The following is a 143,587-nucleotide window of genomic DNA, read 5'->3' on the forward strand; positions in this document are numbered from 1 at the left end:
TCAAAGGCGAGAATTTAGTTGGAGAAGGGAGACAACATCTATGACAGAACTGTTAGCTGCCGAATGTGCAGATGTGTATTGATAGAGCTTAATTAAAAGCTAAACCTTCCTTAGAAGACAGCTGAAGGGTCCCATGATTGATCTGTATAAGACGCACTTTTAATGCATTTTTGTTTCATCTATTTATAGAAACATTTATATATTTTTTTTCAATAGCTTCTATGTCGTTTAACTCGGTGTCCTCAAATCAATGTCAGGTGTCAATTCTCACTTGGACAAATAAGACACACCTCATTATATTGCATTTAATTGCTGCTATTATTTTATATTTATATTTGCACCGTCATGATCACCATTGCAGCCGCCACCCTTACAACAATCCTTACTGTAGGCTGCCAGCTACTGCACTTTTCAGACTAAACAAGTTAATGTAACTAACTGTGATCAATTACTGCAACTTAAATCTCCTGTGAGGAGTTTTTTCGCTGGTTATGAAACAGACTGAAATTAATTCTGACTACTCTATATGAGCTACAAAAGCAAACCAGAACATCAGAAACAATATTGATTATTTCTATGTAGTTATTTTTAATGCCGGAAACTGCTGGCGGGGGGGTAGGTGTCAGACGACGCGATTAACTGCACGCTGAGTTTGTTTACATTTTCCAGAGCAGAAATTTAAAGTGAGTGATACATATGACTGTTAAAGAAAGCAGGATGAGATTTTGTGTTAAAAACCACCACTTAAGCATGTACAGGACAAATCTGCAAAGAAATAAGAGGTATGGCTTTGTCCACAGGGGGCGCCATAATCAACACAAACCAAAAGTTCCTCAGAGGAGCTTTAAAGTGGTCCAAATATGAGTATCACTCAAAATGAATGAGTAAGTACCACAATAATCATTTTTGAGTTACTGCTAAATCATTGGGATGAGTTATGTCAAATTTCTTTGAGGATTAGTGAAGTTAACTTTCAGATAGACTGTTGTGGCTACACATGCTGACTGACACAACTGTAGGTTTACCTTCTGCTGGTATGCAGCTACCTGCCAAGAAGTAGGAGGGAAACAGAAACAGGGCTTCAGAGATTTTCTGTTTTTGAGGCGACCTAAGGAAAAAAGAAATCTGGATTTTTTTATTTTTTCAGTTTAAAAAAGTAACTATATTTGCAGAACTAACGCTTAACGTTACTATTTAAAACAAAAAAAGTAATCCGAGTACTCTTCACTGCTTACTTTTGTAATGCATTACCCCCAACACTGGTCTTTAGGCCATAATACACTCTTTAAGTTATTTTCCTCAACCTAATGAATCTCCATTATTCCCTGTCTGCCTGCCTTTCTCAGATGTAAATTGTGTTCCACTCTTGCAGACATCCCTTATTCATAGTGGTGATATCAACTCAGAAACAGTCACCTTTACAGAAGACTCCTCGTCCTCCTGCACGCTGTACCCAGACATCCCTCACCTAAACCAAAGGGAGTATTTCCCCTCTTGAGGACGAATCTCACATGGATTATCTCCAGATTATCTCCAGAATATGTCAAATTGCAATTGTCTGCAATTCAAATGCTAAAATTAACTCAAGTCATGTCCAGGAGGAATGATTCCAGTAAGCAAAAAACACTTTCAGAACTGGGGAGATAACAAACCTTTAGCCATCATTTACCCTCTGAGCCTGCCTGAGATGGGAGCGTTAACTCCCTCCTTGTATCTGAGATTTCTCCATCCACCCTCAAGATGAGGACCGCTGACTGATAAGGGTGAAGCCAGCATAGCACTTAACTGAGATAATTCTTTAAAACCGATCCTGCTGTACATGTGAGAAAATGCTCTGCTGGCTGACATCTTCTAGATTCGGCTTAACGGGGGAGAGCACCTAACTACAACCACATGCATGCACACAGAAAACCACCCAGTTTAAACTCTGAACTCACTGACAGCAAACTGAAATGAAGCCAGCAGAGAGTTAGAAGATAAACATTGACAGAGAAAATGTGAGAAGTTAAGAATGGTGTAATAGTGCTTTTCTCTATTAAACAAACTATGTCTGAAATGAGAAAAGAGGGGGAAGACTTGGAATTTTTGTGTAATTTGGGACATTGGGACTTCAGATCAGATGAGTCATCATCCTCATCAGACCTCCGGGCCTTTTGACCTCCTTCCAGCTGCCTCTGCTCACGTCTCCTCTCATTTTTAGATATTTTTCCTTCACATCACATCGTTTTCTTCGATCTTCCCTTCCTTTCCCCGGAGAAGCTCCATACTGGTCATGTGTGAGACATCCGGGGAGCGAGAACAGAGGCTCCACTTCAGTCTTTTTCTGCATGCTTGTAATGCTCGTCAGGTCATAAGCTGGGACAGTGAGTACCAGTGAGCTGAGAACGAGCTGATAAAACGCTGCAGAGAAGCCCGCTGCCTTATATAGAATCACAGTTAAAAGAGGGTTTGAGTCACAAGGCATCAGCAGCACCATCTCTCCCAGGGGAATGTATTACCGAGAATGAATCAGTGTTTTAGGTGTTGGTGTTTATGCTCAGCAGTCTTTGTAGGTGTTATTACCATGAATGGTCAGTTCCTCCTCAGAGTGAGACATTTAGTCTCCAGGTGGGGATGAATCAGCTTTCAGAACAGTGCTGTCACTTCCTGAATGATTCTCTGCAACTGGAAAGGAAGTGGTAAAGCTTCTTATGTGTCGCCTAAAGATACATTAAATAGATCTGACTGAGAGTCATTAATGCATTATGTGCAAATTGAACTCTTTAGGTGTCTTCTTTACTTCAGGTACCTCATCAAAATGGGCATGATAACTATCAAAAGTGACTTGTGTAGGAGCCATTTTAGTATGTTATTGTTGTCTTATGTTGTAAATACTAGTTTTGTGTAAATATTGATGAAGTGATTCTCTTTGACCACTAGGGTGTATTGAGTTGGTGTAATTCTGTCACGTGATTAGGTGAGGTGTTAATAGGTCACAGGTGAATGGAAGTTATTTTGGCTTTAGTGGAGGCAACACATGGTTCTGACCGTAAATGTAAGCAAGAAGGACTTAAATGTAATGTACCATAACGTAACATTCCGTACCGTAACTAATGTAACGTAACGCAACATAACGTAATGTAACGTTACATTAACATAACGTAATGTAACGTACCGTAACATTAACGTAGCGTAACATTAACGCAACGTAATGTAACATTAACGTACGTAACGTAACATTAACGTAGGGTAATGTAACGTTACATTAACATAACGTAACATTAACGTAACATTACGTAACATTAACGTAACGTAACATAACGTTCCGTACCGTAACTAATGTAATGTAACATAACGCAATGTAATGTTACATTAGCTTAACGTAATGTAACATGCCGTAACATAAACGTAATGTAACATACCGTAACATGAACGTAACGTTACATTAACGCAACGTAATGTAACATAACGTTCCGTACCGTAACTAATGTAACGTTACATTAACATAACGTAACGTAACATTAACGTAATGTATCATTAACGTAACGTACCATAACATTAACATAACATAATGTAACATTAACATACGTAACGTAACATTAACGTAGCATAATGTAACGTAGCATAATGTTACGTAGCGTAATGTAACGTTACGTTAATGTGTCATAGCATAATGTTAATGTATCAGAGCATAGTGTAACGTAATGTTACCAATCGGTAATCATTTCTGTCTGTTGCAACACTGTGCATTAAACCTCACCAGAACCTCAACCAAAGTAATTCTCATTCTAGACATTTGTTTTTTGATATGTGTCAAGACCTTCCTACACACCGATGCAAGTGACTAAAACATTGGAACTATATTTGCAAGTAATTCATTTAAGAAACAATACTTTAATTTGAAAAATGATCATGCCAGGAAAGTCAAAGAATTTCATTTAACATTAGATAAAGACAATTATTTAATTTGATTACGTGACACCAGAGAAGCATCACTCAATGAACTTTAAAGCTTCTATAATCAATTATTTTTTATAATATCAATGTATCTAATGAGAATATAAGAGAGAGATCACTTGTGTGAATGATCAGAATCTGCAGCTTCCCTCGGTTTAATGGAGCTTTACTGAGTTTCAGCTCTTTGTTAAGCTGTCTGTGTCTGCTTCACTCTCACAGCTCTCATAGCTTTGTTTTTAGAAGCAGTAGGCAGTATCAGCTTAAACACTCTAAAACTCACTGTACACTACCTGCTAGGCATCAAACAGCACATTCTGTTGACACATCTAGCATCTTTAAAGAACAGATATTTCCTTAAGAGGTTGGTGGGTTCCAAATGAATGACATTATTCCTCTCTCTGCTTGATATCTGGAAGTCTGCCATATTTAATTTAAATGTTAATGAAATAATAATTAAATCTTTATTTTTCCTTTAAGGAACAATGGTGTCAAAAATTTCTAATACAAAAATACCTTGTCTTTTGATGCTCACGTGGCTTGTCACGTCTGTTTTATTTGGTTGCACGTGATGAAAACCTTCCATCTCCTGTTGTAGTTTTATAGGAAGCCAGCTACAGGCAACATAATGTCTTCCTGTTGTTTTCCACCTGGGTGTTCCACTATTGAAAATTAGTTTTAGGGAAATAAGAGGCGAAGGTCAGTTGTTAAAAATGTATGTTTTGTCATATTCCCCACAGGGAGGACACTTCTGCTGCTCCGGCGTGTAGGTGGTCCTTCAGTAAGCCCTGGGCTCTGTTAGATTACATTACCAGCTATGCCTGCTATGTGTGGTCAGGAAAAAGCATTTAATATAATTACTGAAGAATTATGTAAATGTAAAGTGGCGGGGCTTGTCATGTTTTTCCAATGAAAGAAATAATGTAATTTCGTCATGGGCCTCGGAAAGAACAATCACATATGGAGAAGTCGACACATTCGGCTCAGTAACATGACGAACAAGTTGTCAGATGAGCTTTTTTCCTAAGAAGAGCAGGCGATTCCAAAACAACATTCCTCAACACAAATGCAGGAAGACTAGGATTGTTTGACCTTTGTTCTTCGCCGTGGTAACATGGCACTCGCCTTATAATGAAGCGTTAAAACATGCCAAGATTATAACCAGCTATGCAGAGGTGAAAAGCTGCCTGCATTGTCACTGGTTTGTGGGTTTGGATGAACTTTCACATGGCAAAATAAAAAGCAAGATGGAAAAGCTATTTTTAGTCCAGAGCCTTTGTTTGAGTTATGGATTCCTTGCAGACAGGAAAACAGTTGTACAAGCTGTTGCAGATTCGGTTTTAACGACTGTCCCGAAAGCAAAAAGCCTACTAAAAAGATTTTCCACGGAGATTTCCCAGCAGGAGTAAAAAATACCTGCCTGGATTTCTTCTCTCTACCGGCGATTGTTTGAATTTAGGATGATTTTAAACTGCATGTTTATGTCTTCCGATTATCCACTGCTTCAAACATCTGCTTAGACATTTAAAGGCTCGTATATCATTAGATAAATAAATGCAGGTTGGAGGATGTTTAAGACGTGAACCTGTGCTGTGTCAGACTTCAAATGAAGGAAAAAAACCTGCATTTGAACCGTAATAATCAACTGACCTCGCACCCTTTCATTAGAGAGGACACTTCACTTCCCCTCGGCGCTGTTTGCTTGTGTGCATGGTTTGGTTTGTTTGGGATGTAACCCCATCCAGGCTGCATGCCAAGTCTTCTCTAATGCCTTCATCAATCTCACCCCCCTCTAAACACTGATATTACCATGCCACTCATCTCCCATTACCCCTCATCTTTGCTCCTAGGGGACCCTCACTCATATAAGAGAAGGGTGAGCTCCTCCACCAGACCACCGTCGGATGTGACCTTTCTGTGACTTGTACATTAGCAAGATGACAGAATAGCCTCTGCATGTTGGTTCACACCGGCTGATACGACTAATGCACTCATCATCAACCCCTGATGGCTTCTATATAAGGCTGTGCAAGAGTGCACGACACCTCGGTGGTCTGGACAGCATTAACATCAACATCGGCTTATAAGGAGGAGCGGGGCAGATTAAAGGGAGTCGGGGGGGTAGGTGTGACGTTTTTACGGCCATTGTGACTCACCATCCCAAACATTGTTTTTAATGTTTACAGAAGGTGACACAGCTGAAGTATGGGACATTCTTTTCTGACTTCCACATTCAAGAGCCACTCTGTTGTTAATCAGCCTCAGCTAAGCAGAGTCTGGACAGGAAGTGACAAACAATATAGCAGGAAGTAGTTAGATTAGAGATAATGTGGGAATAATTGGGATTTTTCAGGTCAGTCACCAGAACACAGCATGTTAAAGGTTTTTGGTGTGACTAAAGTAATAACTTAAAGATTTTAATTTAAATAAATGTCTGTTAAGTCACTGTTTATGACTTAATCTATCCAGTTAGTGACGCGTTTTCCATCACCCAGCAGTGGTTGGTCTGCCAGAGAGGGTAGGCGGAGCTAAGCATGGAGTCTAGAGACACTGGTGGTGGAGGGCTGGAGGGCTGGAGGGCTTTTAAATTCTGTACAGACATTCATGGCGCCCAGAGGATGAATCTCAATGACTTGAGCCATCCCCAATATTTCCTCAGGTGCCACCAACAAGTTTACATTTATCCTGTGAAATGAAGCTCGAGCGTTAGTTCAGTCAGGAAAATTAAATACTTTGCAAGCTGGTTCTATTGCAAAAATCTCATACCAGTCTTATTTGTCCAATAGCACTGCAACACACCCTCATTGTTAGCTTCATATTGTTACCATATTTTTAAGCATGGCTTTTCTCTGCCTCTAGTTTATTCATGTCGTCCTTATGCACGACCCTCCACCTCAGCATCACCGCCCAGTCTTCGTCATCTTATCAACCTAGGATGACATCACCAGCCAACACCTCTACCACCAGTGTCCTGACTCTATTTGGGGATATTCAGTATCGCGCTGCTGCTGCTCAGGGCCAACACCCTTCGGTCACCATATCTCCCCGTAGAGTCCAAAGACTTCTGACCATGACTCATTACAACATCATTGTAAAATAAATGTTCGTCATTACTTGTCTCTCCTGATTGAAATAGTTGAACTTCTATGATTGGCGCCAAACTTTGAACAAACACGCATGGCTCCTAGATGTTAAATCCTGATGACTTCGGTAATCCCTTGACTTCTTTCTCTTGTTCCACGATGAAGATGATTTGTGGATTTGATTTGTATTGTCTACTATTGGATGGATTGACAGGAAACTTAGCGCACACATTAATGCCCACCTCAGGATAATTTGTAGCAGTATTTAAGAATGAATAATGCTAACTCAATGACAGTCCCATCATTCTTAGCTGTACTTAGCAAACGTTGGTAACTAATATTGTAAACATGCCTGCTAAGCATCATCACGCTCGTGTTGCTTGTGTTGCACGTTAGCTTGTTTACCCTGAGATTAAGCTCAAAGCACTGCGGTGCTACATCCTCACAGAGCAGCTAATGGGTGCAGACTTTTAGTGTTGTCATATGATACAAAAAGCAAACAGTTACTGCACATAAAAACACACAGGCTGTGCTGGCTGATCCTGCACTGCTTGAAAAAAAAACGTGTGATAACTGAATTCCTGTCACAGGAAGGAAGACGGACCCAGAAGATATTAATCAGAAACATTCAGGAAACCATAATGTCACACCTTTTCTATGTAGATGAAAGATAATAATGTAAAGACACCCTCTCTACAGCCTTCATCTATTGTATAACATCTAGAGGAGATATTATAGGAAGCCTTTGTTTCTGCGGACTCATTGTTGTTCCATCAATCTCATCTAGAAGTGTCTCCGTCAGCGGAGGAAGTCCATGCCGCCATTCAGCTGATGAAGTGTTGAAAGTCAGTGGGATGGTATTGTGTCTACTGGTGCCACCGACCATTCATTATATGTTATCACAAGTCACAACACAAGTGGAGCAGCCAAAAGCCTCTTCAATCAAGCATCTAACATAAATTTGGATGTGCTTAAAACAGCAGCGGTTTATTCCCTGTCGCGCTGTTTGTTGTAACAATAAGGCAGCTTTAAAAATATCAAGAGAAAATGTTTGTGTCTATGAGCACGGCTATCTTTACTTATCTATTCTCACATAAGCACAGTTTGTTTTTGTCATGGGAAGCCGGGGGCACTGTTTCCATATGCATTGTGTCAACCATGTTTGGGTAAGGGAGTGGGTGTGGGAAAGCAACAGCGGCAAATTGGAGGGAATGTGTGAATGGTTATATGTGTGTGCTGGGTGTGTGTATATTTGCGTGTGAAACAATACCCCGAGGCTCTCCAGCGATCACACTGATTCACTGCCCTCTCCTGCTGTACCCCCAGATACATACGCATTTTACAGCCACATTCCTCAACTCCGAGGCCTGGCCGAGACCCAGCAGCACGCCCGCCCCGATAGCAAAACACAGGAGGGGGTCAGGGGGCACGCCATTACTCTGAGAGACAAATAGGCCATCCAAATAAAACATGACACCCTGAACACGGGACCTGAATGCAGAGCTGGACGGCTGGCTGTGCGCATGTCTTGTTCATCTTTCAAGTCAAACAATCCTGTTCACAAGTTTTCACAGTGTTGACCTGGTTTTGGAGTCAGACCCTCTGTGGTTTATTTGTTGATCCTCTATTATGATGACCTGCAAATACCGCCTGCTGTGATCCAGCTCAGTGTTAACACTTTTATGTGTCACAGTTGATTCTGGTGTTTAAAGGGAATTTACAGAAGATCTCATGCTAATGTCTGGTCAGTGTTGATAGCAAAAGGTAGTCAACTGAAGCGATAAATTCGCCTGTGTATGCAAAAGCGGAGTTCTCCTGCCGGTTGCGCTATGATGCTTGTGCCTACATGGACCAGGATGCATTGCAGCTGCAACCCCTGCTTGCCTGACTATATAGTTGGCTTTGTGCTGGGAAAAAATACAGCTAAATATCTGAGTTGGCCAAACGTATCCCTGTCAAAAGTTCCCTTTGCACTTTGGCATTCTCGTTGTTTGTATGTAGTTTGCAACACAAGCGAAAGAAGGGAGTCCAAACCCCAAACTCAAATAGCGTGTAGTTCTTATGTTTAATGGCACAACTGGTGCCGGAAGAACAACATGCTTGCTGCTAAGCCCCAGAGACACAAACATCTGCACCAACAACTGCACACATTTTTAATAGACTACTGAAATAGATATAGGGTTGAAAATCTGTAAACAATCTCTTCAATGCAATATTCTCATGAGCCTACCTTGTACCATTTGTGAAGCCATGTTCTTGCATCTTGTCTTGGTTGGTCCGTCTGACCACTCTACCCGAGTGACCTCCCATTAAATGAAGTCAAGCATTTTATGCCGCCTCTAAAAATGTTGTGTTTTAAAGCAAACAACTTCAGTGAAGTGGGAGAAAGACTAAACACTGCGTGAAGCAAGGCGCTGCCAGTAAATAAAGGGGGGGTCAGAGCTGCTGTTTGGGGGACACTTGAGTGTTATGGAGTGAAGAACGAGGCTTCTAGTGGTGGGGTCGTTTCCCCCCCAGCAGCCTGCACGCTGCTGCTTTACAGCTCTGCTTCCTCGCACTGATTAACAGATGTACATAAAAACACAACTGCTCATTTTCAGGCGGTTTGTGGCTGTTTTAACAAGGCAACTAAACAATAGACACTGTTTGGATCATCTTGTTCCCCACACACGTTGTCTCAATTTGTCCTGATTGACAGTAAAAGCTCAGAGGGGGAAACAATAATGCAGAAGGGGCGGGTGAACTTTGCCTTGTAAGGAGCCTCAGGGATGAATCCTGCTTCTAAAACAATCATATGATTCACTCAGCCACTGCGTTGCTAAGAGCTTGTGTTGAAAACAATGGACAGTCCACTCGACAACACCGGCCAGCTCAGGACTTCCACCCAAATGACAAATCTGTCATCCAGTATGCAATGTCTCAGACTGGCTGGAATAATCAGTAACACCTCAACGCCCTTCCTCCTTGTATAAGGGGAATGTAACAGAGCTGAAAACGTGTGTGTTTGTGTGTGAGTGTAACGGAGATGCAAGGAGTGGGACCTTGCTGAAACAGGAAGCCCAGGCAGGCTTTTACATTGGAGGAATTTCCTGCCTGTAAGATGTGTATCGCTGTTTCTACAGTTAAGGAGAGACGGAGGAGAGGAAGGAAAGTTCACTGTGTGTTTGAAAGGCCCTGGCAGACAGGTTTCAGGCTTACCGTCAAGAGCAGGTTTGAATCTAAAAAACAGTAGCCCATTCTTCTCAGACACTTGCATGACTTTAACAACAGTGCAGCTCTCTGTTCAGAAACCACATTTTCCATCATTGCCTTCAATTTCCTTGCTGAACAAGAAATTTAATCTACAGCTAAATGAATCAAAAGTCCAATAGATCCATAAGGGAATGGCAAACTTAAAGCACTGATTCCAAACCAGCAGTACGCTTAACCAAAGAGGTACTCCTACAGAATATATCCCTAAATTAAATAAGTTGTGACCCTGAACAATAAATACTGCAATCATGTAAAAGTGCTTGAAAGCCAGTTAAAAGCTAGCCAATCGTCTAAACAGGAAGCTAAAAGTAATGTAAAGCTGCTCATATGATTATAGAAAAGAGTGTACAAGCTAAAAGTAATGAACAAAAGGTTGAAATGAAAATAAGTTATTGATAAAATGTTAAAATAGTGAGCAACAGTAATGAATAAAACAGTTCCAACATTTAGCTAAAACTAATGAATAAACGGTTAAACTAATAAGCTAATAGTTTTAGGCAGTTGGAAAATGTTAGCTAAAGTTATGGCTAAACAAAGGTTAAAAGGGCTAGCTTAAAGGCTAGCTTAAACAGCTAATATAGAAATTGTAGTAGTTAGCTAAAACTAATGGATAAAAAGTAAGCTAGGCTACAACTAAATGGCTGAAATAGTTAGCAATAAATAATAATATGTTGAAATAGTTTGCTAAAGTAATGGTTAAATGGTTAAAAAGCTAGCTAAAACTGATATAAACAGAAAAATAAGCTACAACTAATATAGAAATGGTTGCTAGTAGGCTAGTTAGCTAAAACTAATGGATAAACGGTTAAAAAAGTTAGCTACAATGGCTGAAATTGTTAGCAATAAATAATGGATTATAGGTCAAAATAATTAGCTAAAGTAATGTTTGAATGGTTGAAAAGGCTAGCTAAAACTGACACACATTAGAATAATGAACAAATATAGAAATGGTTGCTAGTTAGCTGAAACTAAAACAGTAGGCTACAACTAAAAGATACATGGCTGAAATAGTTAGCCAAAAATAAGGGATTATAGGTTACAATCGTTAGCTAAGTGATGGTTAAACCGTTGAAATAGTTAGCTCAAAGCAGTGGGTTAACAGTTAAAAATCAGCTTCACTAACCAAACAACCCTGATTATTTACTATTAAATATTATGGTAAGAAAAATAGGCAAAATGATGGCAACATTCGGAAAATGGCAGGCAGTAAATGAAGGGGGGTGTGAATTTATCTGTGAGGGTACATCAGGCCAGAAAAGTTGTGAACTACTGGATTAGAGGAACAAACAAAAGTGAAATCCTCCTGATTGTTCTGACTGTGTGTACAAACTATCAAGTTGCTTGTTGCATTTATTTGCTGTCTGTTCTCGAGTGGTAAAATGGTGTTTATTCTGAGACTTAAAACGCCAACAGTTGCCTAATGGCAGCTATCAGGGTGTCTCTCCACCCCGCCCCCATGGAGCCCATCAGTGTCAGCTCAACGTTTGAGCTGCAAAGAGAAATGAGATGAGGGTGGGGAGGAGGCCAGTGTCCCAGGGGAATAAAGATCACTTGAAAGTGGCAGATAGATGAAGTGATTGTTTGCTGAGCAAAGAGACTACCTTTATTTTGAAGTTAGAAGAACTATAAGGAATATTTTGTAATATTGTGTTAGGCTTTGAATGCTGCTAAAATTTAGGTGACCTACAACTCTGCTTGAACGCGTCCCATGTAAGCACAGATGGAGGACTGAAGGTGCTGCTATGCATACATGCGGCCCTCACAACGCATGTAGACATAGACGACTAGCTGCCTTTTAGCTGCTGTTACAACACAAACATCAAGTAGACGTCAGAAGGTAAATAGCTTTACTTAGCATAAAGACTGGAAGCACAGTGAAACAGCTAGCATCACTGCAAGGTTTGCAAAACTACATTTTTAAGCTCACTTATTACAAAATAGTTTGAACAAAAATAGTAAATTTCTCCTTACAATTTCGTTAACTTATATTTTATTTAGGATGAAACAAACAGGATATAAAACTGTAATTTGTGAGCTTTGGAGGTTCTGGTAGGCTGATTGTGTAATCTTTGCATGGAGCCAGGCTAGCTATTTTTGCTAAGCTAACATAATCCCGCCAGGTTCATGGCTATAGCTTGGTTACGCAACACTGGAGAAACCAGCAAGAGTAAGCAAGATTTTAAAGTATCAAACCATAATAATAATATAATAATGTCAAAGCCCCTCCACCAAAGACATGAACATGTGCTGCCTCATTTTGCGCCAGGCATCGTCGTCTCTGTTCACTTTTCACCTTTCGTCTTGTGCTACTAGCTTGCTAGCGTCAGCTAGTGGACGACTGCATATGTGCAATGAATGCACACAGGTGGGCAGGACAGAGTTATCACAGGCCTACGACAGCCATAAATTGTTTTTTTGTCAGAGCATATGATTTGTTACTATCAGGAGGTAAAGTGGATTTCATTAAATATAAAAAGTTCTTCTCAAATAAATTGCTTACTCTAGGTTTAGGTAGGCTTTATTGGTATTGATAATCTTATCTAAATCTGGGTAAATATGGACATGCTGAAATCTCCTCTAAACATAATTATGACTGACAAGTGCAATTATGTTGTGTTCAGAAAACAGCTCAGCCGTCCCATACAGAATTTTAATCTGCAAGCGAATGAAGTGGCATGAGAACAGAGTTCACACTTTCTTATCTTGACATTACTGCGTGACCACTAAGTGGCCTCCTGGTAGGGCTATAAATAAATTGTCCCCATTATATCGGAAAACATATGGCCAGTTACCAGACAGCGAGAGAGTGTGTGTGCATGTGCCCGTACATACATGTGCCTGGCCTCGCAGAAGTGCCAATATGTCAGGTCTAAATTTAAAAGAGTCGACCAGCTGTGTACAGTCCTGTGTAATATTCTTCGAGTGTTTTGCTGCACTTCAGATGTGTTTCCATAGAGGCCAAGTAATGATGTCAAAGCAGAGGCATTGGAACAAAACCACACCCCCTTTTGCAACAGAAATCACAGTAGGAGGGAGATGGAAAATATTGTTCAGTTAGCCAAACCCAATTACACATCACTAAAAAGCAGAACAGGCTCTGGCCTCACACAGAAAATATGGAACGCAGTTGTGTACAATGGTTTGTTGGTTAAGTTGCTACTGAATGACACACATACTGTGCTCATTAGTGTGACATGAAGGAGAAAGAAATGTTTCTTATATCTCCTGGCAAATTGTGATTTTTTTTAAGATGTTAAGTTGATAAATGTGGGTGGATAGATATTTACATGAAGGCTGTACTGTTTTATCTGGTCAGAAGTGGCACACGTTCTTAACTCAAGTACAAGTACAGATACTTAGAAGTAGAAGTACTGTGTTGACTTCTGACAGAGTCTGAAATGTTATCACAGTATACAAGTAAAAAGTAGTCCTCTGAATGACTTTTCTACCAGCTGTTTCCGTGCCAAACTAGCTAAACCTTACATGATATTTGAAAGACTTTAAACATTGTAACTTCAAATACTCTACGCAGCTAAGGGTCATGGACAATTTCATTCCCATGGTGCTTCTTCTCCATGGTCAAGTTTGTTTTGATTCGTTACATCTTTACCTCTTTTTCATAATCTTATGTCTTCTTTGTGTGATTTCCGTGGTGGAAACTCTGAGGAACTGTCTTCCCAACGTGTTATAATCCCAAACACTGATGTTGGGAAGGCGGCACACAATGACACAAAATAATAATAATCTGTAAGTCCCAGCAATCGATTAAAGCTAAAGTCACACGCCTTTTCTTTTTTAAAAACCAGCTCCAGTCATGTTTAAAGACATAAAAGGCTCTGCCTGAAATAATAAATTGTTCGATATTTTTTTTCTGCAAAATACGTTTAATTACCTTGTAAAAATCCTCCCAAGGCATCTCCTCCTTCTGCCTCATTAAAGATTCCTGAATCTGCATAGTCCCCGCCCACTATGCACGTTTCCAACCGCTCGCTCCATCACGAAAACAAAACACGTCTCTGCCGTCGTTTAGTGGCAACTTGTTGAAACTTAGCAAGCTTGAAATGTAGTAATTAGTAGCAGTAACATTAACGTTAGTAGTCAGTAGTGAGTTTGCAAAAATTACGATGACGTTTACAGCTGGCTCGTGTATCGCCGAAGTGGTTGTCATACGTTGAAGATTAGCGTCACTCCGTCCATTAACGGGATTGGCTCCTTAGGTTTGTGACATCACAATGTGACCAACGTGTTGTCAGCCTGTCCTTGTTACACTGCAGTTTAAAAGCAGACAGGCCCAGCCATGGAGATGACTGCTGATGTTGTCCCTGATATGTCTTGTAGCACATGAAGAACACCAAATGGAGATGTTTACAAGGTTTTTCACTGGAGGGGGTCTTTAAACGTAAGGATAAAAAAGAGCAGATATCTGAGACGTCTACTGAAGTACAGTCACTTATTTATTTGTACTTTATGTCCCTCTGAATCTGGCAGAGAAGAAAGACGACAATGACTCAGATCTGATACCAGTAATATGTATTCCCACAGCCCACTGCTGACTAACCTCATACATGAGGTCATGGCACCGTGTTTAGATGACTACGACGGCCTCCAATGGCTTCAGAATATCCACAGACACAAATCAAAGTTTTACAACATGACTTAACTATCATTTAAATTCATAAGAATGTTTGTGGCAAACATTTTCTCATGTCAGAGGTGGAGCGTGATGGACTTTCTGAAAACCATATCATGACTTCAGAGGGACAGTTTAGACTTCAAATAGCTTTCACGGCTTTCTGTCAACCACGTCTTCAACTCCGGTCTCTCCTTCATCTGGTATCTCACCCCGAGGACCTAAAAACAGAGTGAGAGAATGAGACCCCTCCAGGATTAGGGCTTTGAACCACCCAGTGCCCCCAACAGCTGTGAACTGGCCCCCACACAGACACTCTGGATTACTCCTCATCTGTCTACGAGCAGACTTCCAGACCAGTTATAAATACGAGCAGCACTTGACTGAGAGTTCATGTTGCTACTGCCGCACAGCCAAATTTGGCCCCTGTGTCCAATCCCAAAGGCTTCAAGTGAATCAGCTAAACCAACAGTCACTAATTCCAGCCGGCCCTGGATAGGTTTATTAAAGGTCTCATTTCAGTGAGTAGTTGCTTTACGCAGCCTAACCACTTTCCTCGGTCTGGTGTGACTCACAGGCAGGGATACCAAATCTTCCCACACCCCCTCCAAGAGCATCGGAGGACATCATGTGCCAGAATAAGATCAGCGCTGTAATTAGGAAGAGATACATATGGAACACACATTGAGTTGCGAGGGTGTGTGAGAAAGATGTAATTAGTGAGAAGCTGTGCAAATAAGTCTTTGCTGTTATGAGAGACGTACATTTGAGAAGAAAATCTGACCAGTGGACCAGCAGCAGTTCATGTTCCTGTTTGAGCAAAGACAAGAGGCAAAAATATCAAATACAACATACCTTATTATAATTGAAAAATTTGAATTAGACTATAAATAATGTAATGTCAACCATTGGTTTTTCGCCAGTCTTGTTGAAGCCTCGACTTCGACCGTTTGACTGCCGCCAGTGTTCTGCAGCCGGAAGTGACCATATCTGGACGAGAGGGTGGAGCTGAAGAGGAGCAAGGGGTTAGCGAAAGCCAGGTTATCAAAGCAATAGTCTCCTCACATGGCTAACTTGTTAGCTGGCAAATTAGCTGGTTAACGAGCAACCCTACAGAATGAGATTTGATTCGTGGTGGAAGTTGACTGGGGGTGTTACTTTAATAGACTAAGGAAGCTAAGAGCTTGTGGAACGTAGCGGCCTTGTAACGCGAGATGAACGACACGAGCCAGCTAACTGAATGAACCAGTCTTCTCATCACAACTCTCATGCATGAGCCACAATAATTAAATAAATGTATGACGAATACAAACAGCTAACAACCCAGGACCAATGAGTTCAGACATCGATAGGCTACCTGTTAAGTACCGTACTTAGCAGAAACAGGCTGCGAATTCGGACACTATGCTAATTCAAAAATACATGCAAAAGTTCAAAAACATGTACCGATGAAAACATGCTGCAAATGAAAAAACATGCTGCAAAAGGCCAAAAAAAAAATGCATTAACTTCAAACATGCTGCAAATCCAGAACGATGCAAAGTCAAAAACACTCGAACCCAGAAAACATGCAAAAGAAAAATACTGCAAATCCACTCAACACAACAGAAGTGCTCCAGGCCTGTAGCTTAGTGCTAATTTGTAAACAAAATGATACTAGATTTTCACCCACCTAGAAGGCTGGAGGTGCAGACTTATTGGCTGGCCTGTGAGTACAAAAAATACTTAGCAACCACATTATTTGTCCGATATTTGCGTGAAAAAAGACAGACACTTAAATCAAAAACACGGCTACAAGGCTTAAGCTCAGTGATTGAAATTAGCTGAAGTGACAACAGACAGCTAGCTCCCACATGTTACTCAGAGCTGCCTCGCCCTTATAAAGTATAACTTTAGGCTTTAATATAATTTTAAAGAGTAAAGTTCACCCCTGTGCAATTGCCATGAACACAACAGTCTGTTAACATGTTTTATTCCCCTGTAAAGCTGTGACTGTTAACATGGGGCTTCATGGAGATTTGCGTTGGAGCCAGCCTCAAGTGGCCGCTCGAGGAACTACAGTTTTTTTTGTATTTTTCAGCCCCAGAGGTTTCTGCTTGGGATGAAGGCTGGTAAAGCTTTCAAGGGAGAACAAAACAGTGCTTCATAACAGTTTAAATTCTTGATTTATCTGTGTAAACCTCAAAAGATAAAGATTATCATGCCATTCAGCAGAGGCTTCTAAATACCTGAACATGTATTGGTTTAAAATGTGAAGCTTCATTGACCCTCTTATCACCTTCTCTCTCCATCTTAAAAAGCTCAAGATAACAAAGAGGTGGAGATGGATGAAAGGTGGATTCTTCTTCAGGTTAATAATCAGAGTTTAGCTGATAAGAAAGTCTCTGAACTCAAACGTGCTAAACTGACCACAGCTTTACCACGTCGGTTTCCAAACAGACAAGTTATTGGATGAGAAGAGCCCTTTTCAAAGTCTTTTTTTGGGGGGGGAATCACAAGCTCCTCCTCTTCCAAAGTTTGTCACGGGTGTGGGAACTCCCTGCTCCATGTCTCATGAGTAGGTGAGCGGAGGAGGCGTGTGTCTGGAGAAGCAGAGAGAGAAGCGAGGACGCACAGAGGAGCTGACGGAGCATTAATGAGATACTGGCCGGTTAGAGTTACAGGGATGCAGTTTTAGCCTTACCCCACCGCTGTTTTCAAGCTTGAATCTGCGGACTTTAACGCGGCAAAAACTGGGAACAATTTCACCATTTAAAACAAACTTTAGTGGATTAATTTATTTTCAAAAATGGGCTTGGATCGATTTCGCGTAAAGACGCCGGGGATAGCAGACCTTCTCGCCCGCTCTGTCCTTTGTATCATCGGGCTATTACTCACTTTTTCTCAGCCTGTCTGTGAGGCGTTCAACTTGGACCTGGAGAACCCAGCTGTGTACAGCGGACCTAAAGGGAGCTACTTCGGATACGCTGTTGACTTTTATTTGGCTGATTCTGCCAGGTGAGTTTCTTTGAAACACAATTTTTTTGTTCATGATACAAAAAGAAAGTTGTTTTTCAGTAACAAACTCTGAGGCTTTTGTTTGTATCAGGGCATTTGTACACAAACATGTTGCGTGCAAACTTTCCATTGCCTTACACCGGAGGACCTCAGAGCATTTGCAACCCCATTGTTAAGGTTACAGGGCAAATTTCCAAAAGGGAAATACGGGATTTACTTGTTGGATGTTGTTTTGGCTCTGATTTTAAACCAGGGTTTTGTGTACACACAGCGATCTCAGGACACATGCCTTCTTTACGCACGGCGCGCACGCCCTCAGCGTGCACTCAACTCACTGTAATTGAATATATTCAGGAAATTAAATTTGTGTTCTAAGTGACACAAACATCAAAGCTCCAATAATGCTAATCTAAAAGTGTGGCTATTTCATCATAAAACGAATGAAGCCCAACTAAGATCAGAAACCTTTTGAGTCAGCCTTAAATCCTAATCTTATTGTTCTACTAAATTACTTTTAATTCTGACCTTTTAATCTGCTCTCACCCTTAAAAGCCTGTTAACTGCTACCTTAAGCAAGTAAATCTCATTGGTCTGAAATGCTGCTGCAGATTGAGATGCTGCCTGGCTCAGCGGGGACGTGATCCCTGTGACACCCAGCATGCTTAGATTGTCTCTGCATTCTTCCTTAACAGCTTTTGGCATCAGTCATTTTGAGGGTCTTAAACTCATAGATACATGCCTGTGGTCCGCTCTAATGTCCTAGAAGTGTGGGGAGAAAATAAGAGTGACTGTCACAGGAGCATGGACTCTTTATGTCATGGATGCAGGACAGAGCAAAGCATGGTGACAGATCTGCATTTGGGTTCTGTACATTTAGCTGAGCCTTGGACTCGACCCTGTAATCATTAACAAAAGGTTTTTCAGCCGCAGTCAAGGTTTCACTCAGACGTAATCAGACTTCCTGGCTGAGCCCGTGTCTCGGCCCACTGTTCGACCAGCCAGCATGCTGGGATTTGAGAAAGGGCTTTGTGCCGAGTGGGCCGCCAGCAGCAGCTCTAGTTTCCCTGTTTCTCCTCCCTGCTTCCCTGGACGGCAGACACTCAGACATGGGGATATTTCTCCCCCACTCCTCCCCTCTTCCCGTGGCTGTCTCTTTAAAAGCCTGCTGCTGTTGCTCTTCATGTCTCTGCCTGGGAAGCTTCAGGAGAGCCGTATGATTTAGGACGCCAAGCCTGAACGCACGGACCCCTTTTCTCTCCTCGACATCCCCCTCCTTACTTCCTCCTATGCTGATGTCATCCTGCAGGGCTTTTTAATTCATCCACCACCTAGACCGTACCCCCACCCACCCACAGTCTAGCCTCCCCCATCATCTCCCCTTGTCTCATTAGGTGCGAGACACAGAAGACGTCATTGTGCTGATGACTTAATCTGAACTTTTCTCCAGTTGAGACGCCGTGGAGGAGGAGATGAGACAAAGGTTTGTACGTTTATAGAAGGAATAATATAAGTGTAGCCTCCTGTAAACCGGTCATTTTCCTGTGGATGATATACACTCAGAAGTCAAATGTCAAACAAGACAGAGCAGATTTAAGAGCATGAGTCGGAGCTTGATCTGAAAACCACAAATATCTGCCACTTTCCGTCCACAGTTTCTCAGAAGTCGACACATCTAAACATGTCAGCAGAGTTCTCAAATGAGTTTCTGTTATCTCTTCGCTCTGCCGTCACATCATCATCGCCCACACTTTGGAGAGACGGGGTGGGGAGCAGGGGGGAGTAGCTGGAATCCCCGGGTGAGGTCAGCTGAGGGTTGAGGAGGGAGTTTCTTCTTGTCAGGATGAGCTGCTGTTCGTCTGGCTCCGACCTTTATGAATCAAATTGCTGCCGCGTTTGAAAAACTTAACCGACTGAAGCTGTAGACACAGAGACGAGGCAGGAAGATGTAGCTCTCACATCCATAAATGTTCTGTCGGGCCTGCAAACACAAAGGCTTACTTTCTCCCACTTCTGCGCTCGTCTCTTGACAACGAGTTTATATATCTGTCACGCCCTCCGGCCTGGCCTAATAAAATTAAGTTTGGACACTGGCAGGCGGCCCACCGTGGAAGAATGCCTGAGGATAGAGTCTGTGAACTGCGTGTGACGGCTCCTGTCAGAAGCGCACAGGAAGAGCAGGAGGATATACGGCCCCCTGTTGTGTGTGTATGTTATTTCATGTTGAGTGAAGATAGGCTCCCCTCATGTCTGTCAGTCGCCATGCACACCCTCCTCTTCATCATCTGGGAGGCTGATTCCTCCTCAAACACTTCATAATCAAACACCAGTAACAGACTCCTCTTTGACTTTCTCCGGTGCCAGGCGGTGATAAGGGAGTGCATCATACAGAGATACGATGGGTCAAAGGTCAAGGGCTGTAAATAATAACAGACCTGTGCTGGAGTGTATGAAAGGATGAGACAGCTCCTGGCGTCTGTCCACAAGCGAGTGTTGAACTTTTAAGAGAACACATTTGTGAGATTATTATGGCTTCCAGCTCACGGTTGATTAAATGCCAGTTGAAGAGAAGTTTTCATCCCTAGTTTAGTTGCAGAGTTCCTCTGTACTAGTTCGTTGTGGGAAGTGAGCCTCCCCCGTGTGCGATATTAGGAAAATAACAGATAGTTCCCATGGTTACAGTAGTCTGCAGAAAGTGTCCAGATGAGCTCAGTTTAAAGTATAACAAGATTGTGCTGTGTTAGCAGAATGGACTGAATAAAGTTGCTGTTTTATGCAACGTTTCCACAGAGCCTCAAGACCACTTGTTACTACTTAGCTAGCTAGCTAGCAGCTACAAGAATAAAGCTAACAGAATCAGCCTGAATAAACTGTCTCTCAATTACTGTTGGATGGACCGAAGCTGTGGAGGGACGATGTTATACTACATGGAGGTAATTGTTTAGTCCTCTTGCTTGTTTTTCCGACACATTCAGAATCTTTAAGACTATTGCTGATAGCTTTACCTTAGCAGACGGCTAACAATGATACCTATAACGTTTTCAGCCAAGTATTTTGTCATAACCAAAACCACACACTGAAATAGTTAAATTAGAATCATTGAGGTGCAACATATCAGTGAAGGTTCTCAGTCATCCAGGTGTCTAAGCTTAATCCAAAAGGCAACTGGACTTGAAGACGTTTCACCTCTCATCCGAAAGGCTTCTTCAGTTCTAAACTGACTTGTGGAGCTAGAAATATAAGCCTCTGTACGTCAATTAAGGTGCAACTAATTAGTCAACTATTCGATTAAACCAAAAAGTTCTAGACGGCGAGGCTAATCTTGAGTCTGCTGCAGCCCCAGAGATTATTGTGTCGTCTGTGCAATGATGAAGCACCCTCTGATGGCGTTAGTAATATGTTCCAGTCCACGCATGTGTTTCAGTGATGTGTCGGAGATGTCCATTAGCTCACGGATGCCTTGACCATGACGAGCACATGCAGAGGTCAGCCGGTCCATGTCGGTCACTCTCCTGGAGCTTACCCTCTCCAGAAGAGTTAGAGTTAACCTAATATTGACATTGGACCGGGCTCTCTTATGGCGACTAAAGCTGCAATGTTTTCTCTGTCCACACCGAAGTCCCTCTCCATATTTGATCACTCTCATGTCTGTTATTGTTTTCGCTGGTGTCTTTTTTCAATGGACTTGTTTCTAAATCAAATCAGTGAAGTGTTTGAGCTGCAGGAGAACAGTTTGTATATTCGGGCTGCCAAGCTTTTCTTCATCCAGGTTCTCGTCATTGCATGCAGACAATGGAGCTCTTTGTCCGAAGACTGAAAATGTTTACTTGTTTTCCATTTTAGGAGTTTTAACTGCGACTCATTTCGTACTTAATTTAAGAAAAGCCTCTTTAATTCTCTGTTGTCAAACTTTATACGCACCTATGATAATCAAACCAGCAGGTTGGGCACTTTAGTGTCTGTTGCTGTAAAGGTCAGTCAGGATATACTTAGCACGGCTACACTGCAGTCTGTCTCAAACAGTTTAAAGTGCCTGTCTAGCTTTTACAGGTCTGTTGGTAAAAGGAGCTTTTAAATAATGAGGCTGTGTGTGTGTTTCAATGGAAAAAGATGATGGTGTGGATGCTGACGATGTGTTTAAAGGGCCAGTGGACCCTGCAGTCACGTCTGCAGCAGTGGGTTCGGGAATGCCCCAAGGACGTCATGTCTACCTTTGAATAGAGTCAGCCATTGGTCAGGGTCTTCCTGACTCACACTCTGCAAGATTTGAATCTCTAACTGCCAGGAGGCCTGGTTTGTTTTAACCTCAGGTCACTAAATGACTCACTTCCATGGTAACTCGATAAAGGCTATCCTTTATATAGAATCAAGCCGGTGACGCCATTGTCCTCTCGCGCACGATGAAGTGCTACTGGCTGCATTTCAAATCTGCATCAGATCTTATATTTGAGATGGAAATGAGACGTAACCGCTCACATTTACTGTCTCTGGTTTGTATGGATGGATGTGTAAGTGCAGCAGTGGTGCTGGTGGTGGTGGGGGGCGCATAGACAAAGTGTTTCAACAGCTGCCTCGCCCCCCCAATCAGCACGTTTAATACAACAGCCTCTCTATCCTGAGGTGAGAGGACTGGACCCCCTGACGTGGGCATTGTGGAGAGGTGTGAACCACCAGCAGTTAAACTCCCTGCGGGAACATTTCAGGGCAGTTTGACTGTGAAAAGGGGAGGTGGGGTTGTATTTTGGGGTGGGGGTGGGCAACAGTTTGGTATGAGAAAATGCAAAGGCTTAAGCACATGCCAGTTTGATGTTTTTGTAAGTTACAGGATGTTTGAAATTTCTCACTTGCCTTGTGAGATGCTTTTTGCATGCTTGGCAGTTTTGACTAACAGCTGCTGATTTAGACACATTAACTGTGAAAGCACCCATATGGACGGTGTAATACAGTCACTGACTGATGGCAGAGCTTGCTGGAAAGTCGGAAGTCAAACCGCAAAGACAACTGCTAAATCAGCTTGGCACCGGCTCACTGATTCAGTACTTCCTACCAGCTGCAGAGTCGTGTAAAATCATCAAGTCTAAACTATGATTTCAAATTACTTCTGGATGTCTACACGTTTTCCTGTCTGACAATAAACAACATTGTTGGGCCGCCTTGGCTAGCAGCACTTGGCAACCTGTTGCTCAACACTACTATCCTTTTGAGGATACGAAGGAAGCGGTTTTTGTGGTGATAGTGGAATCAGATCCTCAACAGACTGGACTGTTTATCAGATCAACACTGGTTGGTGCCGGTTCAGATCTCAGTGGCTCCTTTTCAACTTCATCCAGACATGTGGAAATGTCTATAAATTCTTATAAAAGTCCTGACTAGCTCCAGGCCTGCGGAGCAACATACAGATCCCTTATCTGGACCTGCATCTTACCGTACCATCTGACCGGTAATAAAAAATGTGGCTTTTGTACTGCACGGTAAACTCTCTGTAGTCAGCACACGCCATCCCAGCAGGCACTGCTACTCTCATCATCCTCAGGCTCCTGGACAGCAGGCCTGAAAACACGTGTGTCTGTGTGTGTGTGTGTGTGTGTGAATTGACCTTCCAGATCGTCCACATGGCAGACGCAAGGACTCAAACAGCTTCTGTCTGGCCTCGGCTCTGAGAGGACGCGAGACCGTTCGTGTGGCTCCATGTGGTCTGGAATAAGCCGTCGCACACACTCATTTCTGCCATTCAGCTGATCTCACTCTTGAGTGCCCGTGCACGCTTTGAAAAGTCAATATTACAGCATCATGACATCATGCAACCAGTCATTAATATGTTGAACAGGTTAGCTAACTGTCCAGCTCCATATTTCCACTCCCGTTGATCCACGTGTCATTAAATTATGTCAGTTAAGTGATTCCTCTGAGTCTCAGGAGTGAGGACATTTGTTGTATTAGGGTCTGCTCCATTTATCCGCTGCTGGAGAGAGCGCACTGAAGGTCAAGTGCTGCCTCTGGCCAGGATCAGGTCACTGCCTCTGAGAGATATGGAACCACTCCAGTGTTTAAGCATGTGTTGATAGCTGAGTGTAAACTCCACGGGTCACAGTACATGTTTTACTAAGGTGTTGCTGAGGTTTGAAGGCCACTTCTCCCCCCTTTTTTCCCTCCACTCGCCCCCTTTGTGTTTAGCTGTGTTTATGACTGCAGATGGTGACTCTGTCAGGCTTAACAAATGCGATTTCCCCCCCTCTTTCTAGATTAAAGCTTTTTATAATAGTGTTCAAGTGACATCAGCTTTGCAGCTGGGGTGGAAGACAATTAAATGTGGAATGGGGGGAAAATGTTTGGGCTAAAAGGGTGGGAGGTAACAGAGGAATTTGCCCTCTGACAACCCCATTCTGTAACCTCATCATAAACTGTATTAGCTATGACTATGCACGCATGATAGTGTCACATCAGCAAGTTCCAGCAGCCCTAATTTCTCAACCCTACATAAAATAGTGGTTTGCAGTCTGGCAATCATGGTGCGGTGGGAGATTTCTGGTCGGACGTCCTCTGATTGCTTCAATGAGACAAACCGTGTCCTCGCTCACAGTGAAGCCGCTGTTTACACATTCCACACATGCAGCTCGAATCATCTACAGTAGTTTAATTAATGTGTAATTGTCAGCTGGGTGGTGGAGGCCATTAGTGGCTGCTGTATGGTAGTGTGTGGGGCGGACTATGCCAGACATGGGGAAGCTGCTGGTGCTTCTCCTCCACCTACTCCCCCACTAGGACATTGCTCAAGCCTCTCCTCTTGTGAAATGGTTTGCTTTTTCTACATAGCAACACGACACTAACAAATGAGCAAGTGAGGATTGCTTTAATTCGCCAGTAGCCAAAACATTTCAGCAAAGATTGGTCATGGCTTTTCAGCTTTCCCTGCTGTGTGCTATCAAACCGGTGACGGTGCTGCTTTCACTCCCACTGTGAGCAGCCTTTTGTCTTGACTTACTTTAGCCACTTTGGCTAAACACAACCTGATGAGTCTGTCCTTCAGCAGAACAGCTGAGGATCGCTTACCGATTACATACATTTGTATACCCATCCCAAGAGCCGCTCATACACTCCTCCTACTGTAACAAAGGTATTTGTAATGCAGCACTCAGCCGACTGCAGTTAGAGCTTCATTAAATGCTAATGATACAAAAGCTCTACCTTTCAGCACACAGCAAGCAGATAAGGTGTGGGGCGGGGAAATGCCAGTTTAGATCTCGGCTGATCCTCCCCAGATAAAGACCCATTAAATGCTAATTCTTCCTAATTTGCAGTGCTTTCAGATTGCTATCAGTGTGTGTCTGCACATCTGTGTAAGGTAGTGAAAACTGGCTCCAGCTGCCAACTTGCTGAAAGCATGATCTGCTTGTTTTGTTATTTCCTGTATTTTTCCCTTTGAAAAGCTGCCACGGCCAGCTACGGCTGGACTCGGTTCAGATATGCGGCTTCCAGTGTCCTTGGCCTCGTTAGTGTGTACATTTTCCTACAGTGGTGTCATTCGCTGCATACATGAGCTTGACCTCAAATTATTTCGGAAAGGTATTTGCCATAGAAACATCTGTTGATCTCTGTTTGCTTCAACTTTTGTGTTTTTCCATACAGGCCATACACTATACTTCTTATACACCCATAAACAGAGTTACTACTACCGTTAAATATTTACAGACTGCTTATTTGTGGTTATGGGTTTTTTGACAACAAAAAGGCCTTCCCAAGCTTTCCCATCACAAGACCCCTGAGCAGGAGGCCCCTCTATGATTTGGATTATTGTACAGGTGGGGCTCAGCTGCACCAAGGGGATATTCCTGCGTCTGCGGCCAGAAACTGTTTCTCGCTCTCCAAAGCGGTCTGGTTTGTTTCTTTTTCTCTCTCTTTCAACACAAACCGAGACTTTCTGCTCCACATTTAGAATTGGCGTTGTACTGATTGTCTGTCTTGATGTCTAATGTCTTCTGAGGTATCAGGGCCACATGTAACGGTGTGGAGACCTTTCCTTTGTTCTCCCACAGTTGTGTGTTTTCAAAAACCATAGATGCTGAAACGATTTTGAAAGCTTTGAACTGACCACCAACACACACTGGACCAATTCTATCAGATTTTTCCGCAAGCCGTGCCATTTGTTCTTTGCGTTTTGTCATCTGAAGTAAAAGATCGGTTCAGTGGGATTCATTATCTTGCATCACAAGGCTCATGGCTATTTATCATATTCTCAAGGCAGATATGTTTCTGTGACGCCATGCTCTGCGTGGAGAGCTCAGTTACTGGTCTAATGTCAGACTGCTGTTTTCCAAATCATATATGAAACTGAAATTCTACTGCTTACAAATTTATCCGCAACACTAAAGACGATGGATGGTTAAAATCCAGAGGGACATATTGAAATCTATCTAATCTAATCAGCTACTGCTAGAAACCAGCTAATGTTAGTATTCAACCACCTCTAAGCTAACATCACCATATGATAGTGTTGTACAATACAATAGGAAAGGCTTCCGAGCTAACACTAGTCTGCTAACTGTCATGTTAGCTAGCTATAATCTTTGGACCCCTTTGAGTAGTAGCCTTGGCGGCGTGATGCTACGTTTAGCCAAATTGTGAACCTTAATGCACTATTGGGCACATTTCAAGTTTCAGCCACATATTTGATAACTCATATGTTAGAAAACAGCTAACATACGCTTTTAACCACCTCTTAGCTAACATTATTATTAGCTATTAATACACCATACACTAGGGAAGGCAAAAATCCTAGCTAATGGTGATGTTGGCTAGCTAACTTGAAATACGGCCGGTCTCCCCCTTCCAAGGTGCCGAATCAAGAAGCGGTGAAATTATGATGTGTCATATTCTCTGCTTTTATGGGATTAGCAAAGCTGGAATACAGCAGCACAACGCATCATGTTAATTGCACAGTTTAACTACTTTATGACTCATACTGTCTGTCATGTCTTCCTTTGGACCTTGTCGAGAAGTTACCCTTGAGGGCAGGATGCTAAGTTTAGCCAACATGTAAACCTTCATGCACTTTTGGAAGATATGGGGCAGGAAAGGGTGGGCTCTTCCTGTTTTGAAGCCCCCTAGACACCGTCTGGTCTCGTTGGTCTCATGCCTCCTTTAACCACATCAATGCCAGCGACTTTGTCTGAGATGCTTGTCAGGTCAAGTGAGTCCAGAATGAGGTAATGGCTAAGCCGTCCACTTAAGACACTCTGTCCACAGGGGGATATTTCTTTCAACTCCGCCATTCCTGAATCTTGGTTTCTCCATTAGTGTATCGTCACTATCTGCCTTACTTTTTCTCTTTAATCTTTGAAGTCTGTCCTGCGTTTTATTGGTCCGTGGCTCATCTGTAACCTACCCAACTTTTTTCTCTGTTGAAGCGGTCGGCCGGCCTTCTTGTTGCTGTACAGTGAAGATCCATGGACATGGAAGTTTAGTGTCACAGCTGTAGAAACAAGAGTGTGACTCCACTTAGCCTGTCTGCTTTCTTGTTTTCCTATTGAATCTGCCCCTCAGGGATGCATGTGTGACCGTGTGAGTGTTTGTCCTTGTGTGTCTGACTGCACAAGCGGAGTGAATGTGTTTTTTAAGCATCACATGTGCACATGTCAAAGCAGCAGTTTCCTCCTTGCTGTACGGGATTATGTAAAACAATGCTGCAACCTGTTAAAATGTTTTGCTTCTGAGTCAGAATTCAGCTCGCTAAGCGGTAAAATGTGCACACTGCGTCGTGTTTAAAGCCGTGGGAGGTCGGGAATGCAACTTTTATTCGAGGCCAGGTTAAGAGCTACAAAACCTTTGCCATGGTTTGAGAGAAATTCAGGTTTATAAGGATCCTGTGGTTTGGTAAACTTGCAACAATGGATTTACAGCAAGTTGTCTTTCTTTCTGTCTCCTGTTTGCAGCTCGAGTGTGGTGATAGGAGCGCCAAAGGCCAGCACGCGGCAGGTTAACGTCACAGAAGGAGGATCGGTCTTCTACTGTCCATGGAGCCTCGGCCAAACAGATTGTCACGCCATCGAGTTTGATCCTGAAGGTGAGAATCTTGATAGAGCTGTTGGAAAGTCTGACCTTTGCAATGTCAACTCTGTCAAATCTCTGACTACCTGGTTGGAAAGGTTAAGAACCTAGAGAGTTCTTGAACCCTCTTAAAATGCCTGAGAATTTCTGATTCTCTCCACTTTAGTCGCCACCAGACCACGTCCTTTCCTTTCTCGTCAGCAGCAGGTCTGGATCAGGCGTCAGCGTTCCACTCCACTGATCTTCAGTTGGCTCCTGGACGCAGGATGATCCTTTCTTCCTGTTTGTATCTTCTCTTGGGGGGCTGAAAAGGATAATGGGGTGTTGAAGAGGGTTTTTTGGAAGGATACTCCTCCCTTCTTCTAGGCCGTGTTTGTGTTGCCTTGCCCCTGGAGCTTTTGGGAGATAAGCAACCAATAAACAAATAGGTCGGACAAAGAAATGTGCTGTGTGTATGACAGGTGGAGTAGACATCACCGGTCCCGACAAAAAGACTCCAGTGAGTCAGGATGAGGTAAAGTGCTTTGGGAGACTATGAGGAAGTTGGTGAGATTGCCTAATGAATGGATTCATGTTTCAGGGTGTTGACAGAATACCCCTTAGCCTGTTTGGCACAAAGGAGCCATGGCGAAGTGAGGAAAGGGACATTCAAAGCAAAAAGACAGTGCTGTTACTTGCTTTTAGACTAAGCATGCCCTGAAAACACTCTCAAACTGTGTGCATCACACATGTAAGGGGACATTTTAAGCTGCACTCTTGGCTTCTTTCCAAAGAAATCAAAGCGCTGCATTGTGGGCCAACTTAAATTTACCGTCCATAATGCACAATAGGGAGAAATATTCCACTGAGTGTTTCACAAGCCTGATTTAACAACATTCTTTTATTGGACACCGCAGCTTGTTGCCCTTCGCTCCTCTATTTTTGCACTGTTTTTCTTGCAACGTAAAATGTGTTGCACGACCAGGGGTGCTGGCTGGAGGCCACAAGAGAGTGATGTCATGAGCAAGCAGCGAAGCCTTACAGCGAAGGTTAGTCCCCCGGGCTGTCAGAGAATGTCCTTCATATTTTTTAAAGGGGCTTTGAAGGAGCTGATTTGAGTGCCAGAGCTGGCCGGCTTTGACATCTGGATCATGGCAGAATCGCTGTACAGTGAAAAGGAACATGGACATCTGCATGCTAATGTTGCTTTGCCAAACAGCTGTTACGTGGATGACATTTACTGCTGTGATTCATTTACTGTAGCTTTTTTCCTTTCCAATCCTGATAGTAAAAGCCAGGGCGATAAAAAAATACATTCAGTGATGATGCTGGCTGTCCAACCCGTTCTCACTCCCAAGTCGTGAAATACAGCAGCCTGGTCAGTGGTCCAACGTGTCAAAATGTGTTCTTTCTGCACCACTGTTCTTCAGAGGGCAGCTGAGGTCAGGCGACGTGGTATGAGGAGGGTGAAAGTCTGCATGGCAACAGATGGGTCGAACAATCACAGGATGTCATCGGGTAGAGCCGGGCTTCGATTCCAGTGCGAGAAAGTTCTTGATGTTTTTGGCCTTTTATGTATTGAGAGAGAGACGACAGTGGATGGTGTCGGAAATGGAGGAAGAGAGAGTGGGGGCGACACACGGCAGAGGGCCGAAGGTGGGAGTCGAGTCGCTTACTTGACTGCAGAGCCCTGCATATGTCAAACTGTTGCTGTAGTCGTACCTAGATCATCATATACTGAAGCTTTGGGCCAAAGATCAAGCGGGAGTGAGAAGACGTCAGGGCTGTCAGAATTCTTCTTATTGATCGAACTTCCTCACCATGAGTAAAAAGGTGCCGCTACATTATAATTGATCTTCCTCTACATTATACTACATAATATATTCCTTTAAAGAAGGGGTGTCGTAGGTCTCCCTGTCTCTTGGTGTGTTTGAGCTCTGACCCACAGGCCACAGACCCTCTTAATTAGCCTATCTAATTGGGTCAAAGTGGCCAGAGGCCCCCCTCCCATCCACTTCCTCTTCCATCGAGATAAGAGCCTTTCTATGGATCCAGAGAGGAGGAGAGGGGAGCGAGGGCAGCACGGGAGGGTGTGAGAGGGGCACATACAGGATGGGAGGAAGGGAGGCAGGGTAAGAAGGGCAGGGGGGAGTGAGGGGACGGAGGAAAGAGGGAGAAACCAGAGCCCGGGTTCCTCTGCTCTGTCCCCCTCTGCACCCCTGCTGTCGGTACTCCCACAGGGGCAGCTGATGTGATGAGTGAATTTGGCCATTTGTCTTCCAGCCACACTGACACACACAAACACACACACACACACACACACACACACAATGAGAGGCTCTAACCTTACTAATGGCCGTCCTCTCACACAGTTCAAAGGCATAAGTGAGTCTATGAACGCACTCCAGACCCCCACACTCCTCAGCTGGTCCCGGGAGAGGCTCAGCCGGGCCACCAAGTCACATCAGCGCTAACCGGCCTCCCAGGGGGGCTTCGGTCACATGACATGTCTTTTTTTGTGTGTGGCCCGTCTCTTGGCTCCCGGCTATCTCCCCTCAGGATCTCCTCTATTTTCATTGAAAGCATTTCACGTGACTCCAGCTGGCTGGCTTCAGTCCCCTCGCTGACAACAAGCTGAACTTTTCATCGCCCATTATAGTGACACAGAACAGAACTAATGCTAACACGTGAGAACTTTACTTAGCCTCTATGGGCGGCTACATGATGTGTTTCCTTTATTTAACATGGGCAATAATTGAATGGAATAATACTGTGTGGATTACAAGAGGACCGCTCTGCTGCTACCAACGGTTCCCTTGGTATGCAGTCGCTGCGCAGGTCCTACCTCTCTGGTGGCTTTTGCACCGGCCTTGTCCAAACAGAGACCCCCGAGTTATGAAAATACTTGGAAGGTGTATGCTTAAAGAGTAAGTAGCATGCAGCTAAGGCAGATTAGTTAAAGAAACAAACCCATAAAGAGGCGTCTGAAGTGCCGGTCATGTTATTGCCTGTATGGTTAAAGCACTTCACACATAGACCTCTAACCACTTTACACGCTGGGGGAAGGGCTGGCTGCTGTAAGCTCATGATAAATAACTTCAGCAGGATCCTGATGGATGGAGATTAAGCAGAAATACAGTCAGGTTATTAAAAAACTTTAATCTCTCTGCTTACTGTCTTGGGTGAAGAGTAACAGGAGAGAAAAGCCTGTTAGGAGCTTTAAGACTTGGGCGATAAAAATGAATGGCAAGATGGAGATAATATTGAAAATGAAAACAGAGAGAGGGGAGACAGAAGTGTGTGCCTAAACAGAGATGACTGCGAGGTTGCTATGAGGAAACCGGGCCAGAGTGTGTATGTTTTCGTTGGACCCCAGCCCCTTCGCTGTTTCCACAAAGACACGGAGCAGCTCCGGGCTGCCGAGTTGGCCGGGGTGAAAGACCAGGGGCGGACAGGCGTGGAGAGAGAGGCTTTACACACAGCCTGCTTTCCTCAAATCAACGTGGGTCACGATCTTCTGAAGTGTCCGTCAGTTTAAGTCACAAAGAGATGCCTCTGAGTCTGAGGACTGCACAGGATTCTGGTGGAGTTTGCTCTTGACCTCACATTTGCACTCTTGTTGTAAACGTCGGCTCATACTCTGATTTGACGTGACTTCCCTGCCAAATCAATTTGTTTGCACTTCAATCTTCACCGCAACACAGATGTAACATCTGCCTTCCAATAAAGTTGTGTTTAAAACCTGACTCCTCAGACCATCTGTCACGTCACCTGCTGCTGTCAAAGCGTTGAAGTGGGAGATCAGCGTTAGAGACCAGGTGGTCAAACAGAGCAAAGGGTCAGTGAGGTTAAGATAAGCCGGTCCAGGTCAGTCCAGACCCTCGTGAGCCGTGGCTGTGCAGAAAAATCAGTTTATTTTATTATCACAGCGATCGTCTTTGCATAAAAAAATAGTTAAACCCGAGTCTTAAAGATGTTTGCAAGTGCCTGGGAATGGAAGGCAGGATTCAGATACTCAAGGTCCAACTAAAAGATGCAAGTTTCGTCATACTGCTGCAACTCAGTGTCACTTTTCTGTGTTTTTCTCAGGGGATCGAACCGTCCTGCTCAACAACACGGAACATCAGGTCGATTTCAAGTCCCACCAATGGTTCGGCGCCACCGTGCGTTCTCACGGCGACACAATTCTGGTAAGGAGACCCTCTTAGAGATGATTTTGGGGGTAGGAAACGAGAGGTTAGAGTTTCAACTTCGCACCAAACCACTGGTGCTCTCTCTCTGTTATGACTGGGGCCTTAAGAATAACCAGCTCTGACCGCATGGCTGCAAGAAATCTCCTACTTCAAGGGGTGTCTCACCCTGATGTCAGAGCGACTGTGCATGTTCTTAGTTAGAAATTTGTCTCCTAAATTACTGTCCATTAAGTTGTTGTCATTCAGGTACAATTTCCACCTTCTGTCTCGACCCACTGTAAAGAAATGTTTGCTCTCCCCTCCGGGACATCAAAGTTGAGCCGCCTCTTGTTTGGTCTGATGGTTGGGGTTGTGACCTGGGTTGAGTTACATGGTTACCCTGCTCCAGATGTACCGCTGACCTCAACCTGGGTCTCCTCCTGAGTTCACCGGGGTGTTGTTGCAACTGGAAAAACATCTCCCACCTAAAAGCTCACCCCATCTCCTCCCTCCCCATCCCTCTCTACCACCCAGGCCTGCGCTCCTCTCTACTCCTGGAGGACTGAAAAGGATGTCCCCCGTTCTGACGCAACAGGAACATGCTACCTCTCAGCGCATAACTTCACCAAGTTTGTGGAGTACGCTCCCTGCAGGACGGGTAACTGTCACGTCTTTTCAAATCTCTGATCTTGTCTTGATATGATAGCTGTTCTCTTAAGTTTCTATTAAGTGTTTGGTCCTGATGCGGTTGAACTCCTTGTGTTTCAGAGATCAGCGATGCAGTTGGACAGGGCTACTGTCAGGGAGGATTCAGTGCTGACTTCACAACGGTAATAACTATGTTCCTGTCAAAACCTTCTGGGGTAAGTGGATCTGTTTTGGTCGATTTAATTCACTGGTTTTATCTTTCAGGATGGCAAAGTGGTTTTAGGAGGACCAGGCAGCTTCTTCTGGCAAGGTATGTTGGGACACACCAATCAAACAAGCCTTAAAATATCCCTCAAAGTTTATTTTAATTCCTCCTTGGTTTAACTTCAGGTCAGGTGATCTCTGCATCTAAGGAGGACATCATCAAAGCGTACTACCCAGGGTACTTTATGCAGTCTGTGGAGAACCAGATCCAGACCAAACAGGTCCAGGCTAATCATGATGACAGCTACCAAGGTAAAGAGGCTACTATAGTCTCGGTGCTTTTCTAATAATTCTACATTTGTCTTCATTTGCCTGGGAGCCAGAGCTGATGTTTGTCCTCCTGCCAACAGGCTACTCTGTTGCTGTTGGGGATTTCAGTGGTGATCAGGTGGAAGGTAAGCCAATACAATCAAGTATTTACCCTCATTACCAAGTGAAGCATGCAGGAAGTACAACACTTCAGGGGCAGTCACAGAGCAATCCACAGCTGAAGTGAACATTGACTTATGTCAGCAGTATTTTATACGATTATTGAGCTGGAAACGTCGTCACTCATGGAATCTTCTAATCCTCCTGCTGAGCTTGACCTTTATATTTCCCTCCTAAATCTGTGCTTCATCTTTCTGTGCACCTCGCAGATTTTGTAGCCGGCGTTCCAAAAGGACTCAAGCTTTATGGTTCGGTAAGAAAGCTTAATCATCGCTCTCATTTTGGCTCTCATTCTGGTGCTTTTAGAGCGACACGTCTGGGCTTCAGATTTGGGGCTGACGCAGGAAAGTAAAAGAAAGAAAACAGCCGTAGTGTTATTGTCACAGTGGGATTTATTTCTGCAGCAAATTCCATACCAGAGACCGTGCTTATATTAGACCGTATAAAAAGACGTTGACCATATGTGGCTGCTGTGTTGCAGGTGTCTATCTTGAACGGCACAGATCTGAAGACCATGATTAACTACACTGGCGAGCAGGTGAGTCAGAGAGCTCTTATCTACATTACACTCAGCTTCTTCATGCTCTACTTCCTCTGTGTTTTCACTGCTCGGCTTCTCATGAGAGCTCTTAATTTGTTGAGTCAGTGTAAGCAAAAATAATTTCCTTTAACTAGATTTCGGTCTCTTTCGCGGTTTGCTGTAAAGCTCAATTATTGAGGGGGAAAGAGCAGCGGCAATTTGTGCAAATAGTTCTGGGAATAGAAAAAGCTCTGGGCTCGTTTAAACGGTGATGATGGATTCAGCTGAATAAATAAGATCGCAAGTGAATTTTGCTTACACTCTCGCAATTCAGACTGCTTCTGCAGCGAGAAGGATTCATGACAGAACATTCAGACAATTAATCTGATCTGGAAGAGGAACGGCAGCAAACTGGGCCGAACCTGTAAAACCCATCAAGCCCTCATATTTCCTTCAAGCCTTCTTTTTCGAGCTCTGCAGCAAAGTCATAGAAACACTTCTGTTTACAGATGGGATCATATTTTGGATATGCAGTGGCAACAACAGACATCAATGGTGATGGGTGAGTAGTAGCCTTGTTCCTCTCTGTTATTCCCACCCCCTGCAAGATAATGAATTTGCAGAATCCAGATTGGATGCCACCAACAACCCATTACAGACGTCAATGTGTCTGAGCTTTGATTAGTTTGGGTGATTTCTCTTTCTTGTCTGCAGGATGGCCGACCTGCTGGTGGGAGCTCCCATGTTCATGGCCCGAGGCTCCGATGGCCGCTTGGAAGAGATGGGCAAGGTCTATGTTTACTTACAGCACGCCCCCCTGAATGTGACGCTCCGCCTACCTCACCTGACGGGCACCCAGGTGTTTGGGAGATTTGGCAGCACCATTGCGCCATTGGGAGATTTGAACCAGGATGGTTTCAATGGTAAGAAGGGATTGTAGTAGATGGACTGAAGGACCAAAAGCATGAGGCCTAATGACTTTAATGATCCTCCTATTTTCCGCTAGCCCATAATAAATTAGCTGAAACTTTGGTTTATGACCACATACCAGCTAAGCTAATGACATGATTAGCCTCAGATGTACTTTGTGGTTTTCCCTACTTAGCAAACATTAGCATTTAGCTCAAAACACCGCTGTGCCCCAGTAAAGTCTAAGAGATGCTGGTGGTAGACTCCAACTCTTGTTATAGGTTTTTTTGCCTGATGTCATATTTTCCTGCCTGTTGTCTTTTTACAGATGTAGCCATTAGCGCTCCGTTCGGAGGGGAGGATCGGCAGGGACTCGTTTACATCTATAATGGGTACTCAGGAGGACTCAGGGAAAAACCATCTCAGGTGATTTCTGGCCAGTGGGCCGCTGGGACTATTCCTGCCAGCTTTGGATTTTCCCTAAGAGGCAATAAGGACCTGGACATGAATGGATACCCAGGTGAGCGAGACTGGAAGTATACAATGACCATTATTAGCTTTAACATCTTTTTAGGATGTTTGCTAATCATGTCCCTTTATTTCCTCAGATCTCATCGTTGGTGCCTTTGGAGTTAACAAGGCAGTTCTCTACAGGTATGTGGTTTTCACTCACATACTTCATGTAATCATGCAGTGAGCTAATTTTAAAAGAGAAGGTTGACACTTTCTTGCCTTAAAAGTTAAAACTCATGTCTTCTAAATATGAAGCTTGGGCTAGCACACAGCTATCCTAGCTTCTGAAACTGAGGGAACAGTTAGCCTAGCTCATTCCAAAGGTACCCCCCAGCACTTCCAAAGCGTTATAAATATATGTTTAATCTGTACAACACTTAGTAAAAATGTATCGTATACAGTGGCTGGTTAGCAGAATCTTAACCCTTACACAGGCTAGCTAGCCAGCTGTTCCTTCTGTTTCTGGTTTGTGTGCTATGCTAAGGTTAGCGTATCCCTAACCGACAGTTATGAGAGTTGTATCAATCTTCTCACTTTTGACAGGTGAAAAAGCATATTTCCAAATGTGTCAAGCTATTCCTGTCAACTAGTAACAGTGTAAAGTGAATCTTGGATGACTGATTCTTAAAACTTTTTGTTACAGATCTCGACCTATCGTCAACACCAGCGCCTCTCTGACGGTTTACCCCACCATGATCAACCCTGAAGAGAAGAACTGCATCATCTCCAATGGAAACAACAGCATTCCCGTTTCCTGGTGAGTGTTCATCTTGTCCAGTAGCAACACTCTTCCTGTGACTAAGGCTTCGGTTCTGCTCTGTTGGTATTTATTTGACCTATCTGCAGATGGGCTTCCCCATTTCCCCTCACATGCATAAACAATCCTATCCTGACAGGAAGTTCTGATAAGGAATATCCTCTCCATCAGCAGTCTCGGTATTAATACGAACCGTTAGCTGCTCTTATCTGACCTATTTTCAAAATGTCTCCATATCGCACTGTTGCTGTAGAGCAGCAGAGAAATAACACGCTGAATAGCAGCATTGTTAGCCCCTTATGGCCTCCTCCAAATGTGCACAGTGTTCAGTTCCAGCAACCGGGAGAGGAAACAGACGGTTGCTCGCTGCTCGACATGGTTGACACTGTGCTCATGTGTCTGCTCCCCCCTCTTTCCCAGATCCTGATCCATAAAGGAAACTCTTGTATACACATGTGTCTTGATTATACTACGTTGCCTGGCGATGAGGAGTTTTTGGTGGGGGTGAAAAGGAGAGCACAAGGGATAATGGGAGGGAGGGGAGGGGCTGTTAGGTTTTTTGCTGTTGCTTTGAATGAGATATTGTTTAGTGGTGGAGCACAGCTGGGAAACATCAGGACACGTAGACTCCTATGAGCGTGCGCACAAACTCTTGCAGACACAGGAGCGTATATATAAAGTTATTACAACTCCTCGAAAGAAATCCTTGTAGCCTGTGTGTCTTTCGGACTCATTTTCCACCTCTCTTCCTTTTCCTGTGTGTGTGTTTTTTTTTCAACAGAATCTCCCTTTTTTCCTTTCCAACTTCTTTCAGTTTTCGCTCCGCGTCTCTTGTGTGGGTTTACTTGTAAAAGGATTGGGGGTTTTGGGGTTGCAGACTATTGGACAGCAGCGGCGTGTTGTGCAGCTGATGTCATGGGAGAGAGCTGCAGGCTTATATAGACAGCCATTGACTGGTCAGCACTGAAACATGAGCCGCCCAATTTCACCCTTCTTAACTCTGCTATGCCTTCGTGTGTGTGGGGGGGTGGCTGTCGGTGGGAAACAGAGACGCAACGATTTATCAGGAAGGCAGTCAGATGCCAGGATGCCTCCAAAAACATGGCATTGCTTTCATATTATTCATTGTGTTCCCATTACACCTCGTGACTTGTGAACATGTGGACCATGTAAGGACACAGGAAAAGCGGGCCTTGAGAGGAATTTGGAGAAAAGGAAAAAGCGAGGGCAACTGAGGTGTCACTGTATTTGTACTGAACCTCTGCCATAAATGAACACACTTCCTTCATCGTGCCCTTGTCCCTTCTCTCCAAAACAGTGTCAACCTGAGTTTCTGCATATCTGCTGATGGGAAGCACCTTCCAGACATCCTAGGTGAGCCAATTTTCCACATCTGCACTTTATTACAAGTATGGAAACTGTCAAAAAGCCACCGCTACTAATGTTTTAAATCCATATGAGTCTCTAGGTTAAAGTGGATCACATCTTCTGTGATCCACCTTTTAATGATGAAACCTCTTCAGCGCTCAGTCCCCTTCACTATCAGCCCCTACTTATTATCTCTAATTACTCCGTCCTCCACGTACAAGTGTTCCTCGTGCCATTAACTTTACGTTACATTGACCGCATTGTGTGTGCGTCGGAGTATTTATGGCGGCCGTTTTAAAAGCTGTCATTAGGTGACTCAAGGACATTCATCATGCTGTGAATGCTCATTTGTGTGTGTGTGTTTGTTGCAGATTTCCAGGTGGAGGTGCAGCTCGATAGCCACAAGCACAAGCAGAAAGGTGCAGTGAAGAGGGCTTTGTTCTTGGATTCACAGCAGCCGTTGCTCCAGAGGAGGGTGACGGTGCGACGGGGAGAGCGTGTTTGCAACCACACAAAGATCTACCTTAGAGTAAGCCCCCCTTTCTTACTAATAAATAATGATGGTGATGGTTTTTGTCTTGTTATTAAAAGATATAATCTTGAAGTTCTCAGTTTCACTCTATTTGGCGTCAAAGACGTCCACGGTTGGCTCCGGTTGTAACTCTTGATTTTCCTCACTGACGGTCGCTTTCCTTTTTAGACTGTTTGTTTCATCTGAGCGTCGAGTTTGTTTCTTTTTCTTTGGATTTTCACTTCTTGTTGAAGTTGTATCTGTAGTCATCCATCTTTTCTTTGTTTGTTCAGCCATAGTAGATTACTGTTTACTCGCAATATGTGCAGAGAGCGGAAAAGCAGCCGCTTAGCTCCGCCTACCCGTTCTGGCAGACCAACCACTGCTGGGTGATAGATAATGTGGGCCATAGGCTCAATCAGCATTGTGTTACCTCATTCGGCGATAGATAGTGACTCAACAGACATTTATTTAAATGAAAATCTTAGAGATTATACTTTAAGTCATGAAATAGTCATAATCAACAAAGAAATTTCTCAAGTGTGATAAATTCTAGCTTATTCTTGCACAACAGATCGTCACTCTTTGCATCTCAAACAAACCCTGGTTTGTGTTTCTTTGACGACAGGACGAGAAAGAGTTCAGGGATAAACTCTCCTCCATTTACGTGGCCTTGAACTTCAGCCTGGATCCGACAGCAGCAGCTGACTCCCACGGCTTGCGGCCCATCCTCAACTATCAGACCACCAGCGTGATCGAGCAAAAGGTACTTGGACATGCACTACACTTTCCGTATCTTCTATCCAACACACTTAACTAACCCTGGAGTTGTCTTTGCTGCTTCTAGCATCAGTTTGTGGACGAGCAGCGCTCGCTAACATTGCACATATGGTTGTTAGATGGCTTAGACCCTTTCTCTCTGGGCTGATGATAAGAAAATCGGCCACATGGCGTAATCATTCCCTGTATCAGCGGCCAGCTACTCACTGTTTTCCTCTTGTCCCTGATGAAAGACTGAATCTGTTCTTTTTAAAGTTAAATTCAAACTACTCTGCTGGGAGAAGGTCCAGGATGTCTGGAAAGCTGTTGTCAAAATGAAAGTGTGCGCCATATGTACAGTGGAGTCTTTCCCTTTTCCCAGCGGGCATTGCTCTCAGCCTGCTTCACACAGGTGATTCTGTGCAGAGATGCAGACACAGAGGGTTGGTAGATACTTCAGGGCGGGGCGCGGCCCATCTGGTGGAAATCTCTCGGCATCTTGCCACTCTTCCTTCAGGCGGCGAGTTGATTTGGCTCAACATGTGGCATCCTCTCAGCTGTGGCACAGCACGCACCATATGTGAGCGCAGCATCGGGAGTATTTGGAGAATCAGCAATCAGCGTAATTTCATCCCCTCCTCTTTCTTCTTTTCTTCTTCTCTCCTGGTGTGTTTCTATCTTTCCCCCTGTTGGATCAGGACCGAACCCTGTCATTGATGCTTTTCGTAGATATCAAAGCGGCCCGGCCTCCAACAGATGTGGGCTATTACTGAACCAAAACCTTGAGACAGGCCTGAGCTCAAATATTGACGCTAAAGCCCTTTATTTTTGCCAAACCTGATCTGTGTATGTGTGTGTGTAAAAGGGATGTGGGAGCCTGCCAACATATTTCATTAATCTTGCTGTAGACTGTGTAAATGTAGCAGCGCATAAACAGGGCAGGGTGACTCTAATACCGCAGCCTTGGCCTCGATCAGACACATGATGCCCTATTGATTTCCACATATGCTTTGAGAATGTGTGGCAGGCCTCGTAACATTTCATCGTCTCTGCCAGACTCTTACTCTCCTCAAGCTGGAGTGAGAACGAGAGACGGTTGATGTGCTCGGCGCAGTTTCGCTCTCTTTGTGCTCTTTAACGTATTCCACATGTTTCGATGAGGAGTTATGGCATCATGACGGATCTATTAATTGATGATTCTCAGATTGTCATCAATCTGAGCTTTATCAGTTGTTGTCACCTTCTCTGAGCCTGGAAATTGGTGAAATTGAGCCTCAATGCCCTCATTGTTCTCCGAATAAAAACATCTGACCGCTTCAGTGAGAATTTGATTAATGGACTCGCCTCTTTTTGCCAAGTTAGCGTTTTGATTTCACTGCTCGCCCTCATTACGTCGCACGCTGAGCTCCGTGTTGTTGTTGTTTGACTACAGACGTATAGATCGGGGTGCACATGTGGCCTAGTTAGCTTCGTGGTCGCCATGGTGTCCATAATTAGAGCCCCATGCATGGTGTAATGACAAGCGGGGCGCTTAGCTCTCTCTAATCTCCTCCTCCATTTCTATTTATTATCCTCATCTTCAGGAGCATCATCTCACTGTCGGAGTCGCAGCGGGATGCAATTTAGGCTTTCCCTGCCACACGCTCAGCGGTTATCCGCTGACCCCGCCGTGTTCCTGCTGCTTTGTTGTCTTTCGCTCCACTGTAATCTCTGAACCCTCACTTCTGCCTCTCAGGTCAACACAGAGATCCGATGTCTCTGTACGTTTCTTTAAGCTGCACGCCCCTCCCTCTCCATGTGATCATATAGAGCTGTGGTCGGCTGGGTGGCGTAGCGTGTGGCGAAAGTGCGGTCTGCCGCATCGTGCTGTGATGTGGAGGAGCGGAGGAGCGGGCAGCTTTGTGCTCAGGAGTATCTCCTCCGGCACCGCTCATCATTTCCTCCTCTTACGCCACAAACAGAAAGCATGTGTGTGTGTGTTTTTCCGGGGGACAGCTGGTTCAGAGGAGTGTGTCTGTTATGACCTCACTGAGTCAGTCATCGTCCCTCTGAGGCACAGCAGTGTTTTTAACTGTCTGATGGGCAGCGGCGATGTCTTGTAGTTAAAGGCGACTGCAGTGCAGGTGTGTGTGTGTGTGTTGGGTGGTGGTCGGGAGGCAGAGGTGGAATGTATTAGTCATAACACATGTCGCATCTTGCTACACTCATCCCGTTGTCTCCCTCAAACATTGATTTATCCTGTGTGTCTAATTCTCTTCACATGTAAAAGCAGTGTTTTTACTGTTCCATCATTATTGTCTGCAGCCTCTATTAAACTTTTTATCGCCCCCGATGTGCATCTTTCAGGCTCAGATTCTGCTGGACTGCGGAGAAGACAACATCTGCGTCCCTGACTTGAAGCTGGCAGTGCACGGGTGAGTCCGTTCATTTCCTTATATTTTTCTTAAAAAACCCTGAAGCATATAAAATTCAGGAAACATATTTGTGTGACGACCAGTGAAGCGGGTCAGAGACACTGAACTCTTCAACTCCACAATGCAACACTGACCTTGGATCCGAGTGCTAAAGTGTAAATACAGCTGTTTTTGTTGTTCCGCTGCCTTGTTTAGCTTAGCATACCAGAGTGGGGCTGTTAATAGCTCCAGTGTTACAGCAGAGTCAGGGATACACCGTGCTCTGAAAACGGGAAGCAGCTCTGCTCTACAGGTGCTACGAGCGAAGGGTAAGGAGACGGGCGAGATGAAAGGGATGCGTTTGGAAAGAGTCCCAACCTCGCCTGCTTCTGAAGCCGTCAGGAGCCTCGCCACACTTTGATTCGAGAAATCTGCTAGCATTTTTCTCAAAAATAACAGCCTCCCTGATACTCCCTTCTCTGCTCTGTCATTTGATTTCACTTTCCTATATTTATCTACCATCTGCCTCCATTTTATTCCAATGTATGGCTGATCCATCGCATATGGAACGACCTGCTCGGGGGTGCGTGTTAAGCGCTGAGCTCCAACAAAGTGCAGCCCCAGAAATGGAGCCGTAGAAGCTGTTATTAGTGAAATTAAGATAATTGCTTGATGTTTTTGTCTGCTCTGTAGTGCCTAATAGTAGTTGGAGTGGTTGACGGGATGGTCGTGATTTAGTGGAATTTCACAATAAAAAAGTGTCTTTTATTGCGCTGCCAAAGAACATAACCTGTAAGACCAAATTTCCCCCAGAAAAGCTTCAAGGTTTTGTGGCCTTTTCTAATTTTGACTCTTTGTTTGGTTTAAAAAGTGCAGTGCCGGCAGAGGTGTAAAGAGTACTGAGCATTCTACTCAAGTAAAAGTAATTGTGTAAAAAATATTGACTCAAGTAAAAGTAAAAACTTAGTTACTTTCCCACCCTGCTGATTTTTATAATAAACAAATGTTGCCATGGTTACCTTACAGATGCATCCTACGCAAATGTGCTAAAATGACCTGGGTCTTATGTTTACATGCTTTGGTGTCAAAATGACGAGAGATGGACCCTTTGTTTAACCAGAAACAGCAGTTATATCGCTCTCTTCGTAGCCACCAGACTCCATTGATAAAAACAGTAATTTTACCTCACAGAACACGGGAGCTGCTGATGCTCTACCGCTGTCTTGAAAGGTTAGTTTGCTTGTGTGGTTGTCTTCAAGCAGCCGGGTTGGGCCGTAAAAAAACCCAGTATGTGTCTGTGACATGTTCCAAACATATTCGGAGTACACAGATGTCCGCACCTGATGGCTGTCATATGGGAACACCTGCGTGCACTGTTGGCGGAGTTTGAAAGATATTTCCCCTCTGGACCCAAGGAGTGGATACGCAAACTTTTTATTGAACTGAACCTTCGTCTTTCGCACCAGCAGGACCAAGAGGACAAACTACTGGAGTTAAAAAACAATGATGACTAAAGACTTTACCCCCCATCCCCCGGCCCGTCAGAAATATTCTAGCTACTGTCTGGTCCGTGTAGTCAAAAGAAGGCAGGTAGACCAGCAAGTCCGATGTTCTGCGAAGTAAAATTACTGTTTTTGTTAATGGAGTCTGGTGGCTTTTGAAGAGAGCGATCTAAAAACTTCCTTCAGTCTGTGTCAAAGGTGGTGTTTCATCCTTAACTCCGTTCTGTTCATGGTTGACTCGCGTTCTGCGTCAGGTTAGTAGTTGCAGCTTCTTCGCTTCGGACTCAGTGAAAATCAACCGGGACCTCTGTTTTGTCGCGATGCATGATACTTTGATCTGATTGGCCTGTTTTTGATGCGATGCATTTGATTGGTCCAAGTCAGTTTTTCTTTCTAGCTCGCAATAACCGTAGATAAATATTTCACTCGGTAACGGATGGATGTACAAATGTAGCGAATTACTTTACTTCATTTAAAATAAACTTAAGTAAAAGTAAAATGACTGACTTTGAAAAATACTCATAAAAGTACAAGTACTCTGAATGCCAGTTATAGTCTGACAACAATTCACTCGCAGGATCAGCTTCAGATATCTCCTCTCTCTTGCCGTAGGAGAGCAGGCTGTAATTAAAAGCGTCTGTGTGGCCCTCCATATGGAGTCTCTCATTGTTTTTAACAGCAGAGAGTGAAAGAGGGAGTGAAAGAGGGAGGGAGGGCACGTAAGGGGGAGGTGTTATACACTCCTACGCTCTGTTTTACAGCATGTACCACTTCTTTACCACTTTGGAAAAGTTTTCAGTTTAATGCGCGCGGGGCTTAGTGAGATAAATCTCAGTGATGTGTTTCTGTAGCCGGGCACTAAATAAAATAGAAGCCTAAAATTTATTAGATTCATTAAAGTGAGTCGGATTTACTGCCCTCTCCTCTGCCAGCAAAGACAAACGGAGTCTGTCATTGTTAATTCCAAACATCACGACACACCTTCATCCGTATTTATTTACTTAAAGAGTCCTGACACCATTTAACCCGATCGCTGACCTTATTAGTAATCGTTTTCTTCCTCTGTTGGCTCCACAGGAACAGGAAGGAAGTCTACCTGGGTGATGACAACTCGCTGACCCTGACTTTCAACTACAGGAACGAGGGTGAGGGAGGGGCGTACGAGGCTGAGCTGTACGTGGTGCTGCCCCCTGAAGCTGACTACAGCGGCATCGCCCGCAACAATGAGGTGAGAAATGCACACCACAGGGAAAACCTACAACTTCCAGCAACTTCTTCATCTTTATGACTGTCCTTTGCTGTGGTTTCACTATTGTGTCCTCGTGTTCCTCAGAGCCTGACTCAGCTGACCTGCAGCTATGAGACGGAGAACCAGACCCGATACCTCAGCTGTGATTTGGGCAACCCCATGAAGCCTTTTACCGATGTAAGGACAGCACTGCCTTAGCTTTATGCCCTATGGTAGATAGGATACATAATCTCAGCTGTAGTGTCATCTTGATTTCCTGCTCTCTGTAGAAAAAGTCACATGTCGTCCCCAGGTTGGGTGTGAACCACACAGGAAAAGTCAGACTGTGTCAGGAAATGTTGTGACAGGAAGCGCAGACTCACATCTGTGCCCTCAGCTCCCTGCTGGGGAGAGTTCCCCTCTTTAATGATGGAGTCACAAGCTGGCATGTTTTTAATAGGTCTGTGGAGGAAAACCATCAACTATGTGTTAACAGGAAGAGATGGAAAACACTCAAAGAATCCGCTCTCGTGTTCTCTTTGAAGGTCTCAGGTTTTAGCATTATTAATGTTACGTGAATGAGAGAAAGCTGCATGTCTGCTGGCAAAGAGTTCACAGACGGACACACCCAAGAACACAACATACCTACAGAATGATGAGATGAGGAGATTATAGAGAAGGGAGGAGAGTGGATGCCTGAGAGTATATAAAGTTCAAACTGAAATACCGTAGTTATAGTTAAAGTGATAATCTCAAAGATTTTCATGTAAATAAATGTCTGTTAAGTCTCTATCTATCACCGAATGAGGTAACACAATGGTGATTGAGCCTATGGCCCACTGATGAAAGCTATTACAGACTGGGTGTCTGTGGCGACATCCGTGTAAAGAATCACAAGCGGCGCCCAGTTAGTGACGTGTTTTCCATCACCAAACAGTGGTTGGTCTGCCAGAGAGGGTAGGCGGAGCTAAGCGGCTGCTTTCCCGCTCTCTGCAAGTGTTGCGAGTAAACAGTAATCTACTATGGCTGAACAAACAAAGAAAAGATGGATGACTACAGATACAACTTCAAAAATAAGTGAAAATCCAAAGAAAAAGAAACAAATTGGACGCTCAGATGAAGCAAACAGTCTAAAAAGGAAAGCGACCGTCAGAGAGGAAAAATCGAGAGTTACAACCGGAGCCAACGTGGACATCACACATGCAGCACTGTCTGGATCTCGGATATCTGGGAAGTGTGCTCCCGCAATGACCGTTTATCGCCATAGGTGGCGCCAAAGAGAACGAAACTGAGATCTTTGAGATTACCACTTTAAGTTATCTTACCAACTCAGTTCCTCTGTACCTCGTTTGGTCGTACTTAGTCTGACTAACAGGATGAAAACTGCTTTGCAGGGGGAACTAGCCATTTTTTTCCAAAGCTAACCTCCTCCTGTGTAAATATTTCACCAAAACAACCCCCCCTACCCATGTCATTTTGCTATGTTAACTGTCACTGCATCCTGTTCCTTATGCTGCCGAAGATTGTGATTGGTTTAAAGGAAAACAATCAACCCAGAGCTTTTATTCCCCCTTTAGTCGTTTGTAGGAGTTGTGGTGGGTTCAGCCAGATTTTTCTCGATGGAAATAAGTCTGGCTTTAGGTAGACTAAGCAGTAATGGAAAATATCATTATTAATGTACCTTTCATTACTCCCTTTAAAGTTGATGATGATAAATGTGTTGGATCTTCCTCTTTGCAGCTGTGGGCAGGTCTGCGCTTCACGGTGCCGCGGCTGAAGGACACGTACAAAACAGTTCAGTTTGAGCTGCAGATTCGCAGGTACGGCTTAAAGAAAACATGCAGAAGAGAGACTATGCTGCTTCAGTCGTACTGATTTACGCAGCTTTCTCATGACCTCAGTGCTAATCAGATTCTGTTTCTTCTTCTCTTTGTTTCTACAGCAAAAACGAGAATAACTCCCACAGCGAGGTCGTACCCTACAAGCTGGAGGTGGTTGTTCAGGCTGATGTCATTCTTCAAGGGTGAGCTGAGTGTTCAGATTTCCTCATTTGAACTTTCGGAATTTCATTAAGCCTCTGGTGCTTCCCGAAAAATGTTCTCACAGCCCTTTTTTCTATTTCAAAGCGTGTCTCGACCAGATAAGGTCTTATTCCCGCCGGCCAACTGGAAGGTGACCAAAAACCAAGAGGTGGAGCAGGACGTCGGGCCTGCAGTGGAACTCATCTATGAGGTAATCAGTCATGTTTGTGCTGTGCAGACTCATTGGAGTTGAGCGGATTGGGTCGGAAAGCATGAAGAAAGTTCCCAGGGCAGTAGTGAAGAAAAACAAAGAAAACATAGTCCAGTCATTCTCAGGCTTTGCAGATCTACTTTTTCTCAGCTGAGCTTGAACACTGCTCTGCTGCATGTGACCTATTTGTAATTAAAAGTAAATGTGTCAAATATGAAGCTTCAGCATGGGAAAAATGTAATATGAAACAATCAAGCTGCTCTCGACGTTCTGTAATTCTTCAAAGATTTAACTTTAATTTCCTTCCTCCAGCTGGTGAACAACGGGCCCAGTCGGATCAGCCACACCCACCTTGAGCTCCGCTGCCCCCTCAGCGTGCAGGGTCAGACCGTCCTCTACCCGCTGGCGTTCTCCACAGAAGGCCCCATCAACTGCACCGCCGACAAACACATGAACTACCTAGGCCTCAAAGTAAGTCTTACCTCTCGGGGTCATGTGAGGCAAAATGAGACGGCGCATGTCTCCCACTGATTCCCAGTCAGATGTGTGATTAACAGTTGTGTCGTCCCTGCTGGTTGGTCCACACCCACTTTCCTCCTCCCTGCTTCTCAGCCCCACCCAGGACACTTGCCCCACCACCGCTTTGATGTTCCAGCGCTTCCCTTTGCTCAGCACAGCTTGATGAACCACCTCAACCAGCATACACACACACACTTACATTCGACATTAAGCGACGCGCCTTCTTTCTCCCAGCTTGGGATTTTGTGGGGAAAAGCTTTTCAGAGCAGTTGTTTGTGTTTACATGTGAAGTTTGACAGATGTTTTTCAGGGTTGTTGGTGGTCATCCATCTTTGCTGTGATCTAATGTTTTTTTTCCCCTGGTGAATCACTAAGTACTGTGCATTTCCACGGGAATCCATGCAGAGTAGAGCTCACATGCTTCTGATTAATGACAGAAGAGCCTCAAGGTCACGCTAACATTAGCTCTCATATTGACAGAAAGGGTGGTGTGCTCTTCTGCCTGCTGAGGTCACTGTCTCTGTTGTGCTAATGGGTGGTGTGTGTGTGTTTGTGCTTTCTCCTCCCTTAGCTCGAGCGCACGTCGACAGAACCGCCGATCCTAGCGCTGAAGGCACACGAGCACCGTGTCGAGAGGAGGGACGTCAACAGGAATCAACTCGCTCATTTGACCAACCTGGTAAGATGCTTGAAGGAGAATTGTCATGTCCCCTACATGTAAGGGCTGACCCCTGAAAGATTTGAATCATAGATCGATCCTGACTTGACTTGCAGTCTTTCAAATCTCTGCGCTTTTTATACATCATTGTACACAGAGCAATGCAGAAGCAACAGTGTGTCAGGCTTTAAACTTTACAAGCTAAGTCTCCAAGTGAACCTGTGTTCATCCATTACAAGGTTTTTACTGGAAGCCAAATTAACTGCAGAGAACTCCTCCTCTCAAAAACAAATGGGCCCCATGATTCACACAGGAAAACACTGAGTAAATCAGGTTCAAGTTAAAAACCATTGTTTCTCCAATGGGTTCTGGTTAGCACAGGATGTCAGGAGGGGCTGTGAGCCGAGCTGCAGCTAGCTTGTTTTTCTGTCAAGATAACAGTGTTCTTGTGGTTTTTACCATGAGCTGAATTATCCACAGAGGTCTTGTTCACTCCAAAACAAATGGACTAAGTATTAAAAACAGAGAATAGAGCTGTTTCACATAGAAACAATGACACTTTTTGTCAAATATATGCGACTGGCCTCGGAGGGCTGGGAGCTGATCTGCTGCAAACTTTAGCTCAGCTTGTTTTCAAACGTAGGAGGATTGTTCTGCATCCTTTGTTTGGTAAAACAATATAGTTAAAAACGACAGCGATGTGATGAGAGAAATTAGAAATTCAGTTCATGAAAGACTGATTAATGTGCAGGTAAAAAGTGAGACTCGTGTAGGCTAATATAAGAACCATTGTCAATGCTTAGAATACCACAAATCCGATTCAACTGGCGAAAGTCTTGAGTCAGGAAGAGCCCTAATAAATACATGAATGAACACCACCAGGCCAAAAGGTGAAGCCTAATGTAATCGGTGACTTTAAAGTGACAGAACGAGGAGAGTGAGTTAACAGTTAGCTGTAAATGTGGTTATGTAGTTAAAATCTTCCACAGCAGTTCGAGGAACACAAAAAACAGACGCTTTTAACACTAAATGTTGCTGCTTTGCTGTAAGTGAAGTGTGCATGTCTGGATCTATTTTGGCGACACTGGCCCCGATCGTATACGAGGCTCCTGGGATTGGCTAATTAGGTTATGATGTCGTTAAAAGGGAGGGGTCAGAGGGCACAGGCTTGTCCCGTTGTGGTGATTAACATTAAAGAGCCCTCAGTAGTGGTGGAGGGGTGGAGAGGCTGCGAGGACAGGGACACGGGAGGCTTTTTGTCAGTGATGGTTACTTCACAGGCCGCTCTGTAATTTTCAGCACTGGGTTTTGTGTGACCCCTCTGAGCCCCTGCACACACACTGCCCCTATTGATCCACGCAGCTGCAGGTAGCTTCCCTCTCTGCCTCCGCCTGTGGATACCTGCCTCCACTGAAGAGCTCTTTGTCCGGGGCGCCTGTCGCTCCTAACCGTGCTCGTTTATCAAGCATGGCCAACGACACGTTACCATGAAGGAGTCCTTTCTCCCGTTTACCCTGTGTCTGCACTTTTTGTTTTCTACGCCCGGGAGGACAGACATGTCTGTTCAAAGTGTCTGTGGATCAAAGTGTTTAGCAATGCTTGGATGAAGCTGTCAGCCGAGGTCACGGGGTGAGAAGTTAACATGACCTGCTCAGTGTTTGAAGAGCTGAGCTTTGCATGAAGCACAAAGAACCGGCTTTAATTGCACTAATTGTAAAACGGCAGTTCTTAATAATTAACAAAGATAAAAATTATGTTGTAGTACTCGCTTTGTGTTGGAATACTTTGAAGTATGGATGGATATTTATTTAGTTTTACTTTCTGTTACCCTAAAGGATTTATAACTAGTAAACTACTTTATTAATGGATAATAAATACGTTTTCTGATCAGTTATAACCACTTTAAAAAACAGGTTGTGATACATTTCTCTGTCAGACGTTTGTCCTGTGCAGAATGCTTGTGTTTTTCAGAGGGTCGAAGGTCTAACTTGCAGAAAATTTATCATTTGTTACAGTTCATTAACATGTGTGACTTTAGGGGCTGCATGGTGATGCAGTGGTTAGAAGGTTCCTGGTTTGATTCGCTGTTTGGACAAAGTGGGCCTTTCTGTGTGAAGTTTGCATGCGTGGGTTCCCTCCTGGTACCCCGGCTTCCTCCTACAGTCCAAAGACATGCTCGTTAGGTTCATTGGTGACTCTAAATTGCCCGTTAAAGTGTGAGTGTGAAAGGTTGTCTTTCTCTATGTGTCAGCCCTGTGATTGACCGGCGATCAGTCCAGGGTGTACCTCGCCTCTCGCCCAATGACTGCTGGGATAGGCTCCCAAAACGACCCCTAACAGGATAAGCGGAACAGATAATGGATGGATGGATGGTGTGACAAGACTTAATGGTTAAGTCTGAGTTCAAGTCTTTAGATATTTATCAGTAATTACAACAATTCATTCATTCTATGTATTAAAAGTGTGCAACAGGAGGCGCTTGTTTAACTGTGGTAGAGCAGGCGCCCCGTGTACAGAGGCTACAGTCCTCGTCGCACTGATCACAGGCTCCACTCCTAGTCTGCTGGTCATTTGGTGCATGTCACCCCCCACTCTCTCCTCCTCCTGCAACTGTAAAACCAGCAGTTGTTGGCATTTGTTTGACGTAGCTATTGCCAGAATTTTTGGAGGAATACTTTATTGGCGTAAATGATCATTTGACTCGCTTTTTACAAAGTGTCAGCCCATGTACAGTAACTGTGAAGAAAGGCCTGACTGTTATTTCATGAAGCTTTGGGAACGGCCTCCACGCCCCCCCCAACCTCCTGATCTTGACCACATAATCCCACCAGGGACGATATGTGGGTCTGAGGCTTCTTTGGCACTGTTCCACACTCAAGTCATTTCCACAGACCTTCATGGCCTCCGGTGCCCGCGGGCATCAAGGACGTCCAGCAGGAGGAAGCGGGCTGATACGCTCCCTGTCTGTCTTAACCCTCATTAAGTCTTAGACGGAGCCTGAAGGAACGAGGCGGGTTCTCTCCTCTCCTCCTGTGTTTGCCCTGCTCGGTGTAATAAGTAAACTAATGCGCTCCCGCAGGAAACCCGCTGAAACCTCTCGGTCTGGTTGGTGGTCTAGCTGCAGCACACAGTCTGTGCACGTTTTATAATGTAAGAAGTACCAAGCTGCATTATGGGGATCTAATTAAGACTGAGTATTCGAGCGTCTTGAGAGAAATGGGTCGGTCTTAGCGGTTGGGCAATAATGTGGAGAGTGGCGCATGCTGCATTTTTACAGTCTCATGACATTCCTTCAATCTAATTTGAAGCAGGCGTGGAATACAGATCATAACATTGGGCTCTTTGTTATATTTATTCAACATGCGCGTTAACACGGCTGTTTTTTGTCCTTTAAACATCTGTTGTACCTGTTTTCACTTTGGCCTGCATTTAGGTCACATGACCCTGTAGGTAAAGTTAAATGGGGGAATATGTTTTATTCTGTGCACCAGAATGACTAAATGAAACATATTTACCTTTAATTTACATCGTTTAACTCTTATTTTCTATGTTTCTGTCAGTCCTGTCCAGGTCCTGCTGAGTGCTGGACGCTGCAGTGCAAAGTGGGCCTGCTGGAGAAGGGAACCACCGCTATCCTCAAAGTGCGCTCCCGCGTCTGGGCCGAGACCTTCATGGAGGTGAGGAGAAGACTCTTGCCTTTCAAACTCCTCATATGCAGAACATAAACACGTGCTACCACCAGATGACAAAAGAATGGCAGAGGAAAAGGCTGTGCACCACAGATTAGTCTCTCCCCACCGGTCACTGTGTGTTTTCTCATGTCAGACTTTGGCAGGAAGTAAGGAGCCTTTTTCCATTAAAGCCTCAAGAAAGAAAACACGCGAGCTAAGACCTTAAATGTGGATCAGGCACAGACACGAAGCTGCAGTCTCACATATTTGTTTGTGTTGACGAGGCATCAACACTGGTTCTGGATCAGTTCTTCAGGCTGCCAGCACGAGCAGTCGCACATATTTGCCTCAACAAATGTGACAGCAGTTGCTGACTGAGAATCATGAACAGATTACAGACTTCAGTTCACAGTTTTTATTCTGTCCTTGTGCCATGTCTAAGCCACACACACACACTGTTAAACTGCCCCTGCATGCTGTAACATGTGTGAAATTCAATTGGATAAAAAATCTGAAGCAATTTTCATTAAAGGAGGGACGTGGTCTTTGTCGCCACCTAGTGTATAACTGTTGTACTGCATGCATTTTAAACTTGTGTCGTTGCCTCTTCCAGAGATCTTATAAGCAGTACGTGATGGAGTGCCTGGCCAAATACAGTGTGGAGAAGATGCCGTACGCCATCCTACCCAGACATTTTCCCAGTGGACAAAAAAAGGTTTTTAAGATCTAATTTCATTCAATAATCATACTTCAAGAGGCCCTACTTAATACAAAGGTATTGTCCTTTATTCTTTGATGAATTTAACTGTGAAACTGTACTTTTGTTTCAGGTGGTGACCCCAGTTGTTTGGAACAAGCCGGAAATCGAGAACTCGGTTCCGCTGTGGATCATCATCTTGGCCATTTTGGCTGGTTTACTGCTTCTGGCTCTACTCATCTACGTTCTATACAAGGTCAGTGCTTTTATATGAAACTCTTTAAACCTTTATACTATTAAGATGATTTAAATTGCCGTCAAACTAATTATGTACTAATTTCTGTTTTCTTGCAGTTTGGCTTCTTCAAGCGATCTCTACCGTACGGCACGGCGATGGAGAAAGCCCAACTCAAACCACAGGCTGCCTCTGAGGCTTAGATGAGCTAAAAGAATCACAATACCTGGCCATATGATTGCAATGGAGAAACACGATGGAACTTGTAGAGCGGATCAGGAAGCAGTTGAGCGAAAGAGAGACCACTGGAACTCCACTGTGCTGCACTAGAAGAAGACACAAATCCAAAGATCTCCAAACCAAATGAATGTTTTTTTTTGTTGTTCTTTAATTTATGTTTGTTGGCAGGTTGGGATTGTTACCAAAAACTTTTTCTCAATGCCTCGAGGCTGAAATGAGACTGAACGACAAGACAGTGACTGTAAAAGAGCCTGCAGATGCAGTGAGACGCCTGTTGGGTTTCTGATGGAGAGTTCTGTGTTTCCCCTTCAACTGCCTTATTTTGGTGCTAATGATCTAATGTGTTCATATGTAGCTTGTTGCAGCAAGGAGCTGTGAATTACGCTACCTGCTGAGGCCTTAAAGTGTCCGTACGGTGTCTCCTGAACACACGGTTTTATTGACAGATGATCGGTAAACAGGTTTCAGGTGTAAGCGTTAGCCTAGCCATAGCAGAGGCAAGACTACCCGCCCAGCTTTTGCAGCCAAATCTATTATTAGCTTACATTTTGTCCATAAAGTTTGACATGATTTAATCCCTGACCCGTCCGAGGTATTCCCATGATTCTTGCCTGATGCATGCTGGGATAGGCTAACCCAGCTTCAGCATCCCAGAGCGAGACAAGCGGGCGTAGTAACCGCATGGATCTCTCTCTGCCTCAGGTTGGTGGACAGCGCTGGGTTGTTTTTGCACTCAAAGGAAATCTACTGATTTAATTCCAAAGACACCTACGACTGACTGACTGACCTTCCTTTGAGTTCTTACTTTGACTCCTACTGATCACTTTGTTCGAACATTTCTGTCCTGTTTTGTTCATGTTCAGAGTGTAGTCGACTGGGATGGGACTGGAACCACCGCAGACCTGTTGGACCTCACTTTAGGCCTTGAAACAGTGTCGTTCTTCTGCCAAAAAAAGTGGTGTTTTTACAGAATATGTTGCTGTCTTTACTCCTGCGAGGTTTGTGTTGCGATGCGACAGTGAAACCAAATACAAGCAAAAGATACTCGGAGAGTTGCTGGCTGTGGCGTCTTGAATCAAAGACGGGACTTTCAGCAAAATTGGAGCCTTGAAAGAAAGTTTTTTTTAACACCAAGGATCCATTTTCAGCTCACAGCGTGTCGCTGTGAGACACTGTACGCTGCCCATTTTAGCAAAAGAAATCATCCCACTACCAAAAGGCTACAGGGACTGAACATTAACATGATTTGTGTTGTTATGTACATAGATTTTATGTGCCTTAAATGTAAATACTGTTAGGGTTGCGTGTGCTTGCATGTACATATGTGTGACTACATGCATTTGTGTGAATGGTATATTTATGAATGTTTGTTTTGTGTATGAATTGGTTGTTAGCTTTCCCACTGCTTAGTCCTGTTTCTCCCCTTCACCTCTGTAGATTCAGATCATTGAGATGAAGCCATTCTGCATAAGTAATGATATCATTAAAAAGTAGCTGGTATTCAGGATTCAGGTATGAATGCATCAAACCTCAGTGGAAATAAAACAAAGACCGTCTAAATGTTGCCGTCCTCGAGGATGTCTTGTACCTCTACAAAGGGATAACAGCTAGGCACTGGGAACTAATTGTTGTTTGAAAGTGCAATATTTATATCCACTCTTTTTTTTATCACAGTGCTTTCTTTTGTTTTATGTTTTATTTTGTGATAAACCAGAACATTTAGTGTCAAAGTATGTGATGAGCACAAACTAAATCCCTCGTGAGGTTCTGGTTTTCACTTTCACTCGCTTTCTCACTAAGAGAGATTTTTTTCTCACTTCAGATGTACTCACCACTTCATTGCTGGACCACTTTTCAGATTGTACTGAGCTTCTTTTTATACCACAGAAACACAAACGGCAGAACATGTCAGAGTTGAACTCTGGTATGTTGAAATAGTTGGATAATTTATGCGCTCTGCTGCTGCACCTGTCCAAACACCAACATGATACTAACCATATGTTCTACATTTGTTTGCCTCATCACACTCTTTCCCCTCCCATTAGAAAGTGATTTACTATTTGTTAAACGGTCCACAAAAATCCCCAGTTGATTTAAAACCTTTAACATTGTATGTGTGAAAATTCCTCACTGAACATGTCAGCCCATTATTTATGACAGGGGATCATTTTACTACGTCCTCCATGTTCCAGCAGGAGGAGGCACTGGTTTTCATTTTCCTTTTGTTTTTACATGTTTTAGCCCATTTTCACTCTCCAGGACTTCCAAAAAGAAGTTGTACATATTTATGACAAGGAGAGTATTTTTGAATTCAAAGGAAAACTGATCTGTTGTGAATTTTTCTCACCCCATATTGGGGAGAACATTTTTGTTGGAGGGGGGGGGGGGGGGGGGGGGGTCTTTGGAGGACTTTTTTTTTTCTTTTTTTTTTTTTTACCTGTTATGGTTTGTACTTTAAATAAAATATTTCCCTTTTTACAAACTGTTGTGCTTTTATTTAAAACACTAAGGCTGTCAACGAATATTCTAAGTTCGAATATATAACCGAATTGTAACAAAAAACAGATATTGGATTATTAATGTTAATATTCGATGTGAAAAAATTAACACTACCGCGTCTGTCTCACGAGCTCTTGCATGTTCTCGTTTGTCCTCGCGAGCACGCATTTTGAATGAACACAACGTCACTTAAAGCTGTAGTAGGTAACATTATTAAAACTAACTTCTTGTCATATTTGCTCAAACTGTCACTTTAAACATGCAGTAGTACCACAGACTGTACAAATAGAGTAGTACATGAGAGAGATGAGAGAGGCTCCTCCGACTAATAGCATTTGTAAGAATCCAACGCTCCGAAACACACAACCAATCAGAGCCGAGCAGTCTCTCAGGCTGCTGTCAATCACACGCTGCGCATGCTCACACGGTCAAGCTCAGTTTCTTCACTGTGCGCAGCCGGTTTGTGTCCAGTCCACAACTGCCGAAAAACAACCACTGGAAATGAAAAAAACTGCCCATCCCTCTATTGCCAAACTATGGCTTATACTACAAAGACAATTGAACCGAAGAAGAGAAGCAAGCTAAAAAGAAAGAGTTGGACTGAGAGAGAAATTAAATGAGAGTAAATATTTCCAAGGTGGAGAGAGCTACGGGACCTGAAAGGATTAAAAAGCATTCTGAGTTAGACAGTTCTGCTGGACAGGTAATTACCCCAGCTTAATTTCTGCAGTATTTGTTTCACATTGCTAAGATGTCTGCGGTTGCTGAGACGTTGTGTTACATTGGCGTTACAGTCGGGCTAAAATTACCTTGTTCTCAATGTGGCTACTGTTCAGTTGTTTCATGGCGGTGTGGCTGAAAATATCTCTGTGAAGTGCGCAGGCAGTGTTGCCGTTTCATACAGCAGTGAGATACTGCTCATTTGGCGCTGTTTTTTCCCAAAGTCTCTGTTAGCAAACTAAGTGCTGGTGGTTTTGCCGCTCGATTGATGTACATTTGTTTCGATAGTGTTGGTGGTGTAATACAACAGCTGCGAAGGTTGTCATTTCACTTTTTACATATTGTATATCTCTGGCTCCTTCAGTTGCTGTGGTTACTAGCCTGCGCGCGCATGATAGCCTCCTCTGCAGGAAGGGCTTTGGAGGCAGGGCTGAGCGCCACGGAGAGAGGGGGAGGGACCTGGAGGTTGTAATCTTTCAAATTTTGAAGCGAAGTCCGCTGTCTTCTCCATCTTACCTACTGCAGCTTTAATACGTTAGTCACGTTTAGTTTATACTTTAGTTCAGCTGAAACAAGCTAAGAATTCAAATCGCAGCCCGGCCGGAGAAAGAGAGATTCTCACCGCTAGCATAACAGACAGGTAGCGAATAGGTATGTTGATTTTCAATTAATATACCTGTTACAGCATAGCTTGCTCGGAGCTCTGAATATCCGTTATACAGTATCCTTGTTATTTTGTTTGTTTATTTTGTAAGTTCCAGGAAGTTCTGTTGATCTTTAAAAAGGCATGTTTATGTTTAAATAATCTTTGCAACCAAGCGTCTCGCGCTGTGTTGGTGTGCCCTCTTGTGGACATATTGCGCAAAAAGCTATTCGAATAGTTCAAACCTATGTTTTTGATGTCGAACGAGGTTGAAAATGTTTGGCCAACTTTGACACAAAAACACATAACTGAGAAAATAATTTATTTAGAAAACAACATTGTATGAAATTGTATGCATGTCAGTTAGTGGCTTCTTTGCCATGAAAAGATACAATATATTAGTTTTAATGTGAAAATACTAGTGCGCAAAAAATGACCTAATGTGATTAGCTATGGCAAATATATGTAATATGTGTTCCTATGGCCCTTTTAACGGAACCACCAGAGTCCTTCTTCCACAGATGGCTGTATAAATATGTCACATAAATGAATCTTTTACACTTTGTTCAACTGTACATGTAAAACTGCCTTCTTGAGAGGATCAATTTCATCGCTGCCACACACCAAAATGTATGCTGTAAGGCTTTCTGGATAAAAAAAAAGTCTCCTTCAAGTCCCATGGAAACAAATGATATCCTCTGGTGCAGCAGAAGAGGTCATTACTGTGCACGCTGCACATGTTCACTCTTAAAGCTGAGCTCTGCAGAAAGTTCATCCATCAGTGTCCCAGCTCCTTAAGTTAGAGTGAATATACCCGACACCTCCAGAGGTCCATCCTTTATTGGAGAGTGTGGGAGTCTTGTTCTGTGGTTCAGGTTTGTGCAACAGCATCACAGTCTGTGTACATGTGCAGGTTAACGTCCTTTCATTCTAATGTTCTTGATAGCTGCGTTAGCTTGCGCTGGTTGTCGATCACCTTCAGGTTCGTGATGTAGTGTCGGATGCTGCTGGGGCTCCGCAGAGGGAGGGTGATGTCCGAGTCTGGTGGAGAAGAAGAAATCATTTTTTACAAGTATTGCTAAACCTTCCTTTTAATATTTCATTTTGCCAAAATGAGAACTTTGTAATTGCCTAAGGTGAAAAAAGCTCGTTAGCTAACGTTATGTACAGCTGGATTAAACTATCAATGACATGGTAGAGGTAGCTTACATGTAGATATGCGCGTAGCAGGCACTTCCAGAAACATCCGATCTGCCAGGCATCTCTGTGGAGAAGATGCAACTGCAGAAGGGAAACAGAAATTCACCTTAAATGTGTTGCCAAAACCAAGGTCACCGTGCCGTTGTCAGTGTCTGCTAGTGTGACAAGCTCAACCCGATCACCTACCATAAGGCTGGCTTCTGCATCCTCGTACAATATTCACTGTCTTGGCAATCATGCGCTGAAGGAAAGGGAGGAAAAGGAAGCATTTTACATCAATATGTTCCTGAGAAGAAACATTTATCTCAGCAATTTTAGAATAACATCCTTCTGTCTTACCATTTTCTCAAAATTGACCAATTTGTCTACATAGCTTGGATTTCCCTCATTGATGAATGTCATGTCTGGGAATAGACAGGAAGCAGGAAACATGTCGGTTATCGGTGAATTACTATAATTTACGTGACATTCCGATCTTGAGCCGTGTGTGCCATCCTGCAGGTGTGTGTTACCTTTGAGCAGCAGAGGCATGAAGGGGATGTACGGAGGACTGAGCTTGGCCACAGCCAGTCTGTAGGCCCTGTGGTTCCGTGATGGATCCTAACAGGAGCAAAGAATAAACAGAGCAACATTATGACATATTTTCATTATTAAATAAAGTAGTTTTAGCTGCCTTTGCATGCAAAAAACTATAAAGAAAACAGTACACAGAGAGTTTTAAAGCACTTATGAAATGTACTGAAATAAAAGCACACAGTGTAACTCACCATCAGCCTCTCATACGCACAGTAGATCCTTTTTGTCTTGCTGGGTATTCTCTAAAACGGATACAAACAAGGGAATTGTTGCATGAGTCAGTACCAGAAAGATCGTTCAGTAAATGTCGACACATTTAACATCATCACGACCGTTGAATTCAGGGTCCTCTCACCTCCCAGGTCTTGTAGAGCCTCTGCACTGCACTGTTGCTCAGAGCGAACATCACAGCGAAGAAGGAGTTCAGATTCTTCTGCTCCTTTAATCTGTGACAGAGAGGACATGTGGTTAAGTTTAGCAGTGTTTAGCAATGTTAGCTGCTCTGTGAGGCTGTACTTTGAGCTGCAGAGCTAAATGCTAACGTCAGCATGCTAATATTGTAACAGTATTAATGCTCACATGCTGATTAACCCTGTGATCACATGCCATTTTGCTGAGCTAAGACATGGTTTTTCAGGTTAGGTGTGTTTAAATCAAAATGCAGAGACAATATGGACGCTACAAGGAAGATCTTTGTATTTGTGTTGCTCAGAAATAGGCTAACTAAGCTAGGCTCCTCTACATAGAAAGCAGTTTGTCTGTTTACTTGGCAAGTCATAAACTATTCTCAGACTTTCCAACTTGTTTCAACTTGAGGAAGCCTTGTCACATTTTTTTTTCCAGTCAGAGGATAATTTCTCTGATAATTTGGACAACACATGAATACAGGATAGGCTTGCTAGCATGCTAACATTTGCTAGTTAGCATGAAACAAAATAAGACTGATATGAATGTCACAAGTTAGTTTAGCATGTATTTGGCTATGGGGTAGTGTTGGAAAAATTAGCTACTTAAAGCTCAAGTAATGTCGGAAGATCACCAAAGTGACAAATGATCTCTTTTAGAAAACTGTTACTTTAAAAATCAGAAATATCAACCTCATTGTGGCGCTAGGGAAATAGCAACAACAACGTCAGTGTCCTTGGGGGATCTTGAATCTAATAGTTATTGAATTATTTCAGTTTGGACCAAAGTGCTGGACTGTCGGCCCTACATTGCCATCAAATCATTACCATGGTTTCATTTAAAAATCTCTTACACTGCTGCCATCTTTATGAACTTCTTGAGCAGAACGGCTCGTTTCACCAGGTCTTCACAGAGGCACAGCTCGGTCACCACCCAGTACTGAACCTCATTGAAGCGGCGCACAAACCGCTCCAGGTTAGCTGTGATGGCACCTGGGAATTTATGTCTGCCGAACACGTAGTAAATCAGCTCCACCTGCAGAGACAATGAGTCACAACACTTGGATTAAGTACACACACTGTGAGAGGATATCTGGAAAACAAAGACATGACTTGAGAGGCATGTGAAGCATGCAGGAAGGGTTTATCTGATGGCTGTCAGATAGAATGATTCGATACATTTCATCAGAGAGACATCTAGTCTTTTGAAAGGAGGAAATATCTGAATGTTTGTTTCAGCTTTGGCTTTATTGGCAGAGTACACTACTGTAGCTTAGCCTTAAATAAGTGTAAATAATTTCCCTTTTTGTTCCGCATGAATCAGTTTTCATGCTGTGCTAAGATGTAAAATTCGTTACCTCATGCACGGCAGTAAAAAGTTCCCAGTCATGATTAGTGAGTTCATTAGCGATGTCTTTAGAGCACATCTGTTCGAGGATGTCGATGGTTCCTCGCTCTGGGCCCTGCTGCTCCTTCAGCGGCATCTTGGAGACAGAGAGGGGTAGAAAATGGTTGTGAGGTGTCCCTTTGATGGCTCTAAGTGCAGGTAAAATGCTTTGAAGAGCAGATCTAACTCAACTGTGTAGCACTTTGAAAATATATGATGACATTTTCTCATAGGATTAGTATGGAGGGCATCTGTTCCTCACCAGGTGTTCCACTTGGCTGCTCGTGCAGATGAAGAGTTTCTCGTTGAGTCCCAGAGCTGTGTAGACTGCAGTAGCATCCAGTTTTAACTGAGCTCGCTCTGTGTGCATTGAATATTTCAAAAACAGTCAGTAAAATGCACTTACAAAAAAACTGTGGAAAATCAACGAACACGCTAGAGTCATGCTAGATTAAAAACCAAGATTAATATGCAGAAGGAAATGCATTTTCAAAAGCAGTGTTACAGGAACTGATTATTTAACTGAAAAATACTTAAGCTTTGGAAAACCTCAGAGGCAAGTTAGAGAAAATCAAGTTTCTCTCCTGCGTTCATGACTCAAGACTTTGCAAAAAAAACCCTGTAGCCTCCTGAGACCCGAGCTTTTGTTTGGTATGCATTTTTAATTTCTCCTGCCTTTTGGGGATTTATAGGACCTAATAAGTATAAAACCTAAGAATTGTCTTTGTGTTAGATTGAAAAAGTCCCAAGTCCTCATGTGAGTACTTTGTCGTAACGGTGTTGTAGCTTGTTGCTATTGATCAAATTAGTCAAATTTGTCTGCCATATCAAGCTACAACTGTTAATACGCATTAAATAAACAAGTTTCAATCATGAAATCTGAACAGGTTTTGTACCTGGTTGAGTAGAGACCGACTGTAACACATTTTGGTCGGGATCACGGCCATCTTGAATGTACACCGATCAGTGTAATTTGCTTTTGTGATCACAGGGTGTCCATGAATGAGACCAACGGGTCTAAGTTTCGCAGAATTAAATATTATGGTGCTGTGAAGCCAAAATGTAATGCCCCCGTATGAGGATGCAGGGTCTCAGGAGGTTAAGCAGGTGAGAAAAAACTCTTTTTTTTTCATTGTTGTGTTGAAAACAGGTAAAAAATATTTGAAGCAGTTAAACAATGTTTTTTTTAAGTCACATTTCCCAAACCGTTTGTTCCTCACTTTGGCCACACGGGCCTGAAGGACGCCACTACCCCATATTTCTTATAGGGCTGAAAGCATTCGGGGGCTACACGGTGGTGCAGTGGTTAGTGCTGTCACTTCACAGTAAGAAGGTTCCTGGTTCGGTCTAGGTTCAGACATAGGGGGTATTTCTGTCTAATTTGCATGTTCTTTGCTGGTATTCTAACTTCCTCCCACAGTCCAAAGACATGCTTGTTAGGTTAATTGGTGCCTCTAAATAGCCCGTAGGTGTGCGTGTGTTTCTTATCGGACTAAAAGGACTGAACGTGTCCTTCTAAAAGTTTATTTTTTTTACCCATTTTTTCTAATGTAAAAAAAAAAAAGAAGAAACTTTATGTGATTTTGCTGGAAAACCCTTTTTTCTCTTCTTAAGTCATAAACACAGCAGAGAAATCAATTTCGATCTTCCTTAAAAATTGATCACCAGATCTTTTCTTGCCTTTCAGGGCTTCCTTACTATGGACATAAAAAAAAAGTCCCACCTCCTGTTGAGTTCATCTTGACCAGGACATGATCCCCGCCAGGTTTGACGATCATTGACATCACTTCCTGTACAGACGAGTTCACTGGCAGCATCAGGGTGAGAGGTTTGCTGTCTGATCTGTAGATCTCATACAGCACTGCACAGACAGGACACAGATGCCAAAATGGCAAGATACTCTGATGTGAGCGATGACATGCAAAATGATGTGCGGCAGTATGTATTACTCATAAACTACACCCACAGACACATGGGCTAAGACGAGGTAGCTCATCTGTGTTGCAACATATCGTAGTGAAGTTATTAATGTAAATATAAACAATGTCACTGATTGATTGATTTGTTTCCTCACCTTTGTCCTGCGCTCTGATTGGTTGTAACCTCCCCGCCGGCTCCTCACAGTTTGAAAACCAATCAAATTTCTGGATCTGTCGATAGCATCAGAGTGACTCAGCATGCAGTGACATTAAACTGACAAATGACAGCAGCGTGGCATTCAAACGGTTTTCTCATTTAAATATATCTGATATGTATATTGTGTTTACCCTGGTCAGGGACTGATATCCATTCTCCAATCTGCAGAGATATTAAAAAATGAAAGTTAGATTGTACGCTGGACGATGACATTTTGAAGAATGATGTTATATGTTTAAAAACACTTTACATTTTTGTTCTCCTCCTCTCTCTGAATTGTTCTTTCAGCATATTGGACAGACGCAAATCAGCCCCGACCTCCCTCTTCAACCTCTGCAGCAGAAATAGCAGAAACATTATTATTGACTTCTTATTATAAATTCTATACTCTTAAATGTTACTCACAAATAAAAAGCACAAAGAGACATTAGCTTGGATGTCACTAAACTGAGCTTGCAATCTCACCTCCAGAAAGTCAAGAGTGATAGGGTCTTCTTTCAGCAGGAGGCCGTACAGCGCCACCAACTGGCCGATCAGCTTCACCACCTTCTGCTTGGTGTTGACGATGTAGGAAGATTTCTCCTGATCTGACCCCTCAGAGAGCTCCGCCTGGTAAGTGCACTGACGGTTAAGGGGCATAACATAAGATCATTCACGAATCAAGAATCATCATCAGCATCATTGTGTGTTATTATCGGCCTTTACAGGATATTGGTTCTGCAGTGCGGGACACAGCTGGCTGGAGGGCATGAAGACTTTGTGAGTGAGCAGGAAGTGGCTCACACAGGGATCTGCAGGGAGACAGACAACAACACAGGTAACTAACTTAGTTTGATCATCTTGTGTCATTTAAAACAACACGCACAAAGATGCCTGCAGACACTCACCTATTGCGTCATTCCCATTTGAGTCCAACTTCACTGTGTCCAAAAGGTGTTCCAGGATTTTCTCTGGTGTTCCTGACATGACTGTGTACCTGCAACATAGCGAGAGAGACACAAGATTATATTTCCTCACATTCATATTTCTATTCACTGCTCTGCATGCAGGCATTCGTGAGTGTCAACTAGGGCGTGATAATGTAGCATAATCATACTTTAATTATAAGTGTGCTGTATGCTCATGTACTATTTCAACAACTCCTAATTTACTTTCCTTTTAATGTTGGAAGCGTTACTTCTGTCCAGAGTCTACAGCCAAGCTAAGAGATCTGTGAGACTACACTGACGCTCAGTGGTGCTTCAAGCTACTTGCTAACATGTCTTAGCTTTGATTTTTAGAGAAAACCTACAGGTGGCGTGCCCTGAGAACAAATTAGGAGTACCATCTTATTAAACATAAATCATTGTCGGTTTGCTTTTACTTTGACAGATAAACACATGGCGTGTTGGCAGAGGCGTGTCATGAGTAGTCATTTCCAGATATGTTTTTTTAAAGCCTTGTCTTCTTGCATAACTTATATCTGTGTTTGAACTCTTTAATAATTAAGTTTTAGTGCTCCTGGCCTATTGGCATCTGGTGCAAAAATGTAATATTGCTTGGGCTCTTCAGATAACAGTCCCGGTTCTTCGGTAGAGTGAATAGAACTAGAGTAGACGGTGAGCTGCTGTTGATGAGGTCTTTGCTGAGTTTAGCAACCTTAGGCGCTCTGTGAGGCTGTACTTTGAGCTACAGAGCTAAATGCTAACGTCAGCATGCTAACATGCTTACAGCGTCAATGCTAACATGCTGATTAACCGTGCAATCACATGCCATTTTGCTGACGTGGTTCTTCCAACTTAGGTCTGTTCTAAATCATAATGTAGGGACAATGTGGACGCGACAAAGAAGATATTAGTATTTTGTCCCCTCTACAAGGACAGCAACTAACTCCTCGCCTGTTGGCATCTAGTGCAAAAATGTAATATTGGTTGGGCTCTTCAGATACTGGTCCTGGTGCTTTGGTAGAGTGAATAGAACTAGAGTAGACAGTGTTTGTGTGAGCAGGGTGCAAGTAGCGAATGCAACAAGGTAGAGTAGGTTGAGTGTGAGCTAATGGGGAGGTTCCCCTCATGTTAATCCTTTTTTACGTTTACTTAAAAACAACAAGGCTGATAACGAGTCATGCTACAAGCTGAAGATCTGTACACCTCTCAGTCAAAATGTTGACATTAACAACGGTAGGGTTACGTAATTCATTATCTGCCACACCCAGGACAAGCACCTTAATGATTGTGAACCTGCGTGTGAGGTAACATTAGTGTTGTCTTAGAGGTGAGTGCGTGACGCAAGTCCTCACTTGCAGTTGTTTCCGGCTCCTCCCTGCTCAGCCCGCACCGTGCTCTTCTCCAACACCAGCACGGTTTTCCCGTGCTCCTCGAGTCGCACCGTGTTCGCCTCGACATCCTATAGGACGAGACACACACACACACACACACACACGAATGACGACCCCACTTCAGTACATATTTGTGGAGTTTGTGTTGTGCACAGGCAAACACACCCGCAGTGTTGATACAGTCACACGTGGCCTTAAATGCACGGCAACGCTGCACATTTCATAATTAGTTACACAAACACACCTTGAGGATGCGTATGAAGTCCTGCTTGTCAACACGCAGGAAATGGCAGTTGTCCTCTCTCAGGATGATGGTTGCAGAGCGAGGTGCATCGTTCAGTAAAGCGAGCTGCCCAAAGTCCTCACCCTCATGTAGAGTAGTCACCAGCCCCTGCATGCATATAATACTTTAACATTTACATCACATTACATTAAGAAATAAAAGGATTTTATGAGTGACAATTGTATTATTACTTTTGCCACTAGCTAATGGATTTACCTTCCCATGTGTGATGACATTGACAGAGCCTTTCCAGATGATGTACCAAGATGTGCCTTTGTCCCCCTGACTGAACACTACACCGGAAAAACGACACCAACATACGGCATTTACACGTGTCCCTGTGTAAATAACCATCAGATCACGTTTACAGGACATAACAGGTTTTATTATGTATGTCTGGTTTTAATATTCACAACCAGATGTGCAGAGTGAGCGATGAGAAGAGCAAACAAAGACAATCATGATTCAGTCATGACAGGAAGGCATGTTGTGCAGAAGAGGATGTTTAGGGGGCATTTCACAACATTTGCGTACTACAGAGTGGTAAAACTGTGTGTGTGTGTGTGTGTGTGTGTGTGTGTGTGTGTGTGTGTGTGTGTGTGTGTGTGTGTATCAAGGCTCTCTAACACCAGAGCTCAAACGTCATGAAAGCTGTCACACTCACAGACTGTTCCAGCCTTGGCGTGTGATTCAAAGACGAGCACTGCTGCCAGCTCCTTACGCACCTACAGCACAACAAGGCAAGAAGTAAGACTGAGCTGCATCGTAATAGTAACCTTAGAATCACAGGAAATGGCATGCATTGTTTTGGTTTGTTGTTTGTTGTAAGCGGTTACTATTAAGACAAATGAAGTAGTGACAAAAGTAGAGACGTAATGTCTCTCCTGTAGTTAGTATTCAGTGCCATGAGATTTATGATTGATACTGTTAATGCAAGAAGAAAACTAGACTTGAAAAAGAAAATTTAAAGTAATAATCTCGAAGTTTTTTAATGTAAATAAATGTCTGTTAAGTCACTATCTATCGCTGAATGAGGTAACAACAATGGTGATTGAGCTTATGGCCCACTGATGATATTACAGACTGGGTGTCTGTGGTGACATTTGTGGCAAAAAATCACAAGCGGCGCCAAGTTAGTGACGCGTTTTCCATCAGCCAGCAGTGGTTGGTCTGCCAGAGAGGGTAGGCGGAGCTAAGCGGCTGCTTTTCCAGTCTCTGCAAGTGTTGCGAGTAAACAGTAATCTACTATGGCTGAACTCAGAAAAGATGGATGACTACAGATACAACTTCAAAAATAATTGAAAATCCAAAGAAAAAGAAACAAATTCGACGCTCAGATGAAGCAAACAGTCAGCAAGGAAAATCAAGAGTTACAACCTCTGGAGGTCAAGTTAAATTCATGGATGTTTAAGTTTGATAAATAAGTACAGTGCATAAGTTAGGTAAACAGATAAAGAGATGTAATCCGTGTTTATTTCACTATATTTAAAAATAATTATGTTACTGTCTCTTTAAGAGAAGTAGGTCGTTTCAGGTAATACGCCTAGACATGTCTTTTGTTTCAGTAGAGGCTCAATGCAGGACAGAGCCGCAAGGTTTTCTGACCATAGTTCAGTTGACTCAGCGAAATAGCTGTGAATGTTCCTGTAAAAGGTAACTTGTGGAATTAAAAATATTGTTTAATCTTATTACATCGGAGTCAGAGTGGAAGTTTCTCCTCACGTCGCTGCACAAAGGAGCCAAGGCAACATTGAGTTTCTACGAGCCACACTGGAGCCAACCGCGGACGTCACACATATGACATTGTTTGGATATCTGTGAAGTGTGCTCCCGCAATTACCGTTTATCGCCATCTTCGAGATTACAACTTTAATTTGCATCAAATTAAATTCAAGTTCAGCTTCTAAACTGCAACATAATTGCTTGACTGTCTCACTTTTATACACAGAAACCCTCTGCCTTTACATTAACTTGCAATGCTACAATCATATAAAAACATCATAAGGGCGCTCATGTTGAAAGCAGGGAGGACAGACTCACAGAAGTGGAGAGATGAGCTGCAGCCTTGACATGCAGCAGCTCCTCATAGATGACCTCCAGGTCCTCAGCGCTCCTCTGACTGGGGCTGAGCACAGGGAGACAACAGATGTAATCTACCACTGATGCACTTATAACTTTATAGGACTGTCAGTTATGATAAACATGTAAAGGTATAACCAGGTGTTTATATAGAGGTTTAGTGCACTGACTTTTTGCGTAGAATCATGGTGAGCAGAGCATCGGGACCGAGCTGAGAGAGCAGCGACAGGCTTTCCTGCAGCTCGTCCTCTGAGTCCTTCTCGTCTTTGATGTGATTCTGGCCACAATCAGAGTCCTGGAAGCGGTAGAACTGAGGGTCCTTGTCGTGGAAGTTCAACTCGTGTTTCACTTAATGAGGCAGAAAGCAGAAGAGAGAACAAATTAATGAGAACCACAGAGTGCGGACGTTTTGAGACTTTAGTGACATTATGATGATTGCATAAAAATGAAACTAAAAATGTAACCTCGAGGGGAATTTAGTTGTCATGTAGTAACTTTACAACACAGACACATGGAAATAAGTGCAAATCTATTCTGAGTGATCCCCTTCATGTGATGATGAATCTTTTATAACCTGATTGGAGTGCACTCTTCCTGCCTTGTTTAAACAGCACAAGCAGTGATTTAGAGACCACTTGACTGAGTGAGGACACATTGTGAAACATCTGCTCCGGCAGGATCAGACACCAGATTTCAGGCTACTTAAGCACTCATGGGAATTGTTGAGACACTATTATGAGAATATATTAAAAAATACCAGAAAAGGACTGGACCTCTGGTGGAATTATTCCACATACTTGTACATTGCATGCCAAGGCGTGAGCTCATCCAACTAAAGACAATTATTATGTAAATGTGACCTTGATTTTGGCTGCTGGACAAAGGTTGGAAATTAAAACTGTCTGGTGTGGACATACTTTTGTCTCCATCGTTTAATGTACAACAAAAAATTCAGGGACCTCAGTGTGATCTTTGACTGTAACCTCACTTTAAAAAAGTCATGCAGTTGTGCTGCTTCCACATCAGAAATATTGCCGGGATGCGATCATTGCTAAGTTAAAAGACTCTCATGATTGGTCTACCGTAATGGTTTGTTAGAACCAGAAATCATTAAATAGACTCCTAAATGTGCAAAATGCAGAAGCAAGACTCCTAACAAAAACATTGAAAAGAGAAGAGAATTATCCAATTTTAACATCCTTAAACTGGCGGCCTAGTTGTTTGAAGATTTTAAGATGTAACATTTTAAGCCCTTTCCTGCCTGGCACTAGCATTTATATCTGACCTGCCGTCTTGTTACTGACCAGTGTGCAGCGTCTGGCAGGAACTTTCTGACTGTTCCCACCTCAAGATTACAAACTAAAGGAGTCAGAGCGTTTACTGGTAAGGCAACACCAGCTTGCATCACACTCCTATTTTAGGACTTTTGTTTTTAGTCAAGCATTGTTTTCAATGTTTCCTTTTATTTCTCATGTCTTCCTTCCTCTTATTCTGTAATTTATTTCATATGTTTTGTAAAGAACTTTGACTGGCTAGTTTTGAGAGGTGCTATACAAATAAATGGAGCGACACCTGCGAGCTAGTTCAGGCAGGGTACACGGTAGCGCAGTCTGTAGGGACTTGGTTTGGCCGGTTAAAGTCCCGGTATGGACCAAACATGGAATTGGGGCTGGTAGCTGGAGTGCGAGTTCCTTTCCAGTGCACTGTCGAGGTGCCCTTGAGCAAGGCACCCAATCCCCCTACTACTCGGGGCGCATGTCCATGTGCAGCCACCTCACTCTGACATCTCTCCATTAATGCATGTCCATAGAGTTCTGTTTATTTTGGGCCTATGTGTGTGTAGCACGTTTGTACTAACAGAGTGAAAAAAAAATTGAATTTCGAGCTGCACTGATTTCATCTTGACATGCGTCATTCTCCCCAATCACCTGACAAACACTTCCACCCAATGTGGCGCTCTATTTAAGCTGATTAATTTCCCATGTCTCCCTCTGCTCTGTCATTGCCACCGCTGCCCTGCATCAGTGCTGCGCTCATACTTTCAGGCCCACCACCACCCCAGCATCCACCTGCAGGCTAAGACTAAGGGGTTAAAGATGTTATCTCATCACTCCCCAAATTCTGCTTGTAAAAGAACCATTTCACACGTGAGATGTCTGACTGACCTTCTATGACTGTTCTTATTTTGCTATATTTATCTCTTTAGTCTTTACCATGAACCAGGATTCCTTCATCCACCAGGACCTGCCACATTCCCACCGCATGGCTTCTTGATTGCAGGCCTTCGTTTTGCTTCATCAGCCAGTCGACAAGCTCCTTCCCAGAACAACACTGTCTGTGGGAGAAATTTAACATGTGAATTTTGCATGTATTTTGCAGACATATTCTAATACAGAAACAATACCAGCACCGGTGTGGGTACCTGTATGTTTTCAGGTGGTACTTCCTGTCTCGGATCAGACCGGGGTTCCTCTCGATCATGATGCTGTACACTGACCTCGCTGCCTTTACGACACGATCTGAGAGAAACTTCACAAACACAGAAGAAGAAGAATTAGCTTTTAAACTACTAGCGACCTTCTTTCATGTAAGTTGTGCTCTATTTTCAGAAATGTGTTTGCTGAAGCAGCCAAGTTGTGTGTTGGCAGCTGACAGAAGCTCGCCAAAGGAAGAAGTGTGAGGGAAAAAACGAGAGGGAGACATGTTTATTCCCCCTCAGTGTGGGATCATGTGGGATGCCGTGTACGTCAACAGCGTGAGTGGAGACTTCTGTGGCTGTTGGATTGTAATGTGTGTGTGTGTGTGTGTGTGTGTGTGGGGGTGTGTGGGTTGCAGGGTGGTGAGAATGTGTAAAAACGGCTGCGTTAAACTCTCCCACACCTCGCCGAGTTCTCAGCCTCTACAACTCACTCTTCAGTCGGCACGCAGCATCAACACGCTCTCACTTTCCGACCACCCTCAGTGTATTTCCTTTGAACCTCTCTTGTTTCCCCCCCTTCGGCCGCCCCCTCACTTCCCCCCTCAGACACGCATTCACACAACTCACGAGAACCCAAAAAGGCTGCAGACAGGGGTGCAGAACCTGTGAGCCACTGCTGCTGAAACAATTGGCTTATGTAACACTGATGTGCTTTGTTTGTGGCTGTAATGCGGCTGTACTATTTCAGGCCTTTTTCCCCCTTTACAGCATGCTCTGCTTGTTTTTCGGACACAGATCAAACCGCCACAACCATATTTACCTTCTTTATGATTGACAAAAGATTATTTTCTGCTCCTTCCTGTTAGACTCCCTCTCTCATATCTCCTGCTCGCAGTCTTGTGATTGCACGAGTGACTCAGAAGGTTGCCTGTTTGTTCTTTGTGTTTTCCTCGAGGCGATGTTGTTTGCCCAAGGTGGTGGTCTTAAGATGTACACAGAACTTAACTTAACTCTTTTCTCTGTAAGAGGAGGTTTCATGTAAAGGAAGCGGGGCTGCTCTTTAAATCACCATTAATCTCTCTCTGAATGGACCACTCTCGGCATCTATGGCTTTCTATTCTAGTATCTTTGTGGTCCCTTCTCACCCCCAATTCCAACACCGCTGGGTGCAATTAACACATCTTTAACCTCTGCCTTAACTACGGAAGAACCATAGTATTTACTCATGCATTCACACTCAGCTTGCAAACATTTGGTTAAAGTTGTAATCTCTAAGATCTCAGTTTCGTTCTCTTTGGCGGCACTTATGGTGATAAACGCTAATCTGGCACACTTCCCAGATATCCAGACAGTGCTGCATGTGTGACGTCCACGGTTGGCTCCGGTTGTAACTCTTGATTTTCCTGGCTGACGGTCGCTTTCCTTTTTAGACTGTTTGCTTCATCTGAGCGTCGAGTTTGTTTCTTTTTCTTTGGATTTTCACTTCTTGTTGAAGTTGTATCTGTAGTCATCCATCTTTTCTTTGTTTGTTCAGCCATAGTAGATTACTGTTTACTCGCAACACTTGCAGAGACCGGAAAAGCAGCCGCTTAGCTCCGCCTACCCTCTCTGCATGATGGGAAATGCGTCACTAACTGGGTGCTGACACCCAGTCTGTAATACTGCAAATGCAAAGGCTTTCATCAGTGGGCCATCAGCTCAATCACCATTGTGTTACCTCATTCGGCGATAGATAGTGACTTAACAGACATTTATTTACATGAAAATTTAATTATTATTGCTTTAAGCAGGAGCCCTGGATTCATGGCCCGTGCGTTGACACCATTTGGCCAATCACACGAAGCCCTAGCTACATTCAGCCAATGTCTTATTAGTCAATTTGGTGGTGCATGATTAGGTAGCACAAAGGATGAGGACGCAAAGAAGAGCTGAAAAAATTGGTTGACAAGGACTTATGGTTAGAAAGTGCTGTGTTCAACATGCAGAACAGCAGAATGAATCGTAAGTAAAGTTTATTTATCGCACAACCTATCATCGTCACAGTTTTGAAAGTTATCGCAGGTTTTTTTGTGTGTACAGGACCAAAAGGAAGCTACAACCTTTGCCTCGTTGAGTTTTCCACAGCTCATTCAGGAACACCTTCTGACCTTTCTCTGACAGTTTGACCCTGTGCCTTGATGGCGCAAACACCACCTTTCCCCTTTCACCTCCACTGGAGTCCATGACACACACTTGTAAGAACCAAGTTCACAGAGAGCTGCAAATGAGAATGTACAACCTCTATCGCAGACTACTGTGGGTAACTCTGTACAGTACACACTTTAACCTATCACATCTCCATCAGCCCGTTCCCAGACCTGACATCGTCGGAGTAAATGTGCCCCGCTGCGTCCGCTGTGCCCAACTGGAGTTATGTTGTCAAGAGGTCACCAGTATTCCCAGGGGCCCCGTTTTCCTCTGAGACCAATAGTCTCATTCTCAGGCCTGTCAACTCCAAAACATTTTTTCTTGATGAGGCAATTTTCCATTACCTAACCCCGTCCTTATAAAACAATGTCGCATTTAATTTAGGCCCTCGCTACTGAACCTGCACGTAAACATGCAGAAAGCTGAAGCGTCTTGTGTTTCTGGTACTCATGTCGGTGCCGCCTGTCTGTGCTTTACTGTGTGTTGTTTATTGTCTGCATGTAGGCCACCTCATCATGCTATCTAAGACGGCAATTGTTCCAACTGAGTCAAATTACAGAGCAAACACCTTTCCCAATCCCAAGTACAATTCACACACAAGTAGAGTGCAGTTACCGACATTGATGTATGGGCCGATTTGTGAGGTTTGTTCAGGCCGTCATAACCCATTTTATGACTGAAGTCTATTGTGCTGTTGAGCCTTTTTACAGGGGAGAGCATGTAAGTGCTGAAAGAGTTCTGATGTAAAGTTTAACAATCAACTTTATATTGGTTTGAGCTCAAACTGTCAAACTTATATGATCTTTACCTGTCAGATAGGTAAAGATCACGATCATAAATTACTGCACCCACTTTTTGCAGGGCGAACAGCTGCTCCACAGCCTTCACGGTTTGCTCTTTAGCAGCGCATATACTTTATTCATATGCTCTTAAACGCATCTGTGTGAATTTGGCTTAAAATAGTAAAAATGCACATTTAATATCAAAGCTGAGTCTCAATAAAGCATGCACAAACATCTGTGTAAAATAAACATTTACAACCATGGAAAAGCTAGATCAGAAAACTGGTATTTTAGAGTTTTTTAGCCCGATTCTCAAGACTGAGGCATGTCTCAAGACATTTGATTGACATCTGCCTGGCTCATCTGCACAGCAATAGCACCAGCGACAACTTGCCCCAAAAATGATGTTGAAGCAGAGGCCAAGCCTGAATCCTTTGCTGTCCATATCATGATTAGCAGTTAGCATACACATGCAACATAAGCTAAGAGTCCCGTATTCCTTTTCAGGGCTATGAATGTAAAGCTAATGGGTGGCTGTGTTGTGTTAGCATGTTAGCATGTTACAGCGCTAAACTCCCTCTACACATGCTCAACAACAGCCCCCAAAAATAGATCAAAGTCCCTTAGTTCTTAGCCTGCAGATGCTTATGCTGCGTCTGAACAACGGAGTAGCTGTTGTGTACCGCTTTGCTATGATTGGATAGCAGAATTGATTAACCAAGCAGAACTACGCCCTATAAATCCAATACTATTCAAGATACTACTGTATACTCTGCTTACTATTATGTGCATAAGAACATATCACATAGTTCCAGTGCTTTTTGCGTATGGGTTTCCTGTGGCTGTAAAGTGTGTATGTGGTGGTTTGTATGGTTTTTTCATCGTGGAGTGGAATGATGCTGAGTACAGTAATCCACTCTATGTCTCCTTTGTAGGCGAGACACTTCTCTGTGTCTTGCTCCCTCGCTGACCTTGGTGGGCTGAGTTGTGTGAGAAGCAGCTGCCGGTGAACACCGTGTGAGCGGACTGCAGATACCTAACTTTTACATGCTGCGTGAGAAAAATACAAGAACTCACTCCTGAAGGCAACATTCCCATCCTGCAACCCCTGACTGATAAGGCTAATATGTTTTCCCAGGCCTTAGATTGGGTCATTAACGTGTCAAACTGTTACACAATGAAAAATGTATTTTTCAGATCAGTCGTTATTAAGCTCGCGATAAAGTCTAGAGAAGAATACGGCATGTTTGACATAACACAGGTTATTAAAAACAATCTGTCTTGTAGCGCTATCAGAATGTATGATGCTCATTATGGACTTTAAGAAGCTGGAGCCAACACCTGCTAAGCAGCCAAATAAAGCTCAGAGAGGTTAGCAACACCTGCCTCCTGCAGACACAACTCCTCTCCATCTTCTCTCTCCCACACCAAACAAAATGTACAGGCACCACAGAACCCAGACTTTCCATGTCAAACCCTGGTATCAGTGTTTAAATATTCTCTCCTTGACACACAGTCGAAGAAGCAGAGATAAAGCAGTGCGAGGGGCTCAGGAGGGTGGAGAGGGTCAATTAGCTGTGGAGTGCCCTTTAGACTCCTTGTGACTGCTGCCCTGCTAGGAATGTGTTTTTTTTAAAGACTCGCTTGAGTAGTAATGCAGGATATTATAACAACAAAAGAACAAGTTCAGCAGTTTGAGAGGATGCAAACACTGCAACTCTGGATGATAGCAGAGGTCAGAGCAGCTGAAAACCACGAGGCTGGTGACTGTGTAAAGGATCAAGGCCGGTGTCAACCAGTGTCAAACACTGCGGGCTGCCTGTTAGCATTCAAACAGATAGAGAGATTAAGAAGCCCAATGTTTGCTTACAAACTTGATTCTAAATTGCTATGGAGGTTGTGAATAAATCACATGACCCACCAGGATTCTAAATAATGAGTCGCCCTGACAACCACAGCTCAAAGAAAATCCTCCTGTATATAAAGTGGTTATCGCGAAGATCTCAGTTTTCATTTTCTTTGGCAGCACCTGTGGCGATAAACAGTAATTGCTGGAGCACACTTCCAGATATCCAGACAGTGCTGCATGTGTGACGTCCACGGTTGGCTCCGGTTGTAACTCTTGATTTTCCTGGCTGACGGTCGCTTTCCTTTTCAGACTGTTTGCTTTCATCTGAGCGTCGAGTTTGTTTCTTTTTCTTTGTATTTTCACTTATTGTTGAAGTTGTATCTGTTGTCATCCATCTTTTCTTTGTTTGTTCAGCCATAGTAGATTACTGTTTACTCGCAACACTTGCAGAGAGTGGAAAAGCAGTCGCTTAGCTCCGCCTACCCTCTCTGGCAGACCAACCACTGCTGGCTGATGGAAAACGCGTCACTAACTGGGCGCTTTTTTGTCATTGTTGGTCCAGATACTAGTTTATCGATGACAATCAGTGCAAGACGTGATCATGTGTAAAACACTCGGAGATCTTGATTTTAGGGGAACTTTAAGAGCTAAAGCTTGCTGAAATCAGGCTCCTCCTCTGTCTGTTGTCTCTTAATATGTTCAGCGGGAGTATAAAAACACCAGTGAGAACATTGGATCACTCCTGGCTGTGCGGAGGAGACGTATCAAGGCATAGCTTACATCTCTGGCATACACACCTGCTTCATTGTGTCCTTTGGACCCAGGGCCTCCGGCAGTGGCGTCTAAGAGGAACAGAAAAGAGAGACGTTAGCGGTTGCTGCATATCAAAAGCCTCTGAAATATAGGAGATAACTTTCTCTAGAACGACATTCCTGTGGAACTCGCTGGACTGGATGTGTTGATAATCTCCAATCAAACAAACACACAGAACCAAGCTGGAAGGTCCAGATAGAAAGACTCATTATTTTTCTTTCATTGGGATGGAGGTCAACACAAATACATTATCTCAACCTGCGCCGTGTTACCATTGTCTCCGGTGTTATGTGGGTGGGTGTCAAGTGTGTGTAATGAAGTGGGAGGAAAGAGTATGCAGACATCAGCAAAGGAAAGAACACAGTCTGCTGCCACGCATTCGGTTAAGTGAAAAGGGTGCCTTTAACCACACACTATCCTTTCTTATGAGGAGAGCTGAAAGTCTTAATGATTTAAAGATCGAATTCACTGCAGCGGTTTCTAAAGAGAAATAAGTTTAATCCTTTCTCTTTTCTCTTACAAGAGTATGATCAGACCTCTTTAACCTTCCTCCATGCAGCCTACATTCCCAAGTCTGTACTTCGGCCTGGGCTGTATTTCCTCTTTCTGGCTTTTATGTCTTTATGATCCCCTGGCAGCTACTGTTCTCTGTTTGTTTTCCCAAGGCAATTACTTTGAGTGGATTTAATTCAGAGACATATTAAGTCATTTTTCAAGGCAATTAAGTTGTTCAAATATTTCCCTCCTAATCTGTTAGCTTACAGGTACTTGCGTTGCTATGCCTGGATCTCCACAATAGTAAAGAAAACAGACTTATATGCCCTACATTTCAGTTTGCTAATGTTGCAAACACTTGTAAGATATGGGTACCTAATGCCTATAGGAATGTATTTCTTTGTACAGTGTTGCTGCATTGTATGAACAGCATGCACAAACATTCAAAGTATGCAAAGTAATAATCACATGTCGTGGCTGACACAGTCACACTGTCTGTATTGATCGAGAGGCTGCGATCAACTCCTCACACCACTGATAAACATCTGTTACGCGTCTCCAGGCCTTCGGCAGACAGACTTCGTGGCATGTTTTGTCTGCTCTGCTGTTCAGCCGGCTACGTCACATGACCTCAGCCCAAAATGGCACCGAGCCAATTGTTTAGTCATAAAAAAAGTTATTGTCTCCTCCTGTCTGTTTTGGTGGGTGAAGAGATACATGAGCATCATACATTTTAACTCACTGCAATTTTGGTTCTTTTTAAAGTACTTTTGTTTTATAGGACTCCATAAAACCCTATATAACATTCTTTATTACAATTATGAACCAAAATGACGCATGTTCCCCCGTGTAAACAACAAATGTTGAAAACAAGTGTTCTTCCCGCTCTGTAGACAGGAATTAGGAACTTTTATGAAAGTGAGATCCACATTCATAAAGGTCACAGAGATTTTGTTTTGCTTCCTTGCCATGTCTTGGGAGCAATAAGGACAGGGAGACAGTGTCCTAGTATCTCCTAATGATGACAGCAAAATGAGCTCAGTCTTCTCCCTGTTAGAGGTATCTGCACGTGTGCACTCAGAGAAGGGATTAACAAATGCCTGAGTGCAGGTTAAATCCTGCTAATTGTGGATATTGCACCTCGATGACCCTAGATACTGGGTGGCATTTTGGGAAAAATGTAACTCTCAGCAGCATTGATTGATAACAAGCCATTGATGTGGAATGCAGTTATGAAATTAACCTTGTAATTCCCCATAATTACACAGAGCCATTGTTGTCTGACGTTGCGTTTAGATTGGAAAGCACAAATACTTTAGTAAAGTTATTCTACTGAGTTTCAGGTTTTCCTTAAAATGAAGAGAAACTGACAATAACTAATTATTTCACAGCATTTCGATCAACAATAAACAGTGAAAATTAAGATTAAGATCAGCCATGACTCAATAGCTTTCAGCATTTTACAACAGCTAATGTTAGAATATTACCACTTCTTTGCTTACTGGGAGCTAGCTTAAGAATTGTTAGTGAGCTGGCGATCCATTAGCCAAGATGACAACTTTCCTAATGTATTGTGTAACATGTTTGCAAGAAATTGGTTGAATGCTAACATTAGCTGTTGTCTCACAGTATCTGATGGGTTTACAAAGAAAATCTAATGTTAGATTTCAAAGATCCCTTGCTAAAATTACTGTTAGCTAGCTTAAAATTTGTGCCATTTGCTAGCATTCTGTTAGCTAGAAATTTACACCATACTTTCATAATTTGTAACACAATCAAAGGGGTTTGCTAATAAGCCATTAGGTCAGCTGTTGTCTTACAACATCTCATGAGTTTACAAACTTCAGCTAATGTTAGAATTCAACCAATTCCTAGCTAGCATTACCGTTAGCTAAAATAACATTAAGCTAGAATTCAATTAGCTAGGAATTTACATATTTTCTATTGTACGGTAAATGGACTGTACTTATATAGCGCTTTTCTAGTCTTCTAGACCACTTCACCATTCACACACACCTTCATACACTGATGGCAGAGGCTACGTAAAGAGCTGTCAATCACAGTCATACCCGTTGGCTATGCCACCGGGAGCAATGTGGGGTTCAGTGTCTTGCACTTCGACATGTAACTTGAGGGAGCTGGGGATCGAACCTCGGACCTTCTGATTGAAAGATGACCACTGAGCTACAGTCGCCCCACCTCAGCTAACGTTAGAATCCAACCAATTCCTAGTTAGCATTACTGTTAGCTAAAATAACAGTAATCAAGAATTCCATTAGCTAGGTATTTACATCTTTTCTATTGTACGGTACACAATAGTAAGGTAATGTTAGCTAGGAAGTGCTTGAATGCTAACGTTGCCTGTTGTCTAGTAGTATCAAATGTTGCTAGCTAAAAATATGTGTTGTTTGCTAGCATTCTGTTTTATAATTCGTAGCACAATCAAAGGGTAATGTCTAAGTAGTTACATTTAGGTTAGCTGTTGTCTTACAGCATCTCATGGGTTTATGAACACCAGCTAACGTTTAAATTATGATTAGTAAGCTTATTCTGTTGGCTAAGAATTTACACCGTTTCTATTGTAGGCCTGCTGTGCAACACTCCTCAACGGTAATGTTAGCTAGGAAGTGGTTGAATGCTGATTTTGCCTCGTTGTCTCGTGGTTTCAAATGTTGCTTAACTTAAAATATGGCCAAATTTACTCCCAGAATTTCCCTATCAAATGACTTTTTAGTAGCTGAATGAATGGTTAACAGGGATATGATAACGATTTACAGTTATTTGATTTGTTAGCCTGGAAACAGCAGCATGACATTTAAAAAGGTATTGACCTCCCCTCCACAAACATGACGTCAGCGAAAAATGCTGTTGTATAAAAATTGAATTGTGTTCAATTGAGCCCCTGCTTTTGTGTCGGTATAGTACAAAAGAATGCTCGCAAACAATGCCAATGCATTTATTCATTTTTTTTTCTGCTATTGTGTGTATGCTCTCAAATCTTGTGATTGACCTATGACGAGGACGTCTTTGTAAAAGACTTCTTCTGTAGAACGTGTGAGATAACCTGAATAAACACAAACTCACCTGTTGCAGAGACGACAAGTATAACCACTCCTGTGACATTTTAGAATACGTGTAGTATGTTACGCTGAGCATTTATTCAGCTCAGGTTGTCAGGTCAAACCAGGCCTAAACATAATTGTCAGTTATATTTACTGCTTATTGTAGTTGAAGCTTTTGAGCTCCTGCATGTAAAATATGGCGCTGATATTTGGCTTTCATCAGCAGGAAGTTCAAAAGGCAGCCTGTGAAGATATACAGTCGTCTTTGACCTATTGATGCTCAAAAGTCAAGTAAATTTAGAACCAAGAGCCGCAGCACTTCACTGTGTCTTCCTGTGACTTGGAAACAATTACCTTCCCTTTGTGCGTTCTTCTACAAACTCTTTTGTAAACTGAGCGTGGGTGTCGTGCTGGAGGTGAACAATACACTATTAATAACCTGGGTTTGATTAAAAAAACCTTGTGCTATGTTACCTTCTTGTGTCCCCACACCCGAGCTGCTAAAACAATGGAGAAATCTGCCTCAGTCCGGTGGAAGCATTCTTGGAATATCTGCAAGCTGCTGTTTTGGGGACCTGAGCTGTTTCATAGTTTAGGTGTGAAGAAGTGAACCCCAGTGTCACATAAACACATTTTGGTTTCAGTACAAAATGTATTCAATTTGCTTGCACAATGGAGGATGTTTGCACTTTAACAAAAAGCTTTTAGTGCTATTAAACCACCACGTGTCAGAAAGTCATTAGACGCCAATTTGCACCACAAATAATGATAATAGGTTTCTAGAAGCTTCATCAGCGTCCTCCAGCAGTGATTTCATAATACTTCTGAACATTTACAAAAAGCAACTGACATGTTGGAGGTCTTATTTTGTGAAGCAGCTTCAGATGTATCCCTATATGAGCAATACTTTATAAAGACACCAGTCTATACAAGTGAGTGGTGATAATGATGTACATGGTGATGACACTAAAGTACAATTTTGAGCTACTTTTACTTGACTTGGTATTTCCTTATTAGGCTGATATTTAAAATATTTTGGAGGTAAATATTCATTTTATTTGACAACATTAGTAAATTGTTTTGCAGATTAAGATCATTAAACAGAGATTACGCATTAATGCCTCACTTAATCCAGCAACGTAATACATAGTATTTCTAAAATGGGCAACTCTGCACGATACGTAGGTCTATATTTAGTTTTATACATTTTAAGTCAGTTTTGATGCTAATACTCTACTCTAGCTTTACTTTTTACTCCTATAGTATTGCTTCTTTTTCAATTAAAATATCTGAATACTTCCTCCACAAGTATTTTCATCACTGTCTCATCTCCTGCTCAACCTGTGCACCACCAACCACAGGCTACATACACTTTACAGTACATCCTGTCTGTTTTCATGAACTACTTCTCTTAGGTAAACATTAAAGCAGCATACCCAGCTGATGCCTCTGATGCTCGGTGTTTCCACTGAGAAACGGTCCGGGAACACTCGGTAATAGTGACTCCGAAACAGATGCATCTTGTCTCACATCAAAACAACCGACGAGCAACTTTCCCGGTCAGAAGATCTGCCTCCAGACATTATTCACAGCACACGAAGCTCGACCCACATAACCCTCCTGTTACTGTACAACGACGGCAGTGTCAGCAGCTCAGGACTCCGCATTTTGTCTCACCAAATGTCCACGCAGGTGTTTGTTCTTCGTCCCTGAATCCAAACTCAGAGCCTGTACCTTTCCAGACGTGTCCGCTCAGTGAGGACGGAGTGCGTAATAATGTTCAGCCATCCTGCAGCACAGGCGCACTGCAAAGTTGCGTGTGCGCGCTTTTCTTTGGCTTTGGCAAGGAACTACCCGGAGTCACCAGACCGGCAGCCTCCTCTGGAACTTTCAGCGCCTAATTATCGGCGTTTGATTTGTTTAGCTTGACATCACTGCACTGCGTGTGTACGGACAGGTGCACACTGAACATTTTGTTCGTTATTCGTGAAGTGAATGTGGTGTGTCTGTGTCAGCAAGCTGTTTAAAGGTGACATAACCATGTAGGCTGCCTGTATCTATGAGGTGGCTAAAAAATATCCATACAGACACACAGAAACATATTTTACTTGAAGGCTATTTCTCATTTCCATTTTATACGTTTTTAAATTCATTGATTTCTTCATTCATCTTTTAGCAGCTTACAGTTCTTAAAACTTGCTCTTCGACTAATGCAGTTGTAAAACTTCTACTATATCACTACCGGTAGCCTACCACTACTTCTATATATTGCTACTAGTACTAATACTACTTCTACTATACCACTACTTAGTACTACTACTACTTCTACTATATGCCTACTAGTGCTACTACTTCTACTATACCACTACTTAGTACTACTACTACTTCTACTATATGCCTACTAGTGCTACTACTTTTACTATATCACTACTAGTACTACTACTTCTACTATACCACTACTACTACTACCACTACTAGAACTACTACTACTACTAATACTATACCACTACTATTTTTCATTTACTAGTGCTACTACTTCTACTATACCACTACTACTTTTATTATATCACTACTAGTACTACTACGTCTACTATACCACTACTACTACTACTACTTCTACTACTACTTCTACTATACCACTACTAGTGCTACTACGTCTACTATACCACTACTAGTACTACTACTTCTACTATACCACTACTACTTTTATTATATCACTACTACTACTTCTACTATGCCACTACTGGTACTACTACTTCTACTATAATATTACTAGTACTTCTACTTCTTTTACTACAACTACTAATATTACTAGTAATACTTCTAATACTAATACTTCTACTACTACTAATAATAATATAAATATATGGAATACAGTAGTATTCAATTCATCTGTCTAAAGGATATTTTCCCCATATTAAGAAATAATCTTCCCACCTGTCAGTCTCCACCACTTCTTTAAAGGACTCCATCACTATGTTATTAATTCACATCACTAGCTCAGTTTAGGATTAGAACATCTCTATGTCATAAATGTCAATAAAACCACACACACACACACACACACAAACAAACACACACACTCGACAGGCCCACAGGATCTTAAACTACCTGTCGAGCGGATCACCTGACCCTGTGTATGTTCACATACTGGGTCAAGGTTAGTAAAGGAGGCACGGTGTTCCATGCAGGCACTGTATGTGTGGTCTGTCTGGTCTAGTTAGTATAGAGCAGCCCACGCGAGCTGCAGAACTCTGCGCACACACACACAGTTATCAGGCTGTGCAGCTGCCTGGCTCTGCCCGCTCCGTGGGCTCGCAGATAAACACCTTTAAGAGCAGAAACTGTTAAGGTTGAAGAACAGCACTTGATGTCTCTCATCAATAGTTCAGTTCTCAGTGTGATAGCAGGTGTTTTGTCCTTTGCACGGGTGTTAAACTGTTACGGACCCATTACTGGTTTATGGAATCATAAAACTCACACTGTATATTATACCAGCAGGTGTGATCAGCTGTGAATGCAAGTGTCTAAGTACCGACAAGATTCCAGTGTTTTCCCCCTTGTGTTTTTAAATCTAGCTTGGATTTAATGTTCTTATTCAGTCTGTGTGACACCTGCAGCCTAAGAGAGTGACTTTAATGTAAACCTACACAGACAATAATGTGTCTTATGTATGGTAACACTTCTGCTGCCGCTCAAAATTAAATACCTGAGGAAGAACTGATTTCCAGTGAAACAGGTTTTTGTCAAAGCTAATCAATCATGGTGACAGATTGATGCACACAATAGTGTACATGCCGATACCGGTGCCGTTACCGATGCTGTGTCGGAGATATCACTGGAAGAACAACCCCAGTGTGTGGTTAAATGTTGTGTATTGACTTTGTGTTTTGCAACCGAAGCTCAGACTTACTTCCCACATCTCTGGTGTGCAGCGTCTTGGTGGAGAAAAAATGGATTTGACCAAGTTCTCCATACTGAGGACCTCTTGAGCAGTATCTGTGAGAAACATGGAGAGACATCATATCAGGACTTTAAGAAGTAAGCAGGGGAATGCTTTTTTAAGCCTATTCTTTAGAAACATTAAAGAGAAGTAAATCTGCAGACTGTCAAACAAGGATAAGAGACCCTGTATTGAACGTGACTTCCTGTGCACCTCCAGCCATAACTGGATCATGGTCAACTGTGTCCTGCAGCCTGGGCTCGTTATGTAAGACTTGTTTAAAGCCCGGCTATTGTTCCAGAGCAGGGCTGCCCTTCCTGTACTGAACTCGGTGCCTCAGTCTGACAAGAACATCCATTCTGTCCTGGTTCTCATGCTTTGGTTTGCCCGTTCTTCGAGCTCGGAACACACAGACAGGCAACGCGTTGGAAATGCCTCCTCTGTGCACCTGTTGCACCTGTACGTTTCCTCTGTTTTAGACATAACAGCTTCTTTCTAGGAGCCCTACTCCATTAGTGCGTGTGGTGAGTGAACGATGGATCCCAAACACTATAGAAGTCTCTCTGAATAACAACACTCCCTTTATATCACTCCAGAACAGCTGACACATGACACTCCCTGTACTTTAAAGCTACTAAGAGGCATATCTAATAGAATCCCGCAGAAAAAAACAGTAAGTTCTTACCAAGTTTAGACCTCTGTGGAGTCATGAGGACGCTCCACTTGCAGCTGTCCATAAAAGCAAGTATTTAAAAGTGAGCAAAGTAATCAAAGCACACTACAGACAATCCTGTTTCAGTGCCGCCGGTGAGTTTCCTGCGCTCTTTGAGCCTCTCTGTCTCGTCTAAATGCCTCTCAGGGACTCAGAGATGCCAAATTAAGAATGTTCACAATGAAGGAATCCAGTTTAGCTTCTCATGACCTCCTGGGGGAATGTAAGCTGGATAGTTTATGTGATAAGGAAGGGCATGCTGCTGCATTCTGCATGATAGCATCTGACAAAGTGACTGTTGCGATTGTCTCGTGCGCGCGGCGGCTCATCGTTAAGAAAAAGGTGACTGTTGTGACTGATTTGTGATGGCTTTGCTTCAAGTTTCAAAGGCTTCAGCCACACTGGAGGAGCAAAAGCGACTTCCTGCGAGGCTAATCTCCACTGGATGGGGATAATCTCAGGATTCGGTGAAAGTAAAGCCCAGAATATTCTTGGATGGTAATTGCTTTGTGACCCTGGGATTGAAACCAAAGCTCATTAGTGCTGCAGAATTGATAGATGACCTTCTTTTGGGATCAGAGCATATTGTGCAAAAGCGACGTCCCACAGGAGACACTAATCCAGGCTGCAGACACCTTGAACTCTAATGTGACTCAGGTCCCGGGTCACATTTTATAATTTGCATGCCGTTCAGTTTCACTCACATGCCCGCGTGGCGTTTTGAAAACAAATGCTGCCCTCTATTGAGACCAAAGATGCCCTGCAATCTGCGTATTTGTAAGCCTCAGTCAAGTTTACACATACATCCAAAGAATGTGCAAAAGTATTGTTTTTTAAGGGTTGAATAACTACACTAATATTTTTTATCACCGGATTTTTATGCGCTTATTTTTTTCTTTAATTAAGAAACTAATCATCTCTTTCTTGTCTTGTTTGTGTGTCCGTTTTTCTCTCTCTCTTCCAATATTTATTTTTGTGTGTGTGTTGCTATTTAGGTCCTCCGGGAATGGGAGTGGGATTTCCTGCAACACATCTACGCCCAGGGAAGTGTGTACTTTGCACAACTGTCTTTGTTGTCCCTGTCTAGAAGCATTCACACAAACACTCATGCACACACACACACACATGTTCCTTCCTGTCCCCTGGCCAGTAAGCAGTGACAGATATATTTTATTTGTTTGACCCCACGGTCAAATGAGGACTGAAGCAGACACGTCGAAAAAATTCATTAAAACAAATGGAGGGAATTATTCTATAAACCCACAACACCTCCAGTTTTTCAGCATCGGTTCAACACATGTACCTCATGCTGCTCTGTCACATGGTCATGCTTAGCAAATAGATAAAGTTGTTGACACTCACAAGCCACAAATAACTATATAACATATTATTCACATACTTGCCTTATTTTGAATTTTATTTTATTTTGTTATGATGTAAAATATATCTTAAACTCCTTTATAAAACAATCTTTATAATCTTTATAAGACAATCTTCAATTATCAAAACATACCATATAACAAAGTAATAAATAAAATAACTACAAAAACAATATTAGAAATCAATCAATCTGTTACTGTTACATTATTTAGTATATAACTGATCGTTAACTCACCTCCAGCAAACTCTCGTAGGATTCTTCAGCCCGTCGTCTTCCTCTCTTTTCTGGTCTTCTGCGCTCCCTCCTCAGCTTTTGCTCCTCTCATACGTCCGAGGATGATTTCTCAGTCATTACAGTTGATGTGAGTTGTGGGGAGTGTTGCTGGACACAGCTTCCTGTATCTTTCTGATTGGTCATGAAGAGAGGTGCCCCGAGGCACAAGCTGTGTACAGCAGTGAGACACAGCACTGTGTGTGTGTGTGTGTTTGTGAGTGTAAAGACAGCATCAGAACATAAGCAACTGCTCAGGCTCGGCTTTAGTTTGCTTTCACTTCAGAGCCTCATGTTTCTACTGTGGTTTTATCTCTCATGACAACCTCGACTGCAGCAGAGCTACAAACAACCACAGGATGACTGGAAGGCTCAGTTGCAGAGCACAGATTTCAGCTACATTTATAGTCAAACTATTAACTCTAATAAATAATAAATTCTATTATTTTGCTTTAATTTTTCCTGTAGAGAAAGTCACTTCATGCTTGCCTTCATCTATCATTTTCATTCCATATGAATATCTTGTTTGAAAAGGCAACTTTTGTAAATGTTGTTACTAGTTCTTTTCTCTGAAATAGTGCATTTTGTCTTATATCTTAATTAAATAGTAGTTAGTTTTAATTTATTTGTATCTTATATTATATTAGCACAATACTTCTATTTTGTTCCCTGACTTTTTGACCTTACAAATCATCTCCTTTGATAGATTTCTGTATCAAATTAAATTAAGTAACAGCTGTATTCACAGAGAGCTGCCAATAGCTTTCAGCCAACCAAAAATGAATACTCTTACCATAATTTCACCTTTTAAACCATCAATTTATCCCAGTACATAATAATAACACACATTTTGGCATCCGAGGTCTAAAATTACAATGCCTATTTGTTCCACTAGAGGGCGGTGTGTTGGCAAGAGGGGATTTCCTCTCTGCGAAGATATTTTCTGTAGACGTGATAGGTAACTTTAGGGCAAGTTGATGTGAATACACGAGCGAAATTAGTTTTTTCGGTACGGCAACATAAATTATTTTGTATTTTGAGTGATGCATATTAGTGAACTAGATGTCCAGAGCAATATAGCGGAAGAAGTGTAATCCTCACCAGCTGAAGGCAGGGCTCAACGGTTGTAGAAGTAGGTTTTCTCGATCACAGCGTGACATCTTTGTGGTAGACATAAGATAAACACTTGTATTCCTGACTGCTAGCTAGCAGGAAATCTTAATTCTGTGTCTTGGGGGCTTGTTTGCTGCACTGGGCACACGAATCGACTATTATTGGGCTGTTTCTTAAGCTAGTTTTTCTAACAGTGACAGGCGTCGGTCAGCCGAGGGGACTTTTATTTTGTCGTTTACCTCTCGTGAGTATCAAAAGGATATTAGTTACATAATGTGGCGGCGGCGGTAAGCTGTTAGCTAAAAACTAGGATTTGTTTTCGTTTTTACCCACGACTTTATCTAACGCCTGTAACAGACAAGTAATATTTAACAATGGCATTCAGCATAGTTTACATTAGCATAGGATACGCTACCTTTGGCACCCTGGTTGGACTTTCGGCTTTCCTCATCTGGAACATTGCATACAAACAGCCATGGACAGCGGCGATGGGAGGCCTGTCAGGTATGTAAACACACCATTATAGTGAACTGTCCTATTAGATGTTGCTGTGATGTGAAGGTTTGTCCTCTTTAGATGCCACTGGAGCATTTATTTTTAGGATGCTTAATCCTTTGTACATGGCCTCCTGCACAGTCAAACAGCACAACATAGTCATATCATGAGAAGATGTTGGTTGTATTTCCTGTGTTCTTTTTTCAGTCTCGCTCTTGCCAGTTAAATATCTATACGAAACATTATTTGCTTCACTTGTTTATTGTTCTGTCTTAGCTGGATTAATACTTTAATATAAGTCACATTTTTGCATATGACCAGATTTGTGGCTTACCCCCCCACCCCCACCCCCTCAGCATGAATTAATCTGCCACAAAGAATTACAGTTTCAGTGAATGTGATTAATTTTATCATGTGGCCCACTTTATGTAGCATTACCGGACCCATGTTTGATTCTTAGGCGGATACTATAATGACATTTTGGAGTATTGGCTGATGGTGATTTTTGAAAAAGATATTGCACAACATAAACAACAATCTTGGTACATATCTATTCAAAGAGTCTCATTATTATTACGTAGTTTGAACAAGATACATACAGAGAGAGCAGTTGAAAATCCACAACTCACAACTCTCTGGTTGACTATTTAATGGTGTCAAAAACTTTAAACTAGTAGGCATTTCTGTAATGCAGTGTCTTCTTGGTGGACATTTACACCAGTACAATATATCTGCAAAAAGATAAGGCAGTCAATCTGTTGGTCAATGGACAGGAAGATAATCGGCTATTATTTCTAAAATTTGAAGACATCACCTTTGAGCAAATGGTGATGGAGACTTTTTTCTGACGTTTTATTAACTAAACAATCATTGTAGAAAGTAATACACAGATTGATTACAATGAAAATGAGTCAGTTGCAGCCCCACACAGCATACTGTAGGTTTTATGTATGATGCTCTTCGCTATTTTTTTTAGATTCTGAAATGCACTCAGTAAAAGTGTGTTTGTGTGTTTGTCCTTCCGCAGGAGTTCTGGCGCTCTGGGCTCTCGTCACACACATCATGTACGTGCAGGACTTCTGGCGCACCTGGCTCAAAGGCCTCAAGTTCTTCATCGCCGTCGGTGTGCTCTTCTCTGTCGTGGCCATCGCCGCCATCGTCACCTTCCTAGCTCTCGCCATCACACATGAGCAATGTAATTCTCTCTTCACTATTCCTTGTTTAAAATGGCTCATTTTAGTGTGATATCTAAGAAAACATTTATGCAAGTAACATGCATGCTTTTTGACTTTGAGGACATGAATTCATTACGCTGCTTTTTCTGTCCCACAGCGCCCACTGACCCAAGGAGCCTCTACCTGGCCTGTGTGTGGAGCTTCCTGACCCTCAAATGGGCCTTCCTCTTGGCTTTATACTCCCATCGATATCGCCAGGAGTTTGCAGACATCAGCATCCTCAGCGACTTCTAGTCACTGCTGATTTTACGGACTTTGATGGTTTGAGGCTGCCGGCCGGAGCTGATACAAGAGCTTTGGTAACAAAGAGGAGGAGAAGCAGATATGGCTAGATTAAGAAGTCAGCTGACTTTTACCACACGGAGTGGCACTTGTTGCACTTGCTTAACAAGCTGTGCATTTGTATTGTTACCTGTTCACCGACTTTTTATGACCCACATTATATTCCTGTTAGTGAGTCTTAACCTCTGCTGCTTTTAAAGGAAGTGCTCGGTGATCCATGGGGAGAGATTGCGGTGGTTTTCCCAGGCAGATTTTATTTGGGGTTTGTTTTATTTGTTTAACAACTAACACATACGATGACATCACCACTCTAACATGCTTTTAATTCAATGGTAGGTTGTTAAAGTGAAAGTAAAAATACTCTCAAAGCTGAAATCTTTAGAACCAAAATTAAGACCTTCTTTCTGAAGCCACTCTGCTGATTCTAGCTAAATAGTTTTTATTGAGGTGCTTGAATGTTTTTACCCAAATAAGCTGTTTCATAGTTGCAGTTTTAAAATTCAGATTAGTCATATCTGTAGACGGTCTCTGTCTTAGTGTTCTTAAGTCAGTCTCTAAGCTCCTTTTAATGTCTATAAGAAGTCTGAGAATCTTTGTCTGATTCACACTTTTCATTACAGAAGAACAAAAGGAAACGCAGTCCTGTAAAAAATGTGCTGTTCTTCTTTTCTTTCACCAGGGGGAGACATGCTCTGTTCTGTCGATGGTCCATTTAAATACATGTCATTCCTCCCCAGAGAAAACACAAATGGATTTGATTTAAAATTGCACTTTAGTCTTTGATAATGACGCCCATGTTTTGCACACAAATCCTGTTACAAAGGGGGGAACAATTATGTCCTTTTCACACGTTGTCATCTTTTCCTCGCCCTTTTTAAAAACACTATTTATATGTGTCACTGATTCTACAGTTAGTATGATTTGTGTAACGTGATAAACTAGGCCTCATGAGCTCGTTACAGCTGTTGCTTGTGTCTACCTTTTATCATGAAACGTGTAACTGATTTGTGTTGATGAGAGAATGACGGTGAGGATGCTACCTGTGTATTAAAACTGAACCCATTAAAGTTGCATTGATTGTTAATTACATCACGTTGTCTTCTTGCTGTACAGCCCCCCCTCTGAGTCCACAGCTTATGTAATTCATCCTTGACAGACAGGATGTGTTGAAGTTCTCTAATATTTTAGGCATATTTAAACTCCTCCCTAAGTTTAGCCTTAAAAAGGAATCAAACAGTTGGGTAGCTCACATATCTGGGCCGAATGCTGGCAGACGTGAATCATTGAAGGTATTCTACTTTCTTTTTAGACTCTTATGTTCATGCACAGTCTGAGCTTCTTAACTTAATACTGAAAGTTAAATCAATGTGTGTAATTTTAATGGTCTACTTATGACTTGCTCTGTGTTTTATTTATTTAATCGTAAACGGACAATTTTAGTGATTAATTAATTAATTGATGTTTTGCTCCATCAGCTCCGGAAAAAATTAAGAGACCACTGCAAAAAATGCGTTGGCCATGACATGTAGAGAGAGTAGCTTATTTAAGAAACATTTGGAGTGGTCTCTAAGTTTTTTCCGGAGCTGTATATAAACCAGATTAAGGATCATTTGATGAGTGATGCACCCGTCTTATTGCTGAATGTTGTGAAGTTATTGTTAGATTAATTTTCTGCTTGTTCTTTATGTGAAACTTTTTATGCTGCTGTCTTGGCCGGGACTCCCCTGCAAAAGAGATTTTGTATCTCTGGGATTATTTGCTGGTAAAATAAAGGTTAAATTAAAAAAGATACAAATAATTGACAATAAATGATTAAGAATTTTAATTATTTTATTTATTTTATTTTAGAAAACAGTGAAGAATATTTTTGCAACTCCATCTTTTTATTCCACCTCTCCTATCTCAACTCGAGGTGCAACTGTTTGCCTTAAATATAGAACGCATTTGTTTAAAGTTAGTGGACAGATTCCAGATATCTTAAAAGTTTTTAAAGGCAGATATTCTACAGATGTTCTTATAAAACGTGGTGGACTTGTTAAATCTCTTTTACAGCGTGAAGTTAATTTGACATGAACTTATAGATTTGCTTTTGTTAACCTGGTCTTAAGCAAATATTTTAGCAATCCTCTGACTGGTGCTGATCCCTCACCCTGTGAGGTTAGATCAGGGCCTTGAACTTAATATGCCACTTCAATTCATTAAAACTTAAAGGGCCAGTTCGCCGATTTTCAACCTCAGTCCTATCATGCTATTATGGGGAGCTAACGCCATTACGGTAGGAAAAAAAATGCAATTTGGCTTTGTGCCTTTGGAGGACGCTACCTGCTTCTCCAATGGGCCCTGGAAAACCTCCGCCAGATGACGCGTTTTACGTAGTCTGACGGAGGTTTTCCAGGGCCCATTGGAGAAGCCAGGAAGCTTGCTACACTACACTTCCTCAATCCAGGACGCCCGCCTCCGATGTCTGCAGTGTTTAGTTGAAAAAAACCCACGTACCATATAATGTAATCATTTGTTCCGTGAGGTGCTTTGAAACGCTGCCTGCTCTCCTGTTGTCCCTCCCAGACATTCCGCATTTATAACTGAGTCATGTCTCGTTCAGAATACTCAGGTTTGAAATGTAGACTGCAGACCTGAAGATTTTTTTCGACGACCCACCACCTGCAGTGAAAACGGTAGTATTTCACTCCAGCGCCTCTCGCTGGGCCGTTCCTGTCAGAGGAAGGGCCGCAGTGCACGCCAGCTTTGACTGACAGTGGCTTTTTCCAGGGGCGAATTGCTCCTTTAAGTCCACAACTGCTCAAATGTAAACCTCCATCAGTCGAGCTGTAAGGTTTAATATTCAAATTGTATTTTTTTGTTCAAGGTTTTAAAATTTGAAACTTTTTTCAAGTCTATGCTGTAAAAGAAAAATGACACTGCTGCTACCTTCATGTGATTAATCACTCATAAAAATAACACCAACAGGTATGAGACTCCACACTGTTAATGCTGCACCCTGAGGACACAGTATGACAGAGAATTTTCCATTGTCTTAATCTGCTTCAATTTGTCCTAGTCATGCCTGAGAACCGCCCACGTTACGTGATTGACAGGCCGGCTTATAACCTCCCAGACTTTGACAGAGAGTTTGACAAGAAGAGTCAACAATTCCCCGTCGGAGAGAAAGTGAAGAAACACTTCAGGTACAGAATCACAATGTCTCTCCCTCTCCGCACAGTCAACATGAAGTACATGTCTCCTATCACACGTTGTCTCCCTCTGACAAGCTTTGTGTTGCGATCAAACAGAGGAGGGCCCTGTAGCTACGACTCCATATGAAGTTCAGACATTGTTTATGGACTAACAACCAGACAACCTTCAAAGAGACTCTGTTGTTTGTTTCTGTCAGCTGCTCTGCGAAGAGGCTGAAGGGCTTCTTATTCAGACATCTGCCTGTGCTGAGCTGGCTCCCCAAGTACAAAGTGAGAGAGTGCCTGCTGAATGATGTCATCGGCGGGGTCAGCGGCGGCACCATTCAGGTTCCCCAAGGTCAGTCCAATCCCCTCTTTCTGATCCTTCTGTATTACATTCACTGACTGATGCTAGTTATATGTACTTTTCTATATGTTATCATGATTTAAGTTAAATGTTTCTGCTCTTTCCAGGCATGGCGTTCGCCCTCCTGGCAAACCTCCCTCCTGTCAACGGCCTCTATTCCTCTTTCTTCCCCCTCATCCCGTTGTTCTTCATGGGCACGGCTCCCCAGATGGTCCCGGGTAAATCAGAGTGATTTATCTGCATGTGATGACAGTGATAAGTTGCCGGAGCTGCCCTGAAAGAAAATAGATGTGACACACTTCTCTCTGTGCGTAGGTACGTTTGCTGTCATCAGCATGATGGTGGGAATGGTGACTATGAAGCTGGCCCCGGAGTCGGACTTCAGTCATTTTAACGCCACTCTAAATGCTACAGTAGTGGACAGAGACACGCTGGAGGAGGCTCGCCTGGGAATATCAGCCACTCTGGCCTGTCTAACAGCGATCATACAGGTACTTGCACCTCTAATATCTCTTTTTAGGAGATCGAAATTTAAAATAAATGTGAAAAGTGACACACTGAGATCCACTCATGTCCGTGCAGATTGGCCTCAGCTTCATGCAGTTTGGGTTCGTCGCCATCTATCTGTCAGAATCCTTCATCCGAGGCTTCATGACGGCTGCGTCAGTGAGCGTTCTCATCTCGGTGCTCAAATCAATCTTTGACATCAAGGTGCCACACTTCAGCGGTCCGCTGGCTATTATACACGTGAGTGACCCTTAACAAGCTACATAGAAAGGAAGAATAAATTGCTTATAGCATAGGTAACTTTAATTCTCTTCTTTCCATAGACTGTGATAGCTATATGTCGCAGCCTCCCCGACACCAACGTGGCCTCTTTCTTGTTCGCTCTGGTCAGCATCGTAGTCCTGGTTGTGGTGAAGGAGCTGTGTACACGCTACCGCCACAAGCTGCCCTTCCCCATACCCGTGGAGATCGTTGTTGTGAGTAGTTTATTATTTGTCATTTCTCTAAAAACACAAAAAGAGACTCATAATTAGCTGTGGCTCAGATTTCCTTTGATCTCTGTTCTTGTCTCATACAGGTGGTGGCGGCCACGGCCATCTCAGGCCTTTTGCATCTTCCTGAGACCTACAACATCGACATCGTGGGACAGATTCCCTTGGGGTAAAGCATGTGTTGTGTAACCGGGGGAATCTGTGCATCTCTTTATGGTTGACCACCAACAATTCTTACCTCCAGTACCTCCATGTTAGTTCTACTGCTCTCTCCAGCTCCTGCACAAATAAAAGAAATATACAAAACTTGAATTTGCTGAGTCTGCCGTAACTTAAGGCTAGCAGCTAAGTCACTTGATGACATTGTATTTCAGTGACAGTTCGTAGAAATCCATATTTAGACAGATTTGAAGAGATTTGTGGAGAGCTAAAGATATATACAAAAGGGGAGAGGGGAAATTAAAGTGGAGAGTCTCTGCACTTTAACGCACATACATACTGTAGTTTGGATGTCTTCTTAGTCAAATGTAAACTATAACCAGGAAGATTTTGTGTTATTATAACGAGACAACTGGACATACAAGTACATACAGACTGTTGAAGTGGTTATCTCGGAAGATTGTCTTTGGCGCCACCTATGGCGATAAACTGTAATTGCGGGAGCACACTTCCCAGATATCCAGACAGTGTTGCGTGTGTGACGTCCACGGTTGGCTCCGGTTGTAACTCTTGATTTTCCTCGCTGACGGTCGCTTTTCTTTTCAGACTGTTTGCTTCATCTGAGCGTCGAGTTTGTTTCTTTTTCTTTGTATTTTCACTTATTGTTGAAGTTGTATCTGTAGTCATCCATCTTTTCTGTGTTTGTTCAGCCATAGTAGATTACTGTTTACTCGCAGCACTTGCAGAGAGCGGAAAAGCAGCCGCATCAAAATTACTTTTTACCACACATTTTCTACCTTTCCATTGACATGTATCTCTTTGTCTCTTTTTTCTAGATTCCCAACCCCGGTCCTACCAACAGTGAGTCAGTGGGAAGACATGTTGGGCACGGCTTTCTCCCTGGCTATCGTTGGGTACGTCATCCACCTGGCTGTGGCCCGGACACTGGCAGCAAAGCATGGCTACGATGTGGATACCAACCAGGTAGAAAACTACACATCAGTAACACCTGTTTGAGACGTGGATTTTATTCCTTTTACTTATACCACACGAATGATTGTACAGGAAATGTTGGCTCTTGGCTGCAGCAACTTCCTCGGCTCCTTCTTTAAGATCCACGTGATCAGCTGTGCATTGACTGTAACCATGGCGGTGGACAGCGCTGGTGGATCATCACAGGTGAGTGCTATGCTACGTATATTAGAGTTCAGGTGTTTAATATAAAGGATATGGACTATACGAGTCGATGAAATCCCACACTGCCTCTCTGTGTCTGCCCTCTCACAGTTCGCCAGTGTCACCGTGATGATGGTCGTACTGCTTACAATGCTTGTATTGGGGGTCTACCTGAGACCACTTCCAAAAGTAGGTGGAAAAATTTAACAAAATAATATCACAAAATTACAGTAGAGGTTAAAGAAATATCTGTGCATGATTAGTTACCTTTACAATCGTTGTTCCTTCAGTCGGTGCTTGGAGCCTTGATCGCAGTCAACCTGAAGAACACGCTGCTACAGCTCTCTGATCCATATTACTTATGGAAGAAGAGCAAACTGGACTGCGTAAGCCTCGGATGCAATATTTCAAACCGTTTTAAAGTCCTTTTTCTCGTATTTATTTTAACATGTTGCTCTTTTGTTTGCAGTGTGTGTGGGTTGTGACATTTTTGGCCACGTTCTTGCTTGGCTTGCCGTATGGAATTGCTATCGGAGTGGGCTTCTCCATCCTGGTGGTAATATTCAGGACGCAGTTGTGAGTAAACTCCATGGAAGACAATGAGTATAAAGTGTATTTTAATGTGTATTTAACTTTTTAAATATGTGTTCCTTGCAGTCGTAATGGTTCGGCGTTGGTTCAGATTACAGCAACAGATATCTACAAAAACCCGAAGATGTACAGCGAGGTTTGAAAACTTTTTCTTACGCATAACTTTTGTTGCACGTGATGTCAGGAGACTTATGTCTTCATTTTACCTTCACAGGTCAGGTCAATAACAGGCGTGAAAATACTGAACTACTGCTCTCCATTATATTTTGCAAATGCGGAAATATTTCGCCAGAGGGTCATCAAAAAGGTAAAGTGAAAGATCTGTAACTTCAACCAACTATGAGGAACTTTTCTGCTAATAAAACAGGTTCTAAATGACCTACAAAAGCAAACCAGACTATCAGCTCCTTTTCTGGATAGTCCCTGAAAGATCAGAAGTTTACATTTTCCCCGGAAAGGTTTCATAGTGTGTAGCATGTTAGCCAATTAAAGGGAAGTAGAAGGAGATTTTTCTTTAAGAACACTGAATGAGACGTATAGCTTTGTCCACAGGGGCTGCAATAAAAGTAACTCATAGCTGTTTTCATTTTAACCGGGTTTGATTGAATGTGTTCATGTAGTGTTTGGGTGTTCGTTTATAGACCGGGCTGGACCCTAACAAACTCATCCTGGCCAGGCGGAAGTTGTTGGAGAAAGAACAGAAGAAAAAAGCAAAACAGGAGAAGAAGGACAAAAAGGCAAGAAAGAAGAATCCCGGCTCTTCGGTTAACACGGCCGTTCAGGTGGGATCATATGACACATTACACTCACATATATTACCTCATCACTTATAACCTGACAAAAAACCTGTCTTGGGTCACAATTCAATTACCAAAAGATTGTCTGAAGTACAACCTTTGACCTCTTCTGTACACCTTTCTCTATATATTTTCTGTAGACCATATCTCAGCTTGAACTGCAAAAGGACTCTGATATTAAACAAGATGGAGGTGCCAACAAACTTGAACCGTCCCAGGGCTTTGTCAACTTTGGCTTCAGTGACGTCGAGTCGGGCAAGAAGGTGCCCGACGAAGAGTTGCCCTTCCACACCCTCATCCTCGACTTGGCAGGGGTCTGCTTCATTGACCTGATGGGCATCAAAGTCTTGATGAAGGTTAAACGCTTGTAGTATTTACTCTTAAAGAAAATGGTTCTATGACACCCCTAAAAGGTTAAACAAGACCCGTTTTGCTGCTTGCATGAAAATGTTTTTAGATTTCAGAACAAAAGTTTTCGTTTGATTGAATTACGACAAAAACTTAACAATAAATATAATATAATAATGCACAGCATGTTATAAATTTGAGGGATGTTACACACACAACCACAGTAAAATGATGCATCACCAACATGGCGAGCAGCACCACTGGCTTACTGGCTACACGGCTAATGTTAGCTAGCTCATTAGCTTACTGAAATCAAATTATTTTATAAGGATGAAGATTTGTGGAGCAGTTATACATTACTATACTTATCATATAGAGCAGACTGACAAACCTAGTTAATTTAAATTGCATTAACTTTACAGGGAGGTTTCAGTTGACGGTTATAGTTAGCTAAAATCAACAAGCTAACGTTAGCCTACTCGCTCTTAGTTCTACTCTTAGTTAATTTTCACAAGCAAAATCTGAGCTAGTTTCAACGGCAAGACGTTTCAATTCATGCTTAAAAAGAAAACAGAAGCAGTGACAGAGACATGGCCAAATTAAATATAAAAGACGTGTAAATAAAAAATAACTGGATTAGGCTAATAAGGTTAGCAAAGACGCCTTGTAACATTGCTATGGCTCTCCTCTCCAGTAGCCTGTAAGTCACACAAGGGTTCTTTAACTCTAGCTTTCCTTTCTAAACCTTTTTTTAAATAACTTTCAGCAGTGTGGGTGTATACAGTCATACTTATTGTCTTTTTCTTCTCTTCCAACACAGATGAACTCAAGCTACTCGATGCTGGGCATCAGACTATACCTGGCAAATATTCAAGGTAAATCATTTCACACTGGTTGGCTCTACTGAAAGGTTGTCATGGAACAGAGATCTAGTCATTCATTCAACATTAAGTCTTTAAAGGACACTGGTAAAAAAAGAGTATAACTGCAAGTCAGAGATGACATTTCTAAATGTTTGCCACATGGTGCACGGGCTTTACGTTTCCACATCGTTTCTGCTAACCATTAAGCATCAAACTGGTGTTCTTCTGTTGCCAAATACAGGCCAGTTGTGTTTTCGTTTTATTCTCTTGCACAACACATAAATACCAAGATGAAATCACTTGTTCCACTGTGCTCCACTCCTTGTGTTTTATTTATTTCTTTTGGCCTGCAGCTCAGGTGTACGAGGAACTGAAGGCTGGAGGAGCGTTTGATGACAGAAATATTGCCTACAGTAATCTCTTCCTTTCTGTCCATGATGCCATTCTGTTTGCTCAACAACACTCTGAAGTCTCCCCGGAGGTATGATACAGTCCTATCATCTTATAAATACATCACATACAAACACAGGCTGTTTGAAGGTGCTAAGGTCAGGGATATCAAGAGGGATTAAGAAGAGGTGAAAAGCAAGATTGTTGGTCCAAGTAACACATTCCTCTGTTAGCTCACCTCATCTGGTTCAACAAGGGATACCAGAAAGGCCACCAGGGACTACAGGTGATGTGACACACAAGTCCTTCAACAAAGTTATGAGTTTTGGCACCTTTTCAAAACTGGTGGATATAAAGAAATTAAACTTAAATGTAGATGTGGTGGAAGAGCCGAAATGCATCATTCCTGTATGTAAAGTGGGTGTAACATCCAGGTTAAAACAGGGAAGTCAATGCAGATGTGCCAAAAACCTGCACTCTTTCTAATATGTCCATGGAAAAATGTTCCTTCACTCACTTGATTTATTACCTTGTTAAATATTTTCTCAATGAGCTCATGGTGTCAGTCACAGTTTTCTTCAGTACAACAATAGCATATTTTGGCTGTGTGTGATGATTGAGTAAAACAGACAATACAGCATTGTATGCTCTCGGGTGTGGTTAATCTGTGATTGAAACCACAACTCCACAACTCAGTGGGAGAGGTCATGATGGTGACGACTAAGCTTCCATAAAACGGCTACCAGAGTGCAATTTCATTCCGCATATTTACGTGTTTTCTTTCAAAACAGGAAGCCAGGGAGAGACTTGTTGTAAATATGGACTGGCTTTTACAGCAGCCAATAGTGCTGATTAATAATAATAATAATAATAATAATAATATTAAAGTTTCTTCATGTCGCACTGTTCTTAACAAGGTTACAAAGTGCTTCACAAAAAATACAGAAAGATGAAAGGACAGCCTGCGTCCACTAAGGGCGTTTTTTGCTCTGGCAGCGCCCACAACCTCAGTTTCGGAGGGCTTCTCATCTGCGCTTACTGTTGCTAGGTTACGAAAGTTGTCTGGTGGCACTTCCGCTTCCCTCGGTAGTGATCATTAAGTCTGTTTAAAATCGCTCTGTATGCTTCATATTCGCTTTTACTAACAAAGAAAACATAAAAACGATGGAAAGGAATCGTGACCTGGCATTAGCAGCAGACTAACAAAGCTGATATCTGAAGTCCCGCCCCTTCTTTATTTTGATTGGTTGGTGAGGGAGAAGTGACATTGACGAGCTCACTCGTGTTCCAAAAGTTGAACTATTTTCAAATGAGAGCGCTGTGAGCGCAGTGACAAAAAACAGCTGACGCCGATGCCGTTTTTGCACCGAGGACACTGCATTGGTTAGTGGACACAGAATTCATGAAAACCTTCCTGTAGAAGAAAGTTTTCAGAGAGGATTTAAAAGAAGCTAAAGTTGTGGCCTGTATTGAGAGCTTCAGCAGAGAGTCTGGGGGCTCTGACTGCAAAGACCCGGTCACCTTTGGCTACCAGTTGAGATTTAGGAACAACCAACAGAGCTTTATCCGCTGATCTAAAAGAATATTTGAACACAAATGGAAGTGAGGACCTGTAACTGCTAGCTAGCTCGTAGGTTCTATGGGTCATGTGGGAGGGACATTAACAAACATTGGCTGCTTTCCCACTCGTCAAAAAAACTATTTACACCCGCTAACCCACGACTTTTGTGCTTAGTGGGAAAGGTTACAATCGGCATTCAGACCCGGGTCAAATGACTCTGCAGTAGACCTGGGTAATTATCGCTTCAGCTCGGCAATGATGGGAACACAACACCTGTGTTGACACACTAATCTCCGCCCCCTTTCTGGCACGATGTTATGCTGGTCGGTAACTTCTGCGACTCCTCGTCATCTCAGCTACAAATTCTGCCCGTCTCCGTCCGAGCAGCGCTCGAACATCATTCCAAATTTATCAGTGCAGAGTTTAATAAATAGACCACGTAACATCTTCACTACTTACTTACTTTCTGGCGCATTTGTGACGTCAGACGGTTACACAGCAGAAATGAGGCCGAAAGGAGGATACTTCACTGGCAATGGGAAAAGAGACAATCGGTTTTTATTAGCAAGTCTTCACGAGTCTGAAAAACCCACGTCAGCATGCTAATTTTTGGTGGTAGAAAGTGATTCATGAGTCATCAAAATGTTGGTATTTTTATCACGAAATGTCAGACTCAAATAAACCTAAATATTCTCTTTATTTGCTGCAGGCAGAGAAAGAAAGAGAGGAACTTGCCCTCTACGTTAATGAGGAGATGGATCTGGAGCAGGTATGTACAAAGTTTCACATGTAAGCTTTTTAAAAATGACAATACTGCCTACTTTCTTTTACTCACCATGAAGCCAGTATGTGATATCTAAGTGTAGTTTTTCTTTTACAGGAAATGTTTTGAGCACTGATCACTGCAGGGAAGATGTGCAGAGGAAACATGCAGAAGATACGAACAATAATCCTCAATGTTACTGTTATTTGTGGCAATCTACGTCAGCAAAATGTATTCTGTGCTTTATCTTGTATCTTTTTACTAAATATACTTATTAGCAATACTTGACACCGCTGGCAGGGGGTGTTACATACCCGCACCTGAGACCCCCCGATAACAAGTGAGGGCAGAGCAGAACAGGAGAACTCTGAGGCTCAGTTCGCCCACCCCTCACAGTCACCGTGGAGTGAACCTGCTGACTGCGCACCCATACAGAAGAAGTGGTGTTGTAATTAAAGGAGGGTGTGTACAGCCACAGCTGTGAGGTTTAGCCAGCTGAGCAGTCTGGTTAAATCTCCGAGGAGGACACTGAGAAACGCAAGCGAAAGGAGGAAAAGGACCATCAGCAGTTTCTTTACTTGTAAACTCTATTAAGTCTCTTTCTTTTTCCATCAGGAGGAAATCAGCTGAAACAACCAAAACAATGCTTCTTATTGTTGCCGGCTGCCAAAGTAGTGACACTAACAAAGAGAAATATGTAGGCCAAACATGTGTTTGTGTAGCAGGTGTCTAAAGGTGCCTGCGGTGTGTGGCTTGACGGGCTGACAGCAGTGTTGGTATGCTTGTGATGCATGAGTGGATTCATTAAGCTATTAAGAAATCATCCTGAGGTATTCTGGCACACATCTGCTCCTCTGCTCTTCCTTCCGTCTTCTCTCTGCAGCAAATTGGCACCACAAGTGATTACAAGGTTTCTATGGCCATCAGCTTTAATTTGGAGCTCTGGGAAAGTCTCTCATCACTTAATGTGCGTGTGTGTGTTTCATTTCATCACCTGCAGCTCATCACTCTCATTCTTTGTTCCTCTTTATTGTTCTCAGTGTCTGTGGAAGCACTGTTACTGAGCATGACTTAATTAAGTTGAAATCTAAAAGACTCAGTTAGTTCATCATTCGTCCCGCCTTTCCTGTCTTTAAATGTTTGAATGAAAAGTTTGTTCTTTTATGTGTTTTAAATTAAAGGCATTTTGAGGACTACATGTGATGGGAATGATCGTTTGCTACCCTGGGGCAAGTTAGCATATTCTTTTTAGAGTGGTACTTATTATTGTTTGCTTCTTTACATTTTGTAAAATATTTTGTTTGCTGTTTTGAAAGAAATGATCTTAAACCACTGTAACCAGAAACATCCTTTGTGGCATTTGACTGCATTAGCTTTAAGCTAAATCTGGTAACATAAATGTATTTTGTGTTGTCCCTGTACAATAAACAATAAATAAAATTAATAAGCTTCATTCTCTTTTTTCTCATATTTTCAGGCCTAGTTAAGATAAGAAAAGATAAGATCGTTTTTTATTGATTCACAGAGGGGGAATTCAGTTGTTGCAACAGCACAAAGACAAGTAGCAACAAGCAAATACAAATAGAAATAAGAATAGATAACAAATAAAATAAGTGGTATATAACTGGGAGCCTATACAAAAGGGACACAAGTGACAGATTTATACATAAATACAAGCTATGTCCAAATAGCTTGGGGGGCTGGACACACTTATTCTAAGCAGGTGTTGAGTTTGGAGAGTGTAAACTCACTGAAGCAGGGCTGGAAATGATCTATGTAACTCTTGTAACAAAGTGCTTTCTTATTTAATAGGCCTGTATATTTACCACAACCATTGTACTTAGTAACATTATAAGTCGCTGAAAGTCATGATGATGCACTTCCTCTTATAACCGATTTAACGCACCACCCGGCGGGCACCCCAAGTAACCCAAATCAAACACACCCCCAGAATTGCGTGATTAACAGGTGTACGCTGGGACTTGCTAACATGCTAATGCTAAAATGTCGACGGTGGATACTCCAGGTGACTTCTGCTTCCAGGTAAGTAAAGCCATACTTGTGACTCACTTTGCTTCCGTGTGTGTGTGTGTGTGTGTGTGGATGCTGTGGCTGCTGTTACTGTGGAGTATTTTCTCTGGCTGTTTAACTGATGTGGTTTAATATTGCCTGTTGCACCCACCGCGACTGTCTGTTTATGTTGGTCATCACTGAGCAAGATGTTTATAATTAGTCAGTTGTATGCACCTGCAGGCTCCATAAACAGGCTATAAATGGGATTGATGTTTAGTAAGGACATTAAGGGGTCATGTGGCTGATCTAGTTTGAACGTTGATTTTTAAGTCAATTAATTTTTGTGGTTTTACGTGTTTTAGTTGAAGTCTCATATTAGCACGTAGATCATCGTTTAACCCCCTCTAGTAGCCTACATTTTAACTGACCGAATATTTACTTTCATATAAGTATTATTTTTTTTAATGAAAATGCTTCTACCAATGCTAAATGTATTAAAGTAACAGTACCTGTAAAAACACATTATCTTTTAAAGCTGCTGTAGGCTATATCTAAACTCCAAAATACAGGATTAGCCTGTAAGGGCTGTGGCTGCAAAAACAGTAACACATTTCAGGTGTCAGAAGGAAAAAAGATGTAATACAAATGTCTTAATCTGGTAAACCTTGTAGCTTTGTCCTCCTGAATTGGCAGAAAGATATTTGACTCCTGTCATTTCCTTGTAGTGCTAAATGGTGGAGTGTGTTGATTTACTTGCCTATCATTCAAATATTTACCAGACACTTTTTAAATATAGGTCATACTATAATGGAATTAGGGCACATGCTGTTCTCTCCATTCATTCTTTACTGCAGTGCTTTGTTTCCCAGATATCCAGACAGTGCTGCATGTGTGACGTCCACGGTTGGCTCCGGTTGTAACTCTTGATTTTCCTGGCTGACGGTCGCTTTCCTTTTCAGACTGTTTGCTTCATCTGTGCGTCGAGTTTGTTTCTTTTTCTTTGGATTTTCACTTATTGTTGAAGTTGTATCTGTAGTCGTCCATCTTTTCTTTGTTTGTTCAGCCATAGTAGATTACTGTTTACTCGCAACACTTGCAGAGAGCCGAAACACAGCCGCTTAGCTCCGCCTACCCTCTCTGGCAGACCGACCACTGCTGGCTGATGGAAAACGCGTCACTAACTGGGCGCCGCTTGTGACTCTTGCGCCACAGACACCCAGTCTGTAATACTGCAAATGCAAAGGCTTTCATCAGTGGGCCATAGGCTCAATCACCATTGTGTTACCTCATTCGGCGATAGATAAAGACTTAACAGACATTTATTTAAATGAAAATCTAAGAGATTATCACTTTAACAGCTGTAATTTAACCCCTTTGTTACTGCTCAGACTGTTTACCTCTCCTTGCTCTCATTACACCCAGATTTATTGTACGTTGCTTTTATTACCTAATCTTTGGCCTATTTTGCTCTTTAACTTGACCCTTGATATTGTTACATATAATTAACTCTTGTCAGTAACTCTATAAGTAGAAAGCAAACAGTCTCCTTTCTGGAGGTCAAATGATGATTAAAATAAATCATGAAATGCTTCTAACTTAATCCCTTCTCGAACACGATGCTGTTTGAAAGGACTACCTTCTCAATCCCTGTAATTACAAGTTCACATAAAAATTAATTTTACACCCCCTGCACATTCATCCACCATGATGGTTTAATTAACAAGGTCCCTTTTAGAAATTTGCGACGGGGAAAGATTTATGTATTAAATTTGTTTACACGCCCAGTGGTTTCATACTGTTGAGACTAATTGCACGGTGTCAGAGGGCATCTCCTCGCTGAGTCATGGGACCTTGTCATTTAGCACTCGCCTGCCTTTTATAAGGAGCCGTCCCTGAGAGAATACTCAGCTCTGACATTTTTCAGAATCAAGATTTAATTTGGAGCAAGTCGGGGAAACCAAGACTTGAGGACGACAGCGCGTCCAAAACCACTCCTGGAAATTTAAATAAAGGCTCTTTGACATTGATGAAGCGACAGCAGTTGGTGCTTTGCATTTTATAGCCCTACGCGCACCATGTATTGTGCTTCATTAACAAACCGCTTCACAGCCGGGGGAATCATAAATCTTGATTGCGCCGTGTCAGCAAATCGTCTTCGGACGGGGTTTGTTTACAAAGTTGCAGAGGGCGAATCTGACCACTGATAGCTGCTATTAATTAACGTCGCATATTGTCTCATTCCAGTTAGTCCTACAGCAATTAAACGCACCAACAATGGAACAGTCTCTGGTAATTAATTATGGCATAAAATTATTGAGTCTGCGTCTCTGACTGGAGGATTGTTAATTATTTATAGTTGAATTAAGTCACAACCCCGTGTCTGATGGAAATACTGCTCAACCTGCACGCTGTTGCTTTTCTGTAACAACTTATAGGTGTAATAAGTTCTTTCATTTCACGCTACCATTATTGCATTGAAATTAATCAGTTTGTTAATTATTTGAAAGGGTTCTGACCTTTCTGGAATGACAGAGTGTGAGCAGAGTTTGAAAGTGAGGCTGTGACGAAGTTGTCTGTCGTACTTTTTTCACGAAGGGAAGGAAGAATGAATTTAGATTTAATAAACAGTAAAGCTGCTGGAAGAAGATAACAAATTTGACCTTCCGTCTGCACATACATGCCGTAAAGACAAAGATTGATTTGCAGCCATTGTGTTTGACAGATATGCAAATGAGCGTCATCACTGAGCTCTTTCCCTTTTTTTTAATCATCCCATCAACTCATTAAACAGAGCGGCAGGTACTGTTTGCTCTCCTGTCTTCTTATTAGATGAAAAGCGCAGCGTGATGACTGCAGATAGCAGCTCCTCGCTGAGCCGTTCAGTATCAGCGGGGAAATTAGACAAGACAATGCAAAACAACGCAGTGTGGTGCAACGCTGAGGGAACTCATTAGAACACTACAGCATGGGAGGAAGCCGCGTGACGCTCTGCAACATGTCATCGGGGGTGTTGTGAGTGTTATTACACAATCATAATTTGATAGCTGGTGCACAATTACTTCATTAATTTTGAGAAGCTTTGCAAGATAAACTCAGGGGCCAAAAGAGGCATAAATGGGGGAAATATTTAAAGCAGTCTGATGAGTCAGAGCTTCTGATTTCAGCTTGTTGTGTTTTGATTCTTGATTTCAGGAGGGAGTACACCAGTCTGCATAAGTACATGGACAGTAGGGGCAGTAGTATGTGGTTGGAATAGACCTTTAAAATGTATGTACTTAGATAGAAAGCTGTATTAGGGTGGAATATTGCCGTAATGCTCTTTTACAGTCATCCAAGCACTAGGTGGCGCTGTGACAAAAACTGCGGTCCTAGAGAAGCAGTCTTTAAACTGCAGCCTCCTCTACTGTAGGGCCATATCTCCACCCTAAAGCCTGAACACAGACATACTGGAATCTTCAAACTTTACTGAATTCTGTTTCATGATACAAACATTTGTTTACATGCAGTGGGGGGCTGGACAGTGAAGTTCTTCACGTCACTAAGAGCCCAATAAACTCCCACAGGAAAATCTGGAAATGTGCCGACTCACGGAAAAGGGGGAAATATGGCGTTTAAAAGTCTGCATCAGAACCCACATGCACTTTATGGTTTGACAGTGGGACAGACATAAGCGCGCACACACTTAGTGGGAAAGTCTGTGAGTGTGGAGGTCGGGATAAGGCACCTGTCTCCACGCCCTCAGACTCACTTTGTCTTTCTCGTTCACGCTAAGTGTGTGAGTGTTTAGAGCTGGCCCAATGTCAATGTATCGAGTGCGTGAGGCCTCTGATGCCGACTTTTCAACGCAAAATAGGGCCTTTCTGCAGACTTTCCTGTGGGACTTACCCAGAGAACAAGAACAAGAAACCAAGTTCATTTCTCAGTGAGAACAGCTGGCTACTGGCTGCTGTGGGTGTTTATTTGTAGAGTTGTTTGTATTTGAATCCTCATCTGATTTACATTCATTACTTTAATGACTTTAGGTTTGGTTTAGTGCTAGATGTATGAATGTGTGAACACTGTAAACATAGACAAACACACGGGAGGTGTGGCTTTCTTTCATATTATTTAATGCTGATGCTTTTTTTCAGGCAGTGCATGATGTCATGATCGTGTGTCCCATTCCTTCTTTTTATATAATTTTGAGCCCTCATAGACTCAGGCCATGTCTACATGTACATGGGTATTATTTTTTACCTCCTTCGTTCCAAAAGAAATCCACACAAGCACGGTAATAAAAAAAATCCCTGTCCAAATGAAAACACAACACAACACAACAATATAGTAGACGAGTAACTGTACATATATGTGTTAACATGTAAAAAGTCCTGTTACGCATCACTGTTTTTGTCATGTCATTTTGAAAGGAGTGTTGCCTCATTAGTGACGTCACGAGCCAAAAACGGCGCTTACCCGAGTTTCTAAAAGTCTTCACCCTGGCTGGAGTTTAACAACAGATCAGTTTTCAGCGGTCAGGCTCTGTCCAATCACAAACGAGTGTTGTCCTTCCTTTTCTGTAATCTTAAATGTGTTTTGTGAGATCTAGTTGTGTTTGACCTTGGGGGCCACCGTACTTTAATCTATTTGTCAACATACACAATGACATGAGGGCAATACAGCTGAGACTATATGGTCAGATAGAACAACAACAACCGTGTATATGAACACATATCGTCGGGCTCACAGCTGGTCGCAGAGATGTCGGGCTTATGGAGGAGCGCCAAAAGAACCATCACTTCCACTTCAGTCGCATCTTAACACGTTGACATTCTTTATTAATGTCAGGCGTGAAGAATCGACCTGTCACGAGCGAGTCTGAGCTGACACTCGAATCAGACTTTGCAGACACTGAGCGGCCGTGTCTGAGTGTCACACAGAGCAGGCCGAGGTTATTAAACACACAAGCATTAGTGAAAGTGCCCCCCGCTTCAGCTGCACGATACATCGCGATCATTAACGTAAACATTTGCAAATTAGCTTCCCTGCTAGCTCGACATGAAAGCGCTCCATATGTTCCTCTGTGTAACGCTCATTAACCTGAGAGCAGACGTTAAGAGAAGAAGAAGGGATTTCAGGTTTTTGTTGTGATTCAGATCAGTTTGTTTTCCTCTCTCGTTGTCTGGTGTCCCGCGGGTGCACAGGAAACACGCCGGTCTGAAGCTCAGAGGAGAGATCTCCTGCTTTCATCTCAACACACTGAACAGCCGGGCGGCCATTATCCGACGCCTCTTTGCTGCGTTTGTTTACCTCTCCATCATGACTCACCTGTCATCAGGGGAATTCAGCTGCGGTGCTGATTTATTAACTCTTCAAATTAGAGCTAAATCAATTCATCTATCGACCACATTAAGACTGACACGCAGCCTCCAGCCTGGTCGTTAAACAGCAGATTATGATATCAAACATATGGACAGCAGGTGTTATAGAACATCAGGTTTGTTTAAACATGTATTGAGTTTTTTTGAGCCTTTATTGACAGAGAGAGGACAGTGGATAGTGTTAGAAACAGGGGAAGAGAGAGTGGGGATGACGCGGACAAAGGGCCGAGGGTGGGGGTCAAACCCATTTAACATGTCCAGGCCAGGGTCCCCGCGGCTCCTTGAAGTCTTTAAAGGTCTTAAATTAAAATCAGGGAAAATTAAGCTCAGGAATTCTCTTACATTAACTCTTAATCTGCTGAAGGTATAACATTTTTCAGATGATGTGCATAAGGCTGATGGGAAGTCTAACATTACTTTACAATCTGAGTTGTTTGACTGTAATGTCTCCACAAGCTTTACGTGTTTACGTTTTGTTCGCCGGTTACAAACAGTGATTGTGCTCGGATATAATCGAGCTAACATGGGGACACGCAGGTTTAGCAAAAAAAGGATGAAGGTAGAGACGTTTCGGAGGTGGTTGGCGCTCGCAAGAAACGACAACGCAAGGTGCAACTTATGCCGAAAGACATTCTCGTTAGGGACCACGGGGGTGAAAGCTGTTGAATCTCAGTGGGGCTTTAATTGTGTTTGTTAAAGTCTTTTAAATGCTTGATTTTAACGCTGCAGGCTTCTGAAGAATTTTCCTGTCATTGTAATATAATAGAAACAGACAAAACAGCGGTCTAACTTCCATCTACAGCTCTGCAAAAAATGAGACCACTCCAAATGTTCCTTAAATCAGCATCTCTCTCTGCATGTCATGGTCAGCCCAATCCAGATCTGAACCCCACTGAAAACCTCCTGAATGTGATCAAGAGGAAGATGGATGGTCACAAGCCATCGAACAAAGAGCGGCCTAACGTCACCATTATTCCAGATCTGAAAAATCTTTTCTTCTTAACCAGTCGTCATTTTCTGCTAAGAAAAGACCTCCATCCATCCATCATCTATACCGCTTATCCTGTTCAGAGTCGCGGGGGGCTGGAGCCTATCCCGGCTGTCATTGGGCGAAAGGCGGGGTACACCCTGGACTGGTCGCCAGTCAATCACAGGGCTGACACATAGAGACGGACAACCTTTCGCACACCTATGGGCAATTAAGAGTCACCAATGCACCTAACGAGCATGTCTTTGGAATGTGGGAGGAAGCCGGAGACCCCGGAGAGAACCCACGCATGCACGAGGAGAACATGCAAATTCCACACAGAAAGGCCAACTTCGTCCCATCCGGGGTTTGAACCTTCTAACTGTGAGGCAACAGCGCTAACCACTGCACCACCGTGCAGCCCCCAAATAAAAGAGCTAAATGAGAATATTTTATTTGGAAGGAGGAGAAATGTTGTTTACATTACAACGAACATTTTATACAAACCTATAAACTCAATTGTGGCTGCCAAAGAGCTCAGGAGAAACACTGAGTTTAAAGTGGAACGGCTTAATTCAGGGGTTTCACTTCTTTTCATGATCAGGCGTGTTAGTTTTGGAGAGGAGGGACCTCTGAGGATAATTCGGCTTTCAGTAAAAACACTTGTGAACTATAAGCACTGAAGGGACATCCTGTGGCTCTGATGCTCCTGCGTTGCTCTTGCGTTGCTCTGCGTACACAGATGCAGCTCAGAAACCAAAGTACAGATATTTGACTGGCAAGATGTGATTTTTACCACAGCTGGACTCATCTGTTTTTGGCATTGAAAGTGTGTTTAAAGCTGCTCATAAGTCATGAAAGAACCATTCTCAACTGTAGTCTGATTTGAGTCTTGATCTTGAGCTGTAATGACGGGCAGTGACCACAGGATGGCACTGTGGCTTTATCTGTGAACCCCGCGGAGCAGCTCTTGTCTGATCAGCAGTAAAAAAAACTTTGAAGAAGTCTCAGATTCCCCGAAGGAGACCATGAAAGACAAAGTTGTGAGAGCCGGAGCCGAGGCGATTAAAGAGAAAGTGTGACTGTAAAAGAGCTGGAGTTGTGATCTCGTTTCCCTGTGATCCATATATATTGAGCAAAGGGAGAGTGATGGCTGAGCGGGGACTGCTGCACCTCCGTGGACCTGCAGATGAATGAAGATGCAAATGGAGGGAGGAGGAAGTTAAAGCCTTTAGTGACACTAAGCACACCCCAGAGGCCCGAGCAGCCGAACACTCAGCCTCAGCACATCAAGGACTCAGCCCCTCTGTCTGAGCCTCCCCCTGGCACGCATCACATCCCGTCCATCTACATTTCCATCCAGACAAACACTCGACTCCGTATGCCGCGCCGCGCCGATGACAAGAGACAGATGTGCCCTCCTCGGAGAATCCACTTTGATAAGCTGCTGCTCCACAAACTATTAAATAACCCGAAGAAACCGGCAGAATAAAAACCTGAAAAGGACCTACTTTACATGAGAATGGATATGCCTGGAAACCGTACCCTCGCACGTTGGCTTCGCCTTGGCTGTAAATGTCAATTTCATGTCAGATCCTTTCTCTATTCAAGCATGACGCCTGTGATTGCTTCATCCCTTTGCATGAGAATGGCTTGAAATGAACGTTGGCCCTTTTTCTGGTGCTCATTTACAGAGAACAGTGAATGCATCGTAAAAGGCCGGCGTGCAGACAATCCCATGATCAGGTCCTACTTATAGGAAATGAAATTGTGCAGTGTGCTGTGTACTTTTAAAGTTCTGCGCGTCATGCTCGAGGTGTTTATCGTTCTCTTTAACCACTAAGAGCAGCTTGCAGGTGGGACCTTGGCTATGCTAAGCAGTGTCACAGCCATGATGCAGGCCCCATGTGGCACGCTGTTTCTGTGAGTCACTCAGGCATACAGTACTCCGGCTTTCCTCTTCACTGCTTACAGAAACACAGGTGAGCCCACAGCAGGTGAACCTGTCACAGTCAGCACCTGCAGGATCCCAACAGCCAGCAGGGGAAAACTGAAGGACAGAGGAAGTTTTGTTGGGAAGAGTTCTGTGAGCCACCTGGGAAGTGATGAAGGTGAAACACAGTGTCGTCCTAAAGACACACGGAGGGACTGACAAACTGTTACAGAACGTCTCTGCATGGGCTGCCCCGGACTGACTGTTACACACAAAGCTGTGGCCATTTGTTTGTTTTCTTTCTGCTTCAGCTCCAAACTCCTAAATCAGGTGGAATTACTTTAGCTGGAACATGCAGATTTAACAGTTTTAAAGAACTTAAGTTTTCAAGAACGACGCTTGCACGTTGGATGTGAAATATTTCTAGCTGACAACTTTCTTAGTCACCTAGGTCACCTCCATTTTTCCAATGAAGGATTTTAGTAAGACAGAGCGCTAAAGCTAAAGTTAGGAGCACCTCCAAAAAATCTTTAACGTGAAACTGCTTATTTTTTCCAGTTTTTATTCCCAAATCTGTTTGTTTAAGGGAGGTGAGACCTTTGAAGATAATTCGGCTTTCAGTAAAACCTTTGTAAACACATGACCACAAAAAGGATCCTAATCTAAAATCAAGTTGAGCCACCAGAAATACCCGAAGAGCTCAGGAGAAGTTAAACTGCTTAAAGATATAAATCTGTTAAGTCACTATCTATCGCCGAACGAGGTTACACAATGGTGATTGAGCCGATGGCCCACTGATGAAAGCCTTTGCATTTGCAGTATTATGGACCAGCGCCCAGTTAGTGATGCTTTCTCCATCAGCCAGCAGTGGTTGGTCTGTCAGAGAGGGTAGGAGGAGCTAAGCAGCTGCTTTTCTGGTCTCTGCAAGTGTTGCGAGTAAACAGTAATCTACTATGGCTGAACAAACAAAGAAAAGATGGATGACTACAGATACAACTTCAACAATAAGTGAAAGTCCAAAGAACAAGAAACAAACTCGACGCTCAGATGAAGCAAACAGTCTAAAAAGGAAAGCGACCGTCAGCGAGGAAAATCAATAGTTACAACCGGAGCCAACCGTGGACGTCACACATGCAGCACTGTGTGGATATCTGGGAAGTGTGCTCCCGCAATTGTTTATCACCATAGGTGGCGCCAAAGAGAACGAAACTGAGATTTTCAAGATTACAACTTCAAGAGCTAAGTTTGTAAAGATTCGTTAAATTCAAATCAAGAAGTGTGCATTGTTTTATACATTTGGCTGCAACGGTCTGGGGCCCCTAAGGGATGCTTGAGGAGGTTCCAGGGGGTCCCCAGCAATTTATTTTCACTATAACTCAAAACTATTGTCATGAGTTCGAACACATATCCTATCAAATGGGGTTCTGTGGTCAAACCTTTGTCAGTTATAGGTCCTGTAAATGAAAAACCCTAAGAGCCTCGGCCTGAGACTTTTACATTAAGACAGTTCTAATCCAAAAGGAGCCTTAAGAATAATACAGAAGAAGAATGAGCAGCATTTTTTGGGTTATTTCTGTCATTAAAACTCTGATGCCCTTTTGGCCTCTCGGCGTTACTCGTGCAGTTCTGCTCGGCACTTTAATTTGTTTAAATGTTGATTTATTAACTAACTGTCTGTAATTGCTGCTTAGTGCCACTGTTAATCCAAGCTGTCTGCCTCCTGAAGCACATTAGGCCAGATTTGTATAATGAACCAATTAGTTCGGTTATGAAAAAGAAAGTGGGGATGTGGTTAGAAACGGGGAGCAAGGAGCTAGAAAGTAGTCCCGTGTTAGTGGGTGTTTTTTTGTTCGGTTATTATGAAGCATTCTCAACACAGTATATGAAAATAGCTTCTATTTTTATTCTAATTTTTTCTGAGTTAAAGCTTGCAGAAGTCAAAAAGTTCATCTGAATCCACCATTAGTTCTTGGTTTGGTCTCTGATGACGTTTCTTACATCGCTGCAGCATCTCAAATATGAAGTTATTTCAGCTCACGAGCGATCCTCCTTCACACGTTCATTTAAACATATCTGTGTTTCTGCTCCGGCTTCTGTCACCCGCCAGAAGCTGCCATCACAACTAAGAGCTCCATTGTCTGCTAGCGTTGTCACTGTTATTAGTCTTCTTGGATTGCCTGTGGAGGTATCGGCAGGCTCCGGGGGAAGCGGGCGCCAGGCTGGATAATTAGTTGTTCTTGGATGCCAGACGGGCACGTTGCCGTCACTTGGAGGGGAAATGGAAAGTGGCATCACTATCACAGTAACACCGGAACAACCTTTGGTGTGAGGGCCGGGGTCCAACGCATCTGTCGCACCACCAGTCATCTACCCACTGGCACGACAATAACACTTACCCGTCTCGATACACAGTGAGGATGATTACTTTATCTGAGAGCGAATTCTTCTCGCCATGTTTGTCATTATTAGTTTTGGTGTGCTGGAATCGACAGGTTCTGTCTCAGTCCTGCTGATCGTTGTGGACAAAATGGTTGGATGATTTTATCTTTTTAGATCTTCATTAACTTTTGAACTCGCAATAGAAATGGTCCGACAGTGCTTGTATTAGTATTTATGCTTATGATGCTCTCTAGAGTACTTTATCTTTAAAGCTCCCTCGCGCCTAACAAAGTAAAAGGTTTTTTAATACCGTAAAATCCCTAATATAAGACTTTGGGGGGTATTTGATAGGGAGAAAGGTTTTCTATAGGTATTAATAAAAACATGTATACAAGTTATTTCAACACTATTTTTATTCATTTGAAATGCAAACAAATTACAGCCTACCTTCTGTTTTCGCCATGTCGAGTTAATAATCCTGCTAGCTAACGGTGCAGTAGTTCAGCCTATGGTAACGTTGATTGTTGTAAAGGGTGGCGGCTGCACTGGCGATCATGCAGCACATGTCTGTGACGAAGCTTTAGCTAGATTAGAGCGTCCTCGTCTGGGTAAAATACCGTAACACAATAAAAATACCTCTCTGTGCATTTTATACTGGTATATCGGTCACACTGTTATTAGGACACCACCCACTTTTTAGATGAAAAATATATATATCTTAAAGAGCAGCTCCAGTCATGTTTTAAGACATATAAAATGATCTGCTTTAAATAATAAATCGTGTCGGATGTGTTTTTTTCTGCAAATTACGTCATCTCCTCCTTCTCCCTCATTAAAAATCTGCATCTGCATAGGCCCCGCCCACTATGCAAATTTCCAGCCGCCCCCTCCGTCGTGAAAACAAAACACGTCTCTGCCGTCGTTTAGTGGCAACTTGTTGAAACTTAGCTAGCTTGAAATGTAGTAATTAGCAGTAGTAACGTTAACGTTAGTAGTCAGCAGTGAGTTGGCAAAAATGACGATGACGGTTATAGCTGGCTCACGCAACGCTGAAGTGGTTGCCATAGGTTACATATAATGATATGCATAGCGTCACCCTGTCCATTAACAGGATTGGCTCCTTAGGTTTGTGACGTCTCAAACCTGCCAATCTGAAAACATGTTGTTCAGCCTGTCCTTGGTACGCTGCAGTTTAAAAGCAGACAGGCCCAGCCATGGAGACGACTGCTGATGTTGTCCCTGATGTCTTGCACATGAAGAACACCACATGAAGATGTTTACTAGGTTAAACACCAGATTTTCACTGGAGGGGGGCTTAACAAGTGCGTCTGATATACTGCAAATGTTTAAACATGAAAATATTTCTTGACACTCGAGAAGTTATTTTAACTTTGTACATTTTTAGTTATACTATTACAGAAATACTACAAAATATTTATAATATATTATAATACTATATTTTTTAAGCAGAAGGCATTTTACAGTTTTCTGTTCCCACATTGTAAGTTTTTACAGTGTCTTGTTTTTCAGTATCTTCAAATACCATCTCTTTTAAAATTGTACAATGTAAAGGTTATCTAAGTTCTGTAACTTATGCTCTAGCTACATTTTATTTATACAATCTCCCTCTGCAAGATTATGGCGCCTGCCTTCGACCCAATTTCACAACATTTTACAGCAAATGTAACACAACAAGGGCCATCAGCAGAAGTACAATGTGACTAAAGACTGGCTGCATAAAAATGCTCCTTCTAGTTATGTAGCTTTTAGTTCAAAGGTTAAAAGAGACCTGAAAACATAAAGGAACAAAAAGAGAGGACGAAAGCATCTTTATGTTTGTACGCACGCCATCGCGGCTTTACTTTAATGGTTTCCTCGACAACTTAAACCCCAAAGCTGCTCTCCTGTGCAGCCGCCGTCCTCCTGTGAGCTGACATATTCCAACATTTCATCCCCAACATTGAGCTTCCCGCTGGGGCTGCTGGGGACACTGGGCTCACAGCTCTTCTGGTTTCTACTGGAGATGTGGACGATGACGAGAAGTGTAGTGATGCCCACGAGCAGGGTACCGCCGAAGCCCAGCAGGAGGCCGAACAGGAGCGGAAAAGCTACATCTAAAGGCCCTTTCTGGTAAAGCGGCACAGGAGCTCGCTCCACAATCAGATCCAGGTCACGCCACGTCAGGTCCCTCACTAACACACACACACACAAACACAAGCACACATATAAACAGGAAAGACACTCTTACCATCTCAAAGGACTGAGGGAGCATCTTCGTCAAGTTTTAGCTTGAATAAAACACCCCGGAGAAAAGAAAAGAAAAAAACCGGACAGGTGATAATTACATTTTTGAATTTGGAGGTGTCCTGGGAAATACTCCTCATAGAGTGAGAGTGTTGATGTTGAGAAGTAATGAGTTGGAAGCATGCCCACGGCCACCAAATCTAATCCAGCATCTCATCTAAACACTTAATAGATTCCGGGCTCAGTGAAACATATCATTTGTCATTCAGACAGTCTCCAGAGGGAGAGTCTCCTCTTGACATCAATAGCCAGAGATATTTGGATATTTGGGGCTGAGATGTGACCACACATACTGAGACTTATTCTATTTTTAAAGCGTACCAGACTCCTGAGTCTTTCAAGTAGAGGTCATTGAATTTCATCAATCAATCCATTTTTATTTCTATAGCACGTAATCACGCACAATCTAATGAAACTTTACATACAGAGCAGGTTTATTCCAATGCTCTTTGACCCAACATTAATCTACCATGAATAAGCACTAAAGGAAAAACTTATTGAAACAGGCAGAAACTCATTGGTGAACAGCTATCTGCTGCGACCAGCTGGGCCCAGAAAGTGGGGGAGACGGAGAGAGAAAGATGGACAATGGAGTTCCAAACTATCCTAACGTCGAATGCTGCCTAAAATTCAGCCTCAGCCATGGGCAGTGCTATTCATTCATAGCCTGTGTTGACCGCTAAGACGAACTGAAATAAGACTGAATAAGTCTGGTCTACGGAGGATTTATGTCACCAGCAGTTCCCGCCCTGACCAGGGCATCACCAACGCCGCTTCTGTTGCGTAGCAACAGGTAGCTAGCGGGCTAACTAGCTATCATAAGTTACGCCTCAACTTAACCTATTATTTTAAAGATAATTTGTTTCATGGCTCCTTTCCTTATGTTAACAGTTGTATTGTTTGCTATTCGATTGAGTTGAAGCTTAAATCTTTTACATTTAAAAGTGGATTCCTCGGCCGAGTCCTCCATCTCGTTTGAATTGCCACGCAATAAATCTTGGGATACATGCCTTCGTGGCCCGGGAAAAAGAGCCTTCGAATTGGGACAGCCGTTGACGCGCCGCTGTGACACAATCAGCCTTCAAATACGCCCTTTGAAGGATGCAGCTCCTGACTTGGGACACAGCTAATAATCCATCCATCCAAAGGTTGGACTGGTTTCAAGTAAATTTTCATGTGACAGTATGGTTCCAGTGGAAATTGTTACACAGCTCAAAGGTTGGAAAATGTTAGTCTTTGTATTGTAAATGTAATCTTTTTTTTCCCACCAATAATATTTATGTTTTGTTTTTTTGGACTTGTATCGGAGGGGTATCAGAACTAGAGTTGTTCCAGTACCAGTACCAGTATACTAATATCAGTCTCCAATTCTGCACTAAATGCAGTGTTCGGTATTCGTGATTATGCTGACAAATGCACCAATCCAAGGCCATAACCATTAGCCCCCAACAATCAACTGGTTTGAGGCAACTTAACGGACAGCAGTAACGAACAACAACCGTGTGGTGCAAGCAGAGAGTATAATGTTGGTCAAACCTAGCAAAATGTCAGCAGTCAGTGTTTTTCCACATATATTATGTATATTTTTTGATCACACTGGTATCGGGGGGTTCTTCATATCAGCCAATACAAAATGTGGAGGTATTGGAATCATTATTTTATCACAACACCTCTACTTGTAAGCTGTAGGATGAAATACCTTACCCTTTCTCGTCCTGACCCTCTTGCCTTCCTGCTGTCCGTCCTTTGTGTCCGTTTGTACCGGCGGGACGTTTAAAGAGTTGACATATTTGTGGTAGTCTTCAACGAAGCGTTTCAGGCTCAAGACTTTGTCCTGGTTGATGTTCTTCCCCACCTCTGTAAAAACAGGAGCACAGAAACAGTTGGTAAGTGCTTCCCTGTCACTTCTAACACTAAGAACGTCTGTATTTTATCCCATGAAAGATGTAAATTTGAATGTAATTGTTGTTTTGGTGCCCTGAACATAATTAGTTCTGGCTGGAGAGCAGCGGCTGTCCTTCCGCTCACAGTACAAGACGCAAGTTTCTATGTATGAGTGCATCTTCTCAGAACTGCAATCAAGTGCACGATAATTGCAGCATTCTGCATCCACGCTCTCCTCTCTGCCCCCCTCCCTCCTTTATGTCTTATAACTCATGTCTTCCCATCCTCTCCTTGTCTTGTTTTTCCTCCGAAGCTGCTGATGAAAGGAACAGATGGTTTGTTCTGTGGCTTGTGTCAGCTCCGCCGAGTCCTCTGTCAGATCATTTACACCTCCTTCCATCCAACGCCACTCGGCTGTGGAGTTGTGCGCACGCTGGACGGCAACACATGCCAGAGACTGGCAGCGTGCAAAAATATGCCACTTGTGAAGTTCCAATTAAAAAGAATCTCAAAGTAATGAAGCAATTACGTGCTGTTGTTAGAGTCGTGAGGAGGCCTTCTTGACCGAAATAAACCCATTTTTGAAAATACACCGCCATGAACCCAAATGAGGCTTTGTTCCAATTTCCTTCTGTCAAGGGACATGCTGAGATGTCTCGACAACACTGTGCTGTACATAAAAAGTGAACTATTTAAACTTTCAGGCCATGTTAAAAGAAGTTATTCACAGCAGGCACATGTCCTTTGTCTCCATTTGCATCTCACCGATGGCGATGTCCGTCCTGCCGATGTGCTGCAGGGCGCGTGAAAGCCTGTCGTAGTAGGTCTGCTCTCCGTACCTCAGCAGCCAGTCTGTCAGGGCCGTCCGGCACTGCGCCTCGCTATCTAGTAAACACAAAACATATGGCCGTCAGACAGACAGGTCTCTGACAGTCCGCACGCTGCCAGAAAGTCCCCGAGCTGAGCTGGACGTGTGAGAAACAGACAGCTCTCAGGGTGGACTTCGCTGCTTGTCTTATAGCAGCTTACAGCACTTAAAGAAGAAGTTCACATTTCTTGTTCTCAAAACAATCCTCACAAGGAGATGTAGGGGTGGGAAGAGTTATTGCTCTGTTTATTCCTCCTGACTATCCAACTGGCTCTGATAATATCCAGTCCTGAAGAAGTTATACATGATTGGGCAAACATCTAAAAACAGTGGTTCATTGCTAAGCAAAAGATGGATACTAGGTTCAGGCAAAAAAAGGTTACGATAGGCCTGACTGAGCGTGACTCCAAGTGAAATGTATCAGCCTTTCTACTGTGTCACTAAGACCAGTTTCTTTAAACGTCTGATGTTGCTGCAGAGTGGTTTAACAGCTCAAAAGACTTCACTTTCAGAGTGCTTCTAACCAGCGCTTAACTGTGATCGTTAAGTCTGTTTTTAAATCGCTCTGTGCGCTTCATATTTGATTTTTATTCAATTAAATTTTACAGAGAAAACAATAAAAACGAAGGAAAGGAATCGTGTCCTGGCATTAGCAGCAGCGCTACACCTGGAAACTGTACCGTCGAAAAATGAAAGGACTCTGTCAACTTTGTCAACAACAATAGCGGTGGAAAGTCCCACCCCCTCCCGATTTTGAGAGGTGACATTGACGAGCGCGGCGGTGTTCTAAAAGTCCAAAAGCGCAGCGACAAAAAAACGCCAAGGGTGTTTTTTTCGCTGAAAACGCTGAACTGCACCGGTTTTGAAAATAGACGCTGCCAGCACAAAAAACCCTGCTAGTGGACACTTATTGACCCACAAGAGTCAGCTGAATGCCCTGTGAGTCTTATGCAGACGCCAAAACATACCTTGTGTGTCTGCATGAGACGGGAGAGCCTTGACAAAGCGGTATTTGAAGACTTGAGAATAAAGGTGGTGATACATGTGTCAACTTTTACATAAAGAGACAGCGTAAACGTCAACAAGCAACATGATGAGACAACGGGCAACAAGGCTCTCTGTACTCCTCCGTTCCAGTCACAACTATGGCGTTACTATAGCAACTCCCAGTACGACCGCAATTTAAGCTAGCTCAAACAATTTAATACAAATCTGCTCACGCGCTTGGATGGCCGCCATTGTTCAGAAATATTTCAGAGATCACATGACCCAAAATCTGGGCTGTGATTGGAGCATTTGTGATGTAATTGTGTATGTCCAGATCAGAGGAGGTTGACCTTTTTTCCAATATAAAATTGTACAGTTGAACATTAATATTGTCTGTTGATATTGATGTGAAAGTTGATGCGTGCAGCTGAACATAAGTGTGCACTAGAGGGAGGAGGGTGGATTTTGGCCCCATCACTTACATTGCTTTGAGAAGGAATCTCTTCAGAGCCAGTATTTACAGGAGGAATAATTGCAGTGACAAATAACCCTTTTAATATAATTAAGGGCATTTACTATAACTACATAGAAAAAATATAAACCTTTCCTTTAATGTGTATAATAAGCATAATTATTTCTGTGGTCCAAAGTGCCAGAGGTTTAAGGGGAGATGTGTTTCAGCTGATGATGAGCACTAACCCTCAGCAGACGAAGTGTCTCTCTTGGCTCGACGCTTGAGATCTAGTTGATTTTTTTCTGGCGAGAGGCGTTCAAGGTGCTGAAAGATGTTCTCCTCCGGGTGAGAGAGAGCGAACAGGAGGTCCTCACACTCCCGAGGCGTCAGCAGCTCCACTAAACGCTCCAGCTGGTGGACACCGAGGTCTTCCGACACTTAAAAGCAAGATCACACTTCAAAGTAATGCAGGGAAGAGGCCTGGTTAGCCATTAGGGCAGTAGAACTGTAGCTTGCATTCAACTGTCATGTTAAGGCATGGCTACAGTACTCTGCTTATTCCAGTTAGTGGAGCGTGATGCTAACACTATACACACAACATTTCTGCACCATGCTTGTGCTCTCAATTAGCAAGAGCTGCTTGTGGGGCGTGAAGCTGTCACATTTCCCTCCTCGGCTGCAGAGAATAGAAACTGAATAATCAACATTTCACAACAGAGAACAGAACAATCAGCAAATTCAGTCTGACTGTGAGATTTTTCTTCAGTTCAATTCTTCTCAGACATGCTGCTGATGTAACTGCACCTGCTGAACGAACGTTTGCTCTCACCTGTGTCCTCCCCGAGTGTTGAACTCGGGAGCAGAGAGATGAAGAAGGCGCATAATTTCCAGAGTTTCATGTCCGCTGAAGTAGTTTTAGGCTCAATGCAAGCTGCTAACAATGTGTCATGTTTACTTTCAAAACATACAAATGATCTAGAATTGTTCAATTATAAATAGTGCAGCATTTTTTTGTCTTTTTTTGCATCAGACTATCGCCATGCAACATATTCCATTAAAGCTCCTGTGAGGAGTTTTTCGCTTTTGGTTGAAAACCACCACTTAAGCATGTACAGGACAAAATCAGCAAAGAGGTCAGAGGTTCGGCTTTGTCCACAGGGGGCGCCAAAATCAACATAAAACGAAAGATCCTCACAGGTGCTTCAAGAATGTATAAATGGATTTATTTATTTTTTCTTACTGATAAATTAAACCGTTTAAAGTATTTTATTAAAGTCTATAAAATCTCCAAAAAATATTAAAATTCCATCACGTTTGTCTATATTTTCAATTTAAATGTATAACTCTGCTTAAAGCAGCACATTAGGGTGCTATTTGATCAGTAAGTCTCAGGACCAGCTGACAAAGGCTAGCGTTAGCCTAACATTAACAACCAACATTAGCCTGTTCACATTAGCGCAGGCTAACATGAGCTAACATTAGCCTACTCTCACTTCAGCAGGCTGACAGTAGCTAACATAAGCCTCATCACACTAGAGCTGGCCAACATTAGCTAACATAGCTTGCTCATACTAGAGCAGGCTAATGTTGCAGCACATTAGCCTGTTCACATTAGAGAAGGCTAACATGAGCTAACATTAGCCTACTTACTCTAGAGATGGCTAAGATGAGCTAAAATTAGCCTACTCACTCTAGAGATGACTAACATAAGCTTTCATTAGCCTGTTCACATTAGAGCAGGCTACCATGAGCTAACATTAGCCTACTCTCAATTCAGCAGGCTGACAGTAGCTAACATAAGCCTCATCACACTAGAGCTGGCCAACATTAGCTTACATAGCTTGCTTATACTAGAGCAGGCTAATGTCTCTGCACATTAGCCTGTTCACATTAGAGCAGGCTAACATGAGCTAACATTAGCCTAATTACTCTAGAGATGACTAACATGAGCTAACATTAGCCTACTTACTCTAGAGATGGCTAACATGAGCTAACATTAGCCTACTTACTCTAGAGATGGCTAACATGAGCTAACATTAGCCTGTTCACATTAGAGCAGGCTAACATGAGCTAACATTAGCTTGTTCACATTAGAGCAGGCTACCATGAGCTAACATTAGCCTACTTACTCTAGAGATGGCTAACATGAGCTAACATTTGCCTACTTACTCTAGAGATGGCTAACATGAGCTAACATTAGCCTACTCACTCTAGAGATGGCTAACATAAGCTAACATTAGCCTACTCACTCTAGAGATGGCTAACATGAGCTAACATTAGCCTACTCACTCTAGAGATGGCTAACATAAGCTAACATTAGCCTGTTCACATTAGAGCAGGCTAACATGAGCTATATTAACATTATATTGTGCATCCCTAGTTAACATTAGCCTGCTTACACTAGAGCATGCACGCATTAACATTAGCATTAAGTTAACCAGACCACTGAGCATGATCTGAGCATCTCCCCTTGAACTAGTGACTCAATCCTAAATGTTGTGTTTGTGTGATGTTGCCTGGGAGACGAGCATTGCTAGTAGCTCTGCGTTTACACGCCTGACATTCTTGAGTCACTAAAATAACGTTAGCCTGCTCACACTAGAGAATTAAAGCAGTAACTTGCATTTGTCTGCTCATGCTAGTGCAGGCTAATGTTTGGAATGTTTACTTGATAAAAGCATTAAACTTTACATTTATTATTAAAATGGCTGTTTATGAATCATCTGACAACTGAAATTACAGGCCTTGCATTACACAGCACCATACTTTGTGATGGATATTGTGAAATATTTATGTGAATAACCGCTGATATTGCAGAGAGTGACTAAAGCCTATCCATACATGTGTGTGTGTGTGAGAGAGTTGAGTTTGTGCTCTGACATACACACTTGGTACAAGTTAACCAGACCGCTGAATGTAAATAGAGAATCTTCTGAGCATCTCCACTTGAACACAGCCTCGTCTCCGAGATGCTGTTTGTGTTATGTTGTCTAGGAGACGAGCATTGCTTGTAGCTCTGCACTTAAAAAACCTGATATTGTTAAGGAATACATTAAGAAGCCGCCCATGTCATGCCACTGAGACTTGAAGGATATGGAGCTTTGCTGTGCGCTATTATTATTATTATTTCACATTTTTAAAATTGATGGTTCGATACAAAAATAAAAAGCCTAGCCTACATGTGAAATCTGTATAGCTGGCTTTACAAATAGGTATGCTTTGTGGAGAAGAAAATGAGTGTGTAATATTAAAGTATGCAAAAGTAGAGCAGTAACATTAGACTTTTGTGTCTTTGATGTGCATTACGGGAGGAGAGTGTTCTCTGCGTGCTTGAGCTGCATCTCTCCAGCACGGAGAAACATGTTTAATGGCATTATTGTGTGGGCTACAGAGAGGGCATGTTTTAAATTGTTAATAAGCTTCATTTGCCAAACAGTAAAGGTTGTTTGTGTGGGCTGAGTCTCAAATTCTCCATGTTGGCTAATGAAAAAAAAAAAAAAACCCCATCATGCTCTGGGGCTGAGAAGCACAGAAAGTTGGGCGTGGGTGGTATAATGGCTCCGTGATGATTTGAGATGTTGCACTTGGAGGAAAAAAAAAAGAAACACTGGGCACGAGGTCAGGAAGTTTATTCATGTTTCTGAGCTGTTCAGTATCTTACTGATGAAAATACATGCATACCAGATTTTTACTATATGTTGCAGGGAATAAAACCTTCAATGCATCACACAAACAGTTTGATCCTGTGGAGAAAAAAAACACTGAAAGTGGAGCAAACGGAGTTACTTCTTTGACTTTTGTTTGAAATGCTTCTGGCATTGTGACTGTTAGCTTGTGTAGCCGTATCCCCATGTCTCTTACACTTCACACCACTGAAATCTGGTTGAATACAGATACAGACTCCGGTGGAATGAAGGATAGAACACATGGAATAATCTCGCAGAAAGTGTCTGAAATGTAAGACGCAAAAACACACAAAACATCCTGAATCATTCCCATTTTTTGATTTTTTGTTGCGCCGATTGAACACAGTTTTCCCAAAGTGCTGCACCACAATCAGCGTGTTTATTGCAGGAGTGCTTAAGCCTTATTTTTAATGTGAAGCTGCAGGACGGAGGCCTTCTCTGGCACCTGGTGCAGAGCGGGCGATTGGGACTGTGTGATTTACGATTTCGCCTCCGAGGTTGAGGGGGAGGCGGTGGGTGCAGCAGGAATGGGATGTTGGCCTCTCCCTTTTCTCCGGGCTGAAAGTTTGCGCCTGAGCGAGACCAGGCCTGCCCTGCTCCGTGGCTGCAGGCTTTCAGGCTTCTTCTGTTGAAATCCTGCACTCTGGCACGTTATCACAGGCCTGAGCTGAACGGCTGTTTAGTCATCAGTGATGCAACCCCCCCCCAAAAAAAATCCCACCGCTGCTGCCACCAGACACCACACGGCCTGCCTCACTATCTGTGTGCCTCCGAGTCCTGCTCCTGGGGAAACACAACACCGACCAAACACATCGCTCATGCCACACACCTGAAGCTTTCTGATGGCTGTGCTTTCCTTTCTTTTGTGCACTTACTTCCACACTTTCTCACTCAACTTCTGCCCTCCTACGCCCTAAAATCTCCTGCTAAATCTCCTGCTAAATCTCCACAAAAAAGCTGCTTCCAAGATTTCTCCAGGCGATCTTATCGTCTTAATAAATGCTCCACAAGTACTTTTGTAACAGATTCTTGCCTGTAGTTGCAGCTCTAGACAAATCTACCTTCTAAAGCATTTGCAAGATTAGACTCTTAGCTTTCTCTGTGCACAGATGAATGCCTTACCTTGCTTAAAATGCATCACTTACCTGACTCGTTCCTTAAGGTCCCCGGTGACTCTGTGAATGCAAAGCAAATCAAAAAGATTCAAAGCAAACTTCGCAGGGGACTGAAGGCACAGCTCTCCATCTGCTGTCTGTCGTCTCTCTGACTTTTTTCTCTACCTGAGTCAGGTATTGGTGTTTTTTAGAGGACCGCATCGACCAATAGGATTCAAGCACCTGAGTAGGGCCGCCCATCTATCAGGCGTAAAATGCCGCCACACCCTGCCATGTGGCGTGGCTTTCCTGCCAAGAATGGAGGAAAATAGACAATAAACACAGGAATCAAAGTGAAGGTAGTATTCCCAAATCTGAGCACACAGCAGGTACAGTAAAGTGATATTTCCTTTAATCTCTCATTAACAGACACAACGTCCTCTCCACTTCAAAGGCTTTCAAAGAAGACTCCGAGGAAGCCATGATCTCACAAATGAAATTGAATGTAATATTCATCTAATAAGGGCCTCATGTTCATTATTTGATGAGTCTCTCTGTAATTTGCTCGTTCCTGTCTCGCTCTCCAGAGTAAACCACATTCTTCATTAGGCCACAGCATCTCTGAAGCCCTTCAAACCCTTTCACCGGAAATATTTGAATGATAATTTGCAGCTGTAAAAAGAAAAAAAAAACGTGCTTTTGCAGGCTGTTTAATAGGAAACATTCTTCGCTCTGAGCACCATTCAGCCTCAAAATCCCTCGAATCCACTTTGTAATATATTCTAACAATGCAATTAACTCGACGACCATCTGCACAATAATTACTGTACTTTTTTAGAAAAGGACTCAACACATCCATAAAAACATCTTATTAGCAGGAGACTCTGCAGCTCTGTTCTCTCGCTGCAAGTACATCTCCTTTCAGCCTCAAGTGAAGAATGGGGCGACACCCGACATCCCGCTCTGTGAAAGGACCAAGTTTTTGAAAAGCATTCCTTCCCCTCACAATGGCAGGATTCGGGGGAGGGGGGGGCGGGTGGGTGGTTGAGGAGAAACAGCGCAGACACATTCCTGAGGTAGAGGAGCTGCACCAGCCCTCACCTGACGAGATATTTCTCCAGAGAGCACATCCATTCGAGCCCAATCTTCTTTATATGTGATTTTATTGACAAGGACACCAATATCTGTGAGTTATGAGCTGTTGTTCTCCAGAGACAGGCGGAGCTTTACCTCTGTGTTTCTGTGTGGGGCCAGATAGCTGTGGACAGTGCGACTTGTTGGAGGTAATCTTTTGGACCTCTGGAAAGTGACAGCTGAAAAACGAGCCTCTAAGAACACCCCGCTCGGAGGCAGCCGCGCGCACGGCTTACTAACCACACTGAGGGAGGCTCTGCAGGAGGGTATTTTTTAGCTCCGGTGGTCATCACACCGTGAACCGTCTGATAATGATTATTTTCCTTTTTGATTAATCTGCAGATTCTTTTTCCATTTATACAATTTATCTTTTATATAAAATGTTATGTCTTCAAAACGCTTATTTTTAAAGCCCAAAGACTCTTCATGAACTGTCATAAGTAACAATTAAAATCAAAGAGTTGAAACATTTCAGCTTTTAGAAGGACTGAAAAAAATAAAAGGACGATGAAAAAAATAAAGTAAAATCATCTTTTTTATTAATGGACACAAAAACCCCAGCAACAACCCATGGGCTTTTCATTTTCTGTTATTAATGACAAGGAAAAGCAGCGAATCCTCACATTAAAGAAGCTGAAACCAGCAAGTTTTCCACATTATTCTGGTTTTAAAATGACCAGGGATGCACGATATTATCGGCACGTTATCGGTATCGGCCGATATTGGCTTAAAAATGAATCGCCAACACGCAAATGTAAATAATGGGCTGCTGCATACTTGATTAAATGCCCAACCTCGGCGCAATATCCCCGGTGCGAAGAAGACCTGCGCGGCGCAGCGTGATGACGTCACCTGTGTCTACCTGCAGCATGAGAGAGTTAGAAGCCAAAATGTCCGTGGTGTGGAAGTTTTTCAAAGTGTCCGAAATGCGAGGAGTGTTCGGTGATGCGAGGAGGAGCCAAGGCAAAGTCTTTCAACACTACAAACTTGATTAACCATCTCAAGACCCGTCACCCCGACCGTTGTAACAAATGTGATAAGAGTATCACCATTATACTGTACGCTAATTCCAATACGGAAGAGAGTTGATGATCTGATGAAAAATATCGGTATCGGTAATCGGCTAAATGAGTTGTAAAATATCGGCATATCGGATATCGGCAAAAAATCCAATATCTTATATCCCTAAAAATGGCTGAAAAAAATAATAATTTCACCTCTAACCAATAGTGATTCTTAGTTTATAATGTATATGCAAATAAATACATGAAAAACCTTCTTTTCCTTCACAGCTGGACTTTACAATACTTAGTGCAGTTATCTGTGTATATCAGATGCTTCAGAGTTTCTGACAAGTGTGTTGGTTTTAAGAAAAGCACAATATCAAAGTCCGTGGTATTAAACAGCAGCTCTCATCACAAAAACATCGTGTTTACAACATTTTTTATTAATACTGCAGAAATGCAAACATCAAGCACTCAAAGACAACAAGCAGTCCACAAAGTGCGATCGTCTGTCTCACAAGCTCTGCCGGCTCTGATCACATTTGTTCTGACATGAGTTCAGTTTTATATGTTTCATACTCTTTATGTTCATCAGGCTCTCTGGGAAATCGTCTCTTTAATGTCTCTCTGCTTGCTTAATGTGTCACAGCCAAGCTAGCCCAGAGGGTTCTTGTATTGAGAATAAAACAACTTATTGTTCATTCACGTTTAAACTTGTGTTTTTGTCCCAGTGGGAGAATGCAAACCTGCATCCTGCCATCTTTTTCCGGGATGAACGAGCGCTTAAAGCAACGCCTTCATTGAGACATGTTTCAGGGTGAGGGCTGACCCTCACACACACACACACAGACAGTTGTTGAATGAAGAGGTGCCGCATTTCAGCACGACGCTCCCTGAAGGCAGCACAGAGGGGAAGGCTCCGTTCAAACATGTCGCTGTGAGGAATGTGAGCTTCAGCACACACTTGGCAGAAAGCCTCTTTAGGCACATGCATATGTTAGCTTGAAAAAGTGTCACTACTGTGAACCTACAGAGATGGCTGACCATCATTTTATTATTATAGAATGAAATTTAAACCATATTTCCCCTGTGATCTGTGGAAGCAAAAGAGACAACATATCGGAAGCAGTACTGTTTAATACATGAAATAATCAGTCTGTGGTAAAGACGATCTGAGAAGAAATTTCAAAATAAAAGCACTAGGAAGTAATTTGGGGTTAGCACTTGTGCCACTGTACAGATCTGATTTAAAAAAGTAACTTACAGCGAATGAAACTGACACATTTAATCAAATCTAACCTCCAAGATAAATGGCAAACTGCTGCATGATGTAGGAGTACACCGACAAGGCGGAGATTAGCATTTATCTGCATTAAAATGCAAATGACAGTATGTCAGGCTATAGCGCTAATTCAGACGCATGTTCACTAATGAGATACTTAATGTTACATCAACATCTCGCAGCTGCTATAGAGGCTTATTGTTTATTCATGTATATGTGCATTATGAGCACACTTCATTGTAGGTGTCGTCCCATGATTCAGTGCGAGACGCAGCACAGAACACATGAACACACTGTAATAGGCCCGTGTTATGGAACAAAGACACTGTTCATGTTTTAATGATGTTATTGGCTTCACTGTTTTGCTGTGAGGTTCCTGGGTGTCGGCCTTCTGTCTGCAGGCTCTGCAGCCCGAGGCCGCCCAGAGGTTGTGTCTCCACCTTGATACTCCCATCAGCCCTTTCTCTCTCTCCCTCTGATGCCTCATTGGCTGATTCTGTTCCGACTTGCCCGGGCAGGAATGCATCTACCTACTAATGCACTTTTATGTTCAAGCAATTTGACAATGAAGAGTGCCATCGTTTTCGCAGCATAAATATTTCATTCCTCATTTGGATGCAGATTGGAGATGTCACACCCAGAATACAAATGTGCCGTCTCTCTCCCCTGGAACACAAGCGCGGCCCTGTGTGAATATGATTTGTGTGAGCGCGAGACAAATATGGTGGAATGTGATTAGGTTTTTATTGAGAATCACTGTCACTGTAAAAACAAAATAACAAATAATAAAGTCTGACTTATAATCCAATTCCATAATTTAGAGTATTGGCAGCAGCCGGAGGATGCAATTACAGCCAAATGTCCGACACTTTAAAAATCACGCTTTGAATATGATTCTTTTCTCTTTATTAAAACTGATGGAACAACTACAAAGGAGAGTTTGAGACTCAAACTAAAACGTTTACTTTCACAGTTCACTCCTTAGTTCTTCAAGGCTTAACCTCAGAGACACCACACTTCTCTTATTGACTTCATTTTTTCTCCTGCAGCAGATCACTTTTTAGGCTTTGCGGTCTCTATTGTGACACAGCTTGTTTGTCAAATCGTACACCAGGGTGACAAATGGAGCCCCATCTGATTGGTTGCCTGAAAAAAGTGGCGGTGAGGACAACGGGGCCTTTCTGAAAAGAGATTTTCAACTTGAAGCGGCTCAGAGCGGTCGCACAAAAAAGGCGACACGCTCTGAAAAAAGAAGTGTGCAGCGCCTTTTCTCTTTTGTTGTGCGACTTAATACAAAATATTGTATTTTTTACTCCACATATTTGACAGCTTTTTAAGTTACATTGAATATGAAGATTTTTCATACAAAATGTGTAAATAATTTGACCTCAACCAGATAACACGTTAAAATGAAGTTTGTTTAATAATACATCAGCTTTAAGTAATCAATTCTGTAAGACTCTGATGGGGTCATTCTGCTGCTTTACCAGTATTTGCTTTTGATTCCTTGTGTGCATCCTGCTGATTTTACGCAATGTATTAATGGCTTTTAGTTGTAACTGGTAAATGGACTGTATTTAGTTCTTTTCTTGTCTTCCGACCACTCAAAGCGCTTCTACACTACACGTCACATTCACACACTGAATGCCAGTCTTCAATCAGGGTCAATGCCCATTCATACACCGACGGCTGCGCCTTCAGGAGCAATTTGGGGTTCAGTGTCTTGTCCAACTGCAGCAGTCAGGCGACGAACCCTCAACCTTCCAATCGGGAGACGACAGACTCTACCGCTGAGCCACAGCCACCCCACAATATTTGGGTACATTACAGCATAGATTATTTGGGCTACATGAGTGCAGCTGAAAAATGCTGTGTAAAGTATTGCTTCCAAACAGTTGCTAATTTACATATTTATTCTGAAGGATTTTGATCTCTTTTTCCTCAGTTTTGGTCTCCACCACCTCTTTTGGGCTGTGTGTGGTTCTGATGTTTGTTGCTCGATATATTTTGTGCCCAGAAACATAAACTTGCAGAAGCTGTAAAGCTCTGAAGAGGAGACGGGACCTGCAGAGCCCGGTGATAAATCTCTTTGGGTTTGTCGCTGTGAGCAAACCCGTTACGTTACATGATCTATTGCCATTTTAAAGATATTGATCATAGCAGCTTCAAATAAAATGTGCCACTACTTCTGCCCTTAATGGTTTTGAATAAATATAACTCGACTAATGGCAACTTTTTCTGCTAAAAATCAAATTGCAAGCATATGCCAGCGACTCCACAGTGCCCCCTAGTGGCCCCTTTTGATTGACTGCACATCGTAAGTGCTTTATAATCATTTAAAAATAGCCCTAAAATGAATCACTGTGTGCAAGCTGCATCCCAAAATGAATGTGTGAGGGGCAGGAGGGAGCTGGGTAATTCTCCCATTCATGAGAGAGACAGGGGGTCTGTCAGTACCCTGTGTTTATGCACTTCTCTCACTGACATGGGGTAATGGAACGTGCAGTAATAACAGTGGAGGGATGGCATCGCTGTGGGAATCATTTGGGAACGCTTATTTTTGCCTTATCTGAATATTAGCCGAGCGTGAATGGCTAGTCGGTGCCTTCACTGCCGCACACGACACCTCAGACGCCGGATCAGCTCTTTTTTCTCGTGACCGAGCCATGAAGCAAACACATCACTGCTGCTGCCATGGGGATTAAACGCATTAAGGCGCAATAAGAGGCGTTGTTTCATTATGTTTGGCTGCATTAGTCGTCACATTTAGCAGAATGAGCCGCATTTTCTCTGCCAAGTGTGTTCTCTCAGTAACATCACAAACAAAAACACTCCCTTCTTTTATGATGGTGCACTGCGGCCTCATCAGTGAATGAGTCCGGGCTTGTTCTCTGCTCAGAATACCTGTCTGCTTTTTCACTAAGCCTCCTCTTCTATAGAACTGGGGACATTCCAGCCGGTGGGGGTGCTTATTACTCCCGGTGTGTTTTGAATGGGAGTGTTTGGGGCTTCTGGGTTGTGGGGAGGGGAATGGGTGCAGGCGGAGTTGAGAGGTCAACACCCGTCTATTGACAGAGGTGAGACAGGCATGAGCAACACCTGCTTATTAGCTAGTCCATTAGTTAACCTGGTCACACAACACAAGGAGCACCAGGGTCAAATATCACCCTGCTGGAGTTCTGTCGTTGAGGCGTTGAGGATTCTGGTTTAGGCTTGCGAGTGTGCATGTATGTGTGTGTCTCTTGTTTGTGATTATAGTCTATATCCATAACTGAAATGGGTAGTTTAGCTAAAAAAAAATGGATGCTACGTGTAGAAATACGACCACAGAGAACCCCTTCAGTGTTATTTTTGGGTGCTAACAGGGACCATGGGTCAAACCAATGACTGTGTGGAGGATGCATTGGATCTTCTAAAAAACCTTCAGCTCTGCAGTCTACATTTCAAACCTGACGATTTTGAACGAGACATGACATCGGAGGCGTCCTAGATTGAGGAAGTGTAGTTTAGTGAGCTCCCTGGCCTCCGCCAGGTGACGTGTTTTACGTAGTCTGGTGGAGGTTTTCCAGGGCCCATTGGAGAAGCGGATAGCGTCCTCCAAAGGCACAGAGCGAAATTGCATTTTTTTCACATCAGGCATTAGCTCTCCGTAATAGCATGATAGGACTGAGGTTGAAAATCAGCGAACTGGCCCTTTAAGAAGTTGACTTCTTCTTAAGTTACCTTAAATGTGTTTTATGAACTAAAGTAAACTATTTACTTGTGCTTTGTTCCGTAAGTCAGTATGTTATGTAACTAGGGTATGTTGATCATAAACATGATATTTTTCCTAAACCTAACCAAGTAGTTTAAGAACCTTGACATAAACTGACTTAACAGCAACCTTTTCACAACGCTGAGTTCTGAGTTCCCAACAATAAAAACAAAACAAAAGCAAAGGTTATTCAAGTTGTATTTCCTGAATCCTTGTTTTCAAAAACACAGATTCACCACTCGATCGATTCTTTGTCTTCTCCTCCTTCCCTCTGAGAACAGGGCTTGGGTACCTGGATGCGGAAAGTCAATACACTGTCTAAAGGGACTGAAAGGGGTCACTGAGAGGCAATTTAGAGTCTCCGGCCTGTAAAGTCAAAAGTTAATCCAGAGACAAAACAAGCTGCTGAAAAAGTGAGCAAGGTGTGACTGGGTGCTCGCTGCGCCGGTTTGTCTTTTTTGTAAAGGTTATTTGGTCAAATCCAGCAGGAAGCAGGGGTGAAGCTACGCTAAGAATATGCCACTAGTCTCGTCTTGCTCAATCGTGCATCCAAGCCGTTTCTCTAAAAGGATAAATAAACTTGTCTGACACAAAGAAGCAGCTCTAAATGATGTATAAAATAATGGCTGTTGACAGGTGTTAAATTAAAACGACATAAAAGCAACAATTCCGTCAAGGGTAAAAATAAATGGATTGATTTTTCATGCATGGCCCTCCTTTATTTCACACTTAGTTTTGATGCAACTTTGACAGACTTATCCACTCTTTTGTCTTAAAGGGAATGAATAACAAGTGATGGATACTGTACTGTGGATGCAGTGGCAGCTATTAATTTCTTAATTGAATAAACACATAGCGTTTCTGTGAAATGTGTAGGAGGTGTGATTGTGAAGCCGCACAAAACCAACATTTCAGCAGCAGGATTCAGAGAGACGGTAAATAGTGCCAGACACTTCACAAACACACAGTAGATCTCACCTGCAGGTATATAAAGCTTCCTCATAAAGCAGCAGGAAAGTATCACGTGTGAATGTGTTATTGCCGGCTGATTATAAAAGCAAAGGTGTGAAAAGACAATAACTCTTCTACTCTACAGTATCACTTAATATTTAATGACTCTCACGAACAACCAGCTTGAGTATGTCATTAAATTAAAGACCCTGCTTATTGCTTTTATGGAAAATTATGTCTTATTAATTATTAATTAAGTAAAGCCCATTACCCTCTTAACCCCGTCTCCCTAAAAAATTTTTGTTACCTGTTGAGTTGTTATCCTAGCATGGCAAAGTTTACAGACTGACAATGGTCAAATTTAGCTTCAAAATTAATTCACAGTCAATTAAAACATTAAAAATCTCTCACATTTCATTCAGAAGCATCAAACAAAAGCAGGCTTCTCCTTTCTTGTCGGCAACAACAGAAACTGTTGAAAAACTAATGACAGATCTGCTAGCTAGCATAAACGAATGCTAACGCTAACACCCAGCCAGTCAGTTAAAAAAACTCAGTTTCCTGTTAAGTTTTTAATGTTTTCTGCGTATTTGTTTAAAAGAAAACCTTTTAGAAGAGTCTGCAAAGGATTGCAACACAGACACTGTGAAATGCTAATACTGAAAGAGGCTACGTGTTCCAGGCAAAGTGTTAGCTAATGATGCACATAAAAGACATGTAAACAGGTAGCAGCATTGTTCTTGTGTTGTAGGGTCTAGCTAGTTGGCCCCAGTTTATTAGTAACATGTTCTAACATTTGCTAACCCTTTGATGGTTAAGGCAATAAAAAAAATATACTTGGACTAGAAGTTATCCTTTTATCAAAAGGCAAAGTAAACAGTGTCGAATGCTAGCATTGTGTGGATAACCCTTAAGTGTGAAGTTAAGACTTTGATATCATAATTTCTCTTACAAAATAAGTTGGTCTTCTTTGGGAAGTAATGTTAGCTTACTATGCTCCCCTAGTTAGTAAGCTAAAGCTGTTAGCGAGACATGCTAGTCCAACTTTACGCAGTTTAATCCAGCTTCTGTTTTTGCTTTTTTTCAGGTTTTAAAAAAGACAACACCATTGAAACTATTTAAATGAGTATTTCTGGATCCCTTTGCACACATTTTGCACATGTTGAGAAACCCAGTGCTTCTTCAGCCTGAGGTTTCTTGTGTATACTTGCTTTTGGCCAATTGCTGTTTGGTTGCAGGGCTAAGCGTATGATCAGTTACAGTATAAGTAACAAAAAGAGCAGATAACTATGGCTGTTGAGGACCTGAGAAAGATGTTTTTGCTAAGGTCAGCTCAGCTATAAACTTAGAAAAAAAGCATCCCTGCCGTCAGTGTGAGGCTCATAATCCCTTAAAGGATTGGAGGTAGACCTGCTGGACGGTCGAGACTGAAACTTACTCTTATGAAGCTGTTTTCCTCGAAGTCTCCACATTTCAGGTTTATATAGAGTTAGAGGATTATCCAAGCTAAGCCAGAAGGAGCACATTAGAGGTGACACCACACTTTTAATGGTTAAGAGCAGATGATCCTACATCAGAAAAGAACATTGATACTCTGTGGATGTGGACTGTAGTGATCCATAACTGCCTCAGCAAAGAGACTGTAAGCTCTCATATCTGCTCTCTATCACAGCTGTTATCACTGCTGATTTAATTATCTGTAACATAAAAATTGATCGCCCAGTGTTTCATGTACTGACATGAGTTGCAGAGTGCAATCTTATTGTGTTTGTGGCACTTGTAGTTGGTTTCACATGTTTTAATTGTCACCTTTACGTCTCTGTCTACTTCTGCCGAGTGGAGCTGCTGCAGAGGCCGAGCCGAGGTTGGTGTTTGTTGAAAGGTGTTGTCATCTCTCAGGTTGTTTCTCTTGAGTCAAGGCAGGGGTTGTTTCCCCTCACGCTGCAAAGGCATTGTGGGGCAACATGATCGTGATGTGACAAAACAACACAACAAACCCAGGCTGTCATTTCAGTGAAAGTGTACTCTGTGTTGTTGAGTATTTTAGCCTCTTTCACCTCATTTTTTTGTTGCCTTTACTGATTTGGTTCAATCTCAATTATCTTATTGTTTGTTTGTTTTTTATATTCATTTTGGGCTATTTTGCCTTTATTGATAGGACAGCAGAAGAGAGACAGAACATATTGAGAGAAGAGAGTAGGGGATGACATGCAGCAAAGAGTTGAACCTGTTAACCTGAGGATTGTAGCCTCACTGAGCTAAACCAGTGCCTACTCTATAGCCGCTGTCCCACTGGTCAAAACCCCCCACTAACACCCAGCTTTTTTGCTTACTAGGACAAGTTGCAGTCGGCATTCAGACCCGGGTCAAATTACTCTGCAGTAGACGCGGGTAATTATCGCCCCGGCTCCGATTGGCATTGATAGGAACACAGAACCCGGGTGGACACGCTAATCTCCGCCCCTCTCCGGCACGATGCGATGCTCCGTCTGTAACTTCTGCGACTCCTCGTCATCTCGGCTACAAATTCCGCCCGTCTCCGTCCGAGCAGCGCTCGAACATCGTTCCAAATTTGTCGGTGCCGACTTTGATGAACAGACTGAATGAGTAATAGATACAAAGAAGACCTAACCACCGTAACATCTTCACTGTTTACTAACCCTGTTTCTGGCAGGTTTGTGACGTCAGACGGTGACGCAGCAGAAAAGAGACCGAAAGGAGGATACTTCACTGGCAATGGGAAAAGAGACAATCAGCATCTATAAGTGGGTCTTCATGGGTCTGAAAAACCTGCGTCAACACGCTAATTTCGGTGGGAAAGGCGTATAAGAATACATGGTCCTAATGGTAGCTAAAATTACAGTACATATGAACTTCCAATCAATACAAAAGTGCATGCTAATGTTGCTATATGTGTGCTAGATGTGTAAACTAGCCATACTGTGCTTGACCATTATTATATTTAGCCTTTTAAGTGATGCAATGTCCAACTTTTGTTGCAGCTTGGTGCAGTGACATCACATAGCCAGTAAATACAGAGTGTTTTTTTAGGAAATTCGAGGGTGTAGTTAATAAGTTTCTGCTTATGTTTTAGTGCTGGTGTTCCTGTCCAGCTACTGAAATCGTGTCCACTTTATTGTCATTCATCCACATACAGGTTTACAGATGAGCGACTTGTCGTTTCTCACAGACCGGTTGCTAAGAAGGATCGTGCACATAACATAATAAACAACAATATTAAACAGTATACATGACACAAACGAAGGCAGGTGTACTGCATATGACTGTAGTGTATAAGGTGCTGTGTGTGTAGTCTGGGGGTTATAGGGGCGGCGGTTATGGAGGTGTTTTCGTGGTGAAAGGCAGCAGGTTGTTACACAACCTCACAGCTTGGGGGAAGAAGCTGTTGCAGAACCTTGTAGTGCTTCTGTTAATCTAATTAGTAAAAAAAAAAAAACACCCTTGTTTTCCATCTGTGCTCTAAATTTGCTGACTCCCGTTTCAGACGCTTCCTTTTCCAACACTTCTTCGGTTTTGATTTTCTCGGGCCGATCAACACGGGCTCACATGCCTCGTTGACGTTCTGTCACTTGCTCGTCGTTGTTCTCCCGCACACTGACACGAGGGCTCTGAAAGCTTTATTTATAGATCCAAGCTATGAGAACTGATCGGGTGATAATAACGTGTTCGTCCCCATTGACTAACAGGTGTGATGTGTGGTTCCCACGGGGGGAGGTGTGAATTGTTGTGAGTGTGTGACAGAAGGTTGTAATTCAGGATATTTTGCTGGGAACGTTTGGTTTCTCCCTGGTGGAGCTCAAAGTGTAGCAAGAGGTGAGCTCTGGGGACACGTTGTAGGTGTGTGTCCTTGAGTTGTGCTAATATTTGCTATGTTCAGAATATATAAAAGGATGTAAAACATTTCAATAAATTCCCAACATTTTGTTCAAAGCTGTGACCTTTTTGTTTATGGATTTGGATCCTGTCCAACTTTGAAAGAATGTAACAGGAAGGATAAGTTGGCAACTTGTCAAAGTGTCTTTTCAGACTACTTTAAAGATATTAAATCATCCCAAAAATACGTAAAACTTTAGCTGTGTCTCAGTCAAGGGGCTGCAGCCTTTGAAGGAGGCGGCCTACAGAGGATGCTGCAGTGAAATGAGAGGGTCTGGTCTGCTGAGGATTTCCTGTTTGTGTCACCAGCTGTTCCCTCCCTTACCCTTGCGTCACCAAACGCCGCTCCTGACGCCGAGCAACTGGTAGCTAACAGGCTAACTAGCTAGCATAACTAACTAACCTATTATCTTAAAGACAATTTGTTTCAAGGACCCTTTCATTGTTTTTTTTAAACATTTGTATCTCTAGCTGTTGAACTGAGTTGAAAACAAAAACCTTCACATTTAAAATGTATTCCTCGGCCGTGTCTTGCTTGAATTGGCGCGCAATAAATCTTAGTATACGTTGGGCGGCAAAAAATGCACGGGGAAAAGGAGGACGCATTTATCGGCCGTATCCAAAGTAGCCTTCGAATTGGGACAGCCTTTGACGCGCTGCTGTGACGCAAACGGCCTTCAAATACAGCAACCAACTGAAGCTTGTCAAGGGATTGATAATGAGCAAAACATCTGAATCAGGTGTGTAAGAGGACAGAGAACCTTAAACATGCAGGAAGGTAGCTCTCCAGGAGCAGGGTTGGCCACCCCTGAAATACGGCCTTCGAAGGCTGCAGCCCCTGGATTGGAACGCAGCTACAGTTTGTCATCAACGCTGTCCTGAAAGACAAACTCAGGTTGAAATTTGGCCCAGAGAGGATTCCTACAGCACTGCATTCCTGGAAGTCATTGTCACTTAATTGAGAGTTTGTAATCTGCTTATTTTCAGGCTTATCTGAATAGAACACGAGGAGCAGAATGAGCCTCTGACTTTTGAAAATAAGAGCCCCATGCGCCGGTTTAACAGATGTGTTTGGTAGCAAAGGTTGGAGAACGCAGCCGTGAAACTAAATTATGTATCAACATCTAATGCTGATTCCTCTTCAAAGGCCGAGCTCTCTGGATGAGGCAAGGGCAACACGGGTGGCAAATGTATAGCTCAGCGAGTGTCTATTTATCCTGCTGAGGTACTCGGAGCCGGAATAAATACTTGCTGCTTTACATGTGGATCAGCGTAGTGTTCGGGATTTGATTGAAAGCGCTGCTATCTAAGCTGTGATAAATATTCATCCCGTGGCCTTTCTTATTCAACTGTTGTGGAGGGAAGAATTAATGGGAGTTTATCTGGTCAGCTGCAAGATGCGCTGCAGATTCCTGACATTTGGAGTCTCCTGTGTGGAGACGCCTTCCTTTCTTCTGCATCCTACTTTGACCTTACTCCGAGTAAAGCTCACGTCAGTTGTGAAGAATTATGTAACAATCTACTTATTCAAAGATACATTTTGTCTTTCTTCCCGTCCCCTTAAAATCCTCCCCCTCTCTCTTCCCTGCCGTCTCTCACGTAGGAATTTTCCACAAGTGTTTCTGCAGCGCTGTGGAATGCCGACAGGACCGAGCATGTCCTCGCGCTGTGTGCAGAGTATAGACACAGTATGTCCTCAAGTGTCTGTGCAAACTTGCTCAGACATAAAGATACAACTTGGATAAAGTTCACTTTCTACCGGGCGAACGAGTTGTGTTTGAGGGCACAGGAGACAGAAGTACACACATCAGTCTCTCCAGTAGATGTACAGAAACCAAAGCTGACTGAACCTCATGCTTTTAAAAGGTGATGAGCCTGTTTCGAAAATGTCAGGAGTAAAAGTACAGATATCTGTGGTAAAGTGAGGTGGTTGAAAGTGATGTACAAATACCTGAAAACTAGGGCTGTCCCGAATACCTCTTATTGGGCATCGAAGCTTCGGCAGCAATAATTTGATTGTATCTGAAGCTTCACTACGACTATAAATAAATGCAAAGCGAGTGCTTGGCTACAGTTGCTGGCTGCGGATAACTGTCCGCATTTCGGAATCTGTTTTTGACCCGTCTTTTAAGAAGTCCTCCAGTTCCTTCTTTGTAGGGACAAGCTCCGAAGCATCCGGGTCAGCCCTATGAAAACTAAACTTTAATAAAGGTTTGTAATTGTAATTTAGACTTTTAATGTAATACCAACTTATGGAGGGCAGATATGTGCAAACACAGAGAAAGGGTTGAAAAGTACTTGAAATCATGTCTCTGCTCTCTGATATAGTTCTGATATATCTTCTAATTTTTTACTTTTTTAAAAATTTTCATACTCTTCGCGAAGCAAATATTCGGCTCACGTTACTCGTGCGAGTTTGACCGTCGGATCAAAATTCACGTTTAAATAACAGGCGGATATTTGTCCTTCGCTTCCGGAATGGAGGAGAGGAAGCGGGGCTTATCTCCATGGTTACCAACGGCATCAGGAGAATGTCGACGTTGATAGGTTTTTGCTACACGACGTGGCGGTAATTTGCGAGGAAGTTCAATTTTTTCAACTCACGAATTTGCGTTGCAATCATTCATGTAATTCGCGCCGCCCGATCTTTGTATGGAATCTCGCTGCCGATTCGCATCTACTGGCGTTCGGTGTGAACGCACAGTTAGAAGAAACTTTGTCACATATTAACTCAGGTCAGGTCAGGACAAACGAACCCGTCTTTCACACGTGTAGCACACAGCAGGTGACTGTCTGTTCGAGGCGCGTTCTCAACCACTGGAAATACTCCATGTGGGTTATTAGAGGAGCGTCACCTGGGTAGAGCGAGTAAGGTAGTAGTTGATATGAGTGTTTATGTTTGATATCACAATATGGTTGTGCATGTATCAAGACCAGAGTTGAAAGGAACCTACAGGCAAGCAGAAGACAGTTTAAAGCAACTGAACTGCACAGCTCCCTTGGTGTCTTCAACACGTCTACTCGCTCGCTGTGAAAGACCCAGAAAGTTACCTGCTGCGTTCACACATCGGCTCGCTCAAACTACTCGAGTGTAAAGTTTAATGTCTGGTTCAATTGATTTGGACATTTGCTTCAGCGGCTCCAGGTAATGTCGAGACACGTTCGGAGTGCAGAGCATGTGTGAAAGGAGCAGCAGTACGCAAATAACAAGAAGGCAAACAGCATAAAGTACTGTATTGAGTAAGTCGAGTAAAAGTTGCTGAGTTTTTAGCACAGAACTCAGAGAAAGCTTCAGGCTGACTCACAGCTAAACGCTTTGCCTCCACCTTCCTCCCTCACCAGCTGAAGTTTCCTCCTGAGGTTACTGCAGGACTTCAACAACAGCGCAGGACGCCTTTATTTAGTCCTGAAACGATGCTGACACAGGGGCAACATGAGCCGCAGCGCTGTGATCAGGTCTGCTTCAGTCTGTGAAACCTGATCCAGTCCTGAGATTTCCTTTGAAACAGAAAGGTAATACAGTGTGCCTGCCTGGAGCGCAGATAACCGTTAGCCGCTTCTTGACTCTCTCTCTCTATTATGTGGGAGGACCATCAAAATGCATCAGTGCAGCACATCTGCGTGGAGGTAATGGGATCTGAGGCCCTGATAATGGTGGACAATTTGAAAGCTCATTTTGGCAGCGTAGTTAAGCTTTAACACCAGCAACGCTTGACCATTATCTGCCGGGATGCTGATACAGATTAGCAGAGATCTCTGAATTAGACAAACACGACCGCAGTGTCCTTTAATAAGGAAAATACTCAGTGAAGAGTCCTCCTGGACTCACACGAGTTATTCTACTGGAAGTGAAACAAAGTGAGTTTCAAAAGGGCAAAAACAACCTCTAAAGCTGACGACCTGCAGGAGGATCCTCAGGTTTGTTTTCCAGGCCAGCTGGGAGGCTAACAGTGCACGTGTGCGCCATCTACTGAAGCAGAGAGGGAAGTGTAAGAGGGCAAGGGTTAAAAAACACAAGAGGGCACACGACAGAATCCCAGTATGAAAAGCAAGATGAGTGTAAATCTACCTACAAATAGCAGCTATGTATTAAATGTTATTAAATGAGACGTGCATTTTGTTTTTATTTTGTTTTTATTTATTACATCACGACCTCGAGTGCTTTTATACAACAGTTACACAAGCTGTAAACAGTAGTAAAAAGAATCTTCTGCTCCGCCAACTAGTTTCACAACTTAACTGAAACTGGACTGTTGTTGCCAAGCAACCCAAACATTCTCCTGCAATCTGTGTCGCCAGGTTACAACAGATCAGCTGTTTTTATCATTTATCAGTTTGTTTTAATTCATCATCAACCAGTGTAATAAGAGACTGCTGTGTTATTCAGAGGAACCAGCTTGATTGATGTAAACATACACACTCTGCTGTGATGTTAGTGAACAGTATTTAGAACACCTGGCTCAGGCGGAGGGATACACACAGTGAAAAGCCCCAGTGATGTTGTTCTCAAGCCCTGTGTCCCAATCCACGGGCTGCAGCCTTCGAAGGAGGCGGTCCACGGAGGATGCTCCATTCATAGCCTGCGTTGACCGTTAAAGCCGAACTGAAATGAGACGGTCTGGTCTACCCTTGCGTTACCAAATGCTGCTCCTGTCGCCTAGCAACAGGTAGCTAGCGGGCTAACATAACTAACTAAGTTAACCTATTATTTTAAAGATAATTTGTTTCAAGGGCCCTTTCGTTTTCTTAAACATGTGTATCACTAGCTATTCGATTAAGTTGAAACCCAAAACGTTTATATTTTAAAGTGTATTCCTCGGCCGTTTAAAAGTCTGCCATCTCGTTTAAATTGGCACGCAATGCATCTTGGGATACGGTGGGCCACAAAGGATCCATCCGGTGCATCCAGCTGGGGAAACGGAGGACGAATTTGTCGGCCGCATCTGAAGGAGCCTTCGGCATGGGACAGCCTTCGACGCTCTGCTGTGACCTTCGTCCTTCGAAGGTTGCAGCCCCTGGATTGGGACACAGCGTATATGCCTCTTATCCAATCAGATTACTTGGTCTGAACTAACAGTTGTATAATATGTACATATCATTTTTTGAAGCTGGTTGAGGTGGAGCTTTTGTAGTTTAGTCCTAGAGTTCCCCACCAAGGGGTCGAGTAGTCGCTACAGGGTCACGGGATAAATCTTTTTTAGTTTTTTAAGATGATTATTTTCATCCCTTGAGGTCGACGTTTCTTTCCTGAGGAAGACCTGGCCAAGAGAGCATGCCAGTTATAATTTACATGGAAATAAAACGACCAAATACAGCTTGATTTAAGCATTTCTCAGTTAAGTTTTTAATTAGCCAGGAAAGAAGGAAAAACAAACACCTGCCGGATTCACTTGTAGTTCTATTTTTCTTTAATCTTCGTTGTTTCTTTGTGAAATGTATGATCAATTTAAATGTTTCGTCCTTGAACAGTTTTTGAAACCATCTGAGAAGTTTAGAGGGAAAAGGCTTTGAAGACAAATGTGTCCTCCACACCTAATTTGTTATACAGGACAGGATATATTTGAGAACATGAAATAGACAAGAACAACACAAATCCAAAAGCAGCCAGAAATACAATCACTGTCCAGATCTCATTTAGAACAAGTTACAGACCTCTGAAACTTGAGAAGGAGCCCTAACTGAACGTCGTTTTTTGTAGAAGTACAAGCCAGAAATGTTGGAAAGTTCTGGCTTGATGTTACCATCTAGTGACTAAAGCTGTTCAATGTATTGGAGGAAAAAGGACATTTCTTAGTACCTTAAATTTACTCACTCCGACAGTCTGAGGCCGCACTTTAACTTTCCTTTCACGACCGCAGAAAGTCCCGGTGTTTCTGTGTGCCGGCAGAAACGTGAAATGAAACCTCCTGCCCCGTTCCTGTTTAATAAGTTCCAACTCTTTCTTCCTTTTTTTGACATCTAATTTAATTTTGCACTTTAACTCACCCGAACACACAGTTGACACAGAGTGCGAACACAGTGTGACGCAGCCCAGTGATTTCACAGCAAACCTTTAGAGAGAGGGTCCTCATTATATTCATCCTGTAGGAGAGGAGAGAGCAGCCGGTCGGTTCATTCAGGACAAATGTCTCAAACAAAACAAAATCACATCGAACCAAACACAGTAAATATGAAAATAAAGGGCTGCATGATTATTTTGATCGATATTGTGATCACGATAATTAAACACAATTATTTATTAATTTAGGGACACATTTAAAATGTACTTTCACATGAGAATAAACAGAGCAACGCTTCCATTTTGTGCTGCATTCCGGCTCATGTACACATTTTGCATCAAACTTAAAATTAGGATGTTTACCTGAATTTGGTGCACCTTTGCATTGGTGCATCATGGGTAATTTCAGTCTGTCTTTGGGAGTTTCGCGCTGTACAGCGTCTCTGTCATAGATGTCTCACTTGTTGCTGGACAAGGACGGGGGGCACTAGTGACGTTCTTCCTCTTGGCCTTCAAACACTCGTCAAGCTGCACTTTGTGCTGTTTTTTCAGCTGGATCAACAAGTTAGTTGTGTTAGTATTTTTACTTGCTTAAAGATATAATGTCGAAGATTTTCCTTTAAATAAATGTCTGTTAAGTCACTATCTATCGCTGAATGAGGTAACACAATGGTGATGCCTATGGCCCACTGATTAAAGCCTTTGTATTTGCAGTATTACAGACTGGGTGTCACAAGCGGCGCCCAGTTAGTGACGCGTTTTCCATCAGCCAGCAGTGGTTGGTCTGCCAGAGAGGGTAGGCGGAGCTAAGCGGCTGCTTTTACAGTCCGTGCAGGTGTTGCTAGGAAACAGTAATCTACTATGGCTGAACAAACAAAGAAAAGATCGATGACTACAGATACAACTTCAAAAACAAGTGAAAATCCAAAGAAAAAGAAAAAAATTGGACGCTCAGATGAAGCAAACAGTCTGAAAAGGAAAGCGACCGTCAGCGAGGAAAATCAAGAGTTACAACCTTAACAAAAGCAGCCAACCGCATACATCTGGTTATGTGGGACGTATGTGCCCGCAATTGCCTTTTACTGCATTAGGTGCCGCCAAATAGAATGAAACAGAGACCTTCGAGATTACATCTTTAACATCACTTCCCCTAAACATGAAATACCTCCAAACAACCGATGACGAGCCGTTTCAGGGGGACCAGCTCTTCATCTTCAGACATTTGACTTTAGTTTCTCCTGACCGTCTCTGTTGTTTACTCCTCCACTCTAAACTGCTGCTGCAAGATAGGCGCTCATGATATGACCTGCCAGCTTCCCCTAAAGTGAAGCCAGAACCTCTCCATCGCCCCCTGGGGGACTGGCTGTTAGTTTAGGAGGCGCTTGATTTAATATGAAGCAGAGTTTTCATTTTAATCATGTTTATTTTATCAAGGAAAGCTAAATTCATGATCGGGATTATTATTCGATTAATAGTGAAAATATAAAATATTTGCTTAACATGTTAACTTGAATACATAGAGGCACCACACTGCTGCAGTAAAGCAGAGAAAAGTTGCTCTAATAAACCAGATAATGTGAGTTGATGTGATAGTTTAAGGTCCGGGAGCTTTTTAATACTATGAACAGTTTATTCACACTGATGTCTCTGTCTGTTCCCTCAGCATGTTCCCGTCTCTCACTCCTGAAATGCTTCTTTTCCTGTTGAAACTCCGATATGGATTTTTCAGTAAAATGTGCAGAAACTAGAATTTTGTAACTTTTCAAACTCACAAATGGTTTTCTCTCTCTCTCTCTCTCCTCTCCGTGCGAGAGTGGGCGAGCCGTGCGGAGGTATTTTCTCCAGCCGAGGGAGTCGCATAAAAAACAGAAATGTCGGCAATATTATTTCTGAAAAGCGAGCTGACGTTATTGCAGTTTTATGTGTCGTGGGAAATCATTGTGTCCTGGGCTGCAGCAAATGATTATTGAGAGCTAATAGTGTGCGATGTTTAATATCAGGGAAAGAGAAGACAAAATCACTCATAGCACCTCGGGGAATAAATTAGGGCTGAGGGAGAGTGTGAGGTATCTGTGCGCAGAGAGGATCTTTATTACCACCTGCCTGGCTCTGTGTTGTGTCATTACTGGGGCACAACAAATTTCATACAGTACAGCTGCTTGAGAACTCTATTCCCACTCTCTGCTGTGTTTACTGAAGCCAATACATCCTGCAAATATTGACCTGTGAAATGTAGTGGGATGCCATAGTGCCTGCAAACTCCTGAGGCAATCTGCAGCATTACTTCCATTTCTCCCGCCATATGTTTGACTTAACAAGTCCACAGTCCTTTCATTATCCGCCTCATGTTCTCCAGAAGCCAAACAAAGATAAATTTGCTGTCTGCAAACCGGATCATACATAATTCACTTCTGTAACTCGCAGGACTCGTGTGCAGCCCAGCGGTCCGCGGTGTCAGGTCGTGGAGTCTCCTCTGCAGCCCGGCCGGTCCCCAGCAGGCCGGCGGAGGCAGATTTCTCTCTTATTGACCTTCTGCAGGGCACACCGGCGCTCGTGTGTTGTGGAGAAAAAGCAGTGTGGTCTCAGGAGGCCCGTCTGCGCCCGGGTGTGCTTATCAGCCAGCGGAAGAGAGAGAAAGAGAGAGAGAAGCTATTTTCCCTCCATCCTTCACTGAAGGGCACCTGGAGAGGCTGCAGCAGGTACGACAAACTCACATGTGGCTGAAGGGAGAAAGAATAAATTATGATGCAAATTGTAAACAAATGATTTAACAGATGTATTTTCAGGCCTTTAATTAACTTAGTTTGCCTTGTGTAAAAACAAAATGCTCTGTAATCAACAACCTCAACAGCGAGCCAGAACCGAGACATGTTGAGGAGTTCTGTCTTTGAATGAGAAGCTAAAAATAGCCGTTGTAAAGCCTGATAAATTACCAGCTCCTCAATATCCTCGAGGGCCGATGTTCTCCTGAGCTGCTCGGATCCAAACAGGAGTCTTTGCTTATCAGCACATTTTCTGTTACAAAGTCAAACCAGT

The 143,587-nt window shown here is 42.8% G+C and overlaps 5 protein-coding genes across 6 annotated transcripts; 3 read left to right on the forward strand and 2 right to left on the reverse strand.

The window, feature by feature from the left end:
* Positions 1-17,514: 17,514 nt before the first annotated feature.
* itga5 (integrin, alpha 5 (fibronectin receptor, alpha polypeptide)) lies at positions 17,515-54,511 on the forward strand. Its single transcript, XM_069659835.1, has 30 exons — positions 17,515-17,895; positions 27,822-27,952; positions 32,005-32,105; positions 32,622-32,745; positions 32,856-32,917; positions 33,000-33,045; positions 33,126-33,251; positions 33,350-33,394; positions 33,638-33,681; positions 33,910-33,966; positions 34,458-34,510; positions 34,663-34,871; positions 35,186-35,377; positions 35,466-35,511; positions 36,014-36,127; positions 37,446-37,501; positions 37,867-38,024; positions 38,635-38,772; positions 41,112-41,179; positions 43,738-43,888; positions 43,994-44,086; positions 45,629-45,708; positions 45,831-45,911; positions 46,015-46,120; positions 46,433-46,591; positions 47,211-47,318; positions 50,858-50,974; positions 51,582-51,683; positions 51,799-51,921; positions 52,020-54,511. The coding sequence occupies exons 1-30, from the start codon at positions 17,687-17,689 to the stop codon at positions 52,101-52,103; spliced, it is 3,183 nt and encodes a 1,060-aa protein (XP_069515936.1). The 5' UTR covers positions 17,515-17,686; the 3' UTR covers positions 52,104-54,511.
* A 1,796-nt stretch (positions 54,512-56,307) lies between these two features.
* On the reverse strand, positions 56,308-84,469 carry rapgef3 (Rap guanine nucleotide exchange factor (GEF) 3). 2 transcript variants are annotated; one of them, XM_069659787.1, is made up of 28 exons: positions 84,262-84,469; positions 81,905-81,990; positions 74,419-74,463; positions 68,807-68,913; positions 68,598-68,719; positions 66,555-66,732; positions 66,346-66,430; positions 64,970-65,030; positions 64,522-64,598; positions 64,267-64,413; positions 63,984-64,090; positions 62,593-62,681; positions 62,411-62,496; positions 62,171-62,326; positions 61,956-62,038; positions 61,837-61,867; positions 61,644-61,719; positions 61,293-61,430; positions 59,832-59,929; positions 59,541-59,666; positions 59,037-59,218; positions 58,134-58,224; positions 57,970-58,020; positions 57,715-57,802; positions 57,542-57,606; positions 57,389-57,443; positions 57,212-57,283; positions 56,308-57,043 (listed from the first exon to the last, which is right to left on the reverse strand). In XM_069659787.1, exons 2-28 carry the CDS (start codon positions 81,965-81,967, stop codon positions 56,928-56,930), a joined length of 2,595 nt encoding a protein of 864 aa, XP_069515888.1. In that variant the 5' UTR covers positions 81,968-81,990; positions 84,262-84,469; the 3' UTR covers positions 56,308-56,927. The 2 variants fall into 2 exon arrangements, with proteins under 2 accessions (XP_069515888.1, XP_069515886.1); XM_069659785.1 differs by lacking the exons at positions 81,905-81,990; positions 84,262-84,469 and adding an exon at positions 79,428-79,722.
* Positions 84,470-85,496: 1,027 nt separating this feature from the next.
* On the forward strand, positions 85,497-88,506 carry slc48a1a (solute carrier family 48 member 1a). The gene is made up of 3 exons (XM_069659788.1): positions 85,497-85,914; positions 86,933-87,100; positions 87,238-88,506. Exons 1-3 carry the CDS (start codon positions 85,785-85,787, stop codon positions 87,372-87,374), a joined length of 435 nt encoding a protein of 144 aa, XP_069515889.1. The 5' UTR covers positions 85,497-85,784; the 3' UTR covers positions 87,375-88,506.
* A 1,976-nt stretch (positions 88,507-90,482) lies between these two features.
* LOC138590116 (solute carrier family 26 member 9-like) lies at positions 90,483-98,786 on the forward strand. Its single transcript, XM_069660679.1, has 20 exons — positions 90,483-90,607; positions 90,814-90,953; positions 91,070-91,180; positions 91,278-91,453; positions 91,545-91,709; positions 91,793-91,945; positions 92,047-92,129; positions 92,956-93,103; positions 93,185-93,298; positions 93,407-93,484; positions 93,586-93,681; positions 93,765-93,871; positions 93,953-94,022; positions 94,101-94,193; positions 94,528-94,668; positions 94,824-95,039; positions 95,852-95,906; positions 96,248-96,375; positions 98,555-98,614; positions 98,726-98,786. Exons 1-20 carry the CDS (start codon positions 90,483-90,485, stop codon positions 98,735-98,737), a joined length of 2,271 nt encoding a protein of 756 aa, XP_069516780.1. The 3' UTR covers positions 98,738-98,786.
* A 14,334-nt stretch (positions 98,787-113,120) lies between these two features.
* On the reverse strand, positions 113,121-118,653 carry tmdd1 (transmembrane and death domain 1). Its single transcript, XM_069659654.1, has 5 exons — positions 118,584-118,653; positions 118,000-118,191; positions 116,211-116,330; positions 115,266-115,418; positions 113,121-113,449 (listed from the first exon to the last, which is right to left on the reverse strand). The coding sequence occupies exons 1-5, from the start codon at positions 118,651-118,653 to the stop codon at positions 113,121-113,123; spliced, it is 864 nt and encodes a 287-aa protein (XP_069515755.1).
* Positions 118,654-143,587: the final 24,934 nt, after the last annotated feature.

The sequence above is a fragment of the Semicossyphus pulcher genome, unplaced genomic scaffold (genome assembly GCF_022749685.1).
Source record: "Semicossyphus pulcher isolate SPU_LCO1_2020_fin unplaced genomic scaffold, fSemPul1.0.p SCAF_13, whole genome shotgun sequence".
In the NCBI taxonomy this organism is placed as follows: Eukaryota; Metazoa; Chordata; class Actinopteri; order Labriformes; family Labridae; genus Semicossyphus; species Semicossyphus pulcher.

Bases quoted from the DNA above. Each gene is read 5' to 3' on its own strand.
- itga5 (XM_069659835.1), top strand. From the start codon at position 17,687: ATGGGCTTGGATCGATTTCGCGTAAAGACGCCGGGGATAGCAGACCTT. The intron at 46,592-47,210 runs GTAAGTCTTACC...CTCCTCCCTTAG, and splicing joins TGAACTACCTAGGCCTCAAA to CTCGAGCGCACGTCGACAGA. The intron at 50,975-51,581 runs GTGAGGAGAAGA...TGCCTCTTCCAG, and splicing joins GGGCCGAGACCTTCATGGAG to AGATCTTATAAGCAGTACGT.
- rapgef3 (XM_069659785.1), bottom strand. From the start codon at position 79,511: ATGCATCTGTTTCGGAGTCACTATTACCGAGTGTTCCCGGACCGTTTC. The intron at 62,497-62,592 runs GTGAGTGTCTGC...GTCTCCCTGCAG, and splicing joins AAATGGGAATGACGCAATAG to ATCCCTGTGTGAGCCACTTC. The intron at 62,327-62,410 runs GTAAAGGCCGAT...CTTAACCGTCAG, and splicing joins CACTGCAGAACCAATATCCT to TGCACTTACCAGGCGGAGCT.
- slc48a1a (XM_069659788.1), top strand. From the start codon at position 85,785: ATGGCATTCAGCATAGTTTACATTAGCATAGGATACGCTACCTTTGGC. The intron at 85,915-86,932 runs GTATGTAAACAC...GTCCTTCCGCAG, and splicing joins GGCGATGGGAGGCCTGTCAG to GAGTTCTGGCGCTCTGGGCT. The intron at 87,101-87,237 runs GTAATTCTCTCT...TCTGTCCCACAG, and splicing joins CGCCATCACACATGAGCAAT to CGCCCACTGACCCAAGGAGC.
- LOC138590116 (XM_069660679.1), top strand. From the start codon at position 90,483: ATGCCTGAGAACCGCCCACGTTACGTGATTGACAGGCCGGCTTATAAC. The intron at 91,946-92,046 runs GTGAGTAGTTTA...TGTCTCATACAG, and splicing joins TACCCGTGGAGATCGTTGTT to GTGGTGGCGGCCACGGCCAT. The intron at 93,872-93,952 runs GTGAGTAAACTC...TGTTCCTTGCAG, and splicing joins GTAATATTCAGGACGCAGTT to TCGTAATGGTTCGGCGTTGG.
- tmdd1 (XM_069659654.1), bottom strand. From the start codon at position 118,653: ATGAAACTCTGGAAATTATGCGCCTTCTTCATCTCTCTGCTCCCGAGT. The intron at 118,192-118,583 runs GTGAGAGCAAAC...CTTGCTTTTAAG, and splicing joins AACACTCGGGGAGGACACAG to TGTCGGAAGACCTCGGTGTC. The intron at 115,419-116,210 runs GTGAGATGCAAA...CTGTTTTTACAG, and splicing joins CAGGACGGACATCGCCATCG to AGGTGGGGAAGAACATCAAC.